General features: G+C 45.8%; 1 protein-coding gene across 4 annotated transcripts; it reads left to right on the top strand.

Moving 5' to 3' along the window:
- The first annotated feature begins 55938 nt into the window (after window positions 1–55938).
- On the top strand, window positions 55939–129126 carry TNC (tenascin C). 4 transcript variants are annotated; one of them, XM_038156479.1, is made up of 27 exons: window positions 55939–56189; window positions 80457–81049; window positions 81999–83219; window positions 84460–84723; window positions 85743–85858; window positions 85939–86095; window positions 86681–86950; window positions 87974–88159; window positions 88921–89010; window positions 89632–89895; window positions 99372–99644; window positions 101579–101851; window positions 102918–103190; window positions 105453–105728; window positions 107267–107539; window positions 108945–109217; window positions 113369–113491; window positions 114701–114844; window positions 116013–116132; window positions 116671–116814; window positions 118204–118334; window positions 119265–119397; window positions 121341–121492; window positions 122878–122974; window positions 124334–124495; window positions 126421–126584; window positions 127794–129126. In XM_038156479.1, the coding sequence occupies exons 2-27, from the start codon at window positions 80587–80589 to the stop codon at window positions 127902–127904; spliced, it is 6153 nt and encodes a 2050-aa protein (XP_038012407.1). In that variant the 5' UTR covers window positions 55939–56189; window positions 80457–80586; the 3' UTR covers window positions 127905–129126. The 4 variants fall into 4 exon arrangements, with proteins under 4 accessions (XP_038012407.1, XP_038012404.1, XP_038012405.1 ...); XM_038156476.1 differs by lacking the exons at window positions 102918–103190; window positions 105453–105728; window positions 107267–107539; XM_038156477.1 differs by lacking the exons at window positions 99372–99644; window positions 101579–101851; window positions 102918–103190; window positions 105453–105728; window positions 107267–107539.
- The last annotated feature ends 13913 nt before the right edge of the window (window positions 129127–143039 follow it).

Genomic DNA, 143039 nt, shown 5'->3' with positions numbered 1-143039 from the left:
TTCTGTATTCTTTAATATAGTTTAGTATAGTATTCTTTAATATATTATAGTATCATAAAGTAATAAATTAGCCTTGTGAGAACATGGAGTCAGATTCATTCCTTCCTTCCTTTGTTGGAGCACCCTGCAAATGCAATACCCTGGGCCATTTCTAAACCCAGCCCTGTTCCTCTCTGTGCTCCCACAAGATAATGAGATTCAGCCCGGGACAAGCTGGGGCAGGGAATGTTCCTTGTTAAGCCCTCAGCCGCTGTGAGGGAGCTGAAATCAGAGCCTCTCTTCACGTCCTCCTGCCCTGTTTCCAGGGATCTGAAGCAATAGTTGTGTGGAGATTTTTAAAATCAAAACAGACTCCCAAACTTGACTTGTCCTGGGTGATTATTTGTGGCTTTTTTTCCCATTTCTTCAGAGCAAAGTTTCTGCCTTCTGATTTCAAACCTGTTGCTCAGCCAGTGCTGTAGGGTATATATTCATTTATTGTGATACAGGACAACAGGCTTGGGTGTTCTCAGCTCTATTTTACTTGACTTCACATGAAATCAAGTAAAGAATAAATGGTGCAGTCAAAATCAAGCCCTGTCTTCAGTCCACAATGAGGTGGCTAGAAGAAGTTCCCTTGATTCCTTATGATCTTTTTTTTCCCATTTTGAATTAGGAAACAAAACAATAGACTGATTTTTCAATGTTCATCCCTAACAAATTTATTCTTGGAATGGAAGGGGTTGTCAACAATGAGCAGCTGTCTCTAAAACCTCCTGATAAAGGCAAAAAGGGGCTCCGGAGAGATCTCTTCCATCAGCACAAGTGCTGCTGTGAGGTTTATTATCCATCAAAACCTGGAATTGTTAACTTTCTGTGGTTCTGGGGAGTTTTTTGGGGGGTTTTGGGGGGCTTTTTTTGTGCATCCTTTGCTGCTGCACCTCTCAGAGTGGCTTCTTCCCTCAGCAGGAACAAGACCATGGTTCAAGGTGCTGTGGATGGCAGGGGTGGCATTTTCCTAATGACAGATTGTGTCATTACTCGCACTGCTCAGATATTTTTCCACCTAAGCTTTTTTCCTCATGTAATTCAAAAGCCCTGATAAAATTGTCCAGGAAGAATCACGTGTTTTTAAAAAGAACTTAAAATTTAAAATTTTCATTGGGAGTTTTCAGCTTTGTAATTGAAATCTCAGCTTTTCTCAGGAAAGCAGAAATCTTATTTTAGGAAAAACTGCGAACATTTGGCACTCTGAGCTTGGAGTTAATTGTTGCATTTCTCAAAATGTTCCTGCTAAATAGTCAAAGCACAATTGCTCATTCTTATTTCTTGCTTTATTAATGAGGAATAAATCATTACTTATTTTGTGTGCCCACAAATGATACACCCAAACCTCTCAAAGTATCTCAAAAACTCAGGATAATTGAGTGATTTGCTGCTAAGATTCCTCTCAGAGGAAAGCCCATGATAAAATCACTTTCCAGCTCCACAAGCTGCCAATCTGCTAAATTTGTCCTGGCTGATACTGAACAACTTTTTGGTGGCAGAGATTTCCCAAACTGGGTCAGGAAAACAAAGCAGGGATGTGTGTGAGGGGGGAATCACAAAGAGGAGCAGTATGGATTTAGCCCTGGTACGTATATTAGGTCAGTTAATTGCAGATCACTTCACAGACCCAGTTTAAAGTGCAGCCTGATGAAGAATTGCATTGCCACTGATAAAAAAGCCTAAAATCCAGCTCTGTCCTGAACATTAAAGCCAGTTTATTGAGGAAAATAGTCTCACACTGAATTTCCCACTGCTGAGCTGATCTCAAGGATTTCCTTGATGAAAATAAGATGTTCTATGAATAAACTTTGGTCGAATAAAATTAGCCCTGAGGACTGTGGGGTTTCTGATGAGATGGTGCCGTGCTAGAGCAGAGACATCACAGAATGTTTCCTGCTGGGAGAATTTCAGAAATCTGTTTTAGCTCCCAGTAGGGCAAAAATGGCTCAGGAGGAAATGGAGTCCATGTGGATTTCCTACTGAGATTTATTTTTACAAAATGGGAGAATTGGCTCTGGCAATGCTCTTTCAGTATTTCACAGCAAACTTGGAATTAGTGGAAAAGCATTTTCAGGCCAGAGCTTGCAGAATTTTTTTTTTCTTTGTAAAGTATGGAACAAAATGTAGAAAGGATTTATCCCCTGGTAGAGCTGTCCTTGTGTCCACTGTAGCTCTCAGAGGTGAGCACCACCCACACTTTGCATGGGATACAACCAAGGACCTCTGGATTTGTTTGCGTCCCTCCACAGAATCACAGAATTAACCAGGCTGGAAAAGAACTTGGAGATCATCAAGTCCAACCTGTGACCCAACAGCTCCTCATCAACTAAACCATGGCACCGAGTGCCTTGTCCAGGCTTTTCACAGACTTTTCCACAGGCTGCTGGGAAAAGCTGGGACTTGGAGAGTGGAGGGAGCTTGGACTTCTTGGTGGACATGCACAGCACAGTGGGAAGAGCCAGAACCCCCTGATGTCACCACTTTGATATGGGCAGAGGTGCAGCTTGATCACTGGTTGTGGATTCCAGAGGTTTCATAACATTCCCACTCCAGAGCTGCAGTGCTGTCCCGCTCTCATGTCATGTTTAACACTGCTGACCTCTTTGTGATCCACTTGTTGGTAAGTCTTGGGATTTATGCCCAGAATGGGCTTAAGGACTGGTTTTAGAGCATTCTGACAGACCCTGATCTCCACTGGCGAGATGGAAGCTCAGAAAAAATGCTCTTCCTGCAGCACAAGGCTGAGGCCAGCTTGGAAATCTCATTTCAAAGCAAAGGAAACAGCTTTTGCTGTTCCCAGAGTACAAATGTCTTTCCAATTGCCACATGTTCAAGCTGACATCAGTCCCTGTAAATAAAATACTGAGCTGTCCAGTGAAGTGGGAGGTTCCTGCTGCTCTGATTCTGCAGTGCTTCAGGAGACCAGGAGGTCAAAGCTGTGCTTGATCCATGAGGGAGCCCAGGGTTGTTCCAGGACAGCAAACTGCATCATTGCAGGCTATAACCCATCATTTTCAGCTGATCTGAAAGGGTCTGGCCCAGCTCCCTGGAGGAAGCTGAAAGAATGAAACACCAGGAGGGAGCTGGGAAAAGGGTGTGGAGAAGGAAACTGGGTTGGAAGTAGAAGAAAAAACCAAGACACTTTAATCAGGGACAGGATGGATCAAATATAAGAATTGTCTGAGCAACTATTTTCCTCTTTATTCTTTGCCTGAATTTAGAGGTGTATTTGAATCAAATTATGCTTTCAGTATTTTCCATTTCTGTCTGGAATGAAACCATCCTCTAAAACATTTATTTTACTGCAAGTACTTGCAGTGGTTTGGTCCAAGTAAAGCAAAACAAAATCATGAGGACATGTTCCTACCTTTTTTTTTAGTAGTTGGTACATTCAGTCAGGTGTAAGACTCTGGCTCAGTTTCCCCTTCCCTGAAAAGACTCAAACCTGTGCCTCTGGCACTCCAAGCTGGTGCTCTGTGATGAGGCTGTAACATTTAAGCAGAAGGACACGGTTTCTTCCTGCTGGGACAGGGAGGATTCCCAAGTGGCAGAGCTGAGCAGGTGAATGGAGAGGCATTTCAGGAGGGGTGCAGTCCCACTTCAAACAGGAACCTTGGGCACAGAAGGATGTTGAACCCCAAACCTTTGTGTGTTTGCTTTCTCTGAGCTGCCAGGGACAAATGGACAAATATAGAAGGGGAACAAACATTAGGAAGGGAATTTATGTGAGTTTTCCCCCTCAGCTGGTACCATTTGGTGAAGTTCACTAAATCTTGGGATCCTTAGAGTGAAGTTTCCAGTGTTCCCTAGGAACACAGTTTGCTGCTTTTTTTCTCTCAGAAAGGAAAGAATAATTAAAAGCAGGTGGTGTCCAAACAGGAGAAAGTCAAAGAAGGAATTTCTGTAAGAATTTGGGGCTTGGCATGACAGGATCTGACTGCAGCTTTAGGGGTGTCCTTACTCAGACCATGAAATTTTGCTGTTGGCACCTGATGGTGCAAATTGACTCGTGAGAAGCCACAGTACCAGATCAGCTCCTCCAGGAGTTTTGGTGTATCCTTAGGTCCAACAGCTCCCAGGTTTGATGGTGATTTATTGTTGCTGGGTGTGGAAAGCGTGCTTCTATTTCCACATTTTCTTTTTGGGTTGTTCTGAATGCTTTTCTTTAAGATGGTGGTTTGGGAGAAGGCAGCAGAGAGCACAGGTGCCTTAAAGAGAGCAAGAAACTGAGTTCATCTGTTATCAAAATGTCTCACAGAATTTACCAAGGATGAAAGTAATGGGATGTGAACAGCTGAACAGCCTAAACACAGCAAGGTGTGAGTGAGGTTTCCTGAACAAACTCCCAGAAGTCTGCAGCAGGATTATCCATTTTATCAACCTCTCCTGAAAGGTGAGCATCCCTAATAGAGACTTCAGGCTTCTGTTACCCTCCAATTTCACTGACATAAGATCTGGGATAAAAAACTCAAGGAATTGAGCCAGTGTAGAAGTACAGCTGTATTTTGGGAATTTGGATCTCAAGTAGTGGGAAAGATAAAGCATTTTCTTTGGAGAGCTTGGCAGAGTGGTTACCTGCACTCAGCCTCTCTGGGGACAGAGGCAGAAAATAAATGACACTTTAACTTCCTGCCTGGCACAGGCTGAGCCTGTCAGCCCCAGAAGATGGAGGGGTTCTGGGGCAGAGGGTTATCCAGGCCCATTCACAGCTGCAGCTGGAATGTAAATAGGCTGAGCCCCTAAATGAAAATGTTATCTTGCCTTGAGTTTCAATCTCCCAATTCAACTTTCCCTCAAACCTCTGCTGTGTTCCTGCACTGCAGCCCGTGGGGAAATCTGCTTTGCTGCGATTCCCTTCTGTCTCTCAGCCCTCTGAAATGTTTCTGCCGTCTTTCCCTGCCCTGTGCATCCCTGCCAGCCCCGGGAAGAATGGGAGACCGTTAAAGGCAGGACTACAAAGGGCGCAGTGTGCGGAGCCCTCCGGCAGTGCCCAGTGCCAAACGCTGCTCCCCCGGCAGGAATCGCTGCATCTGCTCTGCAGAGCCAAGCTCAGCGGCTGCCTGGGGATCTCCCCTTCCCTGGAGCCTTCCTTCCCTTTCTGCCACTGTTACCCAACACCTTTTCCTCCATCTCCCCTGCCACACACTGTAAAATTATTGTGTGTGTAGTCTCCATTCATTCACCTTCCTCCAGAGAATATCTGTTTCCCCATGGAGGCTCTGGAAAACTGCAGCAGAGCTTTGCTGTCTTTAAACACTCTCTCTTCCCTTTCTAAATTCCTCCCTCTCCTCTTAGAGCCCATTGAAAAGATATATATAGAGAGACATATATATATATATATATATATATATATATATATATATATATATATATATATTCTAGATTCTAGCTGTTTAAATTAAGTCTATGGCTATAGTTTAGTTCTTACTTAATCCAGAATTTATTAAATCATTCACTGGACCCTTGTTTTTTGAAAACTGTTTCTGCATTGAAAACAGACAAAGAAAATAAAAGGGGCAGAGGAGGGGCTCTGAAAGGCTTCCAAGATAAAAAAATCTCTTTCTTGTAGCTGTAGGTCCTAGCTCGGATGTTCAGTGGTCCTTGCAGAGGTTTTGCAGTATTCCAAGTTCAATGAAAGACTCAGGACTGTGTCTGGGAATGCCACAGGAAGATTTGTGATGGGCAGGGAAGGAGGCAAGGCAGGGATGGGCAGCAGTTAAAAGAAGACAGATTAGACCTTTCCTTCACTTCTCCAACTAATGTTGGTCTTGGCTTTCAAACTCTTATTTCATCTGCCCAGCTTGTGTTTCATCTCTTCACTTTGAATCCTTTGGTTTAATTTGTTTTAGCTGTTTCTTTTTTTCAAATCCATTGTGTAGTGTCAGATAAATCCAGTGAAAACTGAATAATGCATCATTTGATTGTTCTTCAGACAATAAATAGGAATTGTGTTTGTTTTGGCAGCAAGAAGGAAAGGTCTTCAATGGGCACTCTTGGCCACAGATTCATAAAGAAAAACACTTGTGCACATAGAAATGAGATTTTTTTATCTCCACTCAAGACTTTGGGAATTGAATTGGAATATTCTGTACCCAAGGCCTGCTTGCTGTGTGTGCTGTAGCCCATCATGAGGGATTGGCTGAAGGAAGGAGAGGGTTTGGGGGTGTCTGGCTTTTCCTCACCCCCCCGATTAAACTCCAGGTGTCAAATAGCAGCTGTGACCTTAAACTTGCTCTTTATAAAGTTCAAGTTCAATTCTTGCGATGTTTGCTCTTCCCCAGCAGCAGTCAGGCTCAGTTTGGTGTGTTGAAACAATTCAGCCTTGTGGCTTTGTAGAGCGAGAGGAGTGTGGTTTTGGGGACAAAACTGAAAGAATTGGGTTGTTGAGGCAGTAAAAGGCCTGGGTTAGTCCCTGCTATGTAAAACCAGCTCAATAATAAACTTACAAAGATATTATATTTGCAGTGCCTGGATATTTAGAGCTTCCCCTGGGAATTTATGTCCTGAAAGAGGACCAGCCTGGAACAGTCAGATGGAAATCACAGGAAACTGCAATGGAGAGGGGAAGAAAGTGTTTTCTGCATGTTTCAGACCAAACATCCTGCTGTGGCCTTATTTAGGAAGGACCCATAAAGCTGTGTGTCCATTTTAGCCAGCCCAGCATAGAGGGGATTCCCCTTTCTTTACAGTGGCAGCCAAATATTTTGGTGACAGTTTAACCACATATCAAGAAACAACTTTTTCCTTCAGAATGTTTTCCAATGTGATTGTATTGTGTTTATGTGTTGTATTTCCAGGCTGGAAACAAAATCCTAATGAGGCTGGAGTTTAATCAGTTACAAATGGAATGACTGAAACCACGAGCTTGGGGCCAGCAAAGAGACACCCAGCAGGCAGCTGCTGACTTCCCCCAAACCAGGGGGGTTCTGCTGATGCCTTGTGCAGGTTGCCCTAGAGCAGAGGCCAGACAGAGCTAAAGAATAAAGCAGAGATTTATTCAAAGGATCTCCTCCATGCATCCACCTTGGGCAGCACAAGAGCCCAGCCAGGGCTGCACCCAAGAGGAACCAAAATGGTCCCAAAATGCACGAGCGCTCCCGGGGTCTCTCCCTTGGATCAGTTCTGCTCCATTTGCACCTTGCAGTTCATTGTCCAGTTCCAGCTTTAGCCCAGGCACTCCCACCCTGCTTGTTTTTCTCTCCTCAGCCCACAGTGTTTGTGCTCCTGGGCTGAGATTTGGATCATTTGTCCTTGGTGCCCAGCTGGAGCAGGAATTGTTTTGTCTCCCTGCTCTGTGCAGAGCTCACCATCCCCTGATGTGAAGCCCAGACCCACCCACTAAAGCAGCACAGAATGTGAAAAATAGAAAAAGCCAAAGCCCCAGGCATCAGTGCCTCATGGTTAATTCCTGCTCACACCCAAATGTAGGAGTGCTCAGCTCCCCTCTGCTGCTGCCCCTTCCTCAGCTCCACACAAATCCTGGCCTGTATCCCAGAATCCCAGAATGGTTCAGGTCAAAAGGCACCTTAAATCTCATCCCATCCCACCTCTGCCACTGTAGGGACACCTCCCACTGTCCCAGGCTGCTCCAAGCCCTGTCCAGCCTGGCCTTGGGCACTGCCAGGGATCCAGGGGCAGCCCCAGCTGCTCTGGGCACCCTGTGCCAGGGCCTGCCCACCCTCACAGGGAACAATTCCTAATTCCCAATATCCCATCCAGCCCTGCTCTCTGGCAGTTTGCAGCCATTCCATATAAGCAAATCTCCCATCTATGTGTGACTCTTGTCACCTGAGGGACCCCATGGAAACCCCAGCTGCAGGTGGTTGGTAGGGACACAGAAGTGTCTGATGACATTTGTGATCTTACAAAGGTTAATGTGGTAATTTTTTTAGAACCTGCCAAAAGGAACAGGTTTGCACCATCTCTGCTACTGCCTTTGGGAATAAATTCCACCCTACTGACTCTTCAAGCCTGGGTTTGAGCTTTGTCTAAACACAGATTTGTGCCCTTTTGTTAAATCCTTTAACAACTTTTGCTGAACTCCCTCGAGGCTGTGTCTGATGTGCAGTAATTTACTGATGCTGAGCATGACCATGGATGGTTACAGTGCAGCTCTGTGGGAGATTTTTCTTCTATGCATTCTTTGGCATAATTCACAGGGCATGTCTTGGGGAAGATTTTAATTTCCACTGAATAGGAGGCATTCTCTCAATGCCTTTCACTGTGCTAAAAATCCTCGAGCTTTAATATCATGTTTAGCTTCTGCTTTTAACACTGAACAATATTTTGATTTGGGAGAACTTGTTGACCTCTGAGGGGAAAATGTGCGACTGTTGAACTCAGCCACATTTGTTGAATATGCTCGAATGATATGTGGGATTATAAAGCCCTTGAAGAGAAAAATGGCAGGGGTGTCTAGAAGGGCTATTTCCTTTCTCCCCCCTGGTGAAACAGAGAAATAGATCTTTCTGAAGAGAAGCAGAGTCTGTCTCTATGGCTTTATGGCTGGTTTTAAGTGCCTGCTGAAGTCACCTGAGTATGAATTGGCCTCTGTCTAGGAGCTGAGCAGCCCTGCTGAGGTGGCAACAAGCCTGGGGCTTGGAGGGGCACGGAAAAGGCTCTGCAGGAATATTAGCCTGGAGTAGGCTCAGGTCTAGCCAGCCTTAAACTTAGAATTATAGAATTGTAAAATTGTTTGGGTTGGAAGGGACCTTGAAGATCATCTCGTTCATTGGCAGGGACATTTTCCACTGGATCAGGGTGCTCCGAGCCCCACCCAACATCCAGGCTGAGAATGGGCAGGAGCTCGTGGCTGCTTGCAAAGAGTTCATTGAACCTGCAGAGAATGCAGGTCAAGAGGGTGAGCGCTGGTCCTGTGTATGGGATAAAATCCCAGAGCTTCTCTGGGTGTCTCTGCTGAGCCCCAGCACTGAGAGATGTCTGAGACACAGCCAGAGAGCTCCAAGCAATCCCTCCACTGCAGCCTGCTGGGACTGAGAGAGGAAGGAAAGTGGATCCCAGGTTTCAGCAATCCATTAGTGAGGAAGTGTCACATAATTCAGGCTTAGGGTTTTAGCTCAAATTTTAACTGCCTGTGTTGTCAGCTCTGGGGTTGCTCTCTGGAGGAGTGATTTAGGTGGTGTGTTTTCAGGCAGCTGCTTGTGAGGAGCTGATTCCCCTGCAAAGGTGAAAATATGAACCTGGCAAACCCCAAATATCAGACTCTGCTGGAGACAACTGAGGTACCACTGCTTTTGCTCTGTTTGCCCCCTGGTCATCCACTGTAAGTAAATGTTCCTGGCTCCTTCAAGCTCAGGCAGGAATGCCAGTGGCTAACAGCTGCCTGATGTTTGGCTGATGAATTCATTTAAACAGAATCCCAAATGGCAAAGCTTGTAAATGATGGGCTCACATTTTTGATTCACGTGTAAAGAGTGGGGGTGGAAGAGGAGCTGTTGTTTTCTGCTCTTCTCGTCTGCTTTTAACCTCAAAACCACTTGGCATGGAAAAACAATTCCACAAAGACTCTGAAAATAGCAAATCTGAATAAGCAGAATATTTTGCAAGTGAGATAGCGCAGCACGGTCTCAGCAACAGCGCTCGGAGAGGAGGAACATCAGCCGTCACCTCCGAGGAACGAGGCATTAATCTGGGAGCAGAGAACAAAGAGGAAACTCAAGCAGACACCTAAACGTGACTCATTACCGCCATTTGTCTCAATTAACACGCTGAGACAATGGCCTGATTATCTCGGTAGCACTGGGTCATGTTATACCCACCAGCGAGTGTCAAGGAGGAATTACCCCTCATGACAGAGTAGGATATAATGCCCTCCTTACACAGCAGCTGAGTCATCGGCCAAGAGAGGCAAAATAAATCCTGGGGAGGAGAAGTGGTTAATTGATTAGAGCAGAGGAACAGGGCCCGGGGCTCCCAGTCCAACCTCCGGCTTTGCAGTGACTCACTGGAGCCCTGGTCCGACACCTCCGCGTGCCTCTGCTTCCAAAAGGACACAAATTCCACCTGCCCCATGCAGGACTGCCCTTGGCTCCCCTGAGCAGTGTCCCAGTCATCACTGGGCATGTGGGGATGTTCCTGGAAGGAACCCAAATTTCTGACTTCCAGCTGCAAGCCCTACAGATGTGTTTGGTGTCTGCCCTAAAGGGCGATGGAAGGAGGCACAAAGAACATGAAAGAGGGGAGGGAGGGCTCAGCCAGGGAGGATATGAGAGCCTGACCATTTGGGGTTTTCTCTTTGTTTCTTAGTGATCGATACAAGGGATGCTGAATGTGTCCTGGATGAGAAAAAAATGTTTCTCTTAATGAGCCATTCATGTTGCACTACAATAATTAATGTTGTTGACTTGTGATCTTTATAATAAACTTTTTCATTTCCAGTTCCTGTTCTGTCTCCTAGAAACTGTAAAGGCAGGGATTTATTGGCTTTACTGGTTTTCTGTTTAGCAGAAATCGATTTTATTTATCTATTTATGGAGGTGATTCTCAAGCTGAGAAATGAGATGCTGCTCCCCTGGCTCACTTGCATAGATAGGAAAATGGGTGAATGTATTTCAGCTGAGGTCACCAGTGCTTTGGGGAGGGATTTTATTGATGGAACAGATTTGCAAGGACAGCAAGGGGGCAGAAAGTCTTTGTTTTAATACTTAATGAAGCTGGGCAGTTATTTCCCGTGTTGCTTCTCTAGTGAAGACCTTTAAAGAGTGTGGTTTATTTTCTTTCTGTATCTGTCCGCAGGCTGCTTTGGATTTCAAGAGCTGGCAGACCCTTGCAGTCTGACTTCTGTTACATGGTGAAGCGTTTTGAATTAGAAGCTGGTTACTGGTGCTGGCACTGGAGTGATTTATCTCAAAGGTTAGGTTGCTCGCTGGATGTGGGGTGCAGCTCCAGGGCTTGAGGGAAGCTGGGATGTTGCAGGGAGGAGCAGCTCTCCTGCAGCCCAGTTCTACCAAAGGATGGTGAACAGGAATGGAAATGCTAAAAAGTGAACACAGAATTTACACTTCACTGCTTGCTCCCGCTCAGCCTTTCTCATGTGTAAATTACAGAAGAACAGACTTAGGAGTAAAGATTTGCTGTTGGCCTTTCTGCCAATTCTGTGCCTCACCTTGAACCTCTCTAGTTCTGTCTTCTGGTGAGCAAGGACGACTCTGTCCCTCGGTTCTCAAAATTGCTCAAAGACACAAGATGGTTTGAAACTGAAAGAGGACAGGTTTAGATTGGATATTAAGAAGAAATTCTTCACTCAGGGGGAGGTGAGGCCCTGGCACAGGGTGCCCAGAGCAGCTGGGACTGACCCTGGCAGTGCCCAAGACCAGGCTGGATGGGGCTTGGAGCAACCTGGGACAGTGGGAGGTGTCCCTGCCCATGGCAGGGGTGGGATGAGATGAGCTTTGAGGTTCCTTCCAACCTTTACCATTTTGTGATTCTAAGTACATATGACAAAATCCATTACATTTACATGTGTGAGTGAAGGAATGAATGACTGAATGAATAAATATTTATTGACATGTTTGTAGTCCACCAAGTTCAGTCTGGTTTTCAGACTCTCCCCTCTCCCCCACTTTGTTTTTGAGCAGGAAATGACTGGGCTGGTTACAGACTGTGATGCTGCCAGGGATAGGGAGCTGCATTTTGCTCTCAGTACTTTCTTCATCGTAGTTGAGGTGGGCACAATGCAAAGCAACACTCCATTTTCAGCAGGCTTCAAACTGTTTTTATTCTAGCATGCATGTTTTTTATACATTCTTACAAACTCATCAGTTTACACTTTATTAGTCAGGAAAGACAAACAAAGTGCTCATTGGAACAGGCAGTTGCAGGTTTCTCTTATTTCTCCTTCTTTCTTTCTTGGTTTCTGTGTCAACGACCTTGGTAGGAAATTCCTTCGGGGTGAACATGGATCCTCTTATCAAACTTCTCTCTGGCTCTCAGAAGTCACTGTAAAACCTCTTCCCCATTTCTTCACCACTCCCCTGCCAAGAAGTGCTGTAGGTGAGGAGGGAAAGCAGAGCAGTTGTGCTGGTCAGGACAGGCTGTGCAGGTGAAGCTGCTCTGCCCTGCAGGTTCCAGGTGTGCTCACAGCTTCCTCTGGGCTCCCTCAGGTTAATCCCTGGACACCCCTGCTGCTTTCCTGCCTGGAATGAGGGAATTTCATCCCTTATTGCCCAAACCTGAGGCAGCTTTTGGAATGAAATGGAGATGTTAGCAGGTAATCCAAAGGAAGGGGGCACAAAATGCTCCGATTTCCTCGGTATTTCCCTCGAATGAAGGAGCCCTTTCTTCCAGCCTATTTTTAAAGGAAATAAGGAAGTTCCAGTGTGTTTGCATTTTCCAGGGGGATGTCTCTGTGTGGTCGTGCATGAATAGGGTACCTTGCCCGTACAAACAGGTAATGACCATCCCAGGTTAGGCATAATTTTGAGTTTAGCTTTTGATAGTAATGTGACCAAAAAGTATGAGGTAGGTAGAGTATGGATGAAAGGTAATGATTTCCTGTGAGACATTAATGTCTTTAGCAGAAAAACGTCTCAGGAGGGAGCAGGATCACTGCAGATACTTGATAGCTTTTGCAGGGATTTGTGTTATTAATGCAAACACCACAGAGTCTTCCTTGGAAAAATAATTTAATTGTTGAAATTTTGTGTTGTGTAGAAAATAATTATGGGTGCAACAATGCTGAGCAGTTCTAGAAACTCCTGGGTAATTTTCTCTTAAGGGGAGGGAAATGTTTAACTTCCAGGTGTGGCAAAAGATGGGAAAGCCTAAACACATTTGCAGGGAATGTAATTGTAGCAAAAAGCCAGGACGCAGCATGGAAAAGCTGAAGGGCAGTTCTTTGGTTAGAACTGCTCAATCATTTAGGTTGGAAAAGAGCTCTGAGGTCATCGAGCACAACCGTCAACCCATCCCTGCCAAATCCAAGTGAATCAGAGAGGCACAGGATGATTTGGGTCAAAAGGCACCTTAAAGCTCATCCCATCCCACCCCTGCCACTGCAGGGACACCTCCCACTGTCCCAGGCTGCTCCAATCCCTGCCCAGCCTGGCCTTGGGCACTGCCAGGGATCCAGGGGCAGCCCCAGCTGCTCTGGGCACCCTGTGCCAGGGCCTGCCCACCCTCATCATGTGAGGGATGTAAGTGGTACCTGAGTTTGAGGCCATTGCTCTGGAAAGCAGGGCATGGTGAAATTCTTCTCTCCCTACTGGATTTGTCAGATCCGCCCAGATTGTTCTGATTGTTCAAAGCACACTGGGCCGGACCAGGGAGATTGTGAGAAAATCGATTTCTGCTAAACAGAAAACCAGTAAAGCTCATAAATCCCTGCCTTTACAGTTTCTAGGAGACAGAACAGGAACTGGAAATGAAAAAGTTTCTTATAAAGATCACAAGTCTTTCTGGTCCTGCCCAGTGTGCTTTGAACAAATAGAGAAGCTGCTGCCTCTGGCCTTTTCACCAAACACAGCTGTTGGCTGGACCAACCCGAAAACCAGACAACTAAAAGGCTTCACAATCTGTCCCAAGGAGGTAAAAGACACTGTGAAGGTAATTAGCCTCCGAGTTTCCAGGGGAAAAACTCTCTCAGCGTAGCATTACTTAGATTTCTGGGTTTAACAGGAAAGCTGTGGTTTCTTGCCTGCCTGCTCCAAGGACAAGTGAGCAGTTTAGGGCTGTGTTCCTCAAAAGCTGCCCTGGCTTGCCTGGGCTGGTTCCTGCTCTCTATTTTTAAATAATCAGCTGAAGACAAGACAGTGCTGAGACCATCCAAGTTCATGTTTTCTCTGCTCTGCTGGTTCATCCCCACCCTAACCCAAAGCTCCAGCTGGTTCTCCTGGCATCAGTCACCACCTACACCCTTATCTACCCCAGAGCCTGCCCAGGATTCCATCAGTCACTCTAATGGGAAAACAGCTGAGAAACAGTAACAGAAACACTTTGGGGTGAATGAGTTCCCCTCTCTTCCCCAAAAATCTTCAAGTAGCTGCTGTGGCCTTTGGGGGAGGCTGGGGAAGTCTGTGGTGTTCCCAGGGGGGCTCTGTGAGCACAGTTGGCCAAGCAGAATTGTGCTTTGGATTGTCACTTCAGACTGCCTTTGACAGAAGTGGCAGAAGCAGCAGCATTAGTGATGGGTGAGATTTGGGGAGAGATAATGCTCGACCATCTGCCAGGATATTTTTCAACTTAGTATTCTGAAACAGTGGATTTTTGAGAAAAGTCTTCCATTGAAGTCTGTGGAAGAGATTTCACAGGGACTTCTGAGAGCCAGAGAGAAGTTTGGTAAGAGGATCCATGTTCACCCCGGAAGAATTTCCTACCAAGGTCGTTGACACAGAAACCAAGAAAGAAAGAAGGAGAAATAAGAGAAACCTGCAACTGCCTGTTCCAATGAGCACTTTGTTTGTCTCTGTGACCAATGAGTAAAGTGTAAACTGATGAGTTTGGTAAGAATGTATAAAAAGCATGCATGCTAGAATAAAAACAGGTTTGAAGGATCCCCATGTCCAGCCTTCTGAAAATAGAGTGTGTTGCTTTGTATTGTCTCCATCTCAACTACAACAAAAATCCACTTTAGGCTGGACTTAGCAGTTCTTGCTGTGGTAACAACCAAATTCTAAAATGTGAACATTCCCCAGTAATATCTCTGCCTCAGGTGTTTGCTGACAGAGGTATCAATGGCCTGAGGGGTGAGTAGGGATCTGTTTATATTTTCAGTGAGGTTTTTTTGTGCAGCAGATGACAATGCACTGAAGCATTCATTTATTTTATGGTGGTGCAAACAATTGCAGTTGGAACTTGTTTATTTACAAACCAAAATGTTTAGAGAGAAAACATTCCTGGGGAGGCACTCTAAATCCAGGCAGTGACAAATAACCATGGTTTTGAGCTTCCTCTTTTAATGGAAATAAGAAAATTAAACAACTCTGATCAGGTGGTGTGTCAGAGCTTGTAGCTGGATTCAGACATTGGGATCAACTTTGCCCTTGGGTACAAATGGGACTCTTGTTTCCTTCCCTGCTAATGAAGAAAAATGCTCAGTGTAACACAGCAATTAAGAGCACTGAATTTCCAGGGGAAGATGCTGTACAAATGGCTTCTGATTGCTTTTTGATTTTTTTTGTTGATGTTGTTTCGGTAATGAGCTGTTTCCCAGAGACTTTAATATATTTATTATGTGACAAATGAGGCTCAGTTCTTTTAAAGACAGTAAAATAAACTAAACCTGAAATAATAATAAAGCAGCTGGATGGTCTTCAGATGGGAAGCTTGCAGTAAGTACTTTTTGGCCTCCTGAACCTATATTTGTCCAAGTGCAGGGATTTGCTAGGCAGTGTGACCTGCCCTGGTGGTGTGAGAGCTGCCCTTGCTGCAGGCACACTTAGCAGAGTCCTTCAGAGGAAAGTAAGCTCCATTCCAGCAGCTGCTTTTTGAGCTTTAAAAAGGTAATTTAAAACCAAACAAACCATCCAAGCCACCTCCAAACAAACAACCAATGAAAACCCAGACCCAAAGGGAAATCATAAGAAAAACTTCTACTAATCTTCAGAGGTGGAAATAGCCACAGTTGTTCTTTGGCCTCCTGCAATGGGATTTTCCAAGAGGTCTGTTTTCCCTTATGGTTTCTTCTGGTTGGCAGCAACATCTTCAAGAATTCCCCTTCAAATTCATCCAGTGCTGCTGGTGTTAGCAGGAAGTGTCAGTGCTCAGTTTCCCAGAGTCCAGCTGCAAACACTGCCGGGATTCTCCAATAAACATTAAGCTCAGTTTGATACAGAGAGTCATTTCACCAAGGGAAGAAGGCTGAGGGGATGATTGGGAACTTTTTAAAACCTTGGTAGATTTCCAAAGCTGTTCTTGGAAACAGAGGAATTTCAATTAAATCTATCTGGAAGAGTTCTTTGTCCCTAACCAGAACCAGTGGTGGAAGTCAGGGAAGAGAAGTGTCCCAGGCTAGACTGGATGAGGTCACATTCAAGCCATCCTCTTCTTGGAGAGGAGAACTGTGGTAACTCAGTCCCATTTGGGAGGATGACCAGGTCAGGCTCAGCTCCTTATCTAAAAGTTGTGCAGCCCTGGTAAAGAAAGATTTACTGTCTTGCTGTTTAAAATGCTCTCCTGACATGGGACAGTTTGAGCAGTGAATTGACCCCACTTTAGCACAATTCTTGGGAGTGCAGTGGCCACTAATTCTAATTTCTCAGTGATGTCTTGGGCTTGTATTTCATTGTCTGAAGAGGATGAAAATTTTATTTCATTGATTTCATTGTCTGAATGGAACTAAAATGGTTTCATTTCATCCTGATTTGGTATGAAATAAAAATCTTTATGAAGTTTTACCTTTTCTCTAAGATAGATCATTAATGAAATTTTTTTTTTCCGCTCAGCTTTTGAATGTTCTGGTGAAGCTTCAAGTTCCAGAACACGTTACAGAGCACAGGTGAAGGTGTGAGATATGGTGAATGTGGTGATTAATGCAGGTCAGACCCCAGCCTGTACTGGTGAGTGGGGTTGTTTTTCCCCAGCTGCTGATGCCTTGTGCAGGCTGGCCTAGAGCAGAGCCTGGACAGAGCTAAAGAATAAAGCAGGGATTTATTCAAAGGATCTCCTCAATGGATCCACCTTGGGCAGCACAAGAGCCCAGCCAGGGCTGCACCCAAGAGGAACCAAAATGGTCCCAAAATGCACGAGCGCTCCCGGGGTCTCTCCCTTGGATCAGTTCTGCTCCATTTGCACCTTGCAGTTCATTGTCCAGTTCCAGCTTTAGCCCAGGCACTCCCATCCTGCTTGTTTTTCTCTCCTCAGCCCACGGTGTTTGTGCTCCTGGGCTGAGATTTGGATCATTTGTCCTTGGTGCCCAGCTGGAGCAGGAATTGTTTTGTCTCCCTGCTCTGTGCACAGAGCTCCCCATCCCCTGATATGAAGCCCAGACCCACCCACTAAAGCAGCACAGAATGTGAAAAATAGAAAAGCTAAACCTGAGGCATCAGCTGAGGACACTTTATTTGCCCTTGCTGAAGTTCAGACAGTTTTTCTCTGTCCCTCTGAACCTGCTGAGGTTCCTCTGCAGGGCTGCTCAGCACTGGGGGTATCAGCCACTCCTTCCAGATTTGTGTCATCATTGAGCTGCTGAGGAGGCACTGACCTCTCATCCAAGCCATTGATAAATTAATTAAACAATACTGGGCCCAGTATTGAGCCCTGGGGGGCAGCAGCAGTTACAGGCCTCCAACCTCACCCTGTGCCACTGATTCCAACCTTCTGGGATCTGCTGTTCAGCCACTTCTCACTGTCCAAAATAACAGCTCTGACAGTCCCTGCACTGATGTCGTTCTCAGACAATCACAGAATATCCTGAGCTGGAAGGGACCCACCAGGATCACCCAGCCCAGCCCCTGCCCTGCCCAGACACCCCACCAACCCCACCCTGGGCATCCCTGGCAGCGCTGGCCAAAGGCTCCTGGAGCTCTGGCAGCCTTGGGGCCGTGCCCATTCCCTGGGGAGCCTGGGCAGTGCCAGCACCCTCTGGGGGAAGAACCTTGCCCTGAGCTCAGCCTGAGCTGCCCTGGCCCAGCCCCGGCCGTTCCCTGGCTCCTGTCCCTGTCCCAGAGCAGTGACCCTCGGGAGGAGCTGCAGACCATGATGAGATGTTCCCCTGATTCAGACCTCGTGTTCCTCTTCCATCTGTGTCGGGATTGCCCCACACTCCTGGTTTGGGCACAGATGGCAGACATGAATTTCCCTCCTCCAGTGTCCCACTGGCACTCCCAGAGATGTTTCCATGTCGGTGGGATCCATGCTCTGTGCAGATGCAGCCCTGACTTGGTTCAGCCCCGATGCTCTCATGTGTTAAACATCCTGCTGCTGGCCTGCCTTTCGCACTGAGTCGGACTCTGAGAAATTTGCAGTGACGTTCATTGCCCCTGCAAATCATTCCTGTCTGCCTCCTCTGGAAACATGGGCCAGAGCTCTGCTCGGCACTAGAAGGGAGCAGAGCATTTTGGAGAATTAACGCTGGACTAATTTGGTTTAGAGATTTGTAAGTTCTGAGGTATTTGGCAGAATATTCTCTGAGTGTTGCAACAGCCTAGTTGGTTTTAGCACCATTTTTATGAAATAGGAAAAAATTTTCAAGTATCTTACAGAAAGGAGGGCAAAGAAATTGAGTTTTTCTGCTCAAAATTTTGCTTCTAGACTACCCCAGTGAACAAAGTGGAAACAGGCCGTAAGGAGAAGGAAATTCAGAAGGAGCAGGATTCTGCCAGAAGGCAAAAATAATCAGGTCTGATGCATGGTTTGGGGAAAAGATAATATTTTTTAAATGTGTGGATCCAATTAAAATCACAATGGACTGTGCATCCCTTGCTGGAAAGCTGCACACACCTGACTAACAGTGGGAATGAGGGTGAATGATTAAGGCAAGACTCCTTGTTGTTTCAACAACCAAGAATATTCCATTTAGGAGAAAAGATATGTTGTGTAGGCACACCAGAGCTTCTCTGCATTTTCACTCCTCTGTAAAATCAAAACTGGGAGAAAGATCAGCAGCCACATGGGATAATATGAGGAAGATTAAACTGTTGTAAAAATGCAGAGACAAAAACCTTATTTCAGGAAACCTTTAGGATTGTCCCCCTCATAGCAGACCACTGCACTGGTTACAGTCACTCTAAATGTCATTGCTGTGTGAGCTCTTCAACGGGACCAGCAGTGAAGGAAGAGGAGTTCTGCTTTCCTGAGCTCTTTTGGGGCCACTCTAATGGGCTCAACCAACAGCAGACAAACCTCAGGCTCCTGAAATGACAAAAACTCATAGTAGGGGCAGCTTTTGAGTAATCCTCACCAAAGTGACTTTGACAACCAGCCTTTTAATGGAAAACCTTACTGGAAGTCATTTTTTCTGTTTCAATCAGAAGAGAAATCAGGCTAAATGTGCACACTGATGTACCCCTTGGGCTCGGGGTTTAATTTAGGAGTGCTAAAGATCACTTTGTCTCTCTGTTTTCTGAAATCCATGTTTTCCTGCATGTCTTTGCTCCATTCCCTCCAGCAGTTTGTTCTGCCTAATTACCCCGAGTGTCAGAGCACGAGCAGGTGGTGAGTGCTGCACAGAGCTGTGCTATCCATTCCCCTAACCAGGAGCTGCTTCTGGTGTCATTAAGATTTCCACAAGGCTTGTTTTGCAATGTGCTCATTCTCTCAGAGCTAACATTTTCTCCCCAAAATGCTGATTTTTCTTTCTGTCAGCCCTTCAGTTCAAGTGTAATAGCAGCTTACAGGAAACTCAACCCAGTTTTCACAGCCCTTCCAGAGGTTTTGCTGAGATCTTTTGCACAGTTTGCAGATTTTCATCTTTACATTATAAATGACTTGGTTTGCTGCACTCAGCTGCTGAAGGCAGGTGGATGTTTACACCTCATTATAAACCTTCATGGTATATCTTAAAATCATGGAATGCCAGGCTGGTTTGGGTTGGAAGAGACCTTAAAATTCATCTGATTCCACCCCCTGCCATGGGCAGGGACACCTCCCACTGTCCCAGGCTGCTCCAAGCCCTGTCCAGCCTGGCCTTGGGCACTGCCAGGGATCCAGGGGCAGCCCCAGCTGCTCTGGGCACCCTGTGCCAGGGCCTGCCCACCCTCTGAGTAAAGAATTTCTTCTTGACATCTGATCTAAACCGCTCATCTTTCAGATGAAAACCATTTTGCATCTTTGAGCAGTTTTGCAGTCCTGCTGCAGCTCAGCCTTGCAGCTGTGCTGTTCTCAGGCAGCAGGGCCAGAGCCCAGGGAGAAAAGCCTGCAGCAGGCTCTGGATAAGTCTTGTGCTGCCTGCAGCATGAGGCTGTTTTCTCCGGGAAATAAGGATTGGTGGCTGACCCCAGGGAATGTGCCTGATGTGGTTGTCACTCCTTTTTTCTCTGACTGTGCGAGCCAACCTAAGCCTGTGCAGATTTTTGGGGTGTGAGGAGGTGGTGTGGGTTAACGCTACAGACAACGAGCACCACACAGACAGTCACTCCCTCCCTCCCCCTCGGTGGGATGGGGGAGAGAACTGGGGAAAACAGCAGAACTTAAAGGGTGAGATAAGGACAGTTGAATTGGACAGGAAAGGAAGGGAAAATCAAATAAATAAAATAATAATAATAAAAGAGTGCACAAAAAATAAAAGAACACCCAAAGCAAGTGGCATTCTGCAATTGCCCCCTGCTCTCCTGAGCAGGCAGTCCCCAGGGAGCAGGCTGGCACCCCCAGCAGCTGCCCCAGCTCTAGATGCTGAGCAGGGCAGATGGCATGGTACATCCCTGGGGTCAGCTGGGGCCAGCTGGGGTCAGTTTGGGTCAGCTGGGGTCAGCTGCCCTGGCCGTGTCCCCTCCCAGCCCCACACTGGCCCGGCAGCGTGGGAAGCTGAGGAATGCTGGACTTGGTGTAAGCACTGCTGAGCAACCACTGAAGCAGTGAGTTATCAACATCACCCCATCCTCAACCCAAAGCAGACTGCCATACAAGCCTCCAGGATGAAAACTGACTCTGCCCAGCAGAAACCAGGAGAGTTTTGTGGTTGGTGTGGAACTCGTGTGAGTGACACAACTACTATGGAAAGAATCACCTCTTTGCTGTCCTAAATTCAAACCAAATCCTGGCTTTTTATTTTGCTGAAATACATATTGTTTGTATTTTATTTATATATTCTTGGCACACTTGTGATATGCTGGGACCAAAAAAAAAAGAAATCCCAATTCTCAGACAAAACAACTTCTAACTGAAAGAGGATCTCCTCTCCTTGGTAAGTGAGCCATCTATTTCATTTTCTCCATTTGAAGTTTGACTGATGTATAAAAGGAGGTTACACAACAAACCATGTTCTTAATTTACAAATGAATCAACATCTTGTTAAGAAATAAACCTCATAAAAATCCAGCCAGCATATTGTTATCCACCAGCTTTTATTGTTGCTTTGCTGCTACTGAAGAAGTGCCCAGAGTGGGAACTCCAGAGAAGTTCACTGCCCTTTTCTAGGTTTGAGGAGCAACATAAAAGTGGGACCTTTATGCCAAGTGAACTTTTCTGCTCCTTTTTTACCCACTCAGTCATGGTGTCAAGGACACACTTTTCACTCTTAGATTCTCATCTGAAATAAGAATTATAAATGTGTACACAATATTTCTTAGAATCCTGATATGACTAAAATTAAGACAAATGATTCCTCTGCTCTCAAAATGGGGAAATCCTGAGAAAGCTGATTTTGCACTCCCAGGAGAACTTGATTTTACAATTCCAGGCAGGAGAGGAAGGTTTTCTGTAGGACCTTGTGTGCTCCTCTGAACATGGGAATCTACTGCAGGTTTTTTTTTTTATGTTCCCACTCAGCTGCCAGCTTGCCCTGATGTACCTCAAATCTCTGAATGTTTTTAACTCCTAAAATCAACAGAGATTAAATTTCTGTTCATTTCTGCTTCTCCCTGACCACATTGATGAAGCTGGCAGCTCTTTCACAGCCAAATTCTGGCACTTTCCACACCAGAGGTTTTGCCTTCTCTTGTGTCTCTTAGAGAGTGCTTTGACCTGCTGGGAAAAAGGCACAAGTGAAAGTGTTCCATGTTACCCAGAGGCTCTGGGGCAAATTCTTCTGCGTGGCTTAAAGACTTGGATAGAGTCTGGTCTAGCAGCTCCTCTAGGGTGAGCTGCCCTCCCATTCCAAATGCTCCACTTGATATGAAATATGATAAAAATATGGGAACAGCTTCCTGTCCTTGCTCCAACAAATATTTAGCCAGTGACACAAAGCAGAGCAAGTTCATGAGGAGAAGCTGAGAGGCTGCCAGCTGGTAATTAGTGGCTGCTGTGGGAGCTTGGGCTCCAGGGTTCCCATCCTTGCTCCAAATCCAGCAACTCTGGGTCTTGGTCCTGAGTCTCCTTCACCCTGAATGGCTCTGGCTGTTGGCCTTGAGTGGAAGAGGACAGCTCAACTTGTCTCCTCGGGCTTGTGGGAGATGGGATTCACCTGCACTGATGGCCTCTGAGAAACAAACATCTCCTTTCAGTCCAGAAACTAAAAAAAAAAAATTAAAATTTGTCTCAGTCCAGAATTAAACACTGGATTTTCTTCATGCTCCACCTCTCTCTTGTAGTTTTAATATCTCAGTGATCTGCTGCTTGATAGAGCAGTGTCCTCCTGCAAAACCTTATAAGAGGCCTCCTTTGTTATGGTGATAATTAATGGAGTGTTTGCATTACTCAGTAATCCCAACTGGCTGGGCATAGGATCAAGAACCTGTCCTTATTTACTCAGTTCTTTGAGGGTTTTTATTCTAAATATGCAGGTTCTCACCTCAGCCGCAGCTCGAGATGTGAATAGATTAGGGGTAAATGAGGTGTTGACATGAGTGGAATTGAAAAACTATAATTGAGACAGAAGTGGAATTTAAAGGGATATTTTTCAGCTTGTCCAGAAGTTTGTCTGCTTTTCTTGCTCTGAAATCAGGATATAAATCTCATTAGGTTTGAAATTGAAAGAGCATCTCCTAATGTTGAAGACATTTTGCTTTGTGGCACCTCTGTAAGGCAGGATGGAGGTTGGGGGTTCCCAGGTGAGAAAGAGTGGCAGGAACCCACATGGGGTTTCTGGCTGGAGAGAAATTGTTGAATACACATTTTTAACTAAGGACCCTTATTTATAAGCCCTTCATTTCTGCAGTGAGGTCTGTATTTGGGAGCAGAGCAATGAGTGAAGGCTAAGCACAGCTGGATCCTGTACTGTTAATTGTCCTTCTCAGCTGAAGTTTTCCACCCCTCCTAGAGTCATCCATTGATATTTCAAGTTGTTACTGGGTTCAGGGTTGGGTTTTCTTTGCTCTATAATATTTTATTAGCAACGGGGGTATCACTGAAGTGGCGACAAATACGAAGCGTGCTCAGCAAGAAAGATGTGACCAAGGCTGACATTAAAATCCCTTTTATTTCTATCCTTGGGCAAGAAAGGTCTTCTTGTGTCTTCACTGCAATGAAGCGAGAGATTCTGAAGTGAGATTTCTGAAGGAAAACCTCCATCCTGTGCATCCCAGCAGCATTCCTGGCTGGGGGCTGCTCCGTGGGCCCAGTCAGGGTGAGTCAGCAGCCTGGGTGATGGATGGAGGCACAGGAGATTGCACCACCCTCTCACCGGATGCACAGTCACGCGAAAACATCGTTCAAACGCTAAAGGAAACCTCAGCACAGGCCCAAACTCCCCAGTTACGGTGTGACTGGAGCCCCAGCTGTGCTGGGGAGTGATTTCCCTGCCTTGCCAGCCCTGGAAGCCAAGCTCCAGCTGCGTTTCTGGGACAGAGCTGTCCCGTGTTGCCCCAGAGTGCCACGCGGAGGTGGCGGAGGAGGAGGAAGCTAGCGGAGTACGGGGATCATCTCAGAGCGAGGCTTGGCTAAACCCTGCAATGTGATTTGGCCTCTGGCCACGCAGCAGCTCGGGATGACCTTAAAAAGCAGTGGAAGTTGTGTTAGCATGTGCTGCTGGAACGGCAGCGGGACTCGGGGTGCTGACTCACGGGCTGGGAGCTGCGGGGGGAAGGAGGATGTTGGGTTATTCATCACCAGCCAGGCCGGGCTGGCACGGGCTGTCCGTGCTCTCCTGCAGGATTCCACACGTCCCGAGGGTGTTTCTGTGGAATAGGGAACCTTGGCAGGAGGCAGATTCAGCTGGAATCTAGATCAGGCTCGGGAGGTGCTGCTCGGTGTCTGAGCGGCAGCATGGAGGTTGCTGTACCCACAGGAAGAGAAAGAGAGGAAGGAAAACAATCCAGTTTCAATGTGGCTCAGCCAAAACTGGACCTAGTTATGGATTCCTCCAGCAACTATTCCAATAAACAACAGCACTTGGGCTTGACCCTCAGTAAAAGAGATGCCAGAATCGTCTCCAGGTACTTCTCCCGCAGCACTAGGCCTTGACCCTACAGGGGTCATCAGAAGAGAGGGTGAGGACTGCATCAAAACTCATTAGATCATCAGAAAATCGTTAGTATTTGTAGGCTTTGCTCTCAGAGTTCAAGGGCACTTGAATAAAATTCACATGGCTGGGAGTGAAAAATGAATGAAAAATTTTAACGAGGGAGCTTCATGGGCACTTCCATTTGTAAAGAATTTTTGTGCTTCAGGGGAAAGACCCAAAACTAAAAAAAAAAAAAGCTCACATTTTAAATAAAGCCTCTAAAAACGTGTGCTGGGTGTTTAGGGCATGGTTAAGGGTATGATTTAGGTATGGGGAGGGTGTGGGGGTCTCCGTGGGGACAGGCCAGGGCTCCCCCATGCCCAGCACAGCTTGTCAGCCTCCTCAGAGCAGGGCACTGCTGAGCCTGGGAGTTACCAGAGAGTGCCTCAGTGAAAAATGGGAGTTAAAAAGAGTCAAAATGTCAGCCAGGCAATGAGGGTGAGGAGAAAAGAGTGAGGAAGCAGCCCTGCAGACACCCAGGTCAGCAAAGGAGGAGGAGCAGGGATTTTGCTGCAGCCTGGGGAGAGGAGCACAGCAGAGCAGGGACCCTGCTGGGAGCCCAGGCTGCAGCAGGGAAGTATTTGGTGTTTCCTGACAGGAACTGTGTCCTCTGGAGGACCTACACTAGAACAGGTGTAAAATGTAAGGAGGGAAGAGGGCAGGGGGGAGCCATGGACTGACCATCACCCTCCATCCCCTGGCTGCCTGCACTGTGCAGGGCTCAGGGGAGCAGAGGAGCCAGGAGTGAAGCTGAGCCTTGGAATACAGGGGTGGGGTAGGCAAAGATCTTTGAATTCCTCTTTCTCAACCTATTTTAATCAGCAATACATCATTTTTTTTAAATATCTGTTTTGCCAATGGCTGCAGTTGCTAAGAGATCTCCCTGCCTTTATCTCAACCTACACATTTTCCATCTTGTGTACTTCCCCTGCCCTGTTGAGGAGGGGGAGATTTTTTTTTCAGTCTCCTGCCATGTAACCAGAGTCTCTTGAGGAAGAACTGATGCATCAGCATCTTCCTCAGAAGAGCCACCCCTGCCCACGGCCCTGGCAGCTGCTGCACCTCCCCAAGAGCCTGGGAGGTCTGTGGGAAGCACAGCTGGAAGCCTGGTGAGCACCACTACAAACACTAACTCTGGAGGAGAATATATTGTTACCTTGGGCTAATAGTTTTAAACCACATCATCTGAATCAGAGACACCTGCCCAGGTAGTCACCATGGTGACTCCAAAACAAACAGTAACCTTAACGTGATCAGCCTGAGGAAAATGAGGAGCTGGGTTGCAGTTTTGGAGGGGATTTAAGATGATGCCTTTGTGGTTAAATATGAGCTTGTTCAGCACTGAAGTGACCAGAAGGCACAGGACTGTGTAGGGCTCTGTGCCTGAGCCAGCACACGCCAAATCTCTGCAGACCTCATTAGTTTGGACAAAAGGAGCAGGGATATCAAGATGATCAGAGAGATGGAGAACCTCTCCTGTGGGAAAAGGCTGTGATAATTGGGATTGTTCAGCCTGGAGAAGAGACCAGGGGTGACCGAATTGTGGCCTTCCTAAGCCTTAAGGGAGCCAAAAGAGAGAGAGAGAGAGAGAGAACTATTGATAGCAGCCTGGAGTGACAGGGAAAGGGGAATGGCTTCAAACTGACAGAAGGCAGGCTTAGATGGGATATTGGGAAGGAATTCTCCCCTGTGAGGGTGGGCAGACCCTGGCACAGGGTACCCAGAGCAGCTGGGGCTGCCCCTGGATCCCTGGCAGTGCCCAAGGCCAGGCTGGACAGGGCTTGGAGCAGCCTGGGACAGTGGGAGGTGTCCCTGCCCATGGCAGGGGGTGGAATCACATGAGCTTTAAGGTCCTTTCCAACCCTTCCCACCTGTGATTCCATGAAGAGTCCACAGCTGCAGAAGCTCTGTCTGACCTGAACTCAAGCAGAACAAACTCCTGTCACTGTGACAACACATCCACCCTGAATCAGGCAAGGACAGTTGTCACAGACCTGTGACTTATGAAAGAAAAACAACACCAAACTCAACCAAAAATAGAGAGAAAAGAGGAAAACCCTGCCTTTAGGACTGCTGGATGCCAGTTTAACCTGGTTTTAATGGGATCTCCCCTCCAACCATCTGACAAAGCAGATGGGGGTTATTTTGCATGGGAGAAAATATGAGCTATAAAAAGTAATCAGAAGAATGTTTCTGATTCCACAGATGCTAAAAATCCTGCTCTGTGGTCCATGGGCTGTGCATGGATCACCAGTCCCTGAGCCTCCCTGGTGTCCTCCCTGCTCAGGGCACGCTCAGCCCTCACACTGGGCAGGGAACACTCCCTAGCTGTGTGTATACATACTTGTCCCCCAAACTCACACAGGCAGCTGGCTGAGATGCTTGAAAGGATCGTTTGGCTTAAAGAGGAAAACAGTAAACAGGATTAAATTGGTATTAAAAGGAGTCTGCAGGAAGGAAAAGGGCACGGGCACCCATATATCTCACTCTGGGGTATCTGCATCAACAAAGCCAGGAAAGCAGCTGCTGGGATTGTTTTGGGGAGCTCTGGAGTGATGATGTTTCTGCAGGAAAATGTGCAGTTAGATCCTGCTGGGGTAGGATCAGCAGCTGCTGGGAGCCCAGGCTCCACATGCAAAGCAGCTGAGCTCTGTCTGTCCGCATCGAGGGGGGAATACCAGGCTCTTGGACTGCTTTCACTGCTGGAAGGATCTGGAAGAATTAACGAGTTCACAGTTCAGGAATGCTCCCAAGAAACCACAACAAGGGAATCTGAGCAACTGCAGACATGGAAAGTCTGTGAAGCACAGACCCAAGCTCCCTGTGGAGAAGCAAAGAAGAAAAGGGAGGTGAGGATGACCCAAAGAAGGAAAAAAGGAAAACCTCTGGGATTTCTGACACAGCTCCCTTGAGGGCCCTTAGAGCAGCTGCTCATCTGGAGAACGTGGCACTTCCTGGTGGCATCAGTGCCAGGCTGGGCCAGGTTTGGCTCCTCCAGCCCCCCGTTGGTGTCCATGAGCTGTGCTGGGTGTGATGGGTGTGGATGCAGCCCTGGAGTGACTCTGGTGGCTCCCAGGTCACTGGTGGCCTTCAAACACACATGGCAATGACAATTGTCACAGACCTGTGGCTTATGAAAGAAAAAACACCAAACCCAACAAAAAATAGAGAGAAAAGAGGAAAACCCTGCCTTTAGAACTGTTGGGTACCAGTTTAACTTGGTTTTAATGGGATCTCTCCTCCATCCATCTGTCAAAGCAAATGGGGGTTATTTTGCATGGGAGAAGATATGAGCTATAAAAAGTAATTAGAAGAATGTTTCTGATTCTACAGATGCTGAAAATCCTGCTCTGAACATTGATTGCAATACTTCACTTATTTTTATTCTGAAATGGTGTCCCAAACTGGTACAGTTGCTACAGATGCAGATCTATGCAAAATAAAGCTTTCTGTGGAAGTGTTTAAATCAGAGAAGAAAAAAACAGGGAATTTTACACATAATAGGGATAGTGTCTTTTTTCCAATATGTAACAGATAAAAGATAAACCAAACAACAAAAAGCAGCAGCATAAAAGATTTGCAGATATGATTTTAATACCAACCTCACATAGCTTTGATTGTTTTTTTCCAGTCAGACGTTCCTAATGGAAAATTACAGTGTAGCATCAAACAGCTCAGAGTAAATGAATGTGAGGAGAATTTCTGACGTGACAAGCACATGTTTGTAAAGTGTGCTAGTGATTAACAATTGTAAAAATTGTGGAAATTCTTTTTCTAATGCTCTTTGGCCTAGTGTTGTAAGTTCCTCTGAAGGACAGAATCTTTCAGATGGGTCATGGGGAAAAACTCTTATTTGGCAGCAAACATTGCTTTTGGTTATAAAATAGTAAACTCTGGGTTATAAAATAGTAAACTCTGAGTACTAAAACAGCAAACTCTCCTTTCATGGAGAGTTGTATTTCCACCACAGGTTTCTGTTGTCTTAGTGGGGAAGAACTCTGATAACTCTGAAGTTATCATAAGAAACTAATTAGCCTATTTAGATAGATCAATAGCTTCTGTATCACCAAAGGGGTAGCAGGGACAGCCAAAGGTGGTACAGAGACTCCATCATCAGAAGGCATAAAAAGACACTTTATTGTTAGAAATCTACAGTTCTTATAGAAACAGTGGTAGACCTCAGACCTGTAGCCACATTTCTCTTCACGGAGAAAAGCAAGGCACAACTTCCCAAGAATATTTCCGGGATTCACATCCTCTGAACCTCAGAGACAGAAAAAACAATCCTTATCTCATTTACTGCTCCTGTGCTGTTCCCAAGTGGAATGCATTGCTGAAGATTGCTTACCTGAAGGGAACTGGGAATTGGATTCTGGCGTGTTTTGATTCATTGACCAATTGAATCCAGGGGTGTGTGTGTGTGTGTCAGGACTGTCAGCTCTCAGTCACGAGATTCTGGGCAGCTCAGTGCAGGTGAGTGCTTGTGCAGATTCAGTTTGAGATGTAATATAGTGTAATAGAATATAGAATAATATAGTATAATAAGGTAATTAATTAGCCTTCTGATATCCATGGAGTTCTCCTTGTCATTTCTCCCTGCCATGGGGGTCACTTTGAATTCTGTAAAGATCTGATTGGCCTTTAGGAATCTTGTCTCACACTCTTGGTGAACTATGGATAACACACTCTGGAAAACCATATCTATAAACAATGGTTACAGAAAGAGAGATAATAATTGTTTGAATTCTTTCCTCTAAGTTTCCCACAGCTTCTACACTTCCCAGGATTTTCCTGGGAGAACCATGTCTCTCACTGTTCAGAGGATATGTAATTTCTACAGCTCTTGAACAGAAAAAAAAAAAGAATATTTTATTCAAATATCCAACAGGTTTCAACAAGGGCTATCCCAGCTTGGACAATCTTCTTTCCACAGCCCTTTTTCCCCAGCATTCCCAACTGCTCTCTGAGCTCCTCAGGGCAGTTCTGGACCTGCAGATCTTGCTGGAATCTGGTAACCCCGCTGGCTTCCTGTCTGTAAACCATGCAGGAGGCTCTGCTCCTGCTCACCAGCTCCTGCCGTGGGGCTGAACACTTCCACAGCCCTGGCTATCTCCCTAGCAGTGCCCTCAAAGCCTGATTCTTTTAGGGAAATGCATTCTGCACATTCCTGATTGTCTGACTCACAGCCCTGGTGCCAGCACTCCTCATTTCTATTTATTCACCACGGGAAGCCCAAAGTGCAAATACACTGGATGAGAGCCTGGCTCCAGTGGAGTCAAGGACAGAATTCCCATTGATGTCTGTGGGCAGAGAACTTCACTTCTGTGCTTTTGCTTGTCCTTTACCATTCCTGGCTGCGGGCTAAAGGGACATTTGAAAAGGCTCTGTTGCCCGGAGTGATGCTGAGTCCCAGTGGCACTTCCAAACACAGCCCGAGTGCACAAGAAGCATCTGTTTGCATCCTGGAGGCTTTGTAGCTTCTGAACTGAGGCAGACTCGAAGGAGGGCACTGCACAGGTTTTTTCCACACACTCAGACTCTGAGTCTGTTTGAAGTTGTCCCTCAGACCAGGCCAGAGCAGGGGATAAGGGACTTGTGGCTGGTCCAGGTGTTGTTCAGCTTTTGGAAACACACAGAGTTGGATAACAAGGATGGGACGGAGCTTTTGCCCACCAGTCCCACCAGGTCCAAACCACGATTTTGATGGTTCCCTCAGAGCTAAAACAGCCCTTTGGTGGTGGAACTAGCACAGAAGCCCAGAATGGTTTGGATTGGAAAGGACCTGAAAGATTCTCTAATTGCAACCCCTGCCACCATGAGCAGGGATCCATTTCAGCAGAATGAATGTGAGTCTAATTTATGTTGCAGTACCTAATATTACTTCTTCTCTACAAAAAGGAAAAGAATTATTTTGGATTTTACACTAGTTAGGGAGAGAGACTTGGCTGTAGGCTTATTAACACATTGTAAGGGCTCACTCTGTGCTCCATCAAGTAAAAATTCTGATAAAGAACTTTTAAGAAAAAAAAAACAACACAAAAATAATCCTAAAAAACAACTAAACCCAGAGCAAACCATGCACTTAGGAGCATAAAATTTCCAGAAAAAAAAAAAAAAACAAAAAAATACCTCAAAGTGCTTTGCATCTGAGTTGAGGAAAGTCCGTTGGTTAAAAAAAATAATAAAATAATACTGACAGCTCCCCAGTGCTCAATTAATCATTTGCTTTTAACAACAGCCACTCAGAGGCAGCCACAAAAGTGGAGCAGGAAAGCAGGAGAAATGAAACAGGCCTTTGTCTTGGGGCTGAACTTGGTGCCCTTGCCAGGACACAAACAGTTCATCTGGGGAGAGAAACCCACTGGCCCACTTGGCATCCTGCAGCTGCTGGCATGTGCTGAACAGGGCAGTAGGTGGTCTGGCACAGCCCTCCTGGACGTGCTTTCTCACCAGGTCCTCTGCACTGCAGGCAGGAAAAACAGCTCCACAGAAAGGGCTTGTGCATGGGATTTGTAAACTGGTTCGTGGTTCTTGGAGTTCTCTGAGAAATATGAGTTCTGTTAGAATATTAGAGCTATTAGAGTTGTTTCATGCTGTCCCATAGAATTCCTTTGGAAACCTGTTTGTTTTGTCTCGGTGATCTACACAGCCATTTTAGCAGAGAAATTGCAAGCAAAACACAATTTGTGAATTCAGAAATCATGAAAATTATCAGGTGAAATAATGTGGCTGAAACTTTCAGAGGAAGTGGTGAAGAATCCCAGTGCTTCTCTCTGCCTTTGGGTCTGACTGTATTTTAGCTCCAAAGGTGACATTTTTCACTTTCTTGCTTCAAATATACTGGGCAGTTGATTGTGCTGGTAGTTACAAGTGCCTTTTAATGTTTTGTTGTTTCTATTATTATTATTATTATTATTGCTATAATTGCAGGAATATATTCATCTTTATTTAAAGGATGCCTGACTTGCACTAAACTCTTGGAAAAATATTCAGGTTTTAATTGGGGAATTCAGGTTTTAATTGGAGAATCAGATGGAAAAAGGAGGAAAGAAAAAGAAAATTAGGATCTATTAGCTCAATTTGACAAGGTTTTCTGTCAGTTTAATGTTATCTCTTAGAGCTCCTCTATGCAGGACTTGTGGAGGGGATGCCACACTGTGACTTCTGAGGTTGAGACAGGGACACGGTATTTATATTTATAGCCTCAGCAGAGTTATTTCTTAGCACCTTTCTCAGCAAAAAGGAGACCCAGGGTGGAAGATTGTCTTCCACTGGTGTTTATTCTGGTGTGCTTTTATTCATTTACCTCCAACAGCTTAAATTGATGCCTTTTCCATGAAATACAGAAGACTTTTATGTGTTGGATTTCTGATGGCCTCAGAAATGGGCAACTCTTTATACAGGTGCAGTTCTATTTAGTTTGATAGAACTGTCCCAGTTTTTTATTTCAAAAATTTGAATTTACTTCAGTTTAATATAAAATGCATAAGTTATGTCCCCTTCCTCTGTCAACTCAACAACTGTTTGGTTCTCTTCTTACAGGGATGGTTCCCAGCAGTGCTAAAGTTGAGAAAAGCCCCTCCCAGCGCATGAACTGCATGAACGCTCCTGTGACATAAAAAACCAGAATTTTAGATATCAAACGAGTTTTGGTAGGAAAAAGTGTCAATAACAACAAAGTTAAATAGGTTTTTAAGCTGTTTGAGATGCCCAAATTCAGTTAACATCCCACTTCAATACACCTAGACCTTAGTTGGCCTTTGTCTTGTACAATTAGTGGAGGCAAGTTGCTTTCTTCCAAGAGGAATCTTGGGAGTTTACTCTCTTGGGAGCTGTCAGGGCAGGAAAGGGATTCCTAAAATATATATGAGCAACAGCTTTCCATTCAGTCTGTTCTGTCTTCCAAATCAAGAAGTTGAACGTGCTGCACAGCGAGATGGAAAAAATTAATTAGATTTCTCTTTTTTTTTTTAGTAGTGGTGAGTGCAGAGAGCTTTTGTCTCACTGTCAAGCACAATGTCTCCATGAAATCTGAAGGCCCTGTCTTTAAACATTGAAGATTTCAGGAGTTCTATCAGCACATGCCAAGTCAAGTCAGCAGAGGGTTCTTGGGAGATGTTCCCACTCCCTTTCCAGGTAAATGTGCCCACTTTGTTGGTTTGGAATCACCCAATGTTTGCATCCACTCCCCATCACTGCCTCCTTTTCCATGTGAATTTCTGCCTGCCTGGTTTGTGTACAAGTTGATAACACACTTTTCCCCCTAAGAATCTGTTCCACAAGAGGGGAAAAAAAAAAATAGTCACTCTTTTCCAAACAATTGTCAAGAGCTCCTAAGCCTTCTGCAGCATCACATAAAAGCAGCTTAATCCTGCTCTCTGCAAATGTCACTTTGCCTTGATCCCTGTGAACAGGAATTTGTTCAGTTGTTGCTCCAACGCTTCCCCAGCCGTGCCCTGTGTCGCTGCCTCGTGCCACAGATCACACGCAGGCAGCTGGGGGGGTAACAAAAAACACACCCAGGATGGAAAGGCTTAAGTCCTGTCTGAGGGATGCAGGGTCATAATTCCAGGGCGCTCCTTGGTTTGTCTCTGTTTGCTTCTGCTGGAGCCTTTGAGACTGAATTAGGTCATGGATCTGTAGGGGGGGTGGAATTTGCTGTGCAGAGCAGAAAAAAATTCGAGTTGAGCGTAGCTGGGGCTTGATGCCTTCATAAGGATTTACTGAAAGTGGTTTTGTAGTGTGACCTTGTCCAGAGAGGCAGAGGAGAAAGAGTTTGTGGCTGCCTGGCTGCTGGGGCAGAGAAGGGGACAGAGGAGTCCAGGACTGTTCAGTCAGGGTGAAACTACTGCTGTTCAAGCTCATTTTCCTTTTATTTCCAGTCAGGTCTCTTGTGGATGTTCTGCCGAGTGCCTCCACGAGTCCCAGCTCGTGTGAGGGAAGCCTGGTGGTGGCTGTGCAGCAGGAGGAGGCAAACACAGATCTGGCCAGGGTGAGCTCAGAGCTGGCACTGCCATCCCAGGGTGTGCAGGCCAGGCTTTATCAGCTCAGGTTCAGTGTCAGACTGTCCCAGTGGGGATTTGCTGGGTTGCAACCTTTGGTTGGCCTGTGGAGGTAGATTGTTACAATCATGGAATGGTTTGGGTTGGAAAGGACATTAAAACACATCCCATCCCACCCCTGCCATGGCAGGGACACCTCCCACTGTCCCAGGCTGCTCCAAGCCCTGTCCAGCCTGGCCTTGGGCACTGCCAGGGGTCCAGGGGCAGCCACAGCTGCTCTGGGCACCCTGTGCCAGGGCCTGCCCACCCTCACAGGGAACAATTCCTAATTCCCAATATCCCATCCAGCCCTGCTCTCTGGCAGTGGAAGCCATTCCCTGTGTCCTGTCCCTCCATCCCTTGCCAGTTGTCCCTCTAGCACCTCTGCTTTGAGGAAAGGCTGGGACAGCTGGGATTGTTCAGCCTGGAGAGGCCTTGGGGTGACCTCACTGTGACCTTAAGGAGCCTGCAGGAAAGATGGAGAGAGACTAAAGGACAAAATAGGACTAAAAACTCACCCCAGCCCTCCAGTGAATTTGCTGCAGATCTATTCTCCTAGAGTGAGAACTCTGCTTAACGTAGGATCCCTCTGCTACAGCTCTTTTATTTCAGAAACTGCTTTTCACAGGGGGATTCTCTTCACTTGTCAGTGCCTGGGTGACACCAGGTGTGTGACAGTGGCAGCACACAGCCTCTGGAGGGGACACCTGGCACTGGATGGAGAGGGAGGTGCTGGAGCTGGGCAGGAAAGTGGGCTTGTACATGGAGTTATGGCTCATTAGCTGCCACTCACTGAGTTTATTTTGGTGGTTTGACTTCTCCAGTGAAGGATATACAAAAGGTGCAAGAGGTGCCTTCATTTCCATGGCCTGATGAAAGTGTTCTTCATTCCTGGGAGAGTAAGTGGTAAAGGAAGCACATATTTGTGTGGGAAGAGATCCAGGTCTTCTACGACAGCTTTGACAAAATTGTCAGAGGGGACTTTTCTGTCCATCCTGTCCGTTGAGGATTTGTAGAGAGCTTGACTCTTCTGTCAGAGGGATGTGGACTCCTGCAAAGAATTGATAGTGTTACTGATGGCCAGATACACCTGCTAGATGCAGCAGCCCACGAGCACTGTGGGGAAAAAATAATTTGTTTTTAGAGGGGATTAAAGGAAAACAGTTTGTTCTTTTCCTTGTAACGTAACAGCCAATTTACACTTTAAATCGACCTTTGGAGAGAAGGAATTCCCCATCTGGAGGGAAGATGTGGTGTGTGGATTCAGGTTTGCTGCTGTAAAAACAAAATGTGGAGTGTTCTAGCTGATTTTTGCAGCTAAATCACTGAGCCAAGTGTTTTGAACTGGGTGAGGGAAGGCTGATCAAAAACGGTCCATAATGTTCTTACAAGATTTTCTCAGGGCTTGCAAGTAGAAATTATTGTGTCATCACAGGAAAAGGGCAGCCTGGAGGCCAGCTCTGGTATGGGAAACCCCAGGCAGGTCTTTTAAAATAGCAAGGGCAACTCAAAATGATGAAATAAGGAGGGAAGACCAGCTTGTTACTCAGCATGGCTTCCCCAAAATCTGCTGTGCTGTATCAGCACAGAGCTGTTGCCCTGAGTCCCAAAGCCTGTGCACTGTATTTAGACTAGGGATGTCGTATCCTTGAAAAGTTTAAATCCAAGCAGAGTTTTTTCCTACACAGACAATGTAGGAAAATGGAGACTATATAACTATTTATAGACATAAACCATCGATAAATACAGGACTTATCAATGTGATTATTCACACAAGTACAGTTTGATATCTGCCCCACAATTCCACCTCTGACCAATTCACAGCAGGGCTCTGAGACGTGGGAAGGGCGATTCTGCCCTGGGGTGTTGGGAGCTGGAGTGTCTGTGGCTGAGACAGCAGCAGATGTTTCTGTGTGGATCCCCACACAGTTTGGGAGCATGGTGTGGCCACTTCATTTGTCTCTGTCCTGTGTGACATTAAAGCAGTGATTCCTCCTTCCCCACGAGGCCAGGATATGCCTCCAGCCAGCAGAGCAGGACGAGCAGCATCTGGCACGCAGGGCGTGGGATGTTTGGAGAAGAGCAGCACAGGACACTTGAAAGCAAACAAAAGGTTGAAACAATCAGGCTCCAGGCAGCTCGAAGAAGAAGAAGAAGGGCTGAGGCTGAGGCTGTGGAATCCCAGCCAGCACATGCTCCAAGCCCAGGCTGGTGATGTTTCCCAGCAGCAATGTAAAACAAGAACTCTTTCACACTTCAGTCCCCCCAGCTCTGGGCTGTTGTGCCGGGCTAAGTGTGACTTGACTTTGATGTTCTCCAGACAGGCCCCATATTTGTCCATGTTTACATTTTTTGACAGGAAAGGAACAGCTCTGCTTAACATCCCCTGGGCTTCCTCACAGCAGATTTAAACACTGCAGGGCAAATAACAAACCCTGCAGGTCCCACAGAAAGCGAAGTGCCACGGGCAGGGCTGTGTGGGGAGGGAGCAGGAATCACTGAGGGGATTTGGGACCTATGGCCTCTCCTGCCTGTAGATGTTTGGAAAGCTCCCATTCCCTCCAAACAGGGAGAGGAAAGCGATGGAGAGGCTGTGCTAGGCCAGCCAGGGAGCTGCCTCCTCCTCCTCACCCCTGAGAATGCCTGGGGAATTCTCCTCACAGGGGCTGGACATTGAGGAGTTATTCCAACACCCCCACAGCAGGGACCTGCTGGAATTCTGTGTGCAGTCAGTAGTGTCCTGCCTTTAACCCAGATGTGAATGTGTCACTGAATCCCAGGGCTGTGGAAAATAGGGGTTTATGGAGTTGATTCTTTCTTTTTGACACTGAACTTAATTCTGCTTTGGTCTCTTGTATATAAGAACTGGGAGGAACACATTTACTGAGCAATCTTGGTCTAATTTTCTCCTCAACTCCACTGGTTTTGTGCATTACTTGTCTTACTGCAGGCCCTGCTTCAGTCTGTTGTGTTATGGGCAGAGGACCTGAAAAGAAGAAATAAAGGACAGATATCAGTGGATGAGGAAACTCAGGCACAAAGAATATGAATTATTTTCCTGTGTCTTGAGGGTTATCAGGGCATTTATTGCAAGACTGCCTTTCCACATCCTTCTGAACTTTGATCATATTTAATATATTCTGGTTTATTGATCTGTTTTGCCTTTTGATTTAACAAGGAAAAGCAACAAAGAAAGCACAAGTAAATCTGAAATGGATACAGTCTGTACACTGAAGATGTAGCATGCCCCCTCTGAAGGATCTTTCATCTAAATCCTGAGAAGCTGGATTACCACTACAGGGAATAACAAAGAAATACTTTTATCTGAAAGTCAAGGCAAGGCGAGGGATAGATACACATGAAAATGAGTGACCCCTTTCAGGGCAAAGCTTTTTCTTGGAAAAGCAGCAGATTTGGTTTAGGGAATTCCAGCACTACTCTTTTTGAGACCACTTGTCTTTTTGAGAGCTCACTCTTTCCTTGATTTCTCTCCTTTTTTTCCCCTCTCTGAATATTGTGAAACAGAACATTGTGTCACATTTGCAACTGGAATCCAACAAGCTGAAACTTTATTTACATTCAGGATCAATGAGAATAAATGCAGCAAGCCAAAACCTTCATTAAATGGCAATTTCAGTGTCCAGTGGGCAGAAACACAAAGAAGCAGCAACTGGAGGAGCTGCTGAAATTACATGACTCAATTTATATTTAATAGCTGTATTAAAACAAATAACCCAGTCTTATCAGTAATTAGAAATATGAGGCAAAATGGAGAGGGTAGAGCCTTGTTGTCTATAAATTAATATTTTAAGAAAAAATCTGCTGCTGCTCCTGCAGTAGAATCAGGGATGAGACCTCAGGTCTCTTTAATTTTCTGTGAGGAAGATAAAATGAGAACAGATTCAGAGCCTTCCTCTTCCCATCCCAAAATTCCCTTCCATTTATAAATAATCCATTTGTAAATAACCCTTTGTAATAAAGGGGGAAAAAACCTAAAGCCCTGGGCCAAAAAGTTAATGCAGAGCTGTGCTGAGCTGTGCCTTTGGAGAAGCTCCAGGTGTGGCACTCAGAAGGCTGGCTGAGAACCCCCTGAATTCAGGAGGGGCTTTTTAACTAAACCATGAGAAAAACTCAGCAGCTGCAGTAGACACAGGTTCTGGAGCTCTCCCAGGACACCAAGGAAACAAGTGATGTGGTGAGGTCCTAAATGTAAAATATACACAAACCCTGATCTGCAGCTGAGGAAAACTGGCTGAACTCTCTTTGAGCACAGCTGAAGTGTGCTGCTTTATATTTCATGGAGTTCTCTGCATTTTGGCAGGGCAATAGTTTAGGCTCCCTGACACACTTAAGTGTGGATGGGTGGATGGAACAAAGTATGATTTCATTCAGCCAGTTGTAAATATTTATGAACACAGCCATCATTGGTAGGGAATGCGCTGTTACTTGGCATTAATAATAATGGAAAGGGCAAACATGGCTGAGGCTCGTCAGGCACATTGGGGGCCAGTGAAATTTATGTACTTCCCCAGATTCTGATACCTTTCTGATGCTCTGGACAGCTGAGCAGCTGAGCAGGTAGATGCTCATTTCAGGCTGAGGATTATTCCTGTGTTGGTACCAGCATGCTTACGGGAATGTGTTCTTTGTTGACGGAGTGACAAAAATATTTTTTGTCTCTTTAAAAAGGAAAAAAGCCCAGAAGTTTTTCTCTTTGATTAGGTAAAAAGACACTTCATAGGACTTGGAAGACTTCACCTCAAACTTAAGGATAGCCAATTGGACAGTAGCCAAAAAGTCCCGCCTAAGCAGTTCACTAGAAAAAGAAGAGAACAAAGAAACTAATTGCTTTTTGTGAGGTGTTTTACCAGGAGCAAGAACCTCTTGCACCTGGCTCCGTTTTTCTCTGTAAAGAGTTTTGTTATTTTGCCTTTTAGTAAAACTTTTCTGTTTCCAACACTACCACAGAAGCCATCCTGCTGATTTTATGCCTTCTAAGGTAGCTGAGCTATCTTGGGTGTGAAATAGATCTCCAGCAGCTTTTGAGACCTGGCTTGAAGACCCCATATATCACATACTGAAGAAATAGAGGAAGTGTTTGGGTTTGTTGAGGGCAGAAGTTTGATTTCAGTGATGTGTTTGTTCCCTGCTGGCTCTAATAATCCTTAAGCTTTGTTCAGTCTTGTGCTTGTGGCCCCAGTGAGCCAATGTGACACCAGTGCAGCAGACTTGGTGATGTGTTTGTAGCTGAATGTGTGTCTGCAAGCTCAGGCTCTGACAGATACCATGAGTCATTAGGAAAAAGTAACTTTTAAAAGATGGGAAAGGATTGTTAGGTTGGTTTTCCTCCTTTTGGAAAAGCTGAAATGGATTTTTTTTTCCCAGATATGTCCATTCCAAAGAACATTTCCTTCTGGTTCTGCCTTGCCCAGAAGCCACATTCCAGGGCAGCCTTGGAAAGTGAGGAAGGGTTTGGTTTGGCTGAGGATGCTCCTGGGTGCTGGCAGATCTGGGTGGCTCTGTCACAGACACCCTGTGCAGCCTTTTCTGTGTCACAGGGTGGGCACCAGGCAGAGGATTTTGGAAAGACAAGGAATACATTTATGCACAATTCATTGTTCTTCAGGTACAACTTTCAAACTTAGCCCTGACTAATTGCAGGAAGGATTTTAGCTGTTTGCTACACCAGGAAGAACAAGATTTGTATCCCATAATACTTATTCTTTCTCCTTTAGGAAAGTACCTCTATAAATATTTCCATCCTTCAATGCATGGCTCCAACACTTTGATATCTTTCTGCAGGAAAAAGTTGCCACAGGAGGGGCTTTTTAGCTAAACCATAAAAAAACCTCAGCAACTGCAGCAGACACAGCAGGTTCTGGAGCTCTCCCAGGACACCAAGGAAACAAGTCATGTGGTGAGGTCCTAAAGTAAAATGTAAAATGCTTCTAACCTGAAGCAGATGAAGCCCAAACCAAACATCTCCCCTCACACAGCTCCAGCCTGGCACCTTTGTGGGTGGGTGTGTGGGCACAGCTCCATTTGTCAGGCTCTCCTGACTGTCACCCCTGCAGTTCCAGATGTGTTCAGCTCTCGGCTCGGTGTCCCTTGGCTGTCAGAATTGATTCTTGCAGTGAGAGCCCGGGAAGAATGTCACCCCCCTACCCCCTGCCACATATTCCACAGCCATCCTTCAGCTCCCAGCCTGTCCTGCAGCACCTTCCTGAGCTGATTCCTGGAAGTCTGGACTCGCTGCATGAAGGCTTGGCCAGAGCCTGGCCCGTGGAAGTTGGTGGTAAACATTCTCACGAAGGGCTCGCTGTCTGTCACAATAATTTGCTAATCTGTTTATAGCTGGGATTCCTACAAAATGAAATCAGTCCCCCACATAGCCTGTGCATCCAAATGTCTCCAAGAAGTGACTTGATGCCTTTGATGAGATCACTTTGCTTGCTGCTGCTTGGCCCCATGACATTGAGCAATATCTCGCCAGGATTTATCCTACTTTGGAGCTCACAAGGTGGAGGAGCAATTAAATCCTACATCCTGTTTCCTTACTGCAAGGGAACTCAGAACTGAAGATGGCACAAGATTGTCTGCCAGGCTCTGCTTTGCAGTAAATGCTGGCCAGGCAGTGTAAATGGGAGCAAAGTCAAGTTTGTCAATACATCTGAAATGTGAGTGAGAGTTATGGAAGGGGATCCACTGGGAGAGGAAGGGATTGAGAGCAGCCCTGGAGAGGGACCTGGGGATGCTGGGGGTGAGAGCTGGAGCTGCCCCAGCCCTGAAGCCCCTGCCCTGGGCTGAGCCCAGCGTGGGCAGCAGGGCAGGGGGATTGTGCCCCTGTGCCCTGTGCTCGGGTGAGACCCCAGCTGCAGAGCTGCCCCAGCCCTGGCCCAGCACAGGGAGCAGCTGGAGCTGCTGCAGAGATCCAGAGGAGGCACCAGGGGCATCAGAGGGATGGAGCAGCTCTGCTGGGAGGAGAGGCTGGCACAGCTGGCATTGTTCACCTGGAGAAGCTTTGGGGTGATCTCATGGTGGCCTTGCAGAGCCTGGAGAGGCTACAGGAAAGATGGAGACAGAAGGTTTACAAGGGGGAATGACTTCACACTCACAGAAAATAAGTTTGGAATGAATAAATGAAATAAATCTTTCCCTGTGAGGGTGGGCAGGCCCTGGCACAGGGTGCCCAGAGCGGCTGTGGCTGCCCCTGGATCCCTGGCAGTGCCAAAAGCCAGGCTGGACAGGACCTGATCTAGTGGAAGGTGTTCCTACCCATGGCAGGGAGTGGGATGAGATGACCTTAAGGGTCCCTTCCAACCCAAGCCATTATGTTATTTTGTGATTCATTACCCACTTAAACAATTGAGTGATTTCTGTCACAAAAATCACAAAGCCTCTGTAGGCAGAGTGCCTGTGGATGTCATTTTGTGCCATAACTTAAGAGATCTTCAACTGCTTTAAAAGGAGCCTGCATTGAACTCACCCAGAGCCCACCTGTCCTCTCTGCCCTCAGACTGGCCAGAAAAACAGAGAGCTGATAAACAAAAACCATCAAAGGGCAGGATTTCCAAGTAAGCTTCAAAATTTGAAGGAGGTTTGAATAGTAAAGATCATTAAAATAAGCTCAGATTTTATCACTGGGCAGCCACAGTCTCCAGCAGACCCTCAAAGGCAACTTCAGTTGTAGCCAAATCCCCACCACCACCTCCTTATCACAGCCTTCACCTGTGTCACCACTGTGACAGCAGCACAGAAAGTTTTATCTACATTTTGCTGTTCAATTACATCCCAAAAATGTATTGGGGTGTGTGAACAGGACCCTTCTTATCAGAGATCACACTGCTGCAAGGCCAAAGATCCTTTTTATTCCATGGCAGGGCTCCCCTGGGAGCTTCTAAAAAGGAGTTGATGTTACAGATCTCTAAAGAACTCACTAACTACATAGTCAATATAAAAGGTTTCTGTGTTGCTGCAATTTTTTCCACAGCAAAGATTCTTAGAAAATTTCTGCCACTCTGTTATTTATATTCTTCTCTCAGCTGATAAAAAGGGATGAGTTTTACAGTCTGTTCAGAACTTTTTAAAAAGTCCATATTTACTAGCACTACCCAATTCAGCTGTCATGTTCCTTTCTTTTGTGCCTAAAGTGTGTTTGGAAGTGCTCAGTACCTCGAGGGAAGTCACCCCAGCCAGGCAGGAATGCTCATGGGAAGTGGAAAATCCCTGGAAGTCAGGCAGGACTGTGCCCAGTGCAGAGCTGTCCTGCCTGCTCTGGCAGGGACCCATGCAAAGCTTAAGGTGCAGCCTGAGCCCCTGGCAAAAGGCGAAAGCTCAGCCCAAAAGTCACTCCCAAAAATATTTCACTTGCTGGGAGTCTCTGGTATTTGGCAAGTACCTTTTGCTTTTATTTTTCTCTTTTTATTTGAAAGAGCCAGACACTTCTATGGAGCCTTTGGGGATGTCTGTACTGCAGGGCAGTGCTGGGAGAGAAGTTTAACCTTGGCTCAAGTGTAGACAAATAAATTCTCCAGGTCTGTGATGCTCAAAGAGGGCTTCAAACACTCCTGGGATTCTGAAACACACCTGTGACGTGAGGCAAATGTTAGTAAATAATCTGCATAGAAACTTGATTTTCTGTGCCTTCGCTCCCACTCACACGCAGACTAAAACCAGTTGGCATCAGCTGCTCACAATTTTTAAATTGCTTTTTGCCTGGACATCAAACCGTGTTACATCTTTTAAAGGGAATAAAGAGGCTGCAGCTGATTGCAAGAGCTCAGTGTGGTCATGGTAGTTTTTGAACGCCTTTACAAGCGGTTTCTAACTTTTTTCCTGGATCCCAAATTCAGGTTGAATGAGGAGACAAATGTCTGGGGGGACAGAAGGTACCAAGGACCTGCTCCTGTACCTCTCATTTCCACTGCAGACAGGAGGAACCAGAGGGGCTGGTCTGCACAAGGGGTGTGGAAAGAACAAGGAGGGATGCTTGTCTGAGCAGATTTTGGCAGCAGTCTGGAGACAGCTGCACATCCTGGACAGGCCTGTCCAGGGCATGAGGGTCCCGGGACTGCTGGGAGAGCTGTGGGTCCTGAGGATGACAGAGATGTTGAGTTGATTTCTAAAACCTCCTTCCCTCCTCAGCCCTGCTGGTTAAGAGAAAAAGAAGAAAGAAAAGAAGAAGCCAAGTCCCAGATGGGAGAGATGAGGAGATGCTTTGATCTTGGGGCTGAAATCCTCTTGTAAAGCTATGGAGAAAAGTATATGGAAAGTATATTTCCCTATAGTGCATGAAGGTATGGGAAGATGAAAATTCAAATTGATATGGAGCAAAGGGCCTCCATGCCAAAATAAGTAGATAATAAAGTAGTTCTGATCTATGAGAAGTTTGAACAGAGAGAGAGAGAAGAGTGATGAGACTCTGCCCCAGGGAGAGAAGAAGTAGACCTCTGTTCCCAGAGATAAAGATGATTTTAGAGATAGATAATGAGAATGAATGTAGGCTTTTGCTCCTGGAAAACATTATTGCTGTGGATAATGATGCCAGGATCTGGTGAGAGGGACAGTTGAGTCCTCTAATATGATATTCCATGATTATCCAGCACTGGGAAGTCACACTAAGAGCCCAGTGGTTTCTAACATGGTGGTGTGCACTCAGACTTGCATGACCTCGGGGGTGTCAACTCAAATTCTTTGCCTACTCTGCAGAATGGAAATTGTTGGGTCTTCCCAAAAAGAATTGACTTCAGAATGGGTCTGTGATCAGGAACTTTCATCCTCAGAAAAATAACTCATCGCCATGTTTATGCAATGCTCAAAACCTCTGGTGCAATTTGCATTTTTCAAGGACAAGAAATGTTCAAATTATGCTCAGGCAGTCTCCGAGGAGAGCTGGGGTCCTGCTGTGCCCAGCCTGCTTTCCAAGCCAAACTGACAGGGGGCATTTGGAGAAAGCTTTGTAGAACGGGCCAGATTGTTGACATTTCTCCAAACAGACCTATTAACCTGTGCAGGAATTTGAGAATAGCCCACCCTGAGTCCTGAGGGTCCCCGAGCCACATTTTCAATGATCGCATTATTCATATTCCCCAGGTGAAAAAATACCCCAGCAAGGAATTCTGTCTGGCCTTGTGTTTCCTCCTTCTGCAGAGGGAGGAGGCTGCAGCTCTGCGTTTCTGATGTCAAATTTGACCACATTCAGAAAGTTTCTGTCTCCAGGTGGAATTCAGTCTATTGACACAGTTGGATTTTTACAGCGCGGTGAAACATTAACCACTTCCTCTCCTCCCTAACTCTTGACCTGTCATTTAGGGGCAAAACTCATTTACACCAATCAAAACCTGAGCAATGACATGTTTTTTCAGTAAAGCTATTTTTGATTTACACCCCTTTAAGAGCAGAATTTGCTCCTGAGTGCTCTCCTTCCTCTCAGCCTCTTCCTGCCCAGTTAAAACATTGGAGTTATTGTAGCTCCCACATTAAATCCCAGCAACCTGGAGGTCAGGCAGTCCTAGACCATTGTGGTAAATATATCAACTCACCCTGAAATAGATCTGCCTTTCATCAGATTCTTCTTTAATGAGGTAAGAGATTTAATTTCACGGTTAAAAAAAGTAAAATGAAATAAAGGACATGTGATACATGAGCAACTCCATTAGACCCCGCAAGGAAATGGGAATTGCCAGACCAGGTCTAGACAGCAGCACAGGCAGTGTCTCTGAAATGGTTAATTATGGAACAAATAGCTCACTTTGAGTGCTGCCTTGAGAGAACTCCCTCAGTCCAGGGTCTGGAGAGAAAATTCCCATTGTAGTGAGTGCATCCTATTCCTTCTCACCTTGGCAAAGTGCACTTAAAGAAAAAAAAAAGGTGAAAGGACTGAAACCAGAAAGTTTTTTGGTTTTTTTTTTTCTGGGTGTTTTTTGTGGGTTTTTTACTTTTTTATACATAGTACAGAAAGCATTAATTCCCTGGATTGCTTTAGAAGAGGAATCCTGAAAGACTCCTGTTGTTCCTCTCAATATTGCTCTTACACCAACTGCATCCCTTGCAGCCAGCTCCTGGACAGGACATGAGTTAAGCTGGAAAACCCAGAACGTTCTGTATGTTCCCTGCTCTCATTACAGGGCTGTTTGCTTTTGTCTGTCAGTCGATGCAAAGAATGTAAAATAATCTTTTCCTCTTTTACTGTGGGTTATTTTATTCATCTGTACCACAGCACTGGAGCAGGCACAGGTGCCAAGAGTCACTTCCAAGATTATATTTTAACAACTTCCTCAAGTGTCCATTAGCCTGCAGATGCAAATTGCTTCACTGAGGCACTGCTTGCTACTCTCTCTGTACTTATTAAATCTAATTTCTGGATCTGAGACCCCCTGAATCCAAGTTTCTGCTGTCTGAGCCAGCTGCTGAAAGGAGTCAATTCTATTACGCTGTCCTTCCTCAATTGTAATGTCTTTAAACAAACACAGCTCACAACTGAGAGCCCTAGGGAATAAAAAAACCCATATTTTCCCCAATTCCTTGTCTGGCTGCCTCCTTGAGGGGCTTCTTACTTTGATGTTTTCCAGTGTTGTAGGACTGTGGCACCTCCACTGAACAGGTCATGGGCTTGCTTATACCTGCTCATACTATTGACTCATTAAAAACCTTTATTAAACCTCCTGAATGGGAGTGTTGGAGTGAGTCATGTGGCACTCACTCTGCTGGCTCTGTGCTAGAGGCAGAGTGGGTGCACCAAGGGTTAACCTGCCCCTGGCAGCCCTGCCTGGAGGTCAGGAGCATGGATGGGAGGGGGCTACAGGCAGGGAAGATCCCTCTGCCTCTGGGGGATCCTCTCTGTGTGCCCCACCTGAGGGAAAAGCAGGGACTGAGCAGGTCCTGTGCTCACGCTGTGGGGCTGAGCATCCTCTGCTCCAGAGGAAAATTTATTCCATTGTGGCTGCTCCCAAGGATCTGAGATGCTCCAGCTCATTTATTTATAATGTCCAGATTTCAGAGGTGGGCTCCTAAAGAGGAGAATGGTGCCTTTTCATTAAAAAGGAAGCCCCCAAGCCCATCTGGCAGTTCTTTGAGCACACAATATCGTTTTAATTGCTAAATGTTTTCCTCCTGGCTTGCCTTGGGATGGGCAGGCAGGGGAACACCTGTGGATGATTGGGAACAGGGATTTGTCTGCAGGTAACTGGGCCAGGCAGGAGCAGAGTCCACACCACCTCCAACATCCCAGCCAGCCCAGCTGGGATCGGGATGGATTTTTCACACCTGGTTCTCCAAATGCAATCATAATAAAAAATTCCATGCGAGCCCAAAGAAGGCAACATTCCAGTAACATTTTGCTTTTACTGACTGAAATTTCCCGTAAGATGGGCCTCTGGCTATAGTGTGGAAAATGTGTCCTCACTCGCTTCCCCCAGCCCTCTACAGAGACTCTGCTGGGCTTTGTCCTGCCAGGGCTGCCCTGGGCTGCTCCCTGAAGTCAGAGCCACCAGTGTCCCCAGCAGCACTGGGAGTGGGGACTCTGTTCCAAGGGATGTTTCTACACCCTGGGTCACTGCATTACACAGCAAATTGGGAGCAGGCTCTGCTCGTGTAGAGAGAACGGGGGGGAATGAAAATAAAATAAAATAAAAACAGAAGTCACAGTGCTATCAGAGAAATACGTGTGAAGGTCCCCAAGTGCTCCCGAACCTTGGCCTAAAGCCAGTTTGAAACCCCAGACTCCTGATGTGCTGAATTCCCAACCCACTGCTCCTTTGCTTTGTAGTTTATTTTTATTTAGCAACACATAGTGAGATGCAAACTTTTCTGTTGCCATGCTGAGGTTGTGGAAAACTCCAGTAGGAGGCCATGGGCTGAATTTGGCTATAATTGACTGGAATTCGTGACATGGGAGTATCTTTTGTTGGCTTTACAGAATGGAATCACTTCCTAACTGTAATGAGCAATCTTGGACAGGATCATTTTGGGATAGTAAAGCCCTGGCTGTTACACAAGAGCTTCTAAAGCTCCTTGCACAACGGGCTCTGTAAATAGCTTTTAGGAGAGAAATAAAATATTTGGAATTTGATACCTTTGGAGGTTCTGACTTCTCTCTGTTCTCCAGACATCAGTCTCAGCCTTGTGGGAGGCACTGCCTTTGCCAGAATAAATGCAGTTTAAAACAACAGCAGTACTAAAACCCTCATATGCAGATATTTGTCCTAAAAATTATTTTAGATGAAAAAACTAAACTGCACTTTCACAAATCAGGGCTGTTCTGGAAAGGAAAAATTAAATTAGAGATCTTATTCACAGCAGCAGGAATTTTTTTTTGGTTAAATAATTTTTCTGGGCTAAACAGATGAATGGAGATACAATTCAGCATCATAAAGTCACCCCAGGACAGATCCACATTTTAGTTGCATGCTTGCCATTTGTTTGGGACAAAAACCCCTTGATTTTACCCCTTTACAACAACAAGACTTTTCTGCTCTCTCTTGGTCATTTTGGAAACAAATGTATTGTTAAATTATTGATGTGCAATATCAGCAGGGAAATTTAAAAAAGGAAATGTCAGTTCTTTTGTGACAGAACTCGTGCATTCAGTCAATTTCAATGCTGTAAATGAAGTTTAGGAGGAGTATTTGTACAATACTGTCACACCACTGGCACTCAAACAATGTGGGGATAAAAGGATTGGATTCAGAATAAAAGCAGCTTACATGATGTCTATTGTTGCACTGTCATAAAATCAACCTTGTTTTAACGTGCAATGATTTGGATTATTCTCTCATGAAGGTTTGCTTTATTTGCTGGCTCTGAAACAAAGATAAACTTAAATCTGGGCTGAGGAACGTGGTTATGAGCAAGAAAAAGTTTAAACTAAATTTGCTCTTGTGCTGTTGATGTTGAGAGAGCCCCAGATTTGTGAGGAGGTCACAGGGTGCTGCTAGGGTTTGGAGAATGGAGGGAAGGCAGGTGGTACAAGGAGAAGTCATTCAAGCCTTATCCTGGTTTAGTCTGGTGTATATTTTTCTTTTTCTTTGCTATTTGATGGACTCTGCTCTCAGTCTAAGCTGGATGTGAAGAACAAAAGGATTGCTCTGGGCTCAGTTACAAACTTACTGTTTTTTGCTCAATTCATGACAACTTCATGACAAATCCTCGGTCTCATTCTTTTTTTTCTTCCCCCTCAAAATTCTTGCTAGGCTGGATTTCCAAAGGCCCAGCAGTGACGTCAGCAGTGAGCTCACGCATCCGAAGAAGTCTGGGATTACAGCTGTGTTTAATAAAATCTGAGTTAGCTATAGAGAATGTAAGTAAGCTAAATCCCATCTGCTTTGAGGTTTCCCTTTGGTCCCAGAAGAAGCCAAATGCAGGATATGAGCAGAGGTGTCCAGGCTCCTTCCGGAAACGCTGGGGGAAAAGGCAAGGAAAGAGGGGCTCCCTCTGCTCCTCTGCTCTGCTTTGGTGACATGGCCTCAGCTGCTGTGCAAGAGGTTTTACAGGGACTTCTGAGAGCCAGAGAGAAGTTTGATAAGAGGATCCATGTTCAGCCCGGAAGAATTTCCTACCAAGGTCGTTGACACAGAAACCAAGAAAGAAAGAAGGAGAAATAAGAGAAACCTGCAACTGCTGTTCCAATGAGCACTTTGTTTGTCTCTGTGACCAGTGACTAAAGTGCAAACTGATGAGTTTTGTAAGAATGTATAAAAAGCATGCAGGCTAGAATAAAAACAGGTAAAAACCTTCTGAAAATTGAGTGTTCCTTTGTATTGTGACCGTCTCAACTATGACAAGCTGTGAGCGGAGAGGAGAGGGCAGAAGGAGCTGAATGAAGCTCCACTCACTGCTGGGTTTTGGCTCCTTTTTTCTACCTCTGTCAAGAGGGATTGAAGCTCTCGAGACAGTATTTCCCGTTCAGGCTGAGGTGTTTATTATTTCTTATCTGTGTTACAAGTGATGAGTTCTACAGCATTCTACCAACAAGGAAGGACCTTGGGGTGCTCGAGCACATCCAGAAGAGGCAACGAGGCTGGAGAGGGGCTGGGAACACAAACCCTGTGAGGAACCACTGAGGGAGCTGGGGGTGTTCAGCCTGGAGAAAAGGAGACTCAGGGCTGCCCTCATCACTCTCTACAGCTCCTGAAAGGTGCCTGTGCTCAGCTGGGGCTGGGCTCTTTCTCCAGGCAGCACTGACAGAAGCAGAGCACACAGCCTCAAGCTGCAGCAAGGGAAATACAGGTTGGATATCAGGGAAAAGTTTTTTACAGAAAGGGTGATAAAGTTCTGGAGTGGCTGCCCAGGGAGGTGGTGGAGTCACCATCCCTGGGTGTGTTTAACAAAGCCTGGATGTGGCACTGGGTGCCAGGGCTTAGTTGAGGTGTTGGGGCTGGGTTGGACTTGACGACCTTGAAGGTCTCTTCCAACGCAGTGATTCAGTGAATTCTGTGAACAAGCTACAGAATGGCTTACTAATTCTTGTTACAAGGTCATTTAAGGCTATCCAATTAAGAAATGACACCTAAATTATTTCACTTTTAACCCAATAACTAATCACTCAAAGTCTGCAATGCAGACTTTTCTGTCCAATTACAAAATACCACCTAAACCCATGGAGAAGAAGGAAGAAGAAGGTGAAGAAGAAGGACCAGCCTCCACCCTAAAACCTCCATCCTTCTCCATATATATTGCTATATTCTAAAACCTTAAACTCTAAGTCTTCCACCCAGTGATATTACACACTCCTAATCAAACTCCACGCCCACAATCCCAGTGCTATCAATCAATTTTGGAAGCCTTCTCCATGGCCTCAGGTCAAATATAGCATTTTCTTGTGGATCTGTGCCCTTCAGCACAGGAAGTTTGAAATTCTCAGCATCCAGGACTCCAACACCTCACTGCCAGGGAAATGGGGTCAGAGCCCTGGGAACACAGAGCAGCTCCGCTCCCCTTGCTGATTCCACTGAAATCCCAGATTAATGGGGCAGCAGCAGGATCTGGGCTGTGCTCCCCTCTCTTCACACCTGGGGTGAACAGCTCCTCAGTCCCCACAGCTCTGAGGGCTCCTGTGAGGGAGGGGGGGATTATCATGAGCTGGATCTTGCCAATATTTAGCAATTTGGATGTGATATTCCAGACAGGGGAAAATTCAGATAAGAAACAGAGTGGAGAGAGAAATTACTTCAAACTTTCCATTCAAAATCAAGATAAAGCTGGGAAATCCAGTGGAAATTCCCACAAGTCTGCTTTTCCTTGACTATGTTTTTTGTTGTTTTATCAAGCAGTCAGGAAATAATCAGGAAAATTTAGCCATAAAAACCTCGTTGTTGGTAATTGAGGAAGCCAAAATTATGTTTTAATTATATGCATCTATTGTTCCAAACAGCCCCCTGCCCCTGCTCCTGGGATTTTGCTCTTGAACATGTGGTTCTACATCCTAAGTTTAGCTCTTCCTTGGAAAACCAAGTTCCAAGTTTCACAGAAAACTCCTGTGCCAGGGCTGTGCTCACACAGCCCTGCTGCCTCCTCCTCTCTGCTCTCCCCGGGACCCCTTCACCTTCTGCTGCCTGCAGAGGCTGGGAATTGCAGGGCAAATTCCTGACTTCCCCTGATGGCTTTATCTGCTGGATGGGGAGGTTAAATATCCCTTTTTTTTCCTCATCTATGACCACGGTTTAATGCTTTAAAACAATTTTGGGATGTGCTTTGAAGGGCCGAGACTTCAGTGTCTAAGGCCAACACAAACAGGTTTTCAGTTATTTGGGGATTTTTCTTGTCTTCTCAGCCACACCTAGAGATTCTCAGCATTGCACAGATGGCTTTCATCTGGGGGAGGTTTTTTTTTGACTCAAAGGATGGACAAACAGACAGACAGGTCCCTTCTGCTCTTCCTAGAGAGAGTTGAATAGAAACCACGGGAACCCAGATTGGTTTGGGCTGGAAGGGTCCAGGCTGGATGGAGCTCTGGCCTGGTGGAAGGCAGGGGCATGAAATGAAATGAGCTTTAAGGTCCCTCCCAACCCAAACCACTCTGGGATTCTGTGGATTCCCATCAGGTTTTCTATCAAATGGATGCTCAGGTGTGCTCTCATCTGTTTGTGCTGTATAATTATCCACTCTCTGGCCTTCACTAGCAGCAGGAATCCTCTTTCCTGTGGGGCACATGCTGGTTTTCACATATCGGATCATGTTTCCCCTGGAATGGATAAGAACTATAGATTTCTGCCTTGCTGTTTTCCTTTCTTAAGCTTCAGTAGGGAAACTGTGCCTGCAAGACATTTAGGGATATGTTTGACATGATTAGCTGCAATTTTGACACCAACAGTCTCAAAAACATGATTGCAGTAAAGTGCAAGTAAGTATTTTGGGATGTGTAGAAGCACTTGAGCATTTTTATGAAGCCAAGCACTAAGAGGGTACAAATTGCTGTGGCACAGGATGAAACCTTTTCAGCAGCTGAGTTGTTTTCCCTGTGCCATCTCTGTTTTAAACACTCAGCAGTGATGCTAACGAGCTGATAAACTTTACACCAGCCCACAGATCGAGTTTCACTTTCTCCCTCAGTCCTCAGGGGTTTGATGTTCTCTTCTTTGTCAGTTTTCATACTTTGGTGCATAGCCAAAGCCATATTCTGTCACATAAACTTCTAATAAATCTACTGCAAATAAGATAAAAGCCAAAGAAGTCACTCTGTCTCACCAAGTCTGACACCAGCAGTTTGCATGGAAAATATTTATGTACCAGCATAGTCGTCATTGTCTGTTTATTCTTTTTATTTTGATTTTTCCTCGAGGGAGTTTTGCCCAGAGATTATCTTTGTAAATGTTTGTGATATCACTAACAACACATTTTTTGTCTAGTGATAGTCAGTGTGCTGATGCCTCTCTTGCAAAGGACTTTTATTTTATGGATCAAGGAAAAAGAGGATCAAGGTCAGGTCCCACTCTCAGGTGTCCCACAGCTTTGGGACGCTGATGTGACCAGAGAGCTGGCAATACCTTTATTAAACACCAATATTTGCTCAATTCCTGCTTGTTTGTCATTAAGCCTGTGGCTTCCCAGGTTGGCAGACACAGCCAGGACACTGTCAGCTCTTTGGAGAGGCTGAGGGGGTGTCTGTCCCAGCCCCAGGCACTGCACAGCCCCTGTGGATCTGTCCCCAGCAGCTGCTTCCTATTTCTTCATTCAGGGAACAAATGCAGCCCTTGGGAAATGCCCTGATACAAACAAGAAATACAAATAATAGAGGAAATTTCCCTCTCCTTTTCAGAGATCATCTCTTAAAAATTCCAAAATTGTTGAGTATTTTTTCTTTGTGTTTTTTAGTGTTTGGTGTGATATTTAATATATCAGTGACTATTATGGGGCCTTGCCTTTACAGTTTTTTTACTTCTGCAGCTGTTGTAAACTTGCATCTTCAGTCTCTGCATTTTATTTAGCTCAGACTTCTCCAGGGCAAAGAATGAGCTTCTGCATTTTCTGATCCCAAACCTGTGGGCATCTTTTAGCATGGGTTACAATTGTCAGGATCAATCCCTCCCCAAATTAATGTTCTCTTCAGCATGGTCGTCTGACCACTACTGATAGCAATTGGGAAAGCTCTATCAATATATAATTATATAAATTAGAATTATATAAATGAGTGTTTGTACTGGAAAAGTGGCCAAAAGTCTGCAGTGTTTAGAAGCCTTTTTGAGTTATCACATCAGGGAAGGGAGAATATTAGTGCTGAAATAACGTGAATTGTAAATAGATATTTAAAGCAATAATTGACATGCTTTCTGGGAAAGTAACCTGAAGTGTCTTGTTTAATTGTGCTGAGTGGTTGTAAGGAAATGCTCTCATAAAAATCAGTTTGTTTGCAAACAATTGTCAAAGAAGAAGCAGCAAATGTTTTTCTGCAAATTCCTGGGAAACCAACAGAAAAGTAGCAGATAAGGTGGTAATCCAAGAGCCAGAGTTTTAGCAGGATTGCTGGAATATTGCTCAATAAACCGCAATTAACTGAGCTGTATTTGGCTACAGTAGTAAAGGAATGAAGGCAGTGCAGGTGGAAAGACAGAAGCATTTTGATCTTGGTTCTGTGCCAGGAAAACCTTGTGAATATGTTCTGGAAAGACAGAAGATTTAGGGAAAGAATACTCAGTGAAAAAGGGTCAAAGGAATTGACCTAAAATCATCAATCTTAAGACTGGAGCACAGAAAGGATCCTAAAATCTCCTTAAGGACCAGCCCTGTGATATCAGAGTCTCTCTTTAAACCTTGATTTTTCCTCTTCCTCCTGCAGTTAAAGGAGTTGTTTTCAGCAGGATGGTTTCCTTGGGACTCACCTGGGGCTGCTCCCAGGCTCCTGCTCTGTGCTCAGGTCCCCGAGGCTGCTGAGCTCCAAGGGCTCCCAGGAATACCCAGGGTGGGATTGCTGGGGGGTCAGTGCAGGGAACTGCACTGGGTGATCTCTGTGGGTCCCTTCCCAATCAGGATATTCTGTGATTCTATGATCCTATTCTAACATGAGTTTTCTCTGCTAAATAATTTTCCTTCCAGCCACAAGCATTGAATGCTCCTAAAATTGTTCCCATCTTGTCATTTATGTTTCAGATGTTGTATTCCAGTGGCTCACTGCATTCCCACCTGTGTGCTCCTGGAATTGGCTGCGCTCTGTGCATGGCAAAAGATTCTCAGGCTCCACTAAGGGTGCTCTTAATTCACATTCAGGGCAGCTTTCACTCTCAAATATGCTGCTACCAATCAGATTATTCCTAGGGCTGGATGAACCAGCACAGGTATTAAATTGCAACTAAATCTAATTACCTGTGTTGTAACAATTTTTACCCCAAGGTAATATTGAGGAGGTTTTTTGCATTTCACTAATATTTCCCCAAACAATTAGTTGGTCTCTTTTAGGCTTTCATAAATATCAAACGATTCCCAGATTTGTTTATAATTTATGACTTTCCATAGATCTTTGAATTTCATCCCTAACTCTGACTTGCAAGCCCATAAAACCACAGCAACAAACTCCAGCATATTCAGCTCGGTGTTCGTTTAATTTTTCCCTGTTCCTTTCATTTAAAAAAAAAAATCAATTTCTATCCACATTCATCTAATGAAAGAGGGCACCGCAGGGCACAGAATCCAGTGCTGGTCCTGCTCGTTAGAGATCACAACCTGGAGCTAACTTTCTGATTAAAATACATTTTCCCTGTTCTTTCATGTTCATTTGTTTCTGACTCAGCCGATGGTTCAACGTTTGCCACAGACTGTGATTAAGGATGGGTGAGCCCAAAAAAGATAAAACAAACAAGCCTGAACTCTTACCTGGAACTTATCTCCTGTGGCTTTTTTTTTTTTTTTTTTTTTAAGTCAGGTAAGTGGGTGGTGAATTATTGGAGAAAAAATTAGTTTAACTTTTGATTCAGCAGCTGTTGGTGGAAAAAATGGCACTAGCAAATGCTCCCAAAATAAATCCCACAAGTTTCTTCCCTCGGTTTGACTTTATCTTGTGTAGACTTGTGTGTATGGACAGGGAATGTTTTGTGAAAGAACCACTGAAATAAGAGACAGAAAATGGTTCATCGTATGGAGAACTGCCATTCCCTGAGTCCCATTCTGATTTTATTGGACAAATAGTATTACATCTCCCACGCAGGTTTTGGTCTTGAGCACACACTTCATTGAATTAGAAATCATCCTTAAATCACAGAATATTTGGGCTGGAGGGGACACACAAGGATTGAGTCCAGCTCTGAAGTGAAGGATCAAACAAACTCAGGGTTATTTCACACCCTGAATTGAAGGAGAGCTGGCCCAGGCTGGCTGCAGGACCAGCTGGAGAAGATTCTGAGAATTGCACACAAGAATTGGAGAGCTGCTGGCGACTGTATTCAACAACCCCGCTGCCTTTGGGGTTGGTGGAGATGCCCAGAACAAGATGTTCTTCTAAGAAATCAGCGCTCAAGGAGGGTCCAATGCCTTTAGCAGGAATTAAGTAACATTTCTGACCCTCTTTTCATCACATGCTCATTTCTTCTCTGAGGACATGATTGTTATGAAACACAGCATTTCACAAAATTTACGGAGAAATTGGAATTGGGTGTTGATATTTGGAAAAGATTAAAATTTATGCTGTGCATGGGGAGCTTGGGGTGAGCTCAGTGATATAGTCAGACATAAGGGGAGGCACACAGGGGGTCAATGTTATACAGGAAAGCCACAGCAAGGAAAATTTAAGTAGTTCAGTGGCCAAAAAAGCTCTGCATTTTATGCTCTCCTGAAATAGTCAGAATTTCAGTGTCAGGGATTCCCCCATCCTTTTCTACATGTGTTAAGATTAGTAGTGCTGTGGAGGAGCAAAAAGGAAAAAATCCTGAACCACATAACAATGGAATATCCTGAGCTGGAAGGGATCCACCAGGATCACCCAGCCCAGCCCCTGCCCTGCCCAGACCCCCCACCAACCCCACCCTGGGCATCCCTGGCAGCGCTGGCCAAAGGCTCCTGGAGCTCTGGCAGCCTCGGGGCCGTGCCCATTCCCTGGGGAGCCTGGGCAGTGCCAGCACCCTCTGGGGGAAGAACCTTGCCCTGAGCTCCAGCCTGAGCCTGTCTGACACAGATTCACACCGTTCCCTCATGGAGTGATGTGCCCATGGAGCCAGGGAAAGGCCAGCTGAGAGGAGATGTGCTCAGAGAGGAATATCACTCAAAATTCCCAGGCAATCTGTTTTTATCCTTATGAGCATCTTTGCTCCTGAGGAGGATCCCAGGAGCAGAGGTTTGTGCCTTCATGGCCCTCAGACATGTTTGGGTATGTCTTGCATTCTAAACCATCCAACAGAAGAGTGATTCCATCTTTTATCCTGGAAGACAGACCTGAAAGTTCAAAATTGATCTTCCTCCTTCCTCCTCTGCCACCACCTCCCCAGCAACAGAACCCAAGGGAAACACAAGCCCAGAACACAGAGGGCTGGGGTACAGGATTTTAGTGTCAGGGGGAGGGAAATCTGTGTTAATGAGAATTCTTTAACTGTGATCTTCTCTTTTTTGCCACGAGCCTCAGGTTCCAGGGTAGTCAGAGATAACAAAGAGCCCTGGAAAGGTCCCAGCTGAGCTCTCTGTGTGTCACTGATAGCTCCGGGTTGGGAAGCAGGGAAGCCCTGAGCCTCACAGAAGTGCTTGGGTTATCTGTACACACAGACAGCCAGTAATCTCTTTTTATCTGATCTGAGAAGAAAGGGAATCCCTCCTGTGTTGTCCCCTTTGGGCTTTTACCTCTCCTATTTTAGTTTGGGGTTTTTTTTGGTTTGTGGGGTTTTTTTATAGAGACTCAGGCAACGACTCTGCTCACTTTTCTCATGAATTCCTCACAATTCTGCCTGCAGCAAAAGGATGAAAAAGAGATGACAGCTTGAAAAAATGAGAATATGCCAGATCCTCTGTTTGTAAATCTGAATTTTGCAGTTGATTCTAGTAGAGTGGGGGCTATTTACACCAACATTAAACCCATTAATTTCTGTAGAAGTACCTAGATTTTAAACCCTGCTTGTGATTACCCCGATTTCATGTAAGCTTGCTACTATTTCACAACGTTAAAATAATGGGGGTGAGGGGATTAAAACTCCTGATAATGCACTCTGCTGATGCTGTAGGGGAAATATTCTGCTTTCTGAGTCATTTGCCCTGAGCTGACTTTCTTTTTGAATAGTTCAGGGGGTTTCCTTCTTTAGCCATAAATCGCATGCAAATTCTTTGTGTGTGTGTGTGTGTGTGCCCGTGGATGACAGCGCGAGTGTGTGAGTGTGTGCGCGCCTTTCAGAAGCCACGCCAGAGAGAGAGAGAGAGAGAGGCTGTTCCTTTAAAGCAAAACTGAAAAAAAAAATGCCTTCAGGCGTCCTATTACAGTGGAACGAGCCAAGGATCAGGATTTGCAGCTCAGCTATATAAACCCAGCAGAATCTGGCTGCTCTGACCAGTTTGCCTTGCTGTCAAAGCTCGCTGCCTTGCGCTCGCACACGGCACCGGACAACGCAACTTCGCCGAGTTTTGACAGGACGGCAACAAAGTCAGGAGAGCCCAGCTGGCTTTGAACACCGTATTTATTTCATGGAGGCTGCTCACAGCGGGATCTAAGCTCTGTCAGAGTCTCTAAGGTAAGTCTGCTTCCTCCCTGAATTAAGAAGTCCTCTCGCACACGAGTTTGCAGTGACCCCGTGCTCCAGCATCGCCCTCGTGGCTGTGGCTGCCAGGTCAACGGGCAGGGATGCTGTTAGAGAATCATTTGGGATTGGAGCATGCCTGCCTCGAAGTCTGCCTGCATTGTCCGGTGCAGTAATGTCAGAAATGTCTCAATGGGCAGGGATGCTGTTAGGGAATCATTTGGGATTGGAGCATGCCTGCCTCGAAGTCTGCCTGCATTGTCCAGGGCAGTAATGTCAGAAATGTCTCAGTGACATCCACCCGACCCAATGAATGAATGGAGCAGGAGCTGGCTGGGTGCTGGACATCCACACAGAGCCCAGACTGACAGGCAGGGCAGGAAAGCAGATTTGGGATTTCCTCTTGGATCCTTGAGTGCTTTAAATGTTTCCCCCAGCCTCACCTCACGAACCAGACTAAATCTACTCGCAGGTTTAACTCTCCCAAGCACGACTCTTCTTGTGCTCTTGTGCGGGACCTGATGAGAGCTGGGCCCTTCCCGCTGGTCATTTGCTGTACCCACACTTTTTTTCTTTGCACCAAAGCCTTTGTGACCGTCCTCCCCACCCCCACTGGGCTCCAGTTTCTTTTAAAAGTCTGGTAATATTAGCCTGCAGTGGGGAGCAAAGCACAAAGGAAGATTCAAGTGGTATTTTATTACCACTGCTTTGCTGGGTGGGTTCTGGGAGCGGGAGGGTGAAATCCTCCATCCTCATGGAAAAACAGAGGCACTTGCTCCATGTCTCAGCTCCTTGCTCCCTGGTGCACTGAGATTTTCTGCATGACTGTGTTTGCACTTACCAGCAAGGCTCAAATTGACTTAAAAAGGAGAAGCTGGCTGGGAGAAGGTGAACACACTTAGATTCATTTAAGAGCTAAACTCACTCACTCACTCAAGACTTTGTGTTACATCACCTTTGCAGAGTTTTCCCTGCCTGATTTTCTGTCTGGTTACCAGGACAGAGAAGTTTTTGGCAGTTAATCTAAACTTCTGAGAAGTCTGTCTCATAGTGTGGAATGTTCAGATTGAAATGATGGGGATGTGTTGTGTTGCACAGTGGAAATATAAAATTAAAAAGCACAATAAAAACATTTATATAAGTTTTTTTTCATGAAAAAACAGAAGACAATGAGGTGGATACGACTCTATGGTTTGGGTAAAAGCCTTGCTGTCCAGCTGTTGGGTTTGGTTTTCTTTCCTGGTTTAATTGTTTAAGACCATATTGGTAATATTGGTAATTCATTTAACACACTTTCTGATTAGTGTTACATGTGGGTTTTTTTTTTTTTATTGTGCTGGGTTTGTGCATTTGCCTTTTAAAGCTGTGAAATCATGGAATGGTTTGGGTTGAACGGGACCTTGGAGATCATCCAGCTCCAGCCATGGGCAGGGACACCTTCCACTAGACCAGGTTGCTCAGTTTAGGAGTGCTGGAGTCCAAAAATGAGGTGGACAATAGGGATAAGAGACCATCCTTTGAATCCTGGAGAAACTTGCAGAAATGTGATGGCTTTTGGATTGTTGGGAATGCAGGGGCAAATTGCATCTGAAGAAGTTTGACCAGATGCAAGTGTTTAGCCAAGAGAAGATAACTGGTCTGTCTGCAGCCCAGCTTCCCTGGCAGGGAATTTGGGGAGCAGCTGGAAGAGCTGTCAGGGTGCTCCCAGTGCAGGTGCTGCCCCGTGCCCAGGGAAGGATTTGCACCTGAACTGAGCAGAGCGATGGGACAGGAGTGACAAGGGCCGTGCCTCCCATCACTGACCTAGTCACAGTCACTCTCCCAAATACCAAACTGGTATTCACTTCCCATATTTTTTGCTCATTAGTTTTATCCTCCGGCTTCTTCAGCCCAGAGAAATTTCTCTGCAAGTCCCAGCCCTTAATCCTGTCACTACAGTTACTTTATCAGTGTTTCCAGAGCCCTGGAAGAGCCAAAGGACCTGCTGCAAAGCCCCCAGCCTGCAGATGAGAATGTCAGGTCTCATCTGGACAAAAACCAGAAATTCTGCTACAAAAATCACTGATGGTGGTCATGGGCACATGGAAAATACAAACAACCAGACCCAAATCTCCTGTTGAAATAGTGATGCTTAATGGTGTTAGAACTTCCTGGGAAAATCCCTGAGCACAGGCTAAAATATGCTCCACAAATTCTGAGTAACTGTTAGCTGGAGACTTTTTGAAAGCCATCCTCTTTTATTATCCCAGCTCTTTAAAACTGAATCATTTCTCCTCAGTATTCAGTCAAACTTAACTATCATGTTGCTCTAACATAATTTCTAAAGGTGTTTGACGTTCAGCCTTTTTTTCATATTAGTGCTTTTCATAAAATACCTAAAAAAAGCCAAAGACTATTCATGGGTGAAGACGTTCTGACTTGCTGTAAAGAGACTGTCAAAGTTTGTTCTTGAGCATTGTCTCAGTTTTTGATAAGAAAATGAGATTAAATGGCAGGGTCTGTGCCTTTTGGGACTCTCATCCTTTTCAAGAGTCAGGCAGAACTAAAAAGCAGAAGTGTCTGTGAAACAGTGATGCTGCTTTGGAGCCAGAGCTTTAACCCTTTCATCCCTCCTGGCAAAACCATTTGGAAAACCAGCTTGGCCAGTTCTGAGCTGCTTTCCTGGTACAACACCACAGTGCCTGTGTCTTCCCAGCCTTGTAGGATGTGTCTAAAGGTTTAAGTGGTGCTGATGGCATTTAATTGTCCTGGGTTGGACATTGGGTGTCCAGTGGAAGTGGATGTAAGGGAGAAAGAGTTCCCATCCAGTCCTGTATCCCTTAGAGAGCCCAGGTATCCCTGGAGGAATATTACCTTTGGAAGGAAGATTAATGCAGAGGGTGGTATCTGCTCAGTTATCAGATACACATCCACCTGACCTACCTCTGTGCCACGAGAAATCCAGAGTGCTTAAATAATTACTCTCATTTGAAGCCTGTGACTTGATAAATTCCTCCTTGGCCTCGTGCCATCACAGTCTGCTAAGCTGAAGGGCCACTGACTGTTTTAAGGTCTAGTGGCTCATAAAACTCCAGGCTTAGGAGCGGATGATTTACATCCCTGGAAAGTTCGAAATCTCAGCTTTTCAATAATAAAAGGAATTTGTTTTGAACTGTGCCAGTTTGAGATACAGGGCTTTGAAACTGGGCTCTGATTTACCAACGTGTGCTTTCTCAGACTTAATTACTGGTGTGAGTTTAGCACACCCTGCTCAAAGACTGAGCTCTGATCTAACCCTGTGGTTATAAACTGCAGACGTCTGAAACTACTGTAAAATGTAATAGCTGCCCTTAGTGGTTTTAAGGAAGCTGCTGATGTCATATTGCAGAAAAAAATCATTGTTGCTGAAGGGGGAAACTAAGGAAGACAGCAATCTAAGTGAAAAAAGTTAATATTTTGTCATCTACCAGGCTCAGAAATCTTCAAAACTGCAAGCAATTATAGGATTAGTAACTAATGAGTTCTGGACAGGAAACACCATAACCTGAGGTCAAGAGCTCAAAATAAGGAATGTGTACAGATTGCTTATGAGTTTTTAAGATGCAGTTTAGTGCATTAAACTGCTTGATATTGAAAAGGACTTGTTGTCCATGTCTTTGCTTGGTTGATGTTGTAATTATTACTCCAGCATTTTAGAACCTCACTGTATTAGGAGTGAAGAGGTTTAATAAATTATGTGCTCTGCCACAGAGAACCTGCAATTCCTATTCTTAGCTATTCCCCAAAAAATTCTTTGTATAGTGAAGGAAAAATGAAATAAGAAGGCAGTTCTTTGAGGAAGGGGACTGCTGGAAAGCAGAGAAACGAAGGACCCTGAGGGACAATCTTGAGTGGTCGCAGTTTCCACTGAGCTCAGGGTTCCTACAAGTGTGAAACCTCCCCTCCCTTGGTGCTCACTGCCCACTCGTGTGTCTGACCCTCTGGCCAGTCAGAGCTGGAGTTAAAAGCCTTCCACATGTGGGAAAACTTAGAGGCTGGGCATGGTTCCAGCCCCTGAAATCCCTGAGTGCATGATGTAACCCCACGGTGTGGAATGGGCAGACTGGGAGGAGGAGTCAGTGGGATCCTGCCTGACAAGAGGTAGCTCTGGAGCCTGCAGGAAGTGTCTGGGCATTGAAAGAAGGAATAGATGGGGATCCTTCTGCTAAAAGGGCAAAGTTTGAATGATTTTGTGTGACTTTTTAGCATTGAATGAATGATAGATATATATAGCCCATATAACTAGAATTGTCCTCAATATAAGATTTTCCTGGATTTCTAAATACATTGTTTCTTTCTCCTATATGCTGTCTGTGCTGTTGTTGATCAAATAGCATCAATAAACCTCCACCTATAGCTTCAGAGAGCATATCCAGATGTAGAATTTGAATAATTCTTATTTATATAAATTATACCTCCCAACACGCCCCTCCTAAACAAATGTGAGATTTTGCTGCTCAGGCTGTGGAGTCAACGGGAAATAACTCCCCATTTATGTTCTTGTTTGGCTTATGCATGAGCCAATCACCCAAGACAAATCCATCCTGAGCTGATCTCGTCGCAAGAAATTTCTCCAAGCTCCCATCCTTAATTGTCTGCAGTTTCAATTAAACCAAGGTGGGATGGTGCCAAGTTTTCAGCACTTCCAACGGGAGAGTCCCGGTGCCCGAATAGGCAGTGGCATTTTGTATTCTTTGGGGAGCGGAGGGCAACGTTGCCAAGTTTGCATTCAGTCATCCATCACATATTAGCCCACTGGAGGTCCATTCTTCCCAAGCAATGGGGGAGCTCTGCTTCCTACTTTGAAAGATTACTCACACAGAAAGCCCTTTCCCCAAACCCAGCCCCGCACAGGCCAGAGAAAGGAAGCTTTTCTTCGATTCATACAAGCGCTGCCTTTCCAAACTCCCCACAAAAATGATATTGTTCCATGCTCAGAAAACATATTCTCTTCAGCAATTGAGGAGAAAGTGCAGGGTGGTAGGACAGAAACCTTAAATACAGATTTTTCCTGAAGTGCTTGCTTGAATCCTGGGCTCAACAAAGGTCTATTGTAGAGGCTGCCTCTTCCCATGGCAGGCTGGAGCATTGACTATGTGTGGATAGATATTGGCCAGGAGCCTCCCAGGAGGCTGACACTGAGAGCCTGGGGAAATTCCATTATAATGATTTTGGCTTTAACTCTGCCCAACGTGCACCAGAACTTGCTAAGCTCATAAGCCTAAAATTGCAAATGCTAATTTTGTTATGGAATTAGGATATTTTCCAGAATATTAATCTAAACAGTCTTGATTCTTTAAATTTATCTTCTTCTCCACCATGCTGGCAACACAAAGCTAAAAGGGAACATAATTTTCTTCTTCTGCTTATACATGAAAATCAAACTGTGAGATCCTTTCCCTGTGTACCCAGCAGAACTGGCTAAAGAGTTGTTTCCACCATTAAGGAAAGGCTGGAAAAGGGCTAAAAAAAGCTTTATTTCCAAGACGTAAGTTCACTTTCCTTTGCCAAGAAATCAAAAAACTTGGAAAGAGGCAGATTTTATTGGTCAGTCTGGGGTTTTTGTCAGGCACATGATTCAGGCCAGCAGGTGACAGGGGCTGTGGGCTGAAGACTCTGGGGACAGTGGTTTTGTGCCTCTTTGCTGTGAAGCAAAGCCTTTCTTTGGACAGGAAAGGGTCAGCCTCAGTGTGTGCTGAGCACTTCAGCACCAAGCCTTGGTGGTTATCTCCCTCCTCAGGATTTCGTCTTGTCAGGAGCTGTTTGTTGGCCTCTCAAAAGGAGCTCAGTGGCCACTTTGCACTGGCTCTTTGTCTCTCCTGGTTCCTTTGGAAGGCCAGCCTCTTTTGGGTTTGCTGAATCCTCCTAAATAGCTTCTCTGTGCTGTGGGACAAAGGTCTATGCCAAGAAAGATATAAAGGTAGCTTGTGATCTGCAGGCAGCCCATTCCTCTTGGCCAGAGCCAGTGTAATGCATATTTTCCCTTTGCTTGTGGCTTGTACTTCCCTCCTGCATTGCTTGTAGCACAGTAATTCAGGGCTGACTCCCGATGAATGCTGCACACTGTGGGCCACAAGGCACTGGAGAACGGGATACATATGAAGGGAAAGTTCTCAGATCATTTTTCTTACTGAAGGATTTTGGCCATGTAAACAGTTTCCAGGAGAAAAAAAAACCCGCTGGCATTTCCCATGGCGAGCGCTCCTCATGAATGTCCTATCTATTTTTCCAGTTTGGTGGCCAAGTGGAGTGTTTAGAGGAGGATATACCACCTACAAGCCAGGGAATTTATATTTCCACTGCCAAGTGTTAATTATGATGTCGACTTAGCCACTTTACAGGTTAGCAAGTCAATCACAGGGAGCCAGCACTCCAAGGGCTGCCGCTCCAGGCTTGATGGAAAGCCTGCAGCACCCAGAGAGTGCCATTCTCAAACACATCAGCATTATTCGTTGCTTTATTTTTCATTCTGTGGCTGTTACCTCATATATTGTTTATTTGCCTTCACGAGAGCACGTTGGGATTACCAGGGTTGCTGTCAGAAACAAGGAAATTCAGTTTATTTCCACCAGCCATGTGGCAGGGACACCTTTTTTGGCTGTTCTGATCCTTGACCTTGAACAATTCCAGGGATGGGGAATCCACAGCCTCTCTGTGTTATTTATGCCCTAAATATCCTGTAATCTTGTACCCTAATATCCCAGTAATAAACTGAAAAAAAGGGATGGGGGGCTTAATTTAACTAAAAATTAAATTAATTAACTCAAAATTGAGTTTGTGATGTCAAGCTCCACCTGGGAGAGAGCTTTCCTGCTGACAGCAGCAATATTGAATTCCCTGTGGATGTCCGTAGAACACGCATTGCCTTAATGATATCTTTGTGCAGGGGATGCCTTGGGCTGCTCCAGTTTGGTCTGTGCTCATATAGGTCAGGAGTGCTGCTTGTGGAGCAGCACAGGGACAAACCCAGGCTGCCAGAGGGGAAATTAAAACCCACGGAGCATTTTCCATGCCCTTCTTTGCCTGCATTGTCCCCTGGCCCTTCCAGCCTGCTCTGCTGAGGGGATGGGTTTCTCCTGGGCAGACTTCAGGGGCTGCCAGCCAAATTCTCATGTGACACAATGGCATTGATTTCACTGGGGATCTGGTGCTGGATAATTGAGCTCCATGTCCCTCCTTTCACCATCCCACAGCTCAAATTGCTGCCAGCCAAGGCTTCAGCACAGGCAGGGCTCAAGTCACTGTGGGTTAAGAGAACGAGGTCAGAGCTGGTGGAGGTCTCTCAAGCCTCCCTTTAATGTGGCAGTGCCCAATTTGTTGACATTTGAGGCAGCAGTGCAGATTTTTGTCCGAGTTCAGTCACTAATCACTGCTCAGGGCTGTGTTTATGGCTGTAATTTCCATTACATTACATAAGTGCCTCTGCTTTGCATCAGAGCACTGCAAAACATCCCCAGACTGGACTTCTCAGAAGCAGCCTCCTCTCTTTTTCCAAACGCCTTGCACTCAATTTGTTTCATATCTTGTGCCTCTCATTTATATTTCGTTTTGCCTTGCCAAGCCATGGTTGATTTCATTCCATCTCCTCTTCATGAAGTGTTTTGCTCTACTCAGAGTTTGCTGCTCTTCCCTGGGTTGCCAAAGATGCAAATTCTTGATGCTACCACATGTGACAGAACTAGGCCAGGCAGATCTGCAGCCCGGGGGCGATTACTGGAAGTCAGATTTCAAGGAACTCCTTCTGTGGTCTTGTGAGTTAGAAAAATGTGCACATTCCTGTGTGTTTGAGGTGCTAGTACCAAGGACAGAGGAGCTCCAGCAGGGAGGAAAAGCTGCCCAGGGAAACTCGTAATTGATTTAAAAGCAAGGAGCTGCCTGGTGAAGGGTTACCTATCTATTCCCTCAGCTTCTTTTAAAACCATGCCCAAAGTCTGCTAATGACAGGAATGATAATTCTGGTCCCTAGGAACACTGCAGGCTTTTATGGCTGAGTCCTGAGTCATTTTTAGTGCTTGAATAAGTATATGGTTAAATCAAAGTAAAATTATAAAGCACATGCAAATATTCATAATGGATTCTCAAAGTACCCTGCTGCCCGCTGACCAATATTATCTGCAGCAATCCATACAATTAAATACTTTCCATTATTTCAGACCAATATAAATGTAAATTGTTCGTGCTCTTAGTTACAGCAAAGCTGTTAAAAGAGAAGAATTCCACCTCTCTTGCTTCTGTACGTGACATTCCTTCAGTTAAAATGATTTTAAATATGGAAAAGTGTGGGGTTGGGTATGTGGAGCAGATATTTGGCTCATCTCTTGCTTCTGACCTCCAGGAGAAATTTGAAAAACAGCTTCCTCAGAGGTGCTGTACAAAGCAGTGCTGTCTCAGTGCCTATTCTCTGTGTATTTGTTTAATATGTCAGTATTTTATGGTTCTTATAAATGATCCTTATTTCTATTGCACAGATTTCACCAATACTTTTGGTTAATATATTAATTTGGCACCTGTTTTTTTAAATCAGACCAGCTATTCCTTCAACTATTGTTATTATATTTATCAAGTGTATTGATGGCTCATTTCCTACCTCTTAGAAAAGATGATGTTTGATATCTAAATGATGAACATGTGAGACAAATCACACTGGCCAAGTTCCCATCTCCAGGACTGGCTGCTCCTTTGTCCTCAGCAACTCCTTCTTGGCATGAAAGGACTGGGAAGAAAATTCAGAAGTCTTGAATTTCTGCTCTTCCCATCTCATCCCAAAACCACCTAGAACTTTGCGGAAATGGGCTCTGGAAAATTTATAGGTGGTTTTGGAAGCAAGAGCGTGGAGAAGGGCCTGGAAATGAAGCGGAGCTGTGTGTGTGGAAGGAACACGAGTTGCCGTGATTCATGAGGGCGAGCACACGAACCTCTTGCTCTGAAACTGCATCAGCAAAGCCCTCAAAGTATTTCAAAGCAAAGCCTCCAGAAAATAATGAGCCCCTGACAAAGTGTAACTTGGCAGAGAAACTTTCCAAAGACAAGTTTAGAAAACTGTAGATCTTTTCCAGCTCCGTGTCTTTGCTGCGAGCGGGGAAAAGCCAAGAGCCCGAGCGAATGCTTTTGCTATTAGCAAAGGCTTTATTAAAAGGTACAGGACGTACCTAAGGGGCAGCAGTGGTTTCTGCTGGGAGGTTATGCACAGGAGCTGCTTTTGCTGTGAAAGGGTTTGGTGGTTTTTTTAATATTGGGAAAGGCACTACTTGAGGCTTCTGTGTCTGTGGCACCTCTGCCATGGCCTGCATTCAATTCCCCATTCAGCAGCCCAGAGTTCTGCTTGTGTCCTCAGAGAGGGATGGGTAAAAGTCACTCCTGTGCTGGAAATGCAAACAGGGGGTTCAGGCAGAAACCAGGTGTTTCTGCAACCCTGGTTTTGAAAATGCTCAGCTCATAACTTCACATGAAGGAAAAGGAAGCTGCAGCACACTCTCCTTTTATAAATGTGGCCTTGATATGTTCCTGGCTTTTTTACCCAGCTATGAAATTAGTAGTATACGTGTTTCATAGAACAGCGAAGGATCAAGTAATTCTTTATATTTGTAAATCAGTCCTAGAGTGGAAAACATTTTCAGCAGAAGTGCCAAGAATTGCTGCTCTGAACTCAAACCCACATGCAAAGGTATGAGAAAGATATTTCTTTTTCAGTAACTGCACTTAGAATATGTGTCTGGTCATAACAACCAGGTGATTAAAAACCAGGCAGAAGGAAGGTGTGACCCATCCACTCTGCTTTCCACGAGTCCCTTGGATGTGACCCATTTCCACAGCTCTGCTTCTGTTTTTAGAGCGGCGCCACTTTTTCTGAATCCATTGTTGCCTTTGCTGTTCCCATCCCTGGTGTGCCCCGCTGTTTCTAATCCACAGTTTTTGTCCAGGCTGTATCTGCCATGGGCTTTTTCTTCCCCCTCTGACAGCTACAGCAAGAACTTGCTTTGCAGATGTGAGAAAAAAGTATTTAGCAGATGGCTTTTTTTTTCCCCCTCTGCCGAGTTTGTAGCAAATTGCTCCACTTGGCCGATTGCTGTGCCCCCTGCCAGGAGCCTGAATGCAGCCCCAGAGCACCCCACTGACCTGCTTGTTTTGTTTCTCTTTTCTGAGCTCCTGTTTCCAGAAATTGACGCTCAAGTGTCCGAGCCCTTAACAAAAAACCAAGCTCCAAGGGCAGGCTGAATTCCCTGTTAACTTGTGCCTCGTCCCAGTCCCTGTGAGTTAGACCAGCTGGGTTTGGTGTGAGTTCTCCCATGGTTACCTCTTGTAATGCTGCTTCTCTTCTTCTTTTTTCTTTTTTTTTTTTTTTACTTTATATGCAACACATTTGAATGATCTGCTCTATAAAATAACCAGGCTGTTTCTTGTGGCTGGTGTAAAATTCCTTCTGTGGTCAGAGCTGGATGAAGGATTCTCCTGCACTGCCCATCCACAGGGGTGAATCACTTGGGTTGCGTAACAGCAGCAAACATTGGCACGCCAAGGTGCAGGAGGATCTTGCACATGTGTGGGAATGATCCCTCGGATCCCATAAAATTTCCAGAGATGAAAGGACCTTCAGTTGATGTAAGAGAATGAGCTGGACCCGTGCATTTTGGGTCAGTTGTAGATTTTTCTCAAATTCTCTGATGTCTTTCTCCGTGGGTTTTGGTAACCTTACAATTTATTTCCATGGATTCATCTTCTCATTCTGGTAATTAGCCTGGCACAACCTCTTGGCTTCAGAGTGAGGCTGCAGTTTTCTATTATTACCCCAGAATTTCAGGCAGTCCTGTGGCTCTGTGCGTTTGTGCTGCACGTCTGGTCTGACTTTCTTCTTCAGAGCAAAAGATTTCTGAGAAAGAAAACAAAAAAAAAAAAAAAAAAAAAAAAAAAAAAAAAAAAAAAAGAGAGAGAAGAAGAAAAAATCAAACAACAACAGAATGGTTTGGTTTGAAATGGACCTTAAAACTCATCCCATTCTACCACCCCAGCCATGACAGGGACACCTCCCACTGTCCCAGGCTGCTCCAAGCCCTGTCCAGCCTGGCCTTGGGCACTGCCAGGGATCCAGGGGCAGCCCCAGCTGCTCTGGGCACCCTGTGCCAGGGCCTGCCCACCCTCACAGGGAAAAATTCCTTCCCAATATCCCATCTAACCCTGCCCTCTGTCAGACTAAACCCATTCCCCCTTGTCCTGTCACTCCAAGCCCTTGTAAAAAGTCTCTCTCCATCTTTTTGTCGGCTCCTTCAGGTCCTGGAAAGCTGCAATTACCCCAAGCTTCTCCTCTCCAGGTGAACAATGCCAGCTGTGCCAGCCTCTCCTCCCAGCAGAGCTGCTCCATCCCTCTGATGCCCCTGGTGTCTCCTCTGGATCTCTGCAGCAGCTCCAGCTGCTCCCTGTGCTGGGCCAGGGCTGGGGCAGCTCTGCAGATTTCCCTCTCTCTCCTGCATTGCAGGGATAACACTCCAGCTCTTTGCCTTTTAACGATGTATTTTCTGACAATTTTACAGCACTCCTCAGGAAGATGTTTAATTATGGAAATGAGGATTTAAAAGCATCTTTCCTGTGAGGTCCTTGGAATACTTAATTCACAGGGACACACATTGCCCCTGTGAGGTTTTACCAGAGGTTCAACAGAGGCACAGCAGATGATTTATGAAATCATTTCAGAGCAGGATGCCTGAGTTTCAATCCTCAGTCCCAACCATGGAACCATATCTTTAACCCCAAGGTTGTGGGCACTTTCTGGAATCTCTGCTGAGAGCACAAGGTTTTGTGGCAATTCCATGGGTCCATTTCTCTTGTTATGGAAAAGACTTGGGGATGGCAGACCCTCAGTCAGGAAGGTTTTATCTCAACCTTTATTGTTGAGATATAGTATTTCCAAGCCTGGGAATGGGAATCCATTCATTGGGAGACCTGTTCACTCCCACTTTGCAAAGACACCTTAATTCTGTTCCTCACCATTCCACTAAACTCTAATTCCAAACTGAACATATTCCTTGGCTGCCCTATTGGTTCACCTCCAACTTCATCCCAGTTTAGATTTCCCCATCATTCAGCAGACTCCCTGGTAAGCCAGTCTGGCAATTCGTATTCCCAGATTCCATAAAGGAGATTTTGTCCTCTCAGAAGGGTCACAGCACCACAAACCAAGGCTCTGTGGTAAAGCACAGGTGAGCTCTGTGCCCCCTTTCCTGTCCATCACCTTCCACAGAACAAATCCAGAAGGAATTTGCTCCTTTCCTTATGCTGCATGAGAACCAGGTTAAAAATCATACCCACACGTGTGCCACTGTTGGAAATGTTAGCTGAAATATATTCTAAAAAATAAGATTACTCCAAGTGAACATTTGTTTGGCTTTTCCAGCTCAGCATTCAGAGTTTCACCTCCTCACATCCTAAAGGGAATAGATCTAATTTGTAAGGAAAACCCTTTGCTTTTTATAGATGCAGCTTTTTCATTTCCTGGGCTTTGCACCTCTAAGAAAGAGCAACAAAAACCACAAGTGAGACATTACTTCAGCCAACCTACTCCAGGCTGCATTATTCCCTTGTACTCATTCAGCAGCATCCTTTTTGCATGGTCTCATCCTTTTTTTTGCCTCCAACAAAACCAGGATTTTTAAAAACATAATACACAGACATATTTTTAGCTGCAGTGCCAACGGGTCAAATCCACCAGCTGGTCTAACATGTTGTGGAGGCAAAGGGGAAGTGGAGTTGTCTAAGACACCAGAGCAGCACCATCAAATCCCAAACCTGGGAAATCTGTGTCTGTCTCCTCTGCTGCCCCTCCCCAGCTCTGCTCTCTTTCCCCACTCTTCCAAGCTGTTTGTTTTACATCCTGAGCCAAGCTGACTCCCAGCCAAACATCCTGAGGGAAGGAGAGCGTTATTTATCCATAGTTACACCCCTTTGGTGGATTACAAGCAGAATTTGTCTTGGGAAAAGGAGAATCCCCGTGCTTGGAGATGGCAACAAGGTAATTGGGTAGGTAATTGGGCAGAGCAGCCAGCAATAAGGAGCCCTCTGGCTCCTGGACCAGGATTTTTGAAGTATTTTGCTGCTTGAAAATTCAGTTTGGTGTTTGAGATGCACTGACATGTTTTACTCCCCGATGGGCACAACTCTGAGCTTTAAGAGGTGGAAGCGAACATGAAATTAATTCTCTTTTTTCTGTCCTGGGGTGCAGGAGAGCACGAGCACTGTGGGTTCACTTTGATAAATTTTCACTTAGTAATTGAAGGCCAGGCTGCTCCAGCTTTTATTAGAAAAAGGAGCAGGAATCCTTTGAAGAAATGATTGAGGTTGGTATTCTTGCAAACAGGCCATTTGGTTCAAAGCAAGCCATTACTGGTTTCAAACATTTACAAAAAAGATTTGTCAGGGAATTTTTTCTCAAGAATAGGAACTCCTGAAATGCTGCTGACTCCCTCTTAGTTTCCTTCTTGCTGAGTGTTCAGAATCAAATGAAGAATGGTGCCTTTCAGTGACCAAAGATGTGTTGTGAAAAACTGTCAAACAGTTGGACCTGTTAATTTATCATCACCTGGCTCCAGTTCTTCTATAGAGACAACTTTTACACTTTTTTTTTTTTTTTGGACATCCAATGAAGAGGACAATGGAGGGAAATATTGAATGAAATAATCCAAAATGAGAGGAACAAGGAGAAAAATTTTCTTCCTATATAGGGGACCACTGATGCCACCAAATAACTGATCTGAAAAACTGTAATTCTAACAAGTACAGTGGATATAATTTATAAATATCCTTGAGTGCTTACAGAGAGATCAGTGCAAACCAACCAAGTCTTTCTTCAAGTCAAATAAAAAATGGAGTCCAATTTCAGTTTACCTTCTCCGAAATGGATCAGAAGCCCAGTTTGGTGAAGGGTTTTTTCAGTTTATCTCCTCCGAAATGGATCAGAGGCCCAGTTTGGTGAAGGGTTTCACTGCTGCAGAAGGTGGCTGCTGGGTCACTCTGGCAGGGAGAGGTGTGGGATGGTTTGTGCTGTTTGAGTGCTGCACTGTGACTCTCCCAGGTGGCATTTGCCACATGGATGGGTGTAACTGGTGTCTGCCACAGGGCTGGCTCTGTAGAAATCTTGAAAATAGATTAAGATCTCTGTTCTGTCATCTGAGAACAAGGAATCAGTGTCTTATACCCCTTTCCCATCTTATTGCTCTCCGCTTTTCCTGTCAGGCAAATAAAACAAAAACAAAAACAAAAAACATGAAGAAACCCCAAATTCAATTTATTTATTTATTCACTTCTCAATTCTGCCTGAGCCTGTTTTTTAAAGACCCTTCTTTTGTGAGTTTAATCAGATGCTTGATAAGAGAGAAAGCGTTGCTAACTAACACAGGCTACAAAGCAGCCCCTTCAGGGAACACATGACCTCATCCCCGGGATTACTCCAGCACAGGAATTCAGCCTCCAGCACACCCAAAATAAACCTTTTGCAGGGAAGTGCTTTATCCACCTCCCCTTGGCCAGGCATACGCTTTGCCGATGTCCTGCCCAGTAGCTGGGATGAAACACGTATGGAAATTCAGATTTTCTGCTCCCAAGCAGCCTGCCCTGCTGGCTGGAGCTGCCTTTGGGCCGCTGCCCTGCAGGAGCAGCCAGCCCTGGCACAGGGATGCACTCGTGGAGCAGGGGTGGTTTTCATTCCCAGCTCCCTTTGTGTGTTGGGGTTCTGTTGGATGCTCGGAGCCCTGGCAGCCAGGAGCAGCTCTGTGGGGTCACACACAGCTCTCCCCAGACTCCCCCTCTGCCAAAAGGTAGCACAAATCCCTCCCTGATGGATGAGAAGTGACACCACTGTGGTGTCTTGGTGCTCTCAAGGCCTTTAGCACCTAATATTGGACAGCACCAATATGCCAAGGATATCAAGGATGTCATCCCTGCTGGTGGGTTTCCAGACAGCTGCTTTGGGATCTCAGTCCGGGTTCAAGACTTAGCTCCTGTTGCCCCTGTGATGAAGAGAAAGACATGGTGAGCACCTCCCCAGCCTGGCACACTTTTGCTGGACAAGGTCTCCAAGAAAATGCAGGAAGGACTCCTACAGTTCTTGAAGTAAAATGAACTAAAAGGCAATATCCTGCTGATGCCTTGTGCAGGCTGCCCTAGAACAGAGACCGGACAGAGCTAAAGAATAAAGCAGGGAATTATTCAAAGCCCCAATGATCCACCTTGGGCAGCACAAGAGCCCAGCCAGGGCTGCACCCAAGATGAACCAAAATGGTCCCAAAATGCACGAGCGCTCCCAGGGTCTCTCCCTTGGATCAGTTCTGCTCCATTTGCACCTTGCAGTTCATTGTCCAGTTCCAGCTTTAGCCCAGGCACTCCCATCCTGCTTGTTTTTCTCTCCTCAGCCCACGGTGTTTGTGCTCTTGGGCTGAGATTTGGATCATTTGTCCTTGGTGCCCAGCTGGAGCAGGAATAGTTTTGTCTCCCTGCTCTGTGCAGAGCTCACCATCCCCTGATGTGAAGCCCAGACCCACACACTAAAGCAGCACAGAATGTGAAAAATAGAAAAACTAAACCTGAGGCATCACTGTCAAGTCCCAAGCTGGAGACCTGGTTTAAGCCCCATTATCCCTAGTCAAGAGCTCATAACCATGCTGGAAGGCAGCACATCTGTGGCTCACACTGAGATGTATCATTTATTTGTTTCTAATTATGCACATTTAGCAGCAAATTACATGAAAGATTAAACACCACATTATGAGTGTGGTCTGATTAATTCTGCACCATGCTTTTAAGTCACTCAGCAATTACCTTCACTCATTTTTAACACAGATAATTTTATTAAATCTGGTGGTACCAAAAATGACTTAAAAGCTTTGGATTCCTGTTTTTAGTGTGGTCTCTTCCCAAAGCTGGCTGCCTATATATAATTATTACATAATGCCACGTTGGATGCTTCTCATTTAAACAACAGCTGAAATAGCTGCAAGGCTCTGACACGAGCCAAGGCAAGCTGGATATCACAGGGTTCAGCAGATGCCACTTCCTTGGCTCTGCTCCTGTAAACGTGAATTCTTCATCCTGCTTGTATACCTGTTCGGGAGAGATGTTGCAAAGCCTCAAGGTTTGAGTTTATTCTGCAAATAATTGGCCTGAAGAGTGAGTACTGCCCTAAATACCACGGTGGTGGTGCCAGAGCAGCTCTGCTCCTGCCAGATTGTGCCATTTCCAAAGGTCTCCTTTGCCCTTTTCACCATCAATCTTGTCCCCACCTGTGACCTATTTAGAGGGTGGCTGTGATTAAACCTTATTAAGAGCTGTAGGCATTTGGGTCCTCTTATTTAACACCCTTGGGGCTACCTCTAATCCAGGTGATATATTAAAAGAATTAAGACATTCTAGCCCGAAGAGCATAATAGAGTTTATGCAGAAAAATTGAGAGCAGAGGAAGCCTTTTCGTAGGGGTAAACTGAAGAATCTTTCTAGAGCAATTGGAAATATAGAATTAGGAAGTTTAGTTACTTGTACTGTGTTTAGACTTATTAGAAATCAGGGTGAGAACTGACTGGGCTGCAATGGCAGAGCTGAGGGATGATCTCAGCTCTCCCAAGTCCCAGCTCGGTGCCATTCCCACATTCCTGGCTCTCCCCTGAGCTCTTGCTGCTTTGCTCCCGATGGAATAGCAACAGCAATGGTATGTTCAGGCAGCATTTCTTTGCTTTTCTCATCTTCAGCCAGGTAATTCCTAAGAAACATAAATCAGCAAAGTCTGTAGGACCCAGAAACTGGAAGGCACCTCTTGATTATTGAGTTCCATATCCTGTTATTGTATCACATAATCTGTTTTTCTCTTCTCTTTAATTATTGCATGTTTTCAGCAGTCATTTTCTCCCAGCTGTATCTCTGCTTTTCATTTACTTCAAGAGATTTTCTCAATATATTCAATATTTCATTAATCAAAGGTGACACTGATACTGGAATAAGACCACCTCCAATCCCTGAATTTTTATTCTGCTTTGAAAAAGAGCCAAATTCATTGTTTAGTTTGGAAAATTCTGTTCTGTCTCTGAGATCCTGAACAAGGATAGACCTGGAGAGATTTTCCATGGCTAAGAGGACAAAACTTCTGAAACAAAAGTAGTTTATAATGGAATAATCATGCTAATTTACCTCAAAATAGTCACAGTACAAGAGAAGGTTTAGTCTCTCGTGGGTCTCCTTTTATGCTTATCATTCAGAATTTACCAGAGCTCTTTCACATTTTATGGATGTTGGCTTCAGTGGACTATTTCTCCTTCCCCTTTGTGGCACTGTCATGCTGATGGCTTTGAAATATGAGCCTTTGCTAAATTCTAAATTGTACACAAAGCAATTAATTAAAATTCCTTCCAAAACAGCCCTGGCAAAGCCCTGGCAGTGCTGCTTTCCAGCCAAGGTAGAATGGGATGAGGCTAAAATGCATCCAAGTTGTTTTATTTCACCACGGTGTGCAGTAGGATCTGTGAACCAGAGACCCTACAGCTTCCCCAAAACAGGAACATCATCTAAGAGACAAAGGTGAAAACTGAGCTGGAGTAAAGAGTTCAGGCTTAGCTGGGTGATATTTAATGCACGATCTCAGGGGCTGCACGGGGCAAAAAGTACCCATGAATTGTTTTCATTGCAGCTCTTTGAAAGAGTCTGAGGTATAAATGTGATCACAGGACCTCTCATAGGATTTAAGATAATCTAAAATTCCTATTGTTCTTATGACTAATTCCAGTGGCACGGGCAAAGCCCTTGGAATGGATGATGGATGCATTCTGGGCTTGGAAACTGCCAGGAGCTCAGGAGCCAATCCTGAACTGGCTGTGCAGAGCAGCTCCCATCTCTGCACTCAGAGTGTTCTTTGTTGTGTCTGTCCTCAGTCCCACAGAGTTCCACTGCTCTGAAATGTGCAGTGCCAGCACCAGATGGGACACAGGTGGCTCCAGGGGGCATCCAGAGCCCTGAGCTGTGGCTGCTCACCCACATCAAACGCAAACTGTGGGTTTGTCCTGGAATGAGAAGGATTCAAGTCACAAAGGCAGGCACATCCAGAGGAAAATGTGCTTTTATGTGCTTTAAGAGCCATAAATGCCTTCTGGGAGGTGTTTGAACCACTGTGGTGGGACTCAGCAAAGCTGCGTCAGCTTCCTCTGGCTTGCAGTGGGTAAAATACCTCAGCAAAAAGGCAGAGGCTCCTGGGGAGCTTGGGAGTCTCAGTGTCAGCCTCTCCATGTCCCAGTTTTCTGTATTTAAAGTGGAGGAGTGTGCTTTGTTTATCCATTATAATTCAAAAAGCTTTCAAAAAGGCTCTTTGCCTTCCTCCAGCACATGTGGATGCCATGAGGCTCCTCTTGTGGGACTGTGGACACCACTGAGTCCCTTCCGTGACAGAAAAAGTGGATTTGTGTCACTTGTGTCCCTACCCTTCAACTCCTCTAGTTAAACTTTAACTTCAGTTAAACTTAACTTCAGTTAAGTTTAACTTCAGTTAAATTTAACCTTTTAGTTGACTTTTAAAACTTCCTTCCAGTTGTTTCCTCTCTGCCCTTTTCTCCATGGAGATTTTCCAGAGGATGCTTTCTTGCTTTTTCCCTCTTTTTCACTCTCATTGCACTCCCACAGCCAGCCAGATCATTTTGGTTAATGTTTGTGTCCCTTTGTCATTTCCAGGAAGAGCTTTAATCTGAAAATATGGCATAGGTGGGGTGGCAAAGGCTTTTTATTCAGGGCTTTCACATTTTGCTGTTTATTAAAGGGAAGGCACCGAGCCTGAATCTATAATTTTGTGTGGGCTTCCCAGATGTGAGATTTCTTATCTAGAAAACTGTAGAGCATTTTCAGGGTGTTTATTCTTTGTGACCTGGCCATGGAGGTAGAAGTGAAGTTGTTTGACTATAAATTCAAGTCCTCAGCCTGGAACCTGGATGGATTCCTGCTTATCACTCTGCACTTTATCTGCTAGAACCAGAGAAAAAGGCAATCAGCTTCCTCCTGTCCCCTTTGAAAGTTATGACCCTCTTTTCACCTCTTTCTGCAGCTGATTTTAGACTTTGAAGAAAATTCCTGAATTATGAGAATTTCCCTTTGGAGCTCCACACCCTCAGGGCCTGCTCATATCTGTGGGCTCTAATTGGGGTTGAAACAATTGCCACACTTCTCTGCACACACATTCTCTGGAGCCTTGGGGAACACAGTGGATTTTCTGAATTACTTGAAATTCGGCTGCCTTAAATTTCCTCTCCTTAGAATGGATGCAATGTAAATAAAGAAGAGATGGGTGGGGGGGAAGGGGTGACAATTTGGCTTTGATCATTTCTGCTGAAAAGATTCAGGCCTGATGGCTTAGGACTGTTATGAATTTCTGCTCTCCGCTGTGATTTAATGTAGTTTGACCTGCACTGAATATCCCTGCTGATTCCTTCACCTTGTTGGAATTGGGAATGGAAAGAAAATTATTTTCTGCTGTTATGAATGTGTGGACACAGCAGTGGAAGATGATGAAGTCAGAGCCGTTCATGTTTTGGCCTGATACGTCAAAACTTCCAGGCCCCTCCCAGCCCCTTACTTTAAGAATATTTCAATTGACTTCAGACTTTATCCACTTTTTCTGGAGAAGATTCCCAGAGCCTCAGGGTCACAGGCTCTTGGTAAAACCAGCCCAGCACTCTGGCTTTGAGGGGCTGCATCTTCTGAGGCCTTGCCTTGTGAAAATGCCCTCTGGTCTCAACTGATGGGTCCTGTGGAACAGCACTGCTGGCATTTCTTGCAGAAAATGCCCCAGCTCCCCATGACTGCAGACAGGGATGGTCCAGGTCAGATCAATACCCACAGGAGATAACTCTTTTTTGTCTTTGTGGCAGTAGATAAGGAAAGGGGCAGTGATAACGTGGTGTCAGCGCCTCCACAGTGTCCTGCTGGGCACTCCAGGCTGCAGGGAACACACCTTGGTAGAAACCCCGGAAACATGAACTTCCTGCAGTTAACAGGTCACAGAGAACTGTTCTGGGGTTAGCAATTTACAAACCTCAAAATGCTCCTTGTTGTGTTCCCTGGAGAGGGCTTTGGCTCTTCTCCAGCTGAGTCTTCCTCCCTGTCACAATCCAGCCTGCTGCTATTTTACCCGGATTTTAACAAGATGTGCTTGAATCCAGTATGGTGCTGACAATATTTGATCCCCTCCTGCTGAAATGTAGGAAGTATCTGCTTAGACAGGAATTTTTTTCCTTTTTTCCCCCCCCTCTCTTTTTTCCCTGCCATTTTCATGTCTAATTTCCAAGTCATGACATGTAGAGGGTGTCTGAGCAAATCTAATCAGCTTTCTGCCTTCGTTAGGAAGGACAGCTGAGATAGTTTTTAACACCTCCATTCCTTCCTTGCTGCAATCTGTTTTGATTAAAATTGCAGGGCTCTCATCTGCATATTTATCATTCCACATACCCACAAATCATCTCACAATTCTGCCACTCCTGAACGTTCAGGAGAGACTGGAGTGCTACACCAGGACTTTAAAGTATGCAGACATTAATTTAGTTTCTCACACCTGCTGCTTTCCAGCAAAAATGGCTTTGGGGAAGGGAAATATTCATGCATTACCTTTGCTTAGTATTCCCCAGGAGTCAGGATTCCTGGGGGTTTTTTCAAGATTGATGGAAAATTTCCTATTAAGAAACAAATTTCTAATTAAATGGAAAGGTCCTGAAAAAGTTCTGATGCTGGGAGGGGGGCGAGGGAAGGGGGAATGTCTAAACAAAGAAATAACCCTTTTAAATAACATTTTTTCAGCTTTTTACACCCAGACTGTGACATGCTTTCAGATCTTCAGAAGAAAGGGCTGCAGTGGAAACGAAAATTATTCTTTTCCTTTGTGCTATTGACAGTACACCTTACCTCCACCACATATTATTAAGTGTATCACCAGGCAGTGATCAAGTTTTTAAGGAGTGTTTTCTAGAAATAGCCCTTTTCTGCTCTTTGGTTAAAACCTAACTTTTAAAGTTAATGTTCATGTAAGAAAATTCTTACCTGAATCTCCTTTTGCCCCAGCTGGTGCTGCAGAGATGCTATAACTCGCTTCTCAATTCATAATCTCTATTTTTTAATCAGATATTTAAGGTGTGTGAGGGGCCACAACACATTTTTTTTTCTTATTTATATTGAGGCTGTGCCTCGGGGAGCAGGAAAGCAGGAGATAACTCTTGCCCAAGGAGGGTGGGAAGGTGCCAGTGACCAGATGGGGAAAACACAAGCTCTAGATTTATTGTCCTGCATGACGAGCAGAACATTTTGCAGATCATCCACATCATCTTGTCCAGGATTTTTGTAGTCAGGGTGGCAGGAAGACCTGAGGGCACAGCTCATTAGGATGAGAGGTGTTCCCTATTAGACAAAATATTTGTAAAAATAGACACACTCTGGGTCATACAAACCTCTCAAAGTACCTGAGAGATGTCAGACATCACCCAACTCCTCTTACAGACCACAAGGCCAAACTCATGCTGGGAAGGGTCATTTTTTTTGCCAGCCTTTGCTGCAAGACTTTTAGATGCCCCTAAATAATCCAGCAGCTGATGTCTGCAAAGAAAATATCAAGAGGATTTCTCCAAGAGGCAGGTTTAAAATAAAATCTGCACAAGCTGCTCTGAAGGGAAAAGGAGGGAAAATGAAGGGACAACAGAGCCTGGCAGTTGCTGTGGCTTCATTTCTCTCCTGCTCCCGGGTGGTCGATTGTGGTCAGAGCTGTTGTTTGGATGTGTCTGAGGAGCTGGGGCTGGAGAGAAGGATGTCCTCTTTGTTCTCCCAGCCAAGACCATGGCTAGTGTTTAAAGAACTAGAGGAAGGTGTCTTGTTTTGTAGATGTCAGATGCAGGAGTGGAGCTCAGCTAACCATGCTGGGCCCGTGGCAGATGGGATGGGAAACACCTGATGGGGATGAATTAGCTCAAACATCACACAAGGTGCCAAAGCAAAGGGGTCACAGAGCAGTCAAGGAATGCTGCTCTTAGACCACCACGATGTTTCTCCAGAAACTTCAAAAGGATTTCAGCCAAGACATATTAATTATTCCAGTTTCATCTGTAAGCTAAGAGGTTTGGCTGCCTCTAATGCAGCAAGTGTCCTCTCAGAGTCCTGGTGTTCACATGGCTTTCACCAGTAGTGAAGATAACAGTGATAGTGGCTCTTGCCAGAGCAGGTTTATAATTTTTTCAGGCATATTAAAGAAATCATTAAAGTTTGTACCATGATTAAGTGATTTGTCAACTCACATTGGTCAGCAGAAAAAAAGTGCAATTTCCTTGTTTTGGGCAAGGCCTGTATTCCTATGGGTTGGGATTTACAGAAGCCATAAGGAAATGGATGCTCAATTTTAACTAAAATTCAGTGAGAATGAGATGCAGAGCTGCCTCCAGTTTGTTCCATTTTCCATTGGTGATCCATCTGTCAGGCAGCCTGTCCCTTCAATGACTACTTGAGGGTTAGGCACCAGTTTTAGCTGTATGACCTTGTCCTGGGGCAAAAAGTGCATAGCAGCACATGGAATTGCATGGTAAGCCCTTTGCAAAGCCCCAGTGGGAGTGCTCAAGACTAAAATCCCACTTCAAATACAGTCCTGAACACGTTTCATGAACTGGCAACCCAGTTTAGGGACTGAGTCAGAAATGAGACCTGGGCCATGTCTGTCTCTGTTATTCTTTATTAATAACTTTGTGATCTCTTCTGGTGCAGACAGGGCTTGCAGAAATATTTGAGCAAATGGGGTAAGTGTTAGAAATGCCTTAAAGCTGAATGGTTTTCCGTAACAAGGAAAAACCTTCCCTGCTGCTTGTTTACTTCTGATTTATTCTCCAGTAAAAAGGGGTGAAGTTTGCCCTTTGTGAGCTCTACGTTCCTTACAAAACCCACTAAACTTCAGTGAAGTTTCTGATGTGTTATTGTCACTCCCTCACAAAATCAGCTGGGGTAGCATGGGAAAAACAATCCCTCCACTTTGGGGGAATCAGAAGGGTGGAAGAGGCTGGTCTCTCATCTGACAAATAAATTAGCATCAAAACCATGATGTTTAGAGAATAAATTGCTGTTTCCTCCATTACTGGCATTTCATAGCTTGCAACCACTGAAAGCACAGTCACTGATCTAACCATTAAACCAAGCTCTTCTGGGAGTGGGAAGGAAAACAAATGCTGAGATGACATTTATTAGGTGTGCTTGTTCAGGCAGTCCATTACTGCTCTGGCTCCTCACTCTACGTGCTGAGGGGCTGATCCTGCATGGAAGTCAATGGATGTCTTTCCACTCCCCTGGCTCACTCCACTGAAAAGGAACAGGCACAGACTGAGGAGGAAGAGGAAATAGTGGAGCTAATTGAAAGGAATGAGTTTCAGGGAGAGCTGTAGAGCCCAGCCAGGTGCATGTAACTGTACACGAGTTATTGTGCTATAGCTGAAGAAAGATCAGACAGTGGGAAATGCTGCCTGATGGAAAGGGATATTGGCTGCTAAAAAGGCATTTTTATACATGTAGTTTTATTGCTGTCTCTGTTGTTAGAGTCTCTGCTTCTCTTGTGTCTCACTACTTTTATACTAAAATATCCCTGTGATACAACCAGTGACACCAGAACCTTCCACCTGCAGAGACTTCCATTTATCTTCATGCTCTTGATAAATCATCACATTGTGGAATTTACTATGGAGCTACAAGCCCTGGAGTTCAGGTTCCACAGCAATCTTGGAGTAATTTAAAACATATAGAAAAGGGATAGAGTGAGCTTGGTGGTGTCGATGCACCTTTTGACAATGTCTCGAGCTTCTTACATGGTTCAACCTTGAGCAGCCTTCAAGCAGTGGAGAGGTGAAGGAAATACAGAACTTAACATTGGTTAAATAATAACAGAACACATATTTATTTTATCTACCTCTGTTTTCAGTTGAGCTGAGAGTCAGCAGGCATCTTTGCCCCGGTCTTCTGCTTGAGGCTGTTAAACTTTCTACAACCCACTGTATTTGCTCTAACCTGGAAATAACAGCAGCTTTCTTCATGTCTGGTGGCATTTCCTTCAGAATCACATTGAGATCCTGAAAAAACACTGTTGTTATACATCAGAGCAAGATCAGCAGCTTGGGTGAAGTGTGAGGGTTCTCCTCTCTGAGGATGCAGCACACGAGCAGTGTCACACCTTTGCTGGGTGGTGTAGCTGCTGTTAATCCCTTACACTGTTCCTTTTTCTTTTAGGGAACAAACGCACCAGGAAAGAAAAGGATCTCCAGCTTGGTTTGTGCTGGCTCTCCAATTTCTGGTGCAGATTACAAAGGCCAAGCAGACCTAAGACCCTCTCAGCCTCAAAAGGGAACCGGGCACCACAATGGGACTCCCCAGCCGGGTGTTGGCCTGTGCCATCCTCGCTTTGCTGTCCCAGCACGTCACTGGGGGACTCATCAAGAGAATTATCCGGCAGAAGAGGGAAACTGGGCTGAACGTGACCTTGCCAGAGGATAACCAACCTGTGGTTTTCAACCATGTCTACAATATTAAGCTGCCTGTTGGCTCCCTCTGCTCCGTGGACCTGGACTCGGCGAGCGGCGACGCCGACCTGAAGGCGGAAATTGAGCCCGTCAAGAACTACGAGGAGCACACGGTGAATGAGGGGAACCAGATTGTCTTCACACACAGGATTAACATTCCCCGGCGGGCTTGTGGCTGTGCAGCTGCCCCAGACATTAAAGATCTGCTGAGCAGACTAGAAGAGCTGGAGGGGCTGGTCTCCTCCCTGCGGGAGCAGTGTGCCAGCGGGGCTGGATGCTGTCCTAATTCCCAGGCAGCAGAAGGTAAGGCAGGCTGGGGAGCTGCTCTTGGGGGAAATTCTTGTGCTGGCTGTAGATGTTGTTTAGAGTGATACTCCAGTCTCTTTCAAGAATGAGCACAAGTCAACCTCTTAAATTTGAAACGTAATCAAAACTGGGAATGTGTTTGGCCAGTGTGCAAGGTACATTCATTCACAGTTCCACAGCTTGATGGATCTGTGGGTCAGGAGCTGAACTGGGACCCTTTGTAGCTGTGGCATTGAGCATGGACAGCACTTGGACATGGTAAATCTGTGTCGGAGTTAAGATTAAAACTCGCAGTCCAAGCTCTTGGCTCCACTTTTTGTCCCCTTGAGGAAGCTGCCAATGTAACCATTTTTGCTTCCAAGTTTTCTTTAGTAGAGACCAATAAAAATACAGCAGGACATAAGGCAATAGGCAAGCACAAATAGTTTTGGAAGAGGGAAAAATGTGTCTGTCTGGTTGATTTTTAAATTGAGGGAAGAAGTTGGTCATATAAGAGAAGAAATACAAGTCTTCTTTGGAGCGATGTGTCCCTCTGAGCTCAGAGCAGCCTCCTGGTTGCTGATACAGCTGATGACACAATGTGCTGCCTGACTTTTTGTGTTCTGGGGTGAATGGATGAATGATGTTCCATGGTGCATGCCCTAATGAAGCAGTCAGGAGAGCTGCTCAGTCAGTGGGAGAGGATTTTGAGAAGGGAAGAGGAATCCAGCATGCTTAATTACCAAGTCATTGGAAGGGGATCTTTCCTGGCATTAGAGCGAATTAAAGCTTTCCTGGTAAAGTAAATCTAGCTGGAGAAAGAAAGAGACATTCTCATTTAAAAACTTTAAAAACCGATGTCCTGTAGGGAACTAGAAAAATCAGCCCTTTTGGGTCATATGTGCCACACTAACCAAAGGCATCCTAGTGCCATTGGGAGTAATGACTTTTGGGATCATTGGTACAGGTCGCCTGGACACCACGCCCTATTGCAGCGGGCACGGCAACTACAGCATCGAGATCTGCGGCTGCGTCTGCGAGCCCGGCTGGAAGGGCCCCAACTGCAGCCAGGCCTCGTGTCCCTCCGACTGCAACGACCAGGGCAAGTGCGTGGACGGGCTGTGCGTGTGCTTCGAGGGCTACACAGGCCCGGACTGCGGCCAGGAGCTCTGCGCCCAGGGCTGCGGTGCCCACGGGCGCTGCGTGGGCGGGCAATGCCTGTGCCACGAGGGCTTTGTGGGTGACGACTGCAGCGTGCCCCTGTGCCCCCACAATTGCCACGGCCGCGGGCGCTGCGTGGACAGCGAGTGCGTGTGTGATGAGGGCTACACCGGCGAGGACTGCAGCGAGCTCATCTGCCCCAACGACTGCTTCGACCGTGGGCGCTGCGTCAACGGCACCTGCTTCTGCGAGGAGGGCTTCACCGGTGAGGACTGCGGGGAGCTCACCTGCCCCAACGACTGCCATGGCAACGGGCGCTGTGAGAACGGGCTGTGCGTGTGCTACGAGGGCTTTGTGGGTGACGACTGCAGTGAGAGGAGGTGCCCCAACGACTGCCACAACCGCGGGCGCTGCGTGGGTGGGCGCTGCGTTTGCCACGAGGGGTACCTGGGCGAGGACTGTGCAGAGCTGCGGTGTCCCAACGACTGCCACAACCGCGGGCGCTGTGAGAACGGGCAGTGCGTGTGCCACGAGGGGTTCATTGGGGAGGACTGCGGGGAGCTGCGCTGCCCCAACGACTGCCACAACCGCGGGCACTGCGAGAATGGGCAGTGCGTGTGCCATGAGGGTTTCACTGGGGACGACTGCGGCCAGCTGCGGTGTCCCAACGACTGCCACAACCGCGGGCTGTGCGTCAACGGGCAGTGCGTGTGCGACGAGGGGTACACGGGCGAGGACTGCGCCGAGCTGCGCTGCCCCAACGACTGCCACAACCGCGGGCGCTGCGTGGAGGGGCGCTGCGAGTGTGACAATGGCTTCACAGGGGACGACTGCGGCGAGCTGGCCTGCCCCAACAACTGCCACGGGCGTGGGCGCTGCATCGATGGGCGCTGTGTGTGCCACGAGGGCTTCATGGGTGAGGACTGCCGGGAGCGCTCCTGCCCCAACGACTGCAACAACGCGGGCCGCTGCGTGGACGGACGCTGTGTCTGCGAGGATGGCTACATCGGGGATGACTGCTCTGATGGTAGGTGCAGTGTCCCTCTGAACTGCTTCCCCTTGGGCCAGCCAACAGCCTTGGACACTTTGTGAAGGTTTTCCATAGATCTGGGCCTTGTTGTTGCTTTTCCAACGTAGTCCAAATAGCAGGATGAGAGATGCAACAACAACAGTAGCTCTTGGCATCCTGAAATATCAGGGCTAAGTTGTGTAGCAGTTTCTGGTGACTTTTGGTGGTCACCAATACAACAGGCTGCTGATGGTGTTGCAGTGCCTTTGTCACCTCCATTTCTGCTCCCACCAAATGTCACTGGTGCTGTAGCCAGTACTGGCTGGGATTTGTCACCATCACCCTTCAGTTTCTCACAGTACCTCTTTATGCTAGGAAAAAAAGCTAAAAGAAGCTGTTCTAGCTAAGGAGAGAAGGGAAATAATCCAGAGTCTTCTCCACATGTGTGTGTACTTATATATGTATATATGTATATGGATGTGTGTATATTAGATCTTACAGAAGCTTACAGGGAAATCGTGGGATCAGCTGGAGTGGAAACTTAGCTATAAAGTCACATGCTTGGTTTCCCAGGACCAGTGACTCTATGGAAATTGATAGAAAATTTTGGCAGCCTGATAATGACAGGCGAAACACCATAAATGAGGTCATTTTCTTTAGTAGATCCTGGGGGAGAAATTGTAAAACTAAATTTTGGTAATGAAAGAGTACTTTGGGGTTGGGAACACTATAAAAGACAATGAATACCCTTTAAAAGAAATTCCTATTGTTCACCTCCTCCTTCTGGAAAGTGCCTAAGCCCCACTTTGTGATCTTGCACAGGCAGATCTATTGCAAGTATTTACTCAAATAATAATGTTTTATTTTACTTTGGAAAATCTGTGCACATCCCAGGACTTTTAATTCTACAATCACATGCTGCTGGCAATTGAATTAAACATCTGAATCCCTCAGGACCCAGCTATAGTAGTCTTGTGCTGCAGCCATGAGAGGAGCAGCTGGAACACAGTCAGCCAGAGGTTGTGTGCAAGTGTGAGAGCAGAAATTGGCTTCTGGAAATGTCTGTAGTCTCCATCAGCTGAGCATTCCTTTCCTCAGCAGCTAATTTTTGGGACATGCCTTCCCCATTCCCTGCGTGTGAGATGAGCCTTAGGAACTGCTCCTGGGAAAATGTAAAACTGGGCAAGTCATTATTTCCTGAGCCTTGAGAACTTCTTATAACTTTGGCTTGGCTTTTTTTTTCCTCCTCCATTCCCAGTGTCTCCTCCAACTGAGCTGACTGTGACCAACGTGACAGATAAAACTGTCAATCTGGAGTGGAAGCATGAGAACCTCGTCAACGAGTACCTTGTCACCTACGTCCCCACCAGCAGTGGGGGCTTGGACATGCAGTTCACCGTGCCAGGAAACCACACAGCTGCCACCATCCACGAGCTGGAGCCAGGGGTGGAGTACTTTATCCGTGTCTTTGCAATCCTGAAAAACAAGAAGAGTATTCCAGTCAGCGCCAGGGTAGCCACATGTGAGTTTAATATTCCCTGTATTCATCCTTTTGTCTACTTCATTTGCATCCCTCTTTTGGGGTGTTGCATATTTTGTATTTTCTCTTTTCACTTCATATGTGTTGACTTGCATCCCTTTCTTGGTAGTACTTATTCTGCATTTTTTATTTTCAGTTCAGATATATTGATTTACATTCCGTTTTTTGATTTACATTCCGGGATATCATTTCTTTTGTATTTTCTACTTCCAATTCAAATGTTGGCCTGGAAAAAACAGCCTTCTACATTTCCATTTTCAACATTTTTCCAATACCAGGGACTGTGTTAAAAGCACAGTTCACAAGCTCTTCTCTCTCAATGTCTCCCAGTATGATGTCTTTGTGAATTAAGAACCTTGGCTTCTTTATTAAATAGCACATTTCTTTATTATAATGTACATTTCTTTAGTGTAATGTTCATTTAAAAAAATCTGGTAATTCTTCCCAAGAAAAAAATTAAAAATGTAGCAGCATATAAAAGAGCAATATGAAATGACTTGAATCCAAACTATTTTGGCTGAAGTAGAGGTTATATTCATTTTGCATCTTTACTGTGATGTACTACATCTTACCTTTTATCTGCCTGTCTGTACTTCTGTTGTTCATCTTTTTGTTTTGTGCACATCACTGTCAATCTAAACATCCCAATATTAAAAGGTGCTCTTTGACTTCTGTCACTGAGCTCATTTCTGGGGAGCTGGGGCAGGATTCAGCTCTCCCAACTTCCAGAGTTAACACCAGGCTTCTTTCAAGAGGGCACAAAAAAGAGATTTAGAGAGTAAAATTCTTTTAATTCTAAGGTGACTTATAATCAGCTCAGGAAAGTCTCTCCAAAGCCGCAATAACTGTATCTGAGGACAGTTTAACCACAAGACTTTAACCACCTCATCTGCAGATCCCCACCTGGCAGATGTTTCTAGAAGTGGAAAGATGTCCCACCCCAGTGCCCTATTTATGGGAATTTGACACTCATGTGAGAATATCCCTTTCTTCTGCCACAGATCTGCCTGCTCCAGAAGGTCTGAGATTCAAATCTGTTCGGGAAACATCCGTCCAGGTGGAGTGGGACCCTCTGAACTTTTCTTTTGATGGCTGGGAGCTGGTCTTCCATAATATGGTGAGGAAGCAGTTTCACGTATAGAATGAAAAATCCCATATTTTTATGTCTGTACTCACTGATTGTCCCATGTGTTCCAGAAAAAGGATGATAATGGTGACATTACCAGCAGCTTGAAAAGGCCAGAGACATCCTACATGCAGCCAGGTCTGGCACCTGGGCAGCAGTACAATGTGTCCATCCATATAGTGAAGAACAACACCAGAGGACCAGGACTGTCCAAAGTCATCACCACAAGTAAGCACAACCTGTATTTGGTCTGGTTTTAGTTGGCCACCAACAAAACTTCTGCTGTTTGGGGGTTTGTAAACAAAGAGAAAGCCAAGCTCTACATTGTGAGTTAATAGGGGAGGAAGGAAAGAGTGGAGTCCCTAATGAATACGTGAGGAAAAAATAATTCCTCTTCACATTACCTGTTTGAAGCAGAAAGGAAATTTATGTCCAGCTAGAAGGTCGTAGGCAGCATGCACTTTTATTCCTTTTTCAAGATGTACCTCAGCAGGAACTAGAATTCTTTCCTAGAATTTGTTTCATCCTGGTCATATTTGCATGAAGGGAGTGAGAAGGTGGGGAAGCTCTTAGGGTTCCTGCTTGTCATTCTTTTGGCATCTCCTGGTTTGAAGGAGTTTTGATGGATTTGCTTCTGATGGATTGATTCCATTTGGAGTCTAGAAGTATAGGAACCAAAGAAAGAGCATAAATGAGGATACTAATTTTAACTTTGCCCTGAATCACCAATTAAAAGCATAAGAATATGGGTGTTTTTCATGGCAAGATTCCTTTTTAAAGACCCTTTTTTCCCTCTCTTTTGCTTGGTAACAGAGCTTGATGCCCCGAGCCAGGTGGAGGCCAAAGACGTCACCGACACCACAGCTCTCATCACATGGTCCAAGCCCTTGGCTGAAGTTGAAGGTGTAGAGCTCACTTATGGCCCCAAGGACATTCCAGGAGACAGGACAACCATTGACCTCTCTGAAGATGAGAACCAATATTCCATTGGCAACCTGAGGCCACACACGGAGTATGAGGTGACGCTCGTCTCTCGTCGAGGGGACATGGAGAGTGACCCTGTGAAGGAAGTCTTTGTCACAGGTGAGGGGCTGGGAAGGTGCCACAGGGACCACCCATCCTCCTGAGCTGTTTGTGTCTTGTTGCTGGAGTTGGCAGTTACTGATCAACACAAAATCAGCCCAGTTTTAGAGGTACATGAAAGTAGAGAATAATTTTCTGTGCATTTTATGCCTTGTTGGTTAACCAAAATATTTAGACCGCCCCCCAAGAATCTAAATGTATTTTAAAAATGGGAATTAGGTTATTGTGTCTTTTACCCTAAATCCCATCTTCAAAAAGCAAATTCCTCTGGATCATTTGTCTGTCTGATGAGCTAATTATCTTCCGTAGTTCCTATTCCATCTTATTTCTCTTTGCCTAATTAGTTTAGAAGCAGAGAACTGGTTTTTCTTTTTTCTTCAGTTCTGCAAATATTTCCTGCCATTCTTTTATAAATTTACTGCGCTCCTCAGTGGTACTGGGAATGTTTTTTGAAAGAGTGGGTCCTTTAGCAGGTTATCAAGGCTTGATGCATTAAGCGAGCTGCTAATTACATCCCTTTTCATCCTAAAATACAGTTGTTATTTTGGAGCAGGATTTGAGGCTACTGTAGGTGTGAAAAATGAAAGCTCATTGAATTTCTCCTGAATATTCACCTTTTTTTTGAGACTTAGAGATCCCTCCAGCCATGAATGCAAGATGTTACTGTAATTCTAGAGATGACTAGTTCTTTTTTAACTTTTGAAAGCTGAGGTATTTGTAAAGGAAAACAGTATTTTCATCCAAGTATGGTTTTCCACAAACCCATTTTATAATAAAAACTAATTATTACAAATTAAAATGTTATTTTTGTCTCAGGAGATAGAAGTTAAATTTCTTGAACTGAATCTGGTAAACTCTGCTTTTCATGCTAGAAGACCTCTGGTTTTTGTAGTTCAGACATAACAGGATCATGTGAGAGTAAGCTTTATGGGTCATTTCACCTTCTAAAAAGCACTGTCACAAGAGACTGCTGTCACAAGAGAAATATTCCTAATTATTTATTTATTGCTTGGTTGGTTCCAGACCTGGATGCTCCAAGGAACCTGAAGCGGGTGTCCCAGACTGACAGCAGCATCACCCTGGAGTGGAAGAACAGCCACGCCAATGTCGATAATTACTGGATCAAGTTTGCCCCCATCTCTGGTGGGGACCACGTGGAGATCACAGTGCCCAAGGGCAGCCAGGCCACAACCAGAGCTACACTCACAGGTAGGGGAATGGAGAGATTGTCACTAATGTCACATTGTTTTTGTCACCCCAGGGCACAGGACATGGAGAAAGAATGTTCTTGTGGTCACTATACATCAGAGGTACAAATAAGTTTTGAGTGATCTGAAGCACATTTTTTGGGGGGGACAAGAGGTTAGAAATTTGAAATTAGATGAGATATTAGGAAGGAATTGTTCCCTGGGAGGGTGGGCAGGCCCTGGCACAGAGTGCCCGGAGCAGCTGGGGCTGCCCCTGGATCCCTGGCAGTGCCCAAGGCCAGGCTGGGCAGGGCTTGGAGCAGCCTGGGACAGTGGGAGGTGTCCCTGCCCCTGGCAGGGGTGGAACAAGATGATCTTTAATGTCCCTTCCAACTCAAACTATTCCATGATTCTATTATTTCAGTACACCAAACTGAATTGAAAGCCATGTGAAATGGATTTACCAGGCAGCAGAAGATATTAAACCATTTCACTTCCACATGCATCCCTGAATCCAACAAATCAGTTCCCCTAATTTTAAGCAGTTTTGTGGAAGTGGCTTCACATCCTGAGCTCAAGAGGCATTTTCATGTGCAGGCAGGGGTGGGATCCACTGGTGCCAGTCTGCAGCTTGTCAGCTGGAGGGTCAACAGAAACCTCAATTCTCTGCATAGAGGAAAGCAGATCTCTTACTTTGCATCCATTCAGCCTTCCTTTTTCCAACAAATGCCTGCAGGCATATTCCATGCACAGGAACTTATATTTCTTCTCCTCATCTCGTAGGTTTGAGGCCTGGAACTGAATATGGCATTGGAGTGACAGCAGTGAGGAATGACAGGGAAAGTGCTCCTGCTACCATCAATGCTGGCACTGGTGAGTGTCCTGATCCCTTTACAGCTCTGGAGAAGGCAACTCAGGTGGAGTCACTCTTCCATTTCTAAGAGATGCTGGAAGAGATATTTTAGAAAGTTCTTTATTTAATTTTGCTACTTTTCCCCTCAAGGAAAACAAAAAAATTCCCACAAAGGTCATGATCTCTGAATCTGACTTCTTTTTCCTGTTCCTCTTAATGTTCTGGGAGTTTCATCTCCAGGTGAGCTCCTTAATGATAATTATACTTGCACTGATCACTCTGGCCATCCTCTATCTGTGAGGGTTTCTGGCAGGAATGGTGATGGCCAAAATGTTGATGTGACAAAGAGAAGTTGCAGTACTCCTGACTGACCTTCCAATCCAGAATTTTTCACACAATACCCCCTTTCCCCAGGTGAATTATCTGAAGGCTTTACTTCTGCCTCTCAAGTGTAAGTGGGAGAAATTTGTTCTGGTTTTGTCTGTAAAGGAGAACAGCATCATCCTCTACCCATTTCAAAAGGTCCCAACGGTGGGCAGATCCTGAGCTGCTGCCAGACCCCCAGTGGAGATGCTCCTCTACAGATGCCTGAACAGGGCAGTTCAAAGACACCTCAACTTTGCTTGCTTTTTCCCCTGTAGATCTTGATAACCCCAAGGACTTGGAAGTCAGCGAGCCTACGGAGACCACCTTGTCGCTCCGCTGGAGAAGGCCAGTGGCCAAGTTTGACCACTACCGCCTGGCTTACACCGGCCCCTCCGGCAGGAAGAGCGAGGTGGAGATCCCAGTGGACAGCACCTCCTTCCTGCTGCGGGGGCTGGAGCCAGGCACGGAGTACACCATCAGCCTGCTGGCAGAGAAGGGACGGCACAAGAGCAAACCCACCACTGTCAAGGGCTCCACGGGTGAGTAACAGCTTCTGGTGGTCACTGGGCAAGGACTAGCCCAGGGACAGCTGCACCTGATTTCCTAATCCATGTCTGGGGAACCTCCTACAGAGCAGACAGCTCTGCCAGCATGAGAGAGTGAAGGATAGCTCTGTGTGCCCCTCCCTGCTGTGTTCACCTCCATGTTCACAATGATTTCTTGCTCATCCTTTGAGAGGCCTCACAAAGAGCTCATGCACTGGTCCTGCATGGATGTAGAACTCATTCTTTGTTTTGGGCTAGGCTGGGTATTTTTGTACATCATGTCTTCTAACATGTTTTGTTTTCTACAGCCAAAAACCTAAGAGGAAGAGCAAGCAGGATATGTTTAACTTTGTTTGTTCCTGCCTAATTTATTCTCTTCACAGCAGGCCATCATTCCCTCAGCAGAGCCAGCGGGGCTCTGATGTTGCCCTATTCCAGTTTTCTCATCCAAAAGTGGGAAAGACTCCTGCCCCAGTCTGGTCCAAGCCACCATTTCCACTGGGTACTGTGCCTTAAATTTGTCTGTTTCTGCCAACTCCATTTGTCCAAACCACTCCCACTGACCAGTAACAGATGACTTACTGAGCAAGGTTTTATCCTTCGTGAAACATTTTGAGCCAAAGTTTGTTTCATAGAGAATTATATGTCCGTATTGAACACAAATAAGTCCTGAATCTTTAGGTTTCTCAGCCTAAATCCTGTGAGGCAAAGCTTGACTGCTCTAAGCAAGCAGAGGTGGGGAAATCACAATCAGCTGGGCTACAGTTATTGTCCTTAGCAGACACCAAGGCGTTTATCCTTTTCTCCCCAAAGACCATCTGTGAGGTGAGCACATGCCAGACATGTGGATTTTACAAATTAATAATTACACAGCTTAAATGATCAAAGTTGGATTCACATTCCCTGGCAGTGCTCACAGCAGTGCAATCTCAATGCTTTATAGAGACAGCAATCCATCAGAGAGTTACATGGTCTGGAAAGCATCAGTCCTGAATGAGTTGTTTGATGCCTAAGTCAGGCCTGTGTCCAGTGCAGGGAAAAACTGGGAAGCTTTGAGGCACATACAGAAAAAAGGAAGCTGTAGGTTTGTGTGGCAGGAGTGAGCAGGCTTCCATTTTCCAACTCTCGCTGTTGGAAGATTGAGAGGTTTCAAGGAAGCGTGCAGAGATGTTGAAGAGGCAGAAACAATGTGCTGTGGAATCTCACAGCCTGGTCTTTCCAGCACCAGCTTCCAAAGCTTCACAAGGTGGCTTCTTTTTCCTGGTTTGCCTTTTATTTTCTTTTTCTTCAGAAATACCTTCATCTGGCTGCTGTATTTGTTTTATGTCTTTACTCAGAGCACCAGTAAACAAAGAGGGCTCTGCAGTGGGCTCCTGGGAGCAGCAGTTGACATAACCTGGCTCTGTGACCTTTCTCCTACGTAGGAATGGAGAAATCCAAACACAGAGCACAGGGAGCAGCAATTCTCTGGAAGCCTGGGCAGTACAAGACAAGTGGTCTCTTCAGTTTGCTTTTCAATCTACCCTCAAGACACTCCTCTTTATCCATGTTCCAGCACTTGGGAGGTCCCAAGTCCTCAGGCTAAAGACAATCTTGTTTTGCCCTCTCTTGTGGAGGCAAGCTGAAACATTCAGAACTCATGAAACTCTAGCAAAGGACAGATCACAAAATCTTCCATAATACGGGATGGAAGTCACTGTTGCTTCTGTCTCTTCACAGGGATGAAGTGTAGCTCAAGTGACAAAGTCTTTTTTAACTGATATCCCTGATCCTGCACTCAAGGGATGGCAAAGATTACAGAGTGAAGTTTGCTAAATTTTGCTGAAAAGGAAAGACTGAATATTTCACATTTCCATTTGCTTGTTTGTCTCTTGTAGCTCCATGTAGTGTAACCCTAATGCAAGCATTGAGTCCTGAGCCAGAGGATCTCCCTGAAATGAGTTTTTTTGCTCCAGAGGCATGAGGAATGCAGGAGAATTCCATGAGGGACCTTTTGGTCCTGAGGGGAACAGACCACACAGCTTTAGTGACTTGTGGTGTGTGAACACAGGAGCCCACAGCAGTTTTGTGCTGGAGTAATGGAGGTGTCACAGCAGAGCCCTTCCTGCCCAGTGAACCCCTGGGAGCTGGGATTAGACAGCCTCCAAACCAACACTTCCTAAAAACCAAGGTGTGTGGACGGGCTGGAGAGCAGCACTCTGCTCCTCTGGAAGCTGAGTTACCACAGGAAGCTCCTTTCTGGTACTAGTGAAGGTGTCAGGAGGGTCTCACCCACTCGCACGAAGGTTTGACTCAGAAATTAAAGGAGCCATTGTACTCCTTGGAGGGACCTTGCCTTGAGCATGTCCCAGCAGATGAGCAGCTCATCTGTAGGGTGAGCACGTCCCCAGCTCCGAGCAGCCCAGCACTCAGACTGCAGCTTTGTTCTCTCCTGCTCTGCCTCTGGAACCCTGCCTGCAGAGCACAATGTGGGGCCTGGAGCAGGATGGATGGCAATACATCAGCCATGAGAGGCCTGGGGAGATAAATGAGTGAGCATTAGAGGAACCAAGAGCCAAGCTCAAATTCCTGTGCTGAAGGACCCAGATTGTGCAGCAACTGTTGATGAATCGTGGATGTGATACTGTCTTGCCTCTGGAAGTGAGTTTGTACAGCAGAGCATGGCTTGGAGAAGAGACTTTTCCATTCTGCTGAATGTTTTTCACAAGATTTATGCTGTTTACCAGAGGCCCTTGTCCGTGGTGTGCGTCAGCCCCTCTTCCTCTCCTGGCTTCTCCAAGGCTCAGATTGCACCACCCTTTTTTATACAAACTCAAAGGAACATTAGCAAGAATGATTAGGTGAGCCAGTTCCATGGGAAAGTGCAGTGCTGAGCACTGGGAAACTAAATTTGCCAAGGAAGATTGTCCATTTGTTCAGCTGACTCCTCCTGAGAGCACCTGGAGCCCGAGTTCAAGATGAGGGTTTTTAGAGGTAGCTACTCCATTTCTGGAGTATTTCTGGCTTGTGATGTGCTGCAGTGGTTTCTTCATGAAATTCAGAGGTGCACAGGCACTGCAAGCCCAGTTTAATCAGCTGATTAAGAGAGGGGAAAGTGGTTTAGCCAAAGGGGACTAAAAAGAAAACCTTGCTGGGTTATCATGTCTCACACAAGAGATTGGGAAAGTGGCTGAGAGCCCCTCTTGGGGAATAATTTAAAATCCCAGATTCAGAAGCAAGAAGTAATCCAGAACACTTCTTGCTCTATCCCAAGGAGTTGGGGAAATGTCACGAGTATCCTTTTTAGTAAAACCACCAGAGAAACATTCCAGTGGAATTCCTCAAAAGGCCAACACCACTCCACAGACATATTCAGGCAGGCTCAGCCTGGAGATTTTACCAAGAGATATTGAGCTATTTCCTAAGCTGACAGTAAGAAGTATTCCAGCCTGGGAAGGAGTGTATGTTTGTAATCCATCCAGTTTCCCTTTTACACAGCTTCAATCTCTGCTCATTCATCTCACCACTGTGAATCATTCTCTGGCTGTCACCCACCCACCTAAAGCTCCCAGAGCTCTCTGTTTTTTCTGCCCATCTCTTCCCCTCATTGTTAAATCAAGTGTTTGAGCTCCACTGTTCCTGTTATTCTACAGTTTGATTGTTTTCCAGATTTTCCATTATCTGTTACAGCATTCGGCCTGCTAAACAAAGAACACTGATATTTCTGTGGTATCAGAGTATTTTCCATGTATTCATATCATTTCCACTTGTCCATCTCATGTTTGTTTGTACACAAAGCCACATACTCCCCTGATACACACAAATTTAATGTGGGATATATGTGTGTTTTTATCTGTGGTAGAGGAAAACCATCCTTTCTCACCCACAAATTCATTTGTGGAGTCATTAAGTCCAAGGTAATTATCAGAATTACATTCCCTATGTCCCATGGGACAACCTGTACATGGCAACCTCCATGTAGCTGCCAAAGTTGGCACAATAAAATAAATCCACTTGTGAACCCAGCAAATTTCTGAATTCAAATCTCACACAGGTGGTCGGTCCCTCAGGTTTTTTATAATATACTTGAACTGCTGCTGCATTTGCCATCCACATTGGAGTCACCAAATCCTTGTGTGGTTATGCTAGGAAAGGCAAGGATGTGGGAGAAATGTGGGGTGGTGCAGGGAAAATGAGGGGAAATGATTGCCAGTTTTGACTGATCTTACACAGGGTTCTCTCACACACCCTCACTATATCAGGAGTGTAATGCCACCCTAATTTTATGTTGCTTCTTGTAGTTTTGAAGGTTTTGTCTTCAGTTTCTAGCTCAGGGTTCAGTTTCCCAGGGGGAGCTGTCCCTGTGGGATGCACTGCTGCCCTCTCCTCCCCACTGGATTGCCCACTCTTGTCTTCAGCAGAAACCCTCCCAGCAAAGCCCAGCCCAGCAAAGCCCAGCCACCTCTCTGCCTGTTAAATGAACAACTTTTAGACTAAACAAGAGCCAGTGCTCTTCATGCTGTAATTTTTTTGCCTGTTCCCAGGACAGGAAAGACCTCCTTGGCACGTGCTGACGCACAAGCAGCTGGGAGTTGCAGAATGGCTCCAAACCTTCCTGCTTTGTTCCACGAGCAGCCCTGGAGCAGCCAGATAACAGCTCTGACAGTGGGTTACTGGGAAAGAGGGGATGATGGCAGTGGTGAGCATTGTAGCTGTGCTGGTGTGATGGAAACATGCTTATCTCCAGGTTGCAGCATAGGCAGAGCCTGTTCACGTCATGTCAGGGGTGACTTAAGAGCAGTTCTTATCTAAATCAAGAATATTAATGACATATTTAAATATAAATATTCGTATTACATATAAATATAAATCAGTCTTTGCCTTACAGGCTTCTCTCCTTCCCAGAGGTGTGCAGAAAACAATGTTTTCACACCTGCAGTTACCTGAGAGCATATTTACAAGATAACATTTCTGCATCTATTTGAAAACATTTCTAATTGATTTTGCTCCTCTGAAAATGTATTTCTTTGTGATGGATGTGTGAATTTGGAGACATGTAATGAATCCTGAGTAGATATTTGTGCTGAGCTGATGGATGGTGCTGGATGACTTGCTCTCTCTTATTGAATGCAAGTGGAGCATGAAAGCAAGGAAGTCACCGAGGTGTGAAATTATGTGGCTTCCCACTAATGAGGAGATAATTCTGCATGTCAGAGAAATCCCCTGCCCGGTGCCTTGTGGCTGGGATCAGAAACACATTGCCTGTGACCTCCACAGCTCTCAGATTTCCAGAATCTGACTGTTCTACAGGATATATCCACAGATCATTCAGCATGTTGAAAGCCAGGCCTTTCCCCATTCCATTCCTGGGAATGTCCTATGAGAAATATTTTTTAAGTTCTTTCTATCCTAGTTTTTAGGCAAGAATGTGTGTCGCCTCTTCTGCTGCATGTATCACAATGTACTTTCTTCTGCATGTATCACAATGGATGATAACTCCTCCAAGCCTGTTTTTGGTAGGATATGAGGAGCTTTAGCATGTTTCTGCTGTGATTTCTCAGCCTGGGTTTGGATGTGTTTGTGATTTTTGGCATGAATTCCCTTCATGGTTTGTATCAGGAATATTCACTGATGGGTGTAGGAAAGACAAAGGGCATATTTGGATACTCAGAGTTCCAATGTGATGTAAATGAGCAGAGTTCTTTGGAAGTAATCAAAGAGAACTGATTTCCATCAGCTGAGGATGTGCCAGCTCCCAGCTGGAAGCATTCCAGTTCCTCTCTGTTTGCTGGTTGCTACTCTGGATCTGCTGCTCAGGGTGGCTCTGTGAGAGCCAGGCTGTGTGTGCTGCTGCTCCGTTTGCTCGAGGCCTGGAGTCAGTCTCCAAAACCAGGAGAACTCCTCTGTTTGCCTTGTTTTCAGAGCTCCCAATGCACAGCACACGGAGTGTGTTGGAGCAGGTGTTAGCTGTTGTTTGGGGGGTTATTATCAGGAAATTTTAACTTGCAATTTACCTCTGTTTAGCACTTCTGGTCACCACACCTGGAGAATCAATCAGTGAAACACCATTTGATCCTCCCAGCCCTACACCTCCCCAGCTCAGTTATTTAACATCCCCCAGCCCTGATTCTCCTGCTCTGCTTCTATTCCCCCTTCACTCACCCAGCTCAGAGGCCACTGGGGTTCTTTGTGACCTTAACATAACCCCCAGGACTTCCAGTAGTTCCACCCTGTCCTGGGCAGCACAGGATGAGGTATTTGATCAGTTCCCTATCACTCTGAAAGGCCTGTCCATTTTAACCAGAGCACAGGAAATATTTCTGCTGGAAAATCTTTGAGAAACAGAAATTCCCAATCTCCCAGCTGGCACACACTTCCAGATTAACCTCCATGGAAGTACCCAATGCCAGCTCTCTTGGTCCCTGGAAGTTCTAGCTGCTACAGGTATTTCCCATGGATCCACAGCTGCGTGTTCCTTTTATGCTTCAAAATCCAGAGCTTCATTTCCATGTGGCTTTGGTACAGATTGTAGGCTTTGTGAGTGATTCTTTTCCTCTTGGCTGGGTCATTCTAACTTTTGCATGGGATGAAACTCTTACAGCTATGGAATGAGAGCCTGGGGTGGTGCTGCATGGACAATGCCCCATGCACTGCTAAGGTGATGCAGCATCGAATCTCTCTTTTCAAATTGCATGCAAAGAGAGACGTTGGTGCATCTGCTGCTGATAAGGGATGTGGGAACAGAGAGATGCTGCATGTGCTTGTCTGGATTGTGCTTAAACACAGCAGGAATTTGGCATGGAAGTGGTGGTGTCAGAGAGAAAAAAAGATTGTGATACCTTTCCAAAAACTCCCACCTCTTAGCCCTGTTCCATGAATTTCATGAGGTGACGGGGCTGAGTTCAATAATGACCTATAACATTTTTCCCTGGGGTTTTGAGCTGATCTGATAAGCTCTCAACACCCAAACGTTATACCCCAGAACAGCTCAGCATTCATTGGGAGGCATAAAAGGAGCAGGAGGCTGATGTGACAGCGTCAGGAACAAAAAAGGTGTAATAAAAGGCAAAATAACAAACACAAAACCGAGCCAGGTGCAACAGGTCTGTGCTCCTGGTAAAACACCTCACAAAAGCGATTTGGCTTCTTTGTTCTGTCTTTTTCTACTAAATGGCCCAGGCGGGACCTTTTGGCTTATGGCCAATTAGCTGTCCCCAAACTTGAGGTGAAGTCCCCAAGGTACTATTGGTGATTTTCCTACCTGATCACTGGGAGAAAATTCTGGGCTCTTTCCTTTTTGGGGGACAAAGGAAAGTCCTGTCCCTCTGTCCATAGGGGGCACATTCCTACAATGACCAAAGCACCAAAGTGTGAGCTCAGATCTGGAGACTAAGGACTGGACTTGTCCATCCCTCAAAACCAAATTCCCAACACGAGGTAAACTATGTAGAGACACAAAGATTATTTCACAGAGACAGAGCAGTCTCACCTCTCCATGGTTTGCTCTCTCTGGTTTTGGTTTTGGTTTTTTGTTGGTTTTTTTTTTTTAATAAGAAACATCATCCCTTGATCTTTACCGTGACACTGTGGTTGCTTTGTCGTCTGTGTTGGATGCTGGATGGCTGAGGATTTTGGAGCTCCCCAGCAATCCTGTTTGGTGCACGATTCCACAGGAGAACCCCTTGGTCCCTGGAGAGCATAAGAGAGTTGTTTGCTTTTCTGTCAGACATGCATAAGAAACAAATGGCAGGGAAAGGGGCTCTGCATCGTGGAGGAGAATGAAACTGAGCATTTTCAGAGAAATCAGAATTGCTTTCAACCTGTGATGATTCCTGCATTACTTGTTATAACCAAACTTCTATTTAAAAGGTTTAACTTTACTGTAACTTTATTTTCACTTTCATTTTAAGGAAATGTATTTGTTTTATTTGTTTCTGTTTCCACCAACAGATCGTGATCTCTGATACAATCAGTTCCCTTTCTGTCATGCTTTCTCTTTTCCAGATAACAGCCCTGTTTTGACAGAATTCATATTTTGCCTCAATGAATCTCCTTTCTGTTCCTGACAAGGAAGACAGCTCTGGATTAATGCATTTCTTTTATTGTTGTTGCACATCGTCATTATGTCATAAACAAACTCTTTCCTTCTAACAGGATGGGAAAAGCTCAGCAGAACTTCTGTTCCTGAATAGTAGCAACTTACTGATTTGTTAATGAATTTTACTGAAGATTGTTATGATCTATGAGTGCTCAGCCTCTGAACATCCAGCCCCAGCTGCCTGCCCAAGGCTTTGAGCAGTCATGCAATAATCACTCTGGTTTTACAGGGAGAAACTCCACATGAGTGATGCTGCTGAGACTAAATTTAATTTATTCCAGAGTCCCCTTAACTTCTGTATTACAAGGTGCAGAAAGTTGAAGTTTACAATTGACAAATCAGATCCATTTCCCTTCATGCAGCATCTCTTATGAATTCTCAGTCATGCAGAATGGGATTATTCAGAGACGCTCTGTTCTTACTGTAACACATTTGTGCAACAATTCAAATAAATCAGAAGGGTGCTAGCAGATCAGCAGAGGCCACAGGTCAGTGATAGAGCAACAGGAGTTTCCAGGTAGAAAAACCAGGCAGTGCTCTCTCATTTTCCCCTCTGGCTGTTAATGTTAAGGAATCAGTTGTATCCCCTTTGTAACAAACAACTTTCCATTCTTGCTGAGCAAATGATCTCAACTCAAAAAGACTTAACAGCAGCAGTTACCTCTGATGGCTCCCAGCTTCCTTGGCCACCCCTGTGGGGGTCTGAGAGAATGTTAATTTCTGTGAATGAACATTTTGATTTTAGATTAGTATCAGTAACTCTGAAAGTCCCATCTACAACCACAGAAAGGTTCTGTGGGTAGAATAATGAGCTAAAAGAAGACACATCCATTAAAGACATGCAGACATGGAGGCAGTTTCCTCTTCTTTGTTGTTTTGTATCTGAAATAGTTTGGAAGCATCCATAAGCAGTATCCTTCAAGTGGGTGCAATTAAAAGCATAAATATTTGAATCTCAACTACTCTAAACCATACCCTTTCCTACCCTTACAGCACAGTTACTTCAGAATGGCACTGAAGTTGTTTCACAACTCAGTGTATCACACTGACTAAAGCTGTCATAGTAAACCTACTTATCTCATAGGGAATTTAATTAATGCTGATAAAGCACTCATAGCTGTAAGATTCTCTAAGAGCTGCTTTCTGTGGGCAGCCTCTAAATATTTATTAATTGTTACAATTCTTCCCTCACTGTTGTGTTTTGCCATGTCTCCAAAGAGACTTTGTTGAAGTTATCTGAGGCAGCTGATAATGTAAATGCAGGGGGGCAGGGGGGGCATCTCCGTGGCCCTGATTAAATGTGAAATTCATTAACGCAGAACCTCATTAAATAATCTGACATCAGCACCACTCTGCAACCCAAGTAACAGATTGCCTCTCTGTCCTTATCCAGAGGAGGAACCTGAGCTGGGGAAGTTGTCAGTGTCAGAGCCTGGCTGGGATGGTTTCCAGCTCACCTGGACAGCAGCAGACGGGGCCTATGAGAGCTTTGTCCTGCAGGTGCAGGAGGCTGGCAGCCCCGAGGAGAGCCGCAATGTCACAGTCCCGGGGACACTGAGCTCTGTCAATGTCACCGGCCTCAAGGCCAACACGTCTTACACCATCACCCTTCAGGGGCTCGCTCGGGGCTACAGGAGCAAGCCCCTTTCTCTTGAGACTGCCACAGGTACCTCTCCTGCAGCTCCACGTTCTTTCTGACAGAGATGCGAGCCCGAGCTCCTGTGAGTGCTGGGCACGTCCTGCTCGCTGGGGCAGCCTTGCATGACCAGCCCTGAGCTCCTTAAAGCTTGGCTGAACACCTCTGGCACAGAAATGCCTCATGGTCAGGCTTCCCAGCCAGAGCTTCAGTGCCCTGGTGCAGCCCTTCCCTCCCTGCTTTCCCCCACCCACCTCAGAACAGCTTTTTTTTTGTTCCCTTTCCTCACTTACCTGGCTGACACTAACAGCAAAACCCAGCTGGATGTTGTGCCTGCTTGGGAAAGGCCAGGTTGCCCGGTGAAGTTATAAAAATCATTCCTCTATCAGCCCAGATTATCAAAGCCTGAGAGTGCTCAGTTTTTACCCTTCAGAAGCTGCCTCTGAAATTCTGCAGTAGCTTCTGTGTGAATTCAGACTCAGTAAAGTTGTGTGTACCTGACTCAGGGCAAGGACAAATACCTTCCATATGTTCTCATATAGGAGAGGACACAAATTAATTCCTAATAAGAATAATAAAATGCATTAAGCCATCTAAGATCATGAAACAGTCTGGCCTGAAAAAGATATAATGCAAAAGATCAAATTCAGCAGAACTACCCTGGGATAAAACTGGCCTGAAAGGAGGCAGGTGAGCTCTATGCCATCAGGAGCTTGCAAAGGGCCCCAAAATCATTTTTTGGCTCCTCATGTGAAAGGCAACAGTTTGAAATAAGAGCTTATCACAGGCTTTGACCATGAGAGATAAATGTATGTTTACATCTCTGCTGGGTGGCTCTCTGATCCTCCCAGCTGTTGTGATAACTGTAATGAACAGTGTGAATTAATTTGCACTAAAGGGGCACCAGTGGCCTTTCCTTCAGATAATTTCTTGTAGACAATTTCTGCTGCCTCTGGGCTCCCCTACAGCCCTTTGTCCCCTCCTGTCTCTGTGAGATAGCCAGAGCTGACTGGTGCCAGGCTCCTCCAAGCCCACAGTACCAGCACAGAAAGGGATGAAAGCACCTGTGAGAACTAATCAGAATTAAAGCATGAAGTGCAGCAGAGCTTGCTTGTTCCTGTAGTGCTTAGAGCAGCCTGGCTTGGGCAGGAATGTCTGTGCTGTGTCCCAGTGAAGTGCTGAGCTTTGAGAGTCCTCACCAGGAGCTGGGAGCAGATGCCCATGGAGAGCAGAGCAATGTGCTGGACAAAGAGACAAAGCAGGAAACACATCATGGGTGTCCTGCCTAAATATGCAATGAGCTCCTTTCCTTTACCCTTGTGAAAACAGCAGAAAATGCCCTGCTGAGGTTTTCCCTTCCCTTTCTGGGTCAAGCTCAGTACCCGGCTTTTCAAAATCTTCCCTTCTGGGGACTTCCAATTGTTCAAAAATATCTGAACCTTCCTGTAACGCTACGGGGATGTCTGCAGAGAGGAAGAAACCCCAAGGCATCTCTCCCTGTTTTGCATTTTGGCTCCAGCTCCAAAATTACAAGCCAGCTTTCACAGACTTAAGCTGAAAGGGAAAGTAGAAGAGTAAACAAAACACAAGATTTTCCTTTGGATAAAGCAACAGCTTTGGTTTTAGCTTCTCCTACAACTGGAAGCTGTCTTTTCCAAATGCCCCAGGGGCATTCAAGACAGTCCTTTTGCATCTGCTTTCATGCTCAGACCTCAAAGACATGGCTGCTCCCACAGGGAAAGGGAAATAACCATAGTTTTAAATGTTATTTTAATTTTTTTTCTTATCTAACATTTTGCGACGCTTTCATTTGATTTCCTCCCCTTAGTACCTGTCTGCTCGTAGCAAGCTTTTACTCACAACCCCTTCCCCAGCTGGCAGTGCTGCCAGCATGGCAGAGAGGAGCCTCTGAGAGCAGGAGGAGGCCGGGGGGCCCTTCTGACGGGTGTTGTTTCCCTCCCCAGGAGAGCAGCCCGGCGTTGCTGAGCTAATGGTTTCCGACATTACCCCCGAAAGCTTCAACCTCTCCTGGACAGCCTCCAACGGGGACTTCGACGTCTTTACCATTGAAATTATTGATTCTAACAGGTTGCTGGAGCCCATGGAGTTCAACCTCTCAGGCAACTCAAGGACTGCTCATATCTCAGGGCTTTCTCCCAGCACTGATTTCATTGTCTACCTCTCCGGGATCTCTCGTGGGTTCCGCACACAGGCAATCAGTGCTGCAGCTACCACAGGTACACAAAACCTACCTCAGTGCTAACTCTGCTTTTTTGAACTCTTCCTTACAGGTTGTGCCCCCTTGCCTGCCCTCAGCTACCCCACAGCCCACCCATTTCCCAGCCCTCTGTCTCTACACCTTACGAGGAAGGCCGGCTGAGGACACTGTGAGCTGGGAATGTTGAGCCATCGTCCCATCCAGAAAGTCAGGCAATCCCATCGTGCTGGGATTTCATTCACACAATGAATCTAGACATCAAGGTTGGGGTAGCCTCTGAGGCAGAAGAGAAGCAAAGCAAATATCCCAAGAACCAGGCAGGAGATGATTCCTTATGTTCACCTTTCAACCTGTGCGTGCATCTGTCCCACAGCTCAGAGAGGACACAGCTTCTCTCAGAAAAGCTGATTTCTAGACACAGATTTACCCTGATTCTCCCAAAAGATGTCAGGCATGCTTCAGTCTGTGCCAGCACAATCCTGCAAGGCACATTCACTGCTTAAATTCAGCTTCAATTATTCAGATTGTGTTGGGTGAGAGATTGAAAAGTCCATTTGACTTGATGTCAGAGAAGGGAATAGGCAGGCTCTGAGTTGTTGGCACGTTAAACATTTCAAGGTTTTACAGTTGACAGTTTTCCCAGAAAAGACAGGGAAGTCAAATGTTCAGGATGAGAGTGGGAAGTGAGGAGTGGACTACAGAAACAGAACATTGTTATTGTAGGCAGATAATGGCTCATGTTATGATTGTTAAACACCTCCACCAAATTTTGCCCCTCTAGGAAAAGTTGCCATAGTGATTTGTCATAGGAATGGAGTGATGTGGTCAGGGAAAGCAAAGCATCAAATCTCAGCTATCAGATAATATAATATCAATTTCCAGCAGCAGCAGACTGTGACTATCCTCATTTGATGATGGGTGGCAAGGTCAGGGTGGCAGCAGGGGTATGGGAATAATAGGGAAACACAAAGCTGGGTAACCCTTGTGACCTGTGGTCGTGTGAATTCAAACTTCTCAATTAATTTATTTGATTGCTTTGGCTTTTAATGACTGTGATACGTTTCCATTTGTTTTTCTTCCCGTAGTAGAGGAACTTCTCCTTAGCAAACTCAGTGTATCAAATGCTACCTCAGACAGCCTGTCACTCGCCTGGGAGGCACAGGACAAGGCCTTTGACCACTTTATTCTGGAAGTCAGGAACTCTGACTTCCCCTTGGACTCCCTGGTGCTCACAGTGCCAGGGGACTCCCGGCACTCTGTAGTGACCAACCTCAAAGCTGCCACCAATTACACAGTCCAGCTCCATGGGGTAATTGATGGGCAAGGTGGGCAGACCTTGACAGCCATGGCACCCACAGGTATTTCACTGTTTCACCTTCCAGGTTTGCTTTTTATTCTCCTTTCTCTTGCTGTCCACCGAACTGCTCTAAAACATGGCTCCAACTCATCATCATTCCCTTGGGGAATTATAGGGAGATCACCACGAGGGGAGGCTGAAATGCACTGAGAGGGCTTGGAAAAAGATCTCTGGCAATGGAAAAGGCTGAAAAGGTGCCCCCAGCATTAAGAGAGGCAGTAGTAAACCGTGATGGTTTCCTTATATATACACACCTCTCTGCAAGTTCAGTGTATATATAATTGCCTTGCTCCAGATGGTTGATGTGTTTCACTCAGCATCTTTGCACTTGATCTTGAATGAAGTTGTTCATCCCACCCTCACTTGCTTTGCTGGGGGTGGGAGAGAGGCCTTCATGTGGTTCTCAGCCTGGAGAGGCTCCTGCATGTCGGTTTTGTCCTCCTTAAACCCAAATGTCTCCCAAGGCATTTGCATCTCTGGTGGGCGTTCCGTGCCGCATGTGAAATGTTCAACCCAAACTGCATGGAGTGGTCTGGCCACCTTCTGCTGGTTCTGATATTTTCTCTGCCCAGGATTTTTATGTTCTCAGCACAGAGCAGGGCTCAAAAAACAAATTTCCCTTTTCTTGGTGGTCAGCCCACCACTCTGTCCCTTGCATTGCTCCCTTTGAGTCTCCACAGCCTGTCTTGTTTCCCTGGGTGGTGGTGATTCCAGGATGGCAGGAGATCACTAAGACTTGCCTGAGGAGATGATTCCAGCTCATTTTGCATGTAACATTCCTGGGAGTCAGGCTGTCATGATGGGAATGTGCCTGACCATGGATGCAGGTGGCATGTGACGGAATGTGGCCATGCCAGGATGAGGTTGGAAAGGCTCCTTTTGCCCTCTCTGAGCTGCATGTGGGGCTGAGGGCTCAAATTTCCTGGGTTTTCCACCCAAGCCTGTTTTGCTTTGTGGATATTTTTTCATCTCCTTGCCTGTCTTCAAGAGCACCATGGTGGTACCTTCCCTGCTGGCCATGAAGGCATCCATGGTCACTGGTTGATAGCATGACATCTGTGACATCTGTGTTCTTAATCGGGGCCACTTCCATTCGCCTCTTCCCAGTCAATTCCAGAGAATGAGGTGGATTATTATTTAAAAGTCTTGCAATGAGGGATGGGAGTAAAAGTTGGAACATCTTGCAGCAGTACTTGTTTTAGCAAAGAAAGAGATTTCACTCTTTCACCACTCTCTGTCGGTGGGATCCTCTCTCTGACTTTTCTCCCAGCATGGATCACTCTTCCATCATTATTTTTCTGTGTCTCACTGGCTGCATTTCCCAAGGTGTTCTTGGTTCCTACTCAATTGGCAACATAAAAATTAGAAAATCAGCCCAGAGAGCAAACACAGGATTCTCTGACCCTCTGACTGTTGGGTCGTGTTTGTTCTCTCTCTGGGCTTTAATGAAACTTTAATGATTTTTGTGCTAAGTGTAAGTTTAAAAAGAGAATGGGTAAGGAGCTCTCCCTCTCCTGAAGGACAAGTTTCTCTCCTGGCAGGGCAAAGATGTGAATTTGAATTTTCTCCAGCAGAAAAGGAAAGTTTTGGCTTCTTAGGGAGGTGCCCTGACCACTGAACAGTCAGGAAGGAGAGCAAGAGCAGGGTGTGGGGTTTATTGTTTATTAGACATTCTCTGATTGTGCCTAATCAGAGGATGAGGAACACCTTATCTGTGGAGTCCAGGGAGGTTTTGGCCTGAGATTAGTGCTGAGATAATCCCTGAAATCCCTCATAAACATCAGTGTCCAAAAATAGAAGTATCTACAACTCCAGGCAACAGAAACACCAAACAGAACCTGGTCTGTGATTTCAAGGATTCCTGCCTGAATCCAACTTTCTCTACTTTGGAATTGCTCTGGGTCTGTATTCCCATCAAATTCCCAGTGTGGAATTTCCACAATTTGTATGTGTATATTCTTGGTGCTTCTGTAAAACCAGGCCCAGATTTCATTAGGCAAGTTGAGTTTATTTAAGAAAATTTATTGAAAAAATATAAAAGTCAGCACTAATTTCAGTGGCTTCTTTCCAAAACCTGAGAAAATAACTCTTGCTATGCTGCTTTAAAAAAAAAAAAACTATTATTTTATTTTATTTTAATTTTATTCAACCACAGCAAAACAAGCCTAAAACATTCTTTTTGAGCACCTTCAACCCCCCTCTGCTGATTCCCCCACCCTCTTGAGTAAAGCTGCCTGTTCACCTGTGTTCCTTTCTCCCCCAGAGGCTGAGCCACAGCTGGGCACGCTCGCCCTCACAAACGTTACCCCTGACAGCTTCAACCTGTCCTGGACCACCCGAGATGGGCCCTTTGCCACGTTTGTTATCAAAGTCCAAGATTCCCTGGCGGCACACGAAGCCCAGGAGCTGACGGTGCCAGGGGGCACCCGCAGTGCCCACATCTCAGGCCTCACAGACCACACTGCCTATGACATTCACATTCAGGGCACCACCAGGGCAGGTGTCCACACAGAGCCCCTCACTGCTTTTGTCACCACAGGTACCTGCTCCAAGCTTTGGAGTCCCTTTCTTGAATCAGGGAAATGCGTATCCCAAAAAGGATCTCCCCAGCAGGGAGTATCTCGCCTGCAGCGATGGGTTTGTTTGCAAACCTGCTGCAAGGAGGGGTCAGAACAGGAATGTTGAACTTAAAAAATTCCTAGGAGCAGGATTAGTTTAAAGGGAGTTAAAAGGACAGGTTGGGTGGGCTCTGAGCAAGCTGGGATAGTGGAAGGCATCCCTGCCCATGGAACAGGATGAGTTTAAGGTCCCCTCCAACCCAAATTATTCTGTGATTCCATGATTCTGTCATTAAGACCCCTCTGGAGCCTTTCTCCCATGTCTGATAATCTTTTATAAGTCCTGCTGCTCAGAAGTTCATCAGACAGGACTGGCTTGTGGAACACCTCCTGTCCCAGGATGTTCCCTTCCAGAGACCTACCCAAAATGTGAATCTTGGAGATTGCTTGATTAGAAGTAAATAAGATGCAAAAAATATGTCTAAAATGAATACTCAAATATGTAAATGTTAATACATAAGGAATTCCAAATTTTAACACTTCAGAGGGGAATTTTATGGCAAGTTCTAACAAAATCTGTTTCAGTGTTTGTGAAATGTCAAAAGCAAACCCAAAGCCCTTTTCAGGAGAGGGTTCTGCCTTTAACTCACTGGTGTTTTCTGAAGTGAGTGGAGTTTTGAATGGTTAGAAGATTGGCTGAATCAGCTTCTGAGCCAACAGAGCAAGGCTGGACAAACACTGTGGAGAAATACAAGCAGTGCCTGGGCTCCAGGATCAAAGCCAGGGCTTAGCAGAGCCACCTGATCTTCCTACTTGACTTATCAGACTTTGAGTGAGCAAAATGCACTGAGAACCTTGTGGCCTTTTATTTTTTTTTTCCTGAGACTTAGTGGATAAATTCTGAAGTGTTTTCCACATCTTTTCACTTTGACAAATGTCACACTGATGTGAAAAAGGAGCCCTCAGTGGAATTTCTTTAAGTTGTCAGCAGAGCCCAGCAGCAGCTGATTTGCACTGGCTGTGACCCTGAGTGATTAATGTTCCTGTTCTGGCACCTCTGACCCCTCCAGCACTAAAAACTAACTCTGGAGATATTCACATGCAATAGGTGGAGAAGCAAAATACAGGAGTTGTGAATGCCCAAACTAAGGCTTGTCCCTAAAGCACTGATGTGGAGAGAAGTAAAAAATAATTGAAACTTTATGTGAGGCATTTCTAAAGCAGTTGTGGTTATAACTTTCTTACAGTGCAAGGGTAGCAGCAGAAACCTGCTTGCACAGGGAACTTGGGAGGGTTTTCAGTGGAGCTTGTGAGAGGAGGTGCTGAGACATCCTCGAGAAAAATTCAAAATTGAGCTCCATTGAAAATCCTCATCTTATGGTCCTGACTATTAGATCCACACTAGGGGGAGAAATGTGGTTTTTGTTTGATGGAATCTGTGACACTTTCTAATTTGCAATGTTTTTCACGTCTTCTTTTTGTGTGTGTGTGTGTGTTTTTGCACCTTCCCTTCTTTTAGAGGCCATGCCCCCACTGGAAAACCTAACAGTGTCTGATATGAACCCCTATGGGTTCACAGTGTCCTGGATGGCATCGGAGAATGCCTTTGACAACTTTCTAGTAGTCGTGGTGGATTCTGGCAAGCTGCTGGACCCACAGGAGTTCCTCCTTTCGGGAGCCCAGAGAGAGCTGAAGCTTAAAGGCCTAATTACTGGCATTGGCTATGAGGTTTTGCTTTATGGGTTTGCCAAGGGGCACCAAACAAAGCCCCTGAGCGCTCTGGCTGTTACAGGTATTTCAATGTGAGCAAATTGTTCCCTTCCACCCTTTTCTCTCTCACTCTCCTTCTCACATGGAAGATGTTTCATGCAAACCTTGGCTTTTGCATCCTTCTCTGCATCGTGGCTCCACGTAACTCCTCGTGACTGATGGGTTCACCAGTGGAATTCTGTTCCCTTTAACTGGATGTTTCCTTCTGAGGGATCCTGTGGAGGAGCATGTGGGGGCCTGAGGGGTGAAAGTTCCTTCTGGTCTTGCAGGTACCTCTAACAAAGTCTTGAAAGAAGAATGGCTGCATGCAGAGCTCGTCTTGTTAACAGCTGGGCACATCAGCATTCTCCAACAGCAGCATTCTCCCACGTTCCAGCCACCAGGACCTTCAGGAAGAGCCATGGACTTCTTCCCATGGCGTCCTCTCTTTGCCTCTCTGTGTGGGTTCCACCCACAGTGGGATCATTGCCACCCCAAAGCTGGCACCTCTCTCCTCAAACCAGCTCCTGCTTCCAACCCCATCAGAGCTGCTGTGTTCCAGCAGCACTTGAGCTTTCTTGGGAAATGATTGCAGGCTGATTCTCCAGCCCCGGAACCATCAGCACATTCCTGTCTGGGCAGCAGTGAAGCTGGGAAGGGGAATCTGGTGGGAGGTTTGAGAGGAAATAAATAGGAATGGCTGTGTGTGTGGAAGGAAGGATTGCACTGGAGGTGCTGTAGGACATAACCACTCCAGCAGCATTTCTCTAGCTAATGGTGCCTGACCATATGAGTTAGAGGTGTTTTGCAGGTAATTAATAACTTACAGCCCTTGGGATCCTTTTGAAGGGGTTCATTAACCAAAGGCAGCAGCTCTTGCATTTAGATTGAAGGGTGCTGTTGAGGAGAGGAATTTTCATGGTTCCCCTTTGCTGATAAGAGCACAGTAAAGGATTAATCGAATCAGAATCATCACAGATGCCAGAAGTGCATGAAATAAGAGATTACATGGAGAAAAAGAACTTTCAGTGGCTTCTATGTTGTCGTCCTAGCAGAGAGAGGTCTGACAATGTTCCAGACACGCAGTTCTGTAACAAGAGCTTGTTTTTATTGGCCATAAATGTGTCACACAGGTAGGGAGGGATAAATGCCCAGGAAACTCACCTTTAGCATGTGTAACTCTGCATGTGGGAGACAAACCTGTGTGTCCATGCAGTGGTTTGCTGTTCAAGAGTGAAAGTTAGAATGGGCCTGCACACACTCACATTTATCCTCTTCTGTATAACACTAATATTTTTATTTTTTTTACTAGCTGGCAGATTGTTCCCCTTGCTTTGAACTGTGGTCGGATTCTTGCAGTGTGCTATGGCCAGACCTCAGGCAGGTCTCTGATCAGCTGATTAAAAAATCTTTTTTTTTTTCCCCACTGCTATCTTCTCCTTTTTTAGAAGCAGAACCCGAGGTCGACAACCTTCTGGTTTCAGACGCAACCCCAGATGGATTCCGTCTCTCCTGGACTGCAGATGATGGGGTTTTCAACAGCTTTGTTCTAAAAATCAGGGACACCAAAAGGAAATCTGACCCCCTGGAGCTGATGGTACCAGGCCATGAGCGCACCCAGGATATAACAGGGCTGAAAGAGGGCACTGAATATGAGATTGAGCTCTATGGAATTAGCAGTGGACAACGTTCCCAGCCTGTAAACACAGTAGCATCCACAGGTATTGTCCTTGCAGTGGGAAAAGTGTGACATTCCCTGCTCCTTTTCACAGCCAGCTCGTGCTGTTCCAGAGGTGTCCTGAACTGTCTCCTGCATGTCCCTTGTCCAAGTCACTGCTTCAGTGTGGTGTGGTTGTTTGTAATCAGTCCCAGCTTCCCAAGCTTTGTCACTGTCTATTTAATATGGTCTAATTGAATTACTTTAATGGTCAGGAATTAGGCAGCAGAGTGTGGCAATTAAAACACTGTCTTTGAGGGCCAAGAAATATTGCCTGTGCATCAGCCTTTTCAGTGATTTTCTGTGACTAATTACATCTCAGCTCTACACAACAGTTTGCCTCCCTAGGAAAGAGTTATGACAAACTGAATTTACCAGGGCCATTGAGAAGTTTATTTATGGCTTGATCAGCAAAGGCCTAAGCACCATTAATTTAGACTGATCTTACCAGGAGCAACATGTCCTCAGTAATTCAAATTGACTTGAGTTTCTTTGCAAAATCAAAGCTTTGATTCAGGTTCATAACTGAAGCGTTTCATTTTGGCACTTTTGAATGAAGCATTTCAAGGTTTTTTTCCACATCAAAATCATGGTTTCACTCTGAAACACATTCAAACCTGAAGCATATGATGCAAAGTCTCGTGAGCCAAATTTGGTCTTTAAAAAATGTTGAGCTTGCTGATGTGAAAATGTGGTAATTTGAAATCAAATTAATTATGGGAGGAAAGGAAAAGGATGATACAGGAGATCTCACCAGGGTGCAGCTCCTCCCGAGGGGCAGCTCCCATCTCTGCCCTGGGACAGGGACAGGAGCCAGGGAACGGCTGGGCTGGGCCAGGGCAGCTCAGGCTGGAGCTCAGGGCAAGGTTCTTCCCCCAGAGGGTGCTGGCACTGCCCAGGCTCCCCAGGGAATGGGCACGGCCCCGAGGCTGCCAGAGCTCCAGGAGCCTTTGGCCAGAGCTGCCAGGGATGCCCAGGGTGGGGTTGGTGGGGGGTCTGGGCAGGGCAGGGGCTGAGTGATCCCTGGGGTCCCTTCCAGCTCAGGATATGATTCTAAGTTCCACGAGAAAGCAAAGCAACAGGAATGCCTAAAGGAAGCATTTGCCAGGCAGCATCACCTCTGTGTTGAAGAGTTTCTCCTCTTCTTCCTCATCCTCCAGCCTGCTGCCTGTGGGCTCAGGCACTCCTGTCATCCCATCCCTGCCATTAACAGCCAGGCCACCCTCACAATCCCCCAGTGGCTTCCCTGAAGCAGAACATGCACCAACAGCCCCCCTTGGCCAGGCTCCTGCACGTTGGCTCCTGATGGAGAGGGATGTTTAAAGCCCACTGCACTTGTTAGCAGCAGATCCCCATCCCCAGTGACTCCCAGGGTATTTATGGGAAGCCACTGAGAGTCATCATTTTCCTCATGACCATGTCCCTGTGCAGCCTTTGCAGGGAGATTTAGCACATGTCACCTACTGGAGCCAATGGCCCGAGAGATGTTTGTCAGCTGTAAACAGCCCATGAATAATGGACAATTGAGCCACAAAAACCCAGCTAAATAATTTGGGCTGCAGGTTACACCACATTGGGTGGGTGGCTGCCAAGGCAGCCAACTAATTTCTTTTTTAGGAGTGGATTATTGCACAAACATATGGATATTTATAGCATTTCCAGTGTGGTTGCAAGGAAATATTTCTATTCCTGAAGAGGGAATTCATCCACTGCTGCTCTCAGAGTAGGTGCCTTTTAGAAATTTATCTGTAAAATTTCAGTTAAGGTGCAATTTAACCCCCCCTGGGAGATCACAACACATCTATGGTCCAATTAATATCCTCGTGGGAGGTGTGAGTCTCATGCTGCTCCTTTCCTCTTCTCCCAGTGGTGTTTTGCCATGCTGTTACAGCATTTTTTCCCCTGAGTTGATCACAAACCACTTCACATGCTCTTGATTTGTGATAAATGCAACCTGCTGCTTCCTGTTGATTGGGAGAAGAAAGCCAGGGAACATCGTCCTCTAGTCTGCTAGGAGTGAAAGAACACTTGGCAAAAAAAAAATCCCTAAAAAACCAGCCTCTCTTAGCATGGGTGCTTTAGCAGCCTCTCAGGAGAGTTCCCTGTCCCTCATACACCTCTTTGGGGATGATGCTGGAGGATAAAGATAATGCACCTGTGCCTGCCCCACAGATGACCTGAGGTTCTCTGTGAGCACCAGGTCAGGAGCTCACTGGCTGCTCTCCATGCCTGCTTCATTCTGGCTTTCAGGTAGCCCAAGAAGATGATTTAATTCGCTTCTTTTTCATTTCCCTGTGCTCAAAGGTGCAAATCTCTCCCATCTCTGGGACTCATTCCAGGACAGATGCTCTGATGGTCCATTATATTTCCTGCCAGGTTCTCTCCCAGGAAAGCTGCAGCTGGGGGACTTGGGGATGTGGAAAACTCACATGAAAGCTCTTCTTACTGCTCTTTGTCATGCAGCTCACCTGGAGCAGAAAACAAGCCTGAGGCCCATGGAAATGTGCACAGCAGAGTCCAAGTGGGATGGATTGGGGACTTTATTTTCTGGGAAAGGCTGAAATTCTCCATGTGTATGCAAACCAAGTGCTGGTCCATCTGTTTGGTCTCCACAAAAAAAAAATAAAAATCACCACTTCCCTCTTTCTTCAGCCCCTCAGATCACCTATAATGTAAAGCAAAACCAATCTAATTTTAATTTCTCTATATTTCCTACCTTTTCTTTATTTTCTCTGATTTCCTTTAGCCTGTACCCAAATCAGCAGCACATTTTTGTGCCACGTAGCTTTTCCAACCCCACCTCGCTTCCTTTCTTATCTGTAATTCTTTTCTTCTCTTGGCTTGTCCACGTGAGCAAACCACACCAACACAACACTTCTAGTGAGCTCCAGAGACATAATTTACATTTCTCTTGAGAGCTCAGTTGTTTTTCTTTCCTTGCCTTTCAGCTGATTTAGTGTCCTGCTGCTTTGGGGACATGTGGAACAAACAGCCTCTGACTCCTTTCCCGCAGGCACGTTCTTTCCAGGCTATTTCAAGCCCAGTCCCTATTTTTTTTTTCCTTCTCTTGCCCCCCTTCCCCTGCTCTCAGCCTGTCTCCATCCCTCTTCATGTGGCTGGTGTTTGGGAACTCTCCTCTTTGTACTAATGGCCTGCTCTGTGTGTGCTGTTTATTTTTTAATACCTCAGGGTTGTTTTGGTTACAGCCAAAAAAAGCTGGAAAGATTGGAAGTGGGATGCTCAATGTAAACCTGGAAGTGGCAGCTCTCTTTACCACATCCCTCCAAAGCCCTTTCCATGCTTGTTCTGCAGGATCTTAATTAAGCCTCCAACTGGAATGTTTCAGATATATGTTGGGTTTAGGTTTGCGTTATTTTTGGTAAAATGTGGGCTTTGTTTGCCCAGCTTACTGATTTAATTTGGGCAAGTGCAGTGCTCAGGTTTTGACAGGGAAAGGCTGAGTTTTAACAAAGAGCTGCAGGTGCCTTCCCCACAATGGTTGTACTTGGATGTTCTCTGGATGGATGCGCTTGAAAGAAAAACCATGGGCTCAGAGAGAGATTCCAGGAGGAAAATCTTGTTTCTTCTGGTTTGAAGGCAACAGAAGTTCCAAGAGTGAGTCCTTGAGAGGAGCCTTGATGGGCTCCCACACCTGAATCCAGGTGTCCTTGGAGCATCCTGCATTAGGAACTTCATGCTCAGGAAGAGAGATCTGTCCATGGCTGTCCCTGCTGTGTGTCACAGAGGGCTCTGGGACTCAGTGGAAGGTCTGAAAATCCTCCTAGTGAAACTGGGGTAGAAAAAAAATCTTAAATACAGCATCCCACAGGTAGCAGAATGTCATTTCTGTGCATGTTCCTCCTGTTTTTCTACAGCACTGAAATCTCTGTTATTTCTATATGTTGGGTATTTTTAACGTATGCAATACTGGACTGGTCATGAAAAAAAGGAAAATTTGTTGCAAATAGGTTGTTGCTGTAATGAAACCCTCCAGTTTTGTACCCCCTGCATTAATGTTGTTCAGAGCAGAACACTGACAGCACCAGCTCGTGGTTTAGGGTGATAAAACAAATCAGTTTTCCAGCACTAAGGACTGATAAACAAATGATTTACCTTTTCCTCCTGTGTGGTGTGTTCTCTGTTCTCCCCTGACAGTGGTCGGCTCTCCCAAGGGAATTTCTTTCTCTGACATCACGGAAAATGCTGCCACAGTCAGCTGGACCCCCCCTCGCTCCCGCGTGGAAACCTTCCGGATCTCCTACGTCCCTGTCACAGGAGGTGAGCGGGGACAGGGGGTCCAGGGAGAGCAGGAAGGGTTTGGGGGGCTGCCATCCCTCCTTTCAGTGCATCTCCCAGGTGATCTTGCACAGATCATCTCTTTCTCTTCTTCAGGAATGAGGGAGTGCAGCCAGCCTCTGTCTGGACGCCGTGTCCACATCCCATGGGCAGGGCTTCTAAGGCAGCTCAGAGGTGGATGCTGGAGTGGTTGTACTCCTAAGAAGTCTCTGTCTGAACCTCTTCAGCAAGGATTAGTTTCCAAACTGTCATTATTTTGTAGGCACTTCATGAGCTGAGCACACTGGAAAAGATGGCCCTTGGAAATAATAATCAGAATCCATCCACTTTATAATAAAGTTTCCAGGCAATGATTTACTCAGTGCTCCCCAGCGTTGTCTCATTCTGGTTCAGTGTCCAACTCCAAAAACCTCCTCTACTTCAACAGATTTTTAACCTAATTTAGGGACATCTCTGAAGGGAAACAGCTAAAGAACACTAAAGACATCAGCACCAAAAAAACTGCTGCTGTTGACAAAGACAAGGAAAGATGTAGATCTTTAGACAATATAGGCTGGAGGCACACATCAAGCTTTAAATACAGTGATCCCACAGAAGAACAAGAATCCAGTCATAAAGTTAGGCACTGTTGTCTAAGTGCTTTCCTGGAATAAACCCAGAATTTGCAGTAAATATGGGTGCTAAGTCCTTAGCCACACACAGAGCACTGTTTAAAATAACATGCATCTTTATTCTAAATAAGGGGGGTAAAGGAGAATCTTCCAGCCCTCACCATAAACAAGGCAGATCTAAACTGTAAGTCCTGTCCTCAAGGTGTTTGAACTCCCATGAAGAGACTGCTGGGGTTTCTGCTTACACCTTCTCTGGGAAATTGTATTTTTAGGAACAGAAATCACAGAATGGTTTGCATAGGAAGGCACCTTAAAGCTGATCCCATTCCAACTCCCTGTCGCAGACACGGACACCTTCCACTAGAAATGTTAGTTTTTCTTACTGAATACAAACCAATGATTTATATTTAGGTGTTATGGCAAAAAAATTTGACACCAGTGGTTGTAACTAACTGGGAAAATTCCTCTCCTGCTGTAGAAGCACATCCATGGTGGCCATAATGTCTTACTTGAGAAACACCCTTCAAGCATTTCCTGGAGTACTGTGTCACTCATCCCTTGGCATTTGGCCTCATCCTAGGTACTCCAAATGTTGTCACAGTCGAAGGGAGCAAGACAAGGACCAGGCTGGTGAAGCTGGTCCCAGGTGTGGACTACAATGTCAGTGTCATCTCTGTGAAAGGCTTTGAAGAAAGCGAGCCCGTCTCTGGCATCCTGAAAACAGGTAATAATATAAAAGCAGCAAATAGCAACTCTTTAAATGGATCATCTGACTCAGGGATTGGAGCTGCAGACCCACCAAGATCCCATTTTTGCTGCCCACACAAACTGTAGGAAGCTCTTTTTCCCCCTCCTTCTTTGTCTTTGTATTTTACATGAAGATGGAACTTGTAAATTTGGTCAGGCTCCTATTTGCTAAATGCTAAATAAACCTGTGAGATGGAGACAATTCATGTATTTACCGTTCTAATTCACCAGAAAAAAAATCAGAAGTTTGTTTGGTTCTTTTTGTTTTAAATTAATGCTGTTTTTGAGATGAGGGAGCAAAGGGCCAGCTCAGCTGAGCAGTTCAGGCCAGTTTCTGTTGTGGACTTCACATGTCCCAGGTTCCAGACTGTCCTAAGCATAAAAGCATTCTCTCTCCTGATTTTTTCTTCAATATTCTCTCAGTATTCTGTCTCCTGATTTTTTTTTTTTTTTAATATCCCTGCAGGAAATGAGGGCTCACTCTGCTCCTGCTGACCGTCCTTCTATTCTTTTTGGGGGCTAACAAACATTCAGAGAGCTCAGGCAAAGAGCAAGATGATGAGTATTGGATAATGACAGGAGATTTATAACCCATTCCAGCTGTTCTGGAGGCAAAGATCCCATCTTAATTCAGGGAGAGCAAAAACCTGTGTGAAAAGTTGAGTCCTGAGAGGAGGCAAAGCAGGACATGGGGGGATTTTGGATACCTGGCTGGCTGTGGGATTGCTTTGTTCCAAACAAGCTGCTGGAAGGTCACAGTGGCCATCAGCTTCCATCACTTTGGTTATTTTTCCCAGCTCTGTATCCTGAATTTGTTCTAAAACAAACCAGATTTGAGGGTGTTGAGAGAAATATGTCAGCTTTGACAGAGCTGTTGAGATCGATGGTATCAAGAGCGATCTGAGAACATGGTTAGTTCTGTTTGTTCCCAGACTTTCATCTCTTCCAGCACTGACCTCCCTTTCCAGGGGTGGTTTTGGTGTCTCTTCATAGGCACTGATGTCTTTCCTGCAGAACTCCACTATTCCAAAGGGAATCATAAAAGCTGCACTGAGTTTTGGGCATTTTCTCTCATGAATTTACAGCAGAGCACTGCACAGAGCTGAGAGTGTTTGTCAAATTCCTTCAATCTGTTTTTCTTCCAGCTCTGGACAGCCCGTCTGGCCTGGTAGTGGTGAACATCACAGACTCTGAGGCTCTGGCAACCTGGCAGCCAGCAATTGCTGCTGTGGATAACTACGTGGTGTCCTACTCTTCTGAGGAAGGTGAGAGGAGCTGGGAATGCTTTGGGGAGCTGAAGTGTTAAAGCTCTCAAGAGGTGCTGATTGTAACTCCAGGAAAATCACAGAATATCCAGAGTCGGAGGGACCCACCAGGATCACCCAGCCCAGCCCTGTCCCTGCCCAGACACCCCACCAGCCCCACCCTGGGCATCCCTGGCAGCGCTGGCCAAAGGCTCCTGGAGCTCTGGCAGCCTCGGGGCTGTTATTTGGAGAAGGGGCTTTGCTGGAAGCATTTAAAAATTGATCGTTTTAATTCAGCACTCTCGATTCAGCCGTGTACAGACACAAGGGAGATTCCTGGGAAGCAGAGGCGGTGTTATAATCCCTGTGAACACTAGAGAGAGCTCACACTTCTAGAGAAAGGGCTCTGGTGGAACCCAGACTCAGCAGAGGTGCCAGCGCAGCCACGGGCTTTTACCAACTAGGAATGAAACAAATCAGTGAGTGGAGCACGGAGTTGAGCACACCATGATGTTTTGAATGAAATCAACATCTCTTTTCTGCTGTGTTTTGATCTCAGAGCCAGAAGTGACCCAGCTGGTCTCAGGGAACACAGTGGAGTATGACCTGAAGGGGCTGCAGCCTGCCACGGAGTACACGCTGAGCATCCACGCGCAGAAGGACACGCAGAGGAGCGAGAGCCTCTCCACCCACTTCACCACAGGTGCCATCCCACCCACAGCTGCCAGCCCTTCCAGTCCCACCTGCTCTGTGTTCCTCTCCTGCCTTTTTCACTGGAAACCTGAATTTTGACAGCGTTTGCATCACCTTTCTCTGGTGGGAGCCTAGTGTGGCTGACCAGAGGTGGTGTTCTGTCACTGATGCCTCAGGTTTTAGCTTTTGTTATCTTTTCAGAGTCTGTGCTGCTTTAGTGTGTGGGTCTGGGCTTCATATCAGGGGATGGTGAGCTCTCTTCGCAGAGTAGGGAGACAAAACAATTCCTTCTCTAGCTGGGGACCTGTGGATATTCTCAGTTCAACTGAAGAAAGAACAGAGATCATTTTCCCCAGGCTGAGCCTGAGAATCTTAGAGGAAAGAATTAAAACAATTATTATTTCTCTTTCTATAACCATTGTTTATAAATATAGTTCTCCAGAGTGTGCTATTCATAGTTCACCAATAGTGTGAGATGTTTCTACTTTGAAACCAATCAAGTCTCACCTCAGTGAGTCACATTATAAAAAGACCCGCTACTTTCATTAAACACTTTTGCCTTCTGATCCACCTAAACACCGGAGTCTTTCTTTCCTTCCCTGACTCAACAGCGTCAGGGGCCAAGGACAAATGATCCAAATCTCAGCCCAAGAGCACAAACAACGTGGGCTGGAGAGAGAAAAACAAGCAGGATGGGACTGCATGGGCTAAAGCTGGGATGGGACAATGAACTGCAAGATGCAAATGGAGCAGAAGTTACAATAATATGAGATCATCAGTTCCACAGAGTCTCAGAGCAGGAGCTCTTCTTTGGCTACTGAAGGAGCCCAGCTGGTTTCACACTCATGGCTTTCCATGAGCATCAGTGGGATCAGGGATGGTTCTCATTTTCCTGCCTTGGCTTGTCCCAGGGTATTAATTAGGGAGCCACACCAATCCAGTCCTATAATCACAGAGGGGAAGGGAAGCTGGAGATTGGAGCCAGACCAAGCAGGAAAAGTTTTCCTATTCTAAAAAGTTTTCTTATTCTAAAAAAAACCATAATTGGAACCACAGTTTTATTTCCTGGGAATATGTAAATACCAATCTGTCTTCTTGTAAGAAATAATGAAATGCACAATTTGGTCTCAAAAGACATTTCAGTGCAACTGTTCATAAAATAAGGTGCCTGGAACAAGCCAGTGTTTTAACTTAGATAAAGTTAACACCTTTGTTTTAAACTGCCAATGGGAAAATTAATTCTTAACCACAAAAGTTAAGGTTGAAGTGTTTTTTCATTTCAAATTTCTCTGGAGAGAAGGTTTGTTTTCCTGGCTTGTTTTAATATATGGCCCACAAGATAACCTGTGGAATTGACTTTGTATGGATGTGATTGTAATGGCTGTGGTGTCTCCTGCAGGGCTGGATGCTCCAAGGGATTTGAGTGCCACTGAGGTGCAGTCAGAAGCAGCTGTGATGAGCTGGAGGCCTCCCCGTGCTCCAGTCACTGGATATCTCCTGATCTATGAATCCATCGATGGCAGAGTCAAGGTAAATAAACCTGAGGGGCTGTGCCTCAAATCTGGGCAGTGGAGATGCTCTGACGTGTCCAGAAATGCAACATAGTTGTGTGCCTTAATTTAAACACTAAATTTAAAAATACTCACTGCCTCTTTCAGTGCTAGACTGAACACAAAAGCATTTCAAACCAGTTAAAGGACTTTTGTACATTATACCCTGAAACAGATGCTCCGTTGCAGCCTGAATTTTGCCTTTCATCTCCCTACAATACAGATAAAAGCACAAACATTTTCCTTCATTCCAGACCTGTAAACTCACACCCCCAAAGGATGTGATTCACTTTTCTAAACTCAGGGGAATCCCTGTGCAAAGGGGTGTCTAAAGAAGAATGAGCTGCCTGTGGAAGTGCCTCTTATTCTCCTAAAATTTTATTTTGTTCCCACATAATTATATTACACTAAATATTTAAATATTAATCAGGTGAGTCCCAGAAAAAAAATAATTTTGGATGCCCAGCCTGGATCAATGGAGAGGATTCTAATTTTCAGGAAGGCTAATTCCCCAAGCACACTGAAAACCAGTATTTTAATGTCACAGCAAAACAGCCTTTTAAAGCCTGGAGTGCATTTCCTTTTCCTAAGGGATGAGTTCCCCAGTTTTTTATGAATTTCACAGTCTGTACATTCAGGACATGTAAACATTTATGCTGCCTTGCTTTCAAACCTCCCAGCTTGTACATTGTGATGGTGAACACTCATTTCCAGGCAGGCTTTACTGAACTTTTAAATATTAGCTTGGTAAAAATCTTAGAGGAGTACCTTTATATCAATTAATCTAGATGGTTAAAGATACCATCAATAATTATGACCAAAAAAATGTGACAGACCATAATATGTAACCATTCTGGTCATTATGATTTATTTCTCTGAGATTTCCCTTTATTATCTCTTCTCTCCACAGGAAGTCATCCTAAACCCCGAGACAACTTCCTACAGCCTGACAGAGCTGAGCCCCTCCACGCAGTACACGGTGAAACTGCAGGCCCTGAGTGGGGCCCTGAGGAGCAAAACCATCCAGACCATTTTCACCACCAGTAAGGACATGAGAATAATCTGAATGATCTAAAATAATACTGAATACTAATCTAAAATAATCTAAATGCTGCTGAGCTCTGCTGTGAGGACACACAGACCCACACAAGATTTTAATCTGTTTGCAGTGTTAGTGCAAAGTCCCTGTTCCCCCAGATCTGTTCTCCCTTGGCAGGATGAAATTCCAATATCCATCCACATCACCCTCACAGTTGGGTAAAACATCTGCCTTGCCCATGTGAAATATCAGCAGGAATTCTTTAAAATCCAGCTGACACCTTGATTTCTCCCTGTATCGATCCCAGGGAAAACAAATCAGAGTTTGGAGCTGAAATGAAGCAAACCACAAAGGCACACACAAATCAGTGCTGGGGGCTGAGCAGATGGATTTCTGGGTAGATTTTCCTCCTCTCTCTGTCTCAAAGCCCCTCTGCACATCAGCTCCAGCCCAACAGGACAGCTCTGCAAGGATAAATTGGCTTCTCTGAAGGTCACTTCACAGCTGACATTAAAAAAAGGAGTTGTTCTGTATTAGCTGTGACACTTTGCCTGTCATTTGTCTCACTTTTCCCAGTTTTCAGCCTTTCAGGCCCAGCAGGACCTTCAGTCATCCCCATTCCCCCTCCTGCTGCTGTCACCAACTCCAGCCCAAGGACTGCCAGAAGTCACCCAGCCCCAAGTCTGCCCTGTCACTGCTTGTGCAGAGCAGGATGAACTCACCAACACATCCAGAAACAGGAGAGGAATTAAATCTGGTGTATTTAGGTGATGTTTGGCAAATTGACCATGAGTAGGGACTGACCATGAGAGGTGCCTTCAGCCACGTGAACAGTGTCAGACTCATTCAGGCAGAAGCTTAAGCCTGGCCTTAACTCTAAAAATACATTTGTGTCTATTTAGTGACAGGGTAACACTGAAGTGACTAAAGAGTCACTTTTTTCCAAATCCCAAAGCTGATGGAAACTTGCATGGCCTTAAATCACACCAGGGGAGGTTTAGATTCAATATCAGGAAATTTTTCTACATGGAAGGAGTTGTAGAGAATTGGAATAAGCAGTGATGGAGTCCCCATCCCTGGAAGTAGTCAAAATACCTGTGGAGCTGGCACCTGGGGACATGGTGGTGAACATGATGGTGGGACTCTGTAAATGGTTGGACTTGATCTTAAAGGTCTTTTCCATCCTTAACAATGCCATGATTCTGAATTTCTGTGAAAGTCTGTGGAGCTGAAGCCCAGGCAGGGATATGTAACACTGACAAGGACCAGCAGCCACTCTGTGAGAAGCTGCAGGTAAAAACTCTCCTTTAGACACACCTGGAACAACACTTAATTGGCTGAAAAAGTTATTGACCTGAGTGAATAAAAATTAAAAAACAAAAGGTTTTGGGGGGTTAGAAATTGTTCTGACTGCAATGATTTTATTGTCTTGTTGTCAGAAAGAAAAGCTTAACAACATTTTCCTGTAGTTTCAACTGTTGCTGTTTGCTGTGATTTTTAGGAGTGTAGCTTTTAACACATTTAATATTGTCCTTGCTAGCAAAAGACTCACAATTCATTTATTTTTGATTGAAGTCCTTTGTATCCCGCTTCCATTTTCTGTCACATGAGCAAAGATTGGTAGATTTGTTTTCCCCCAAAAATTGCTGTAACACAGCTCCTGAATTTCAGCCTTTAGCTGGAGGATACACTCCCATCCTAGCAGGGAGTAGTTATCTCACATTCCCAGCACTTCCAGAAGTGTAGACAGATGTGAAAAACCACATTCAAAAGAAGAATTCACCTCACCAGCCATATGCTGTGGATGTTCTGTATGCAGGATACAATTACAAACCTGTTCCTGGGATCTGTAGTCCCACAAGGGATTTTCCTGAGCCATCTGCATTGGGCACATTCCTTGTAACTGCTGATTTCCTAAGGAATGCTTCCTCTTCCCTGTGTGTGCAGCTGGGCTCCTCTATCCCTACCCCAAGGACTGCTCCCAGGCCCTGCTGAATGGAGAATCCACCTCTGGGCTCTACACAATTTACCTGAACGGGGACAAGGCTCAGCCTCTGCAAGTGTTCTGTGACATGGGCGAGGACGGGGGCGGCTGGATCGTGAGTATGGGGCAGGGGCAGCACATCCCATCCTGCTCATCCAGGCACCCTCAGAGTGTTATTATCACAGTAGGGCTGTCCCGTCTATAAATCTGGGGAGCTTTATCCTAGGCAGGTGTAGTTTGTTTGCTAATTTGAGATTTCATCAATTTTGAGGTTTCCTGGCCAACGCCCCAATGAGTGTGGCGGGTTATTATCACAGTAGGATAATAGTGTTGTTATCACAGTAGGATAATGGTGTTATTATCACAGTAGGGCTGTCCTGTCTATAAATCTGGAGAGTTTTATCCCAGGCAGGTGTAGTTTGTTTGCTAATTTGAGATTTCACCAATTTTGAGGTTTCCTGGCCAACGCCCCAATGAGTGTGGTGGGTTTGGTGCTGGCCAATCACCAGTGCACTCACTTCCTGCTGTGGGGTAGGATTAGGAGGAAGGCAAAGCAGGCTCGAAACCTTAAAAGGGTATAAAGAAAATTTTATTAACAGTAACTAAAAGAAAAAAAAAAAAGTAGGAATTGAAACAAACCCTTCAGAACACTTCTCCTCCCCCCACAAACTTTCCTTTTCCACTGACAATGCAAAGAAACAAAATTTTAAATTTCCAGTCAGTTTACCAGCTCTAAAATAGACTTTCTTCAGTTCACTTAGGCAGAGAATCCCTCTTGAAAAACTATGACAGTAGGACACTCTAGTGCCCAGAACAGGGTTGCCAGCTCTTTCTGTAGTTGGAGGAGAGAGAGGTGTCTCCAAAGGATGGGTCACACCCCTGGTTCGGGCTTGATCCCTCTCCAGGTGTAAGGGCTGCTGAAATGACCATACTAGATAACACTTCTTCTAAATAATCACCAAGGAGAGGGGAGGGTGAACTGACTCAGTCTGAATAAGAGAGGGAGTGAGGGAGGTAAAGCACGGCCCAGGGGAGGCATTTGTTCAGCAGCCACAGGGTGCAGTGGCTTCCAAGGCCACTGTGCAAGGGACACAGTGCCACCCAGCCAACAAAGGAATGGCAGTAAATGCCACCTCTCCACACTGACATCCCCAAATCTGAACAAGCCAAAGGGACCCAGGGCACAGAAAAGCAGGAGAAGCTTGAAGAATGCTTGCCTGGGAGATGAGGGATGGAAAAACCCTTGGCTGAGAAATCCAGAGCTGCAGGGTGGGTTTAAAAGGGCAGAGAGCAGGAACTGAGAGGCCACGTCATGCAGAGGAGCCTGGGAACCCAACAGAGAAATTGGAGACTTAAAAACTACATGGAGCATCCAAAAACCTGTGTGCAGGCTCTGCTGGGAGGGGTAAAGGCAGGGCAGGAGCAATGCTGGGCTCTGTGTTTGTAAAAGCTCTTCCCCTCTGGCCAGAGCAGTCTGTCCATACCATTTTCTGCTTTTAGGTCTTCCTGAGGCGTCAGAATGGAAAGCAAGATTTCTACAAGAACTGGAATACTTATGTGGCAGGTTTTGGAGATCCTAAGGATGAATTCTGGATAGGTAAGTGCTGAAAATTTGTATTTTTGGAAAAAAAAAAAAACCAAAAAAACAAAACCCATACAAACAAAACAGGAGCACATCCCAAAAGTCCAGGAGGTACTGAGAGGCTTCCATTTAGCTGGCAGGAGTATTTGTAAAGGGGAACAGGAGTAAAGGAGCCAGGGACACCCTACATGAGGGAGACTGAAAGGGCCAGGCTCAGCCAGTCCCTCCAGCTGCAGTCAAAGGATGTCATGCTGGGGTCACCAAATGAGCCCACCTGTTCCTCACTGGGGCTCTGGGAGCAGTCAGAGGTGGCCTGGAAAGCAGGTTCTGCTTCCTGTCCTCCTGGGACACTCCCAGCAGCAAAGGCTGACGATCCAGAGAGGAAAAGCAGGGCAAATAGAGGTCATAAACTCACATTTTGGTAAAATAAAAGTAAATCCTCCACATTTTCAATGGTTGTGCTGCATTTTTCTGATTGTAAATGAAAGGTGATGATGATGTTGATGATTATGATCACACAGCACAACTTTGGTTGTTTTGCCCAACCTGTTTCTGTTATTTGAAGGGAAGATCTCTCCCAGTCAACCTGGACTATTTATTTGCTTTTGTGCTGACATCACGCTAGAGCTGATCCAGCTCAGTGTCCTCACCAGTGCTGGTGTCCTGCTCTGTTTGTACAGTCCAGTATGGCCCCATTCATGGAATAATCGCATGGCAAATGTCCTGGTTTTGTATGGGAGGGAGAGCTTTGGCCACTTCTCTCTTTCAGCAATGTCCAGGGCTAGTTGAATGGCTTTGGGTTCAGTGACCAGCACTGAACCCACCACAACAAAGAAAAAAACATGGAGAGACTGATGCCTTAAGGAACCTGGAAATCAAACAACACACTTTTAGGATAACATTAGTATAGGAGTAATGTAAAGGTTGATCTTTATTGGAGGCCTTTAGAGGTGAATATGCAAAATGTCCACAAAAGCCCCTCCCCATGGGGTGAAGACAGTTTTTAAAAGTTTAACAAATTAGCATAATTGACAAAATCACCAATTAGGAGCACAAGTGGTGATGCAATTCCCCTCTGTTCAAGCCCCTTCTAAATCTTCCCCCCTCAGATGGAACCGAACTTTGTTGATGAAAACGGGTCTCAAAGAGGGTTTTTTTGGCCTTGGTTCCCAGGGAGAATCAAGATGGGGGGCTTTGGAATATGTTTATTCTTTCTGCCTGTCAGGGCAGGGAAAAGCACTGGGAAAACTCAGTAGGAATGCAGCAATAGGCTACAGAGCTCCAAACAGATGTGTAAAGAATACAGAGAATACAGAAAAAAAAAAGGCAAAAAAACCATTTGGCATCAAGACAGACATTCCTTCCTGCCCACAGGTCTAGAGAACCTGCACAAAATCACTTCTCAGGGCCAGTACGAGCTGCGGGTGGACCTGAGGGACAAGGGGGACATGGCCTACGCCGTGTACGACCGCTTCAGCGTGGGCGACGCCAAGAGCCGCTACCGCCTGCGTGTGGATGGCTACAGCGGCACAGCAGGTGAGAGCAAAAACTGACTTTCCCTCCTTATAGTGACCCATTTCCTCCCATTGACTCAAGGAAACCATGTCAATGTTGCAGATCAGCAGATGCCTCTCCTGTGTGAGTGTCTTGGTTTGAAAAGACAGGTGTCTGCTAAGGAAGGCAGGAGCCCCCCTGAAATGGAAAATATAAAACCCCTCCCTCCGAATTATTATAATTTTGAAATTTAGAGCCTCTTAGGAAAAGATATGGGAGCAGGAATAACAGTTCTTTACTAGGGAAGAAAATAAAACAATGAAATAAACAATGCAGTAAATCAAAACCCCACTGCCAGAGTCAGAAGAGGAGCTGCCCCCCTGTGGGTCAGGGTGGTGGCAGCAGTGCCATTCCATGGTGGCTCAGCCCTCCTGCAGTGCCAGCTGTGGTTCTGCTGGAGCAGGGATCCTGCACAAGGCTGGAGTTTTCCTCTGAAGCTCCAGGGCTGCTGGAGATGGGCCTGCTCTCCCTCTGGGAATGCAGGGAGAAGAAAGCTGCTCCTCTGGGAATGCAGGGGGCAGAGGCTGCTGTGCTGTTCCAGGCTCAGATTGTATCCAGGTAGGAATGCTTGGCTCCTGCCCTGGGCGCAGCATCTCCCCATGGGATGATGGAATTTGATCAGCCATGCAGGGACACTCAGTGGCCATGAACAGCAGAGATCTCCTGGAGGGAGGATTGGCTGTGGCAGAGATAAAGAAACCTGCCCCATGGACAGCAGAGAGCTGCCCCAGCTCTGACAGATGAGAAGTACACACCCCCAAACCATATCTTACAAGCCAGGACAGTGAGGTGTTCAAAAATCAAACATATCAATATATTTATGTTTCTGTTTTATATCCTCCAGGCACTTTGGAGCCATATTTTATAGCCTGATTATGGCAGCATTGAAACAAGTGTATTAAACCACAATATATCTCATTTGGCCAATCTTGGCTGTCATTTATACAGCCAATAATAGCCTGGCACAGCTTCTCTTGTCAGTAGAATTTGCAGCAAAGCCCTCCTGTAATGTGATTTATGATTTTGCTGAACAAATCATCTGCCTTTTGTAATCACACTGGGGCAAACCCTGCAGCCCTTGGTGAGTCCTCTTCAGGGCTTCACAGGATTAAGAGATAAATCCAGTTTAACAACATGTCTTAAAAGGAGATAATTTCACACTGCTGGGTGCAGAAACCAGAGCAGAGCTTTGGGTGTGGGCTCTGCCCTGTGACCAGCACAGGAGCTTTTACCCTGACTACAGAGATACAAAGTAAATGCAGCAGCAGCAGAATAAATGACTATTTAATTTAGATGGGATATTGGGAATAAATCCTTCCCTGTGAGGGTGGGCAGGCCCTGGCACAGGGTGCCCAGAGCAGCTGGGGCTGCCCCTGGATCCCTGGCAGTGCCCAAGGCCAGGCTGGACAGGGCTTGGAGCAGCCTGGGGCAGTGGGAGGTGTCCCTGCCATGGCAGGGGGTGGAATGGGATGAGTTTTAATGTCCCTTCCAGCCCCAACCATTCCATGATTCTGTGATTTAAGGCAAATTGTCTAGTGCAGAGTATTAGTAGCTGCTACCACGAGTAGGATTCAGTCAGTGTGGAGACTCCTTTGGTCTTGATTCCTTCCTTGTGAACACCTCTTTGGTCTTGGCTTGTCCACACTGTGAAATCCAGCTTTTAGCAAGAAGTGCAGAAATTGAGCTGCACGGAAAAGCCCACTTAACATGCTGGGGATTAGAGACCACCTGAAGAAAATATTTTAACCTGCCTGCAAAACCAAAAATTGTGTATTTCCTCCTGTATTAAAACAAGTCAATTTTTTAAAATTTAGATGCAGACAGGTCATTGCACAGTCCAAATATTTTCATGAAATCTAAACCAGGCAATGCACTGACCTTGCTCTTTCTTTTGTCCCCCCATTCAGGTGACTCCATGACCTACCACAATGGAAGGTCCTTCTCCACCTTTGACAAAGACCACGACTCTGCCATCACCAACTGTGCTCTGTCATACAAAGGAGCTTTCTGGTACAAGAACTGTCACCGAGTCAACCTGATGGGCAGATATGGTGACAACAGCCACAGTCAGGTGAGTTTGGCTCTGAAGGCTTCTCTAATGCATGAGAGGAAGGCGAATTGCAATTATGGGCTTTTCTGATGGTTCAGCCAGCCAAAAATCACAGCATGCCCTCCTCCCACTCTCCAAAATGACAGGGAAATGTAAGGGCAGTCACAAAACAAGAATTTAACATCAGCTGGTGAAATCTTGTTGGCTTTGTCTGATTTTCCAAGGGAATATCCCAAGTGTGCAGGAAATAATTGTAGTTTTCAACATGTGAAACAAAAAATATTTTTCTTGCCATGAAAGCCAGACAAGGAGAGACAGCGCTGAGGGACAGAGGTTTAACAAGACCAAGCTCAGGGTGCTGCACGTGGGTTAGGGCAACCCCTGGGATCAATCCAGGCTGGGATGAGCAGCTGGAGCAGCCCTGGAGAGGGACCTGGGGGTGCTGGGGGTGAGAGCTGGAGCTGCCCCAGCCCTGAAGCCCCTGCCCTGGGCTGAGCCCAGCGTGGGCAGCAGGGCAGGGGGGATTGTGCCCCTGTGCCCTGTGCTCAGGTGAGACCCCAGCTGCAGAGCTGCCCCAGCCCTGGCCCAGCACAGGGAGCAGCTGGAGCTGCTGCAGAGATCCAGAGGAGGCTCCAGGGGCATCAGAGGGATGGAGCAGCTCTGCTGGGAGGAGAGGCTGGCACAGCTGGCATTGTTCACCTGGAGAGGAGAAGCTTTGGGGGGACCTCAGAGTGGCCTTGCAGGGCCTGAAGGGGCTGACAGGAAAGATGGAGAGAGAAGATTAACAAGGGCTTGGAGTGCCAGGACAAGGGGGAATGGTTTCACACTGACAGAGAATAGGTTTAGGTGAGATACTGGGAGGAAATTCTTCCCTGGGAGGGTGGGCAGGCCCTGGCACAGGGTGCCCAGAGCAGCTGTGTCTGGCCCTGGATCCCTGGCAGTGTCCAAGGCCAGGCTGGAGCAGCCTGGGATAGTGGGAGGTGTCCCTGCCACAGCAGGGCTGGAACAAGATGATCTTTAAGGTGCCTTCCAGCCCAATCCATTGTGTTTCCATGATTCTGTGACCTGATGTCGGTGGGTTTGCACAGCTTGGACATTTCACAGCCCCTGTGCTTCCCAAAGCTCCTCTGCTTTGTGGTGCCTCTGTGCCCAAAGCAGAAACATCCCCAGTCTGAACCAGGGACTGCAAATGCAAGTGTGACCTCCCACCTCTCCCCTCTGCCTTCCCAGGGCGTCAACTGGTTCCACTGGAAGGGCCACGAGTATTCCATCCAGTTTGCAGAGATGAAGCTGAGACCCTCCAGCTTCCGGAACCTGGAGGGGCGTCGGAAGCGAGCGTAGAGCCGGGGGGCTGCGGGCAGGGGCTGGGGAGGGGATGGAGAGGGGGGTGTGGGGAGACCCTCTGGCATCGCTGGCCTGGGGGTGTGAGGAGCTGGGATTGGCACCAAAGCATCGGTGAGCCGTGGCCCGGCGCAGGCTTTGCAGCATTCCAAACAAAAAAAGCCTTAAAGCATGCCAGAGTTTCCAGCAGAGCAGCTCCAGCTGCGCACCAGGAACGTCCTCCACACCAAAGACAACGATCTCAAGGGTTCTGTGTTGGTTTTTTTTTGGTTTTTTTTTGGGTTTTTTTTGTTTTGTTTTTTTTTTTTTTTGTTGGAAAGCATCTGGGATAAAGATCTTCCAATATCTGACAATCTCTTGAGTGGCCCAGGGGAGGGGAGGGAGAACAGCTTTGTACATTGGTAGTTTGTTTTAGAACCAGCCATATTTTACACACAGAAATGTGTAAGATTAATTATCATTATTATTATTATTATTAGTTATAAGTGAAAATAATTGGTGGTTTGAATGCCTTTTTTATATATATCAAGTACCACAGAGAAGTAGGGAACGGGAAGGGAAAGCAGTATGTTTTTAAACTTAAGCATAAGATTAATATTATTAATATAAATACAAAGTAATAATAATAATAATGATAATAATAATAATAAGCTACATTTTGTCATTTTTAAGAGAACCATGCTTTTGGAAACACAGCAGGACAGTGTCTGATTGTAAATTTTTTTTTTATAAATAAAAGCACAATTACTTTTAAATAAATTTCTACCTTTTTTCTTTATCCATGTGGAGTTTGTGCATGTCCAGGATATATTTACTTAGATGGGGAAATAAAGACAGACTGAGATTAATTAGGCTGCTGAGCCCCAACTGAAAACTGTTCCTTTTGTCAGCGACTGGTTGTAATTATTCTGGTGGGTTTGTTACAGTGAAATGCCCAGGAGGATTTGGGTTCTTTCAGAACAGAATTCTTTTTTTTATTTCCTGCCCAACAGCTTCTTACACGTTTTTCTAAGTGCTACTGACCAATGCTTGCTCCATCTAGGTGGGAATAACTAACAAAGTAAAACAAATAGAACCCAGAGTTGTTGTCAGGTACCATGGGCAGATTGAACACTTGTGTAAATAAAGGGCTCTCTTTTTTTTTTTTTTTTTAATATGAATGGAAATCCATGTAGTTCCTCTGTATCACACCCTGAAGTTCAAGACAATAAAAGATCTCTTGTTTCAATCCAGTCTCTCTGCCCTACTTCAAGGTTGCGTTTTGCAAACGTTTTGCAAACATTTTGTAAATGTTTCTTGCCTCCCTCCTGGCTGAAGTTACACTCCTGAGCGTTGTTTGTGTTGCACAGGGAACATAAATCTCCTTTGACCCTCCAGGGCACTGGTAGCACTATATTAAATTAATTCTCTGTAATTAATCGCCCTTCCTAGGTGTTTGTCACAGGGGATGATAGGCAGCATAAAGGAGAACAAATCCAGTAATGAAGAAATACACTCTGCTCTCCAGATGCTTTCCAAGCTATGAGGAAAAGGCACTGGATCCGTGTTTCTGGGCGCTGGAAAGCTCAGGCAGTCTGTTTGCAGACAGTCAGGGGAAGAAGTGACATTTATGGAATGATTTCCTCATTGCTGGTAACATGAGAGCTGCCTGGCTCTGCCTCTGGTGTCATTTACCTTGGCAGCTCCAAAGAGCTCCTGGAGACAGGCTCAGGTTTGTGCCTCACCCCAGACAAGACTCAAACACGCTGCACAAAAGGAAGCTGATATTTCCTGTAATTACTCACTGACAGATGCCCTGCTTGGTATTCTCTGTGATCCCTACTGAGAGAGGGAAGCTGGCAAATCCTTGGAGTCAGACCTGCCAAAACACCGTTCAGAGCTGACACAAGCTTGATTTGGGACCAGCAGCTCCACCACGGGCTCCTGGAAGGGAAATTCACTGGCTTTTCCCCCTTTCCTGTTTGTAACTCGTGAGAAGAGTTTAAAAACACGTTCGGATTTGAAATCTGTTCGTGAACCTGCCAAGCCTCGGTGCTGGTGTTCATCCTTAACGTGATGAAGCAGTTTGGGAGCCTCCAGGGGGCAGGAGAGGAAGGGCTTCAAAATTATTTCCTCAGCCAGATTTAAGGTCCTAAAGGCACTGAAGGGGATATCTGGGGGCCTGAGAGGGGTTTATGGTGTTAGGACTGTTTCCATGAGGTATTTTTGAGACAAGGGGATGGAAAACTCCTTTTCCAGTGTCTCTGTCCTAACTGTAACTACAGTCTGAGCAAAAACTCATGCTTGGGTTTCTTATTTAAGTGAGGTGAAAGCTTCAAGCCAGGTGGGCAAAAGTCAGCTGGATGCATAATTTGGGGAAGTGAGGCTGATGGCAGCTTTCAAGTTATTCAATCCCCTGTCTTTTTGTGAGACTAGGACTGCGAAGTGTGGTTGTTTCTGGCTCCAGGCATGAGTGTGCAGCGATTAGAGCACTCCAGGATGATGTGGGAGATGACAGATACCTTGAATTCTTCCCTCTGCCACAGTAACACCTTGGTGTCAGCTGAGCTGGAGCACCCACATGTGCTGCATCACCTCTGGGTGCAGCTCCCTCACTTCCTCTCCTGATGCAATTCCAGCCAAGGGAATTGATCTCACCCATTGCTGGGCTGAATGTCACCAGAAAGCCAGGGAATCTCACCTGAATCTGCAGTAGTGAATAAATAGCTCAGTGATTTGTGACACAAAACTTAAATATCCCATCTTTCCTGCCCAAGAATGTCCCTTCAATCAAATTACATGTTTGGCTTCATTTGCTTTAAAAGCAGTTGAGCATAACTGAGGGTCAGAGAGCATGAAAAACATGAAATTGAGTACACAGTGATCCAGTGGCTGCCCCTGCTACTCATTTGGTCTCAGGCTTCACTACCTGAATCCAAAACTGCAGCCTTGAAAAACCTTCTTGCCACTGCCTGTTAATCCTGGGGTTGTTAAACTCTGAAGGGGCAGTACCTTTTTTCCTTTGGGTTTTTTTTCCCCCTCTTTCTTTTCTCTTTCTTTTCTCCTTCTCCTTCTCCTTCTCCTTCTCCTTCTCCTTCTCCTTCTCCTTCTCATCTTCTTCTTCATCATCTTCATCTTCTTCTTCTCCTTCTCAGCATTCTTTGTGCTTGACCCACTGAACATGTTCTAGAACTTGATTAGAAAGAAAAGCAGAACAGAAATGTTCCGGTGTCATCAACAAGCAGCAGCTTGATCCCAGAAAATGGCAAGGAGGTGGCATCAGCCTCACAGGTACCTTGCCACTTTTTATTTCTGACTTCCAGGGTTGAGAACAAGATGACCCAGGAATAGAGCTGGGATTGCTGAGGTGCTTGGCTGGTTGCTGCAGGTTCTCTGCACTTCATCAGGAGCTCAGGCAGAGTGGAATTCTTCACAGAGCGTTACAAACACAGGGAATTGATAAAATACCATTTATTTAATGGGATGTGGGAAAAAAATAATGTGAAATGAAAATATAGAAGGAGACATAAACGCCCCAGCAGCTTTGGAGCCCCTGTTCAGCACAGCCTTAACATTTTCTTTGAAAAAAGTCTGCTCCAGCCTTTGTTCCTCCACTTTTCCCCCGGTGATTTCCCCAGCAGGTACAGAAATCTCAGCCCTCAGATCTCCAGCAGCTCTGTGTGTGTGTTCAACAAATGCTGGTCCTGATAAACAAGGTGTGGTTTGTCAGCAGGAGACTGCGAGCAAAGCTCCGCCAGAACTGCACAGATGATCTTTATTCTTGGAGGGCCCTGGAAAAACACACATGTTAATCAGGTCTTCAATCTAAAGGTGAAGGAGTTGGTGTAGGTGAGAGGGAAAGATAATTCTCAGAAGAAAAAAAAAAAAAAAAGAAGCAAAAACCAAAAGACAAAACCAGAATAAAAGGTGATGTAAGAACTGCTCTGGCTTTCTGGGTCATCCTTGCCTGCTAGCAAGCTGTTCCTGGCTCCATCCCAAAAGGTTTAGGAGTAGAAACACAACCTGATGATTGTACAGTGAGGTTTTCACTTGACTTGCAGCCTTGCTGAGGAATTTCCACAGGGCTGAGAATGAGTCTCCATCCGGGCTTGCATCAATCATGTTCCTGCTGCAAAATGAATCAGGCCTGTTGCACTTTGCAGCGGCAATGAGATCCCGAGTGGAGGCCGGAATAGGAAAATGTAACCACACACAGGCATTTCAACAGCTCTGTGAGCAAAAGGAAAGTTTCCTGGAGGGGGCAGGAGCTATTGGACAGGAGAAGTTATTGCAAAATAAAGAGGCTAGTGCTGTACCCATCTCTGTATCCCTTCCACTCCTACATTTAGGCCCACTCAGCTGAAAAATCCACTTCAGCTTTAGTCACTCGTCAAGTGTGGGGAGCTCATGGTCTCTCTGAGATGCTATCTGCAGGGTTACTCACTTGTGCCCTTTCAGATGGCACTGAGGATAAGGGTTTGGGTATTTTTAGGGCAAAAGTCCCCTTTCACAACCTCTGAAATTTCGGAAGTCTGGGCTGACTTTTTCCAAGGGGTCTTGCAATGGAGGGGGCCCAGGTCTCCTTCCTTAGTGCTGCTGTTTGGCTTTCCCAGCTCAGCTCCTTGGGGAGGGACAGGTTTGGAATGGCAGCTAAAAATGTGTCTGTCCCTCCCTAAGTGCCCTCTTTGTCCCTCCCCAGGGCTATCCTCACGTTCTCTGGAGGCACAGAGGGGCCTCCACACCACTGTGACTGTGGTTAAGTGGTTTTTGGTGCACAGGGTGCAGCGTCACTAATAAATAAATATCTGCTGTTATTCACAAACCACCAGCTGCTACTCACAAATTCAGGACTCCCTTCTCTGGGATTGCCACAGGAAAAAAAGTCAATCCTCCTGTACCAGCCTGCCTGATCTGGCAAAAACCACCTGCAAGGTGTCTTGTTCCAAAGCAGCACCTCCTGAAACCATCACTGACTGCATGGGCAGGGATGGCTCAAAGGGCCTGGTGATGACTCTGCTCCTTCACCTCTCCGTCAGGTACTTTCCTCAGAGGAAATCATTCAGCTTCCTGTGTTTTTACTGTAAATTCTGTGCTGCAAAGAGGAAAGAGAGAGACCAACACAGATAGAGAGATTGTGGGGTGGGGGAAACCAACACACGGTGGTTTCGGTGCAGATAATCCCTTTCACTCCCGCTTTCGTGGCTCCCTCTGCCAGAGGCATCCCCTGTTTTAGAGCAGCAGAGAGGGTTAAAAGCAACATCTAACCTGAAAACTGGTCCCCTGCTTAAACTGAAACTACTTTCAGGACTCAAAGTGCTCATTTCCTCCCCCCCCTTCCTCTGCCTCTTTACTTTTACTTTACTTCGTGCCATGTCCTTCTAGTTCTGTGATTCTGTGAAAGTGAGAGGAGAAATAATGTGAAAAAGGCTGGGTTTTGTCCAAGTGAAAGAAAATATGCCTGGCTGTGTCACTAGAGAGCACAAGCATTCAGATTAAGTCTGAGAGATAATTTCCACTTTGTCATCACACCAATTGCAAAAGTCACAGCTTCAGGAAGAGCTGGGGCTTTTTTTCTTAATGAGATATTCTAGGCTTTCAGGAAAATAGAATGCTGCTTGCAAAGAAGGTACACAGCAAAAATAAACCCACCGGCTCTTCCCTAGGAAAAGGTTTTAAAAGATGGTTTTGAATATCTCAACTCCATTATGACCAACCAAAGAAGTGTAAATGGCTGAGAAAAATTGGAACAGAAGTAAAAAAATCATAATCTGAGTTGCCTTATATCCTGAACTATTTGACTTTTTCCTAGGAAATAAATAGTAAAAAATAGATTGGACCCCTTAGATTATAATTTTTATTTGTATTCAGTATAATCTATGTGCATTCTCTGCTTTATGGTAACCCAGCTACCTGGAAATTACCCCCACACACAATGCAGCACTGGCACAGCAGTCAAATTAATTGCATTTTTTTCATTATAAAAAGTACATACAGGTGGCAGCTCTGTGTTTTGGCAGTCTCTCGTCAGCCCTGAGGAGCCCCCTCTGAAGCAGATATCGCAAGCTTGGCTATACCTGGATTCATGGGTTCTGCTCTTGCCTTTCCACAAAGCTTTCCAAGCACTCACAGCTCCAGTCACTGCTCTGAACTCTTCTCACTGAAATGGGGAAAAGCCTCTCAACCACCAAAATTTCAGTGTCCCTGAGCAATTCTGAGCCCAAACCATCTCCCCCATGCCAAGCCCTTCTCATTTCACTTGGCCTTGGAGGGAAAAGCAACTCCTGGATGTGATGATGCCCTTTTTAGGCTACCTGAAAACAGAGGCCAGACAAAATAAAGGGAATAAAAAGCAGTTCTATTTATCGAAGGATCTGTAATCCTGCAATTCTTTAGTGTGTAACTCCAAACTCCACACACAGTGGGAGCTGCTGCTTTCCCATTTGGGGCAGACACAACAATTCCTCTCCAGGCCTGGCAATCAAGGACACCTCACTGCCTCAGGGCCCAGAGATGGAAACAAAAGTGAGTTTTGGGGGGAGCAAACCTGGGGTCAATGACTTCATTACCTGAAGCTGTAATTGGCAGATGATATGCAATCAATATGCAAATGGACCAAGCTTACAAAAATGTGAAAACCCATGACCCATCGTCCATTTTGGGTGTAGGCCCTGGGGGGACTTTGTCTACCTGAAATGTACCTGAAGGGTGTTCAATAAATATACCAGCTTTTTATTGCCTTAATTCTGTCTGGCTCTGTTTTTAGGTAGCCCCAAAAGGGCATCACTGGGGCTGTGGCTGTGCCAGGGCAAAGGCATCTCCTGGGGCTGGGTTCCACCTGCCCCCTGCCAGCCTTTGCTTCCTGGGGTTTCAGTGGTGCCCCAGGAGCAGGGGGGCACTGATGTGAGCTGCCAAGCAGGGACAGCCTCCAGAGGGATGTGAACGATGCCTTAGGATTTTAGCTTTTATATTTTTCATCTATTTGTAATCCTGCAATTCTTTAGTGCATAGCTCTAAAGGATCTATGGATGTAAAGGTGTGCATATTCATGTAAAAACCATCCATGTCTGCGTTTGCCCACAAGCATCCACATATAACTATAAAACTAAACATGAATACCTACAAGAATTATAAAACCATAATGATTTCCAGGCTGGGAGCATCACTGGGACTCAGACCCCAGGGTGCTGCCAGCTCAGCAGAAATGTCAGTGTTTCCTGCAGCTTAGAAAGCGAGAGGAAACCACCGAGGTTTCAGGTGGCAGCAGGTTCTGATCTCAGAGCTGACAGCACTGCCTGGGGCTGCTGTGCCCTCAGCCCCACACTGAGGCACTCAGGGATCACCAGCACTCCCAAATATTGTGATGGATCCCCCCTTCCACTCCATCCTAGTGAGTGAATAATGTTCTTTCTTGTTAAGGTGTGATTATGAGTAGGAGCTCTGTGATTCCTTTAAAATCACTGATGTCTGTGCTTCAAAGGACGTGAGAGGAAAAGAAAGGGAGAGCCAAAGGGTGTCTGCGTCCTGGGAGGGATTCAGCCCTGATCAGAGCTTGTGTCATGTGCCTCAGGCTCGAGCAAGTGATGAACAAAATTAAAGTAAAGGAACGGTAATGGTCTACTCCCAGATTTAGTGTTCCTCTCTGGAAAGTTCTGCATCTCCCACTGAAAATTTTCATCAATCTGTGCCCTCAGAGCTTCTTTCCTTGCTACACTTTGGCACTTCTCAACAGATTTCCCACCTCAACAGAGTGTTGGTTTTGGAGGCTTTGTGACACCCAGGCTGCTGGAAAAATCTATTTTCCTCCTCTGAGCTGAACACTGAATAATTACCACCTGATCAGGGTACCTCTGTGGGTACCCAGGGAATGCTGCAGTGCAGCAAAACTGGGGACACACAGCCCCTCTGGGACAGGAAAAGAGCCATTTTCATCTGCAGTAAAAATGAGGATTTTCCCTCAGCTCCCTCCCAAAGGCACCAGAAGCAGAGGCAGCTGCCAGGGCTGGGCTGTCTGGAGCTGGAGCAGAGCAGGAAAGCAGATGGTGAGCACAACCAGCTGTATGAGCAGCTGGGGCTCACAGGAGAGGGGGTAACTGTGCACACCTTGCTGGGCCATGATCTGGAGAAGAAACAGCAGCAGTGGCTGGCAAGGGGCTTTTATTCCAACTGCAAAGTGACAATGAATGGCGAGACTTGAGTGTTTCTGTAGCAAAAAAGCTCTGAGCTTTGCATCTGTCCCTGGCCAAAGAAACTCCAGCTGCTTTGTTTTTCACTTCAAGGCTGCATGACCAGCTCCAAAGCAGGGCCTCTGCCAGGGCTTTGCTCCCTCCCAGGGGTCTCACTGCCCAGGAACTGCTGGTGCAGCTGATTTTTGGGGGCTGTTCTGCATTTGGCCTTTCTGCACAAAGATCACCCTGTTACGTGGCCATGTGGAGATTTGAAAACCCTCACTGAGAACCTTCCTTCGTGTTAGCTCACAGAATCACAGAACCATAGATCCCAGGGTGGGTCAGGCTGGAGGGGACCACAGTGGGTCACTGGTGTCACCTCCTGCTCCAGCAGGGCCACCCCAGGGCACAGGGCTGATGGTTCTGGAATATTCCCAGTCAGGGAGACCCCACAGCCTCCCTGGGCTCTGCTCAGGGCTGGGCACTGCCAGGGCAGCAGTTCTGCCTCCTGGGCAGGGGCAGCTCCTGGGCTCAGGCCCTGCCCGTGGCTCTGGGGCCATCGCTGGGCCTGGAGCAGAGCCTGGGCCTGCTCTGAGCCCTGCACACAGGGACACACAGGGACACACAGGGACACACACACAGGGACACACAGGGACACACACACACAGGGACACACAGGGAGACACACACAGGGACACACACACAGGTACACACACACAGGGACAGTCAGGGACAGACTGGGACAGACTGGGACACCCAGGGACCCTCAGGGACCCCTAGTGACACACAGGGACACTCAGGGATACCCAGGGATAGACAGGGACAGCCAGGGACCCCCAGGGACACAGAGGAACACCCAGGGACACCTAGGGACAGAGAGGGACACCCAGGGACATCCAGGGACACAGAGGGACACCCAGGGACCTCCAGAGCTGAGGGCCCCTCAGACATCTCCCGAGATAGGTGTGGATGTGCACACAGACACGGACTCAAGTTAAGAGAGTCTATGAAGGGAATATATTACAGTCGTGGTTTGTTTTGTCTCAAAAACCATTTCTGTTTCAAACAAATGGGTTTCTAAAGATGGAGTTTAGATCTTTTATTGGTGACATGACTACGTGGATATGCATGGGTATATATTTTTGTGTGTATATATATATATATATATATATATGTTTGTATATATGTGTATAGGTGTGTATATATCAGAGACTACAAAAGCAAGTAATGACAGGACAAAGGGGAATTTTGCTTTGGTTTTAAGCTGGCAGAGGGGAAATTTAAGTCAAATATTAGGAACAAATTCTTCCTGTGAGGGCGGACAGGCCCTGGCACAGGGTGCCCAGAGCAGCTGGGGCTGCCCCTGGATCCCTGGCAGTGCCCAAGGCCAGGCTGGACAGGGCTTGGAGCAGCCTGGGACAGTGGGAGGTGTCCCTGCCCATGGCAGGGGTGGGATGAAATGATCCTTACTGTCCCTGCTCCCCCAGGCCGTTTTGTGACTGCAAGGATGTCACAGAGAGCTGTTCTGTATCTCCTGTAAACAGCCCAAGAAATGCCCCATCAGCACAAACACCAGCCGCACCAGCAGCAGCCACTGAACCGAGGACATGGTGTGGAGAACAAACATTTCACAGAAGGCTTTGCTGGTGATTGCTGTTATTTGCCCTGCAGAACTTCCTAGAAGCACTTGCCATTGAGAAGATGAAGCTCCTCACACCCCACCTGGCACTGGGCCCGGCTGCTCTTTTCTCAGAACAGCAACTCCCAAAAACGATCCGAGTGCTCCATCCTTCAGTGGCCAAGGCCATCTCTGCCCAGGTGTTTTTCCACTGACAAACCACCCCAGTGCCAGGGCTGATGTGACGCTGCCATGTTTCTTTGGAAAACAACCTCTCAAAGCCCAGTGATGTCATGGGTCAAACACGCCAGAAAAACCAATGGGCCAAGGTTGTTTGTGGGATCCGAGTGGAGAAACCTTTTGTGGTCATCCCCGCTGACCCCAGGAGAAAACAGCAGAGGAGCTGGCAGGTGTTGGCATCTGCAGTGGGCAGAGTGAGAAAATAATAAAGGAAGGCAGGGCTGTCAAAGACGATTTTTAGCACCCAGTACTCATGTTAATCCCCTGACCTACTTTCTGAAAGACCTATATAAGGAAGAATATTCTCCACTGAGCAAGCAGCTAATAAGCAGTGCCAGCGTGTAAGAGTTGGGAGTGCATCAGTTCTGAGATTCAGTTATCTCTTCCTGGAAAAAATTAAAGCACAGAAAACAAACACTCTTCAAGTAGAAAAAAAATCCACTGGCCCATTTATTTCTAACGAAAACTTTGCACCTCTGACACAGAGATAAAGCATTCTGGTTCCCCAGGGGAAATCAGGCATTTTTGGACCATCAGCCCTTCCAGCTGAGGAGTTTTACTGGACCATCCCCAGCAGCAGCTCCCACATTCAGGTTACAGCACTGAGGTTCTTCCTTAGCATTTTTGGGACTTTTAAAAATCTGTTATTAGCAAGGAAGCACCAACGCTACAGTCAAGGAGAGGGACACCCCAGCAGGATGTTCTTAACCACAGTCACATCCCTGTGTTGATTATCAGGAATTTGAGCAGGGCTGGGCCTGGTGTAAAGCTCTGCAGCCCCTCCTTGGTCTGGGAAGAGCCATATCCCCTGGATATTTTATGTTAATGTGTTGGTGTTTCTGTGGTTTTGATCAGAAATCCTGGTGATTCCAGTGATCCAGGGCTGTGAATTGGCACCATGGTCCCAAAGGCTGTTTGTGGGCGAGCTGCCCAATGGGCCTCACCAGGAAGAAAAATTCCTGCCCTCAAATTGCCACAGCTTGTTGTACTGGAGGTGCTGCAAACATCCTTTGAGGCACAGGCAGCCATGGTGCAGTCTTGGCACCAAAATCTTCAAGTGCCCTCGTGGGCTTGGAGCAGGTCCAGAGGAGGGTGTGAAACTGGTGAGGGGACTGGAGCACCTCCCCAGTAGGGACAGACTGGGAGAGCTGGGAATGTTCATCCTGGAGACAAGAGGGTTGTGTGGACATCTCAGGGCAGCTGGAAGCCAGAGAGAGACCCTTTATCAGGACCTGCAGAGATGGGACAAGGGAGAATGGGTTCAAACTAAAAGAGGGGAAATTTAAGTTAGATGTTTGGGAGGAAATTCCTCACTGTGAGGGTGGGCAGGCTCTGCCACAGGGTGCCCAGAGCAGCTGGGGCTGCCCCTGGATCCCTGGCAGTGCCCAAGGCCAGGCTGGATGGGACTGGGCCAGCCTGGGACAGTGGGAGGTGCCACCATCCCCATGGTGGTGGATGGTCTTTGATGTCCCTTCCAACCCAAACCGTTCTGGGATTTTATGATTCTATTATACTACTATTCCATTACTCTCTTTTTTTTAATGATTTCAAACTGCATACTGCTCTAAGCTTGCAGATCTATGGGAGAGGCCCAAGGCTGGCACAAAGGACTCTCATTCAGACCCTGTGACCACACCTGGCATTTTGGGAGCCTTCATTTCCACCTGGCCAAAGTGAGATGTTTCAAGGGCTCTTTCTTAGATACAGGACCTCCACTTTTGACTTCCAGTGGGGCTGAAGGTAGTCAGCACATTATTATGAGGTTTATTGGACTCCAACCAGCAGACTACATAGAGCTGTTGTCAAAGTCAGATCATTTTTGACCAGTTTTCACATCTGGCAGCTCTCATTTCACTGCTCACGCTGCTTCTAGGGAGTGGACAGCAATGAACTGCACAGGTGTTATTTATATTTTAATAATTTGAAGGCTACACCCTTAGTCCTTGCAAGAGTCCCAAGATTATTTTTCACATCTTCATCCTTTCAAGAGTTGTTTCACATGTTGCAGTGTAAGAGACACTGCAGTGATTCAAAGCTGCTTAAGGATCCTTTAAGGTGCCTTCCATTAAAGGAAGGCATTTAAGGGAAACCATTCTGTGATTCCATTGGTTAGGTGGCTCTGGGCAATCTACCCCTGCTGGGCTCCAGAATGGTTTCATTTATTTAGATATGCATTTTTTTATGTATGGATGTATTTTTTTTTATTATTTTAAGTATGTAAGGAGCAGACCTTTCTGTGTCTATTGCTGCTCCTGGCATAAACACCATTCAGGACAGAGAAATACCAGAAATTCTACAGAAGTGCCTTCCCCAGTGAGAGCCCAGCCCCTTTCTGAGTGAGAAACATCAGCTCAAGCAGCCTGGCCCTCAGGGTGAGGATGTTTGGGAGGCCCCTGGGAGAAAGTGAAAGTCCATTGTGAGGTGCTGTGGTTGGGGTAAGACAGATGGGTTGGTTCATTAATCACCCAGTGTCATTGGCTCTACACCTTTCTGGAATTTTGCATTCTCCTTGCTGTCACCCACCTGGGGAAGAGGAAATTCTTTATGGAAAAAGCCTTTCCTTAAAGCTTTGCTTGTATTACTACAAAATTATGATTATCTATTAATAAATCTAAATAATTTTCATTTTAATAATTATAATATTGACATTTTAATTCATTTACTTTATTATTTATTTAATTAACTTATTTTTATTATTATTTATTTAGTTAATTTAATATATTATACTATAATTATATATTATAGTTATATATTACCAAAAATTATATATATAATATTTATAATACTATATATATCTCTCTAATAATTATATATTAAAATTATCTGGCACAGCCACATAGAGGTGTCCATATGGGCATGGCGAGGAAGGTAAAGTAAATGTTCCTAATCTCTTCTCTTCTTCCATTAAATTTTTCTTCTCACTGAGAAGTCTGCTGGAAAACACCTCCTACAGGAACCCCTCAAACACACCAAATCCTGGGCACTTCCATTTCACCTGTGTCAAAAGCTGAGCACAGCAACACCAACCAGCAGAGAAAATCACTGCCAGAGCCCAAAGCATCATCCTCTTCCTCCCTGCTCTGCCATCCCCCTCCCTTCACATCCTCACTCCCCGAGGCACAGGGCTGGGCAGAGCTCAGCACACACAGACCCTGCCTGGCTCCTGCTGTAATAATTTCCACCCAATGTCCTCAGTGAAAGAAGAAAAAAAAATAATTAAAAAAACAACAGAAAGTACCTTAAAGCTTTTTTTTTCTTCTTCTTCTTCTTTCAAAACTAAACTCTCCAGCAGCAGGGGAACATCTGACACAGCTCCCTCCTCCTGTTCTTTCTGCATCATTGTGTGCACACAGGGTGCCCTGTGGGAGGCTCTGAGATGAATTTGCCACAGGTGCTGGTAAATACAAACCACATTCTCCTTGCAGCTCCAGAAGAACCTCATTGGCACATCCCAACCCCTGAGGGGCCACCAGGAGCCCCAGTGTGGGTTTGTGCCAGGGGCCAGCAGATGAGCAGAGCCACAGTTTGTGCCCCTGGGTAACCCCTGGCGCTGACCTGTTTGCTAGAGCACCACAGCACTCAGGCACTTGTGGGTTTTTGTAAAGCTGCAAAACAAGAAATGTCCCCTGATTCTCAGGAAACCTTACAAAACCACACCAGAAATCTGTCAGGCAGCCTGAGGTGTGTTCTTACTGTGCCTGCATCTGTAGGGATGGGAGAACGAACACATCAAAATTAAAAATGACCTGGCATCCGCTGAAATGAAAACAAACCTAAAAAGCTGCCTCAGCTCTTTTAACGAGCAAATAGTGTTTCATTTTGGTTTTTCTTCATGATTTCGGAGTTTTCTGCTCTCAGATAAACCTCTCAAGGCCAAGCAGAGCTGCTCAGAGCCTCCCAGCCAGGCTGGCCTTGGGAAGGGCTGCATCCCTTCTGGCTCTTCATGCAGGGGATTGAGTGCAGGTCTGGTTCCTTGTGAGGCAGGGTCCTGCAGCTGCTTCATCCTAGAAACCAGCAGGGACACCTCCCCCCTTCATCCAGCTCACTTTTAACGGCTTTTGCTCCAAGATAAAAGTCAGGCACTTTCTGTCATTGTCCCTCGGGGGTCACAGCTCTCTGGGTCTAGCTGCCCTGCAGGATTCATATCAAGACCACACCTTGCTGTTGATTTTCCTCCTTCTTTGCCTTGTCTGAGACTTCAGGCAGTGCTGCCCTGCCCAGCCAGGCTGTGTTTGCCCAGACACTGAAGTGTCCCAGGCATGGAGCTCTCTCAGCCAAAGCTGATGGCAGCGGAGTCTCTGGGGAGGACAGGACATGAGCCATGCTCTCCTGAACCAGAGGCATAAAATAAACTGGACAATCCCATTTGGAAAAGTTCCCTTTTCTCTCTTTATTTTAAAATAAAGAGATTTCAAAGATCCCTATTAAACCTTGACTGAGGAGAGGCAGTAAGCCAGGGATGAATCCAGGCCATAACTCAACAAACCTAAGGAAAACAAACCCTTCAGCACTTCAAATAAATGAAAAGAATGCTTGTTTTCTACATTGCACAATTAAATCATGGATATCACTGTCACAGAGGGTAACTGGACTCAAGCAGGAATTCACACAGGTGAATCCCGGCTGTATTTTAGCAGTTGCTTTTCCTCTCTCCCAAAGCATCTTGTACTCAGTTATTGCTGATGGTGCACTGGGCTGGGTGGGAATTTGGGCTGCTCTGTGCTCATTGCAGGGACCAAAGACAGCAGGTGGTGACCCTGGAAGTGTCCAGGGCCAGGCTGGATGGAGCTCTGAGCACCCTGCTCCAGTGGGAGGTGTCCCAGCCCATGGCAGGGCGTGGAATCAGATGATCCTTTAAGGTCCCTTCCAAACCATTCTGTGATTCCATTGGTTAGGTGGCTCTGGACAATCTGTCCCTGCTGGGCTCCAGAATGGTTTTATATATTTATATATGTATTTATTTATGTATGTATTCATTTATTTATTTATTAAGTAGGTATGGAACTCACCTTTCTGTGTCTATTGCTGATCCTGGCATAAAAATAAAGATAAAACTAAGCCAAGCTGGACTTTCATCTTTACTCAGCTAATATTGAAAGGGTTGTTGATCTCCTGTTGAGTCCAGGTCATCAG

The sequence above is a fragment of the Motacilla alba genome, chromosome 17 (assembly GCF_015832195.1).
Source record: "Motacilla alba alba isolate MOTALB_02 chromosome 17, Motacilla_alba_V1.0_pri, whole genome shotgun sequence".
Classification (NCBI taxonomy): domain Eukaryota; kingdom Metazoa; phylum Chordata; class Aves; order Passeriformes; family Motacillidae; genus Motacilla; species Motacilla alba.
Note: the sequence above shows the minus strand (reverse complement) of the source record. Positions and strands in the feature narration are given on the sequence as shown.

Bases quoted from the DNA above. Each gene is read 5' to 3' on its own strand.
- TNC (XM_038156479.1), top strand. From the start codon at position 80,587: ATGGGACTCCCCAGCCGGGTGTTGGCCTGTGCCATCCTCGCTTTGCTG. The intron at 114,845-116,012 runs GTAATAATATAA...TTTTTCTTCCAG, and splicing joins CTCTGGCATCCTGAAAACAG to CTCTGGACAGCCCGTCTGGC. The intron at 118,335-119,264 runs GTAAATAAACCT...TTCTCTCCACAG, and splicing joins CCATCGATGGCAGAGTCAAG to GAAGTCATCCTAAACCCCGA.